This window comes from Camarhynchus parvulus, chromosome 10 (genome assembly GCF_901933205.1).
Source record: "Camarhynchus parvulus chromosome 10, STF_HiC, whole genome shotgun sequence".
Taxonomy (NCBI): domain Eukaryota; kingdom Metazoa; phylum Chordata; class Aves; order Passeriformes; family Thraupidae; genus Camarhynchus; species Camarhynchus parvulus.
Window position 1 is genome coordinate 10,429,318 of NC_044580.1, and position 116,362 is coordinate 10,545,679.

Genomic DNA, 116,362 nt, shown 5'->3' on the forward strand with positions numbered 1-116,362 from the left:
GTAAAAAATAGCTCTTCACAATGTTTAATTAGGAACTGCTTCTTCTGACTGCATTAGCTCCTGTTGCTGGGAGGAAATGGGCAAATATTCCAAATGTATTTGCACCTTTCTAAAGAAACAGCAGCAGTGAGTCTGTAAGCATGACTGGCTCTGCAGATTGAGAGAGATTTCCAGAGGAGTCTCTGGTGTTTTGAAAATGTGACCAAATTTCAGTGTATGAAAGAAGAAAAACATTTTGAGAAAATTGCAAGTAAAAGCTGGGAAACTTTGTTTCTTGACAAATACTTAACTACGCACAGTTATTTTTTAGCTGTGTTACTGCTCTTCAGTAGTTCTGCTTGTGACTCATTTCTTAGCAAAATAAACAGATGTGACCACCTTGTGATGGGTGTGAGTGATCACGGGGAGTGCTCCTTCTGCTCAGACTTGCAGTGACTCAGGCCTGAAGCTTTTTCAAGACTAAAAGGGATAAATGTGGTTGGGAAATGCCTATAAGATTTGGAGTGGTTACCACTGTTCATATTTCTGTACATCTGCCTGGCATGAGCAGTAGCTTACTCTGTGTGACTTACAGCTTGAATTACATGAGAAGTGTATGTCTAAACTGAGCGGGGAGAAATGTGTAACTTCCAGAAGTGATCTGCCTCATACTTGCAGGGAAAAAAATCATAAATGTCAAGTACCCTTTAGGGAAGGAATTGGAAAAGTGTGGTTGCAAAGGACAAAAACAAGTTGGTTTGAAAAAGAAGCCTGACTCTGTTTGGACAGTGCCACATCCTGCTGACGTTGGGCAGTAGGAACATGAAAACTATTCCATGGAATTCAATTTGTTTGAGAACATCAAGTGTCACTCCTCTGCTGAAACCTCATCAGTCTAGAAATGCTCTATAAATAGGAAGGAGTTGTGATCCTTTAGCTTTTAAATTTCCTTTACCAAAAAGGAGGAAAGTGATGAACTGGAACTTCTGATAACTATTCAAGAACTAAAGTATTGGCATATCTTCTTAGAACCTAGCTTTTAAATAGAGGGATATAATTCAAACCCTCTCTAATTACTTTTTAGTCAAAATCTGAAATGCTTTAGTGAATTTCCTACTAGGAGGGTATTTAAAAGAGTATTTATCATATAGGGAAATTAATAAGCTACATAATTTAGACTTTGGTGGATTAATTAAAAGTCATTGTTGACTGCTTTCTTGCAGTATTTAGGTGGTGAAACAATCCTAAATACACTGTGGCAAAATATATACAAACAGCTCCTGGGGAACTGGTTTTTTAGCTGCTGCTCAGCAGCCTTGTGGTTTGGAAAAGGAGGGGTTTGGTTTTTATGCCTGACAGTAATCTCCTACACATTAAATCTTTGTGGTTGCATCTCACTTAATGCCATAACTCTTAACACTGCAGGAATTTGGGGAGGGAAAAAGACTGGTACAGCTAGAGACTTGGTAGTAACAGTTCATTAAGTGTTCCTAAAAGACCAGTTGGGAAAAAAATAGGACTTTTCAATATGTAACAAGGCCTCTGAAAAAAGTTCTGATGGTTTAATATTTCTTTTCTCAATTAAAACTTTTTTGCAATAATCCACTTTGTGGTGAGAGTGATGGGAAGTTAATTCTCAGTCCCAAAGCTTGCAGTTGGTAGCACCCATGTGGATTGGTGTATTGTGCTACATCAAAATAGTAAGTCAGTCTTGATTCAGATTCCACAAAAAGTGGGAATAAACATATCCAGTTCCATTTACAAAACTAAACCAGATTTTGAGGGGTCAATAGCAGCAACAGCAGTCCCAGGAGTGCTGGAGACATCCTTTGAAGTTTTACAAGTTGATTAGGAAGTTTTTTACATCACTTCATGGGCTTCTTCTGTGGGTACTTGTTACATTCCAAGTTGTCTGTTAAATAGGGAAAAAGTGCTGCTCTTCAGTGGCATATGGAATTTAGAGATGAACTGCGTTAACATAGCTAATTAAAAGCCATCTGCCATACCTTGTTTTCTTCCCTCAGGAAAATCCTCATAACACCAAGAAGCTAATTCATTATGATGTTTTGAGGTAGCTCCATCCCTTTATGGTCAACACCCTCGGTCATCACTGCCCTTCCAGCAGAGCAAGGCAAAAATAAATCCTAATCCAAGTGAGCAAACATGGATAAAGGTGTTGGGCCAAAGCTCCCTGCTCAGTGGAATGGGGTGGGTACCCCTCTCTTTCCAAAGTTTTCTGTTCTGGCTGGCACAGGGAAGGAGATGGAGGCAGGTCTGGCCAGGTGTGTTCCCTGGCCAGTGTTACCAGGTGACATCACAAGGGGCTGGGGCAGGGGAAGCTGGGGTGACGGGATGGAACACGGGACTGAACACATGGGGCACTGCTCGTCTTTGCTCTACGGAGATTGCTGCGGGTTTAGAGTTCTCTGCCCTGCCTCAGAATACAACATCAGCCTCTAAAAAAGAACAGCAACTTTGGTGAGCAGATGGGGGTGGTGTAGAGTCTGTGTTCAGCATCTCAGCTGTCTGATTGGGTATGGGGACACTTTGATCCAGGATGGACATATGCAGCCAGAAAACAAACATACTAAAATTTTCCTAACATGAATTAAGTAACATTTTATAGCAAAAATCTGAAGAACAACCTGCTTCTAGTAGCATCTGGACTGCAACCTATGGTTTTAGAAAATAGGTGAGTACTGTACCCAAGGAAATGAAATATAATGTAATATGCACTGTTAAACATTTTGCCCTAAAAATGGCTATTCACAAGTGGTGGTAGTTTTTGAGTAACTGTGTATGGAGTAAAAGACTAAATGGAATTTTAGGAATAACTCTTAAAACCTCAGGTGTTTAAATAAAACTTCATAATGATGTATCTTACCATACTGGAAAGAGCTTAGTGGGGAAGATGAAGAGTCTTTGCCACTATAAACCTGGTGAAAATAAATGTGAATGTAATTTTTAAAGAAGAAACGGTAGCATTTTAGATTTCCACTGTTGTAGATTTTTCTCATAGTAGGTGGAAGGATGGCATGGAAATGGAAGTACTCCCCCAAGGAACAGCTGGAGGATACGAGCAGCCTGCACCCAGGGCTCACAGGGCTGCAGAACCTGGAGAACACGTGCTACATGAACGCGGTGCTGCAGTGCCTCTGCAGCCTGACCCCGCTCGTGCAGTATTTCCTCTCAGGGAAGTGGAACACAGCCCTGCATGAGTGAGTTGGTTTGTTCACAGTACTGAGAGCTTTCTGCTTGGCACTATTTTCCTGCCAAAGGATATGTGTTGCCATGAGAATGTCCAAAGCACCTGCCAGCTTCTCCCAGGCAGTTCCAGTCAGATTGGCCACCAGCTGGTTTTTTTCTCCTTTGAGAGCCCAGCCCTTTTCCTTGCTGGTCCTTCAGCATGATACTTTTCTTCCCACATTGATGGTAATACCTGTTATTGTTGTCTTGATGATGATTCCTACCACTTTCTGGGATCTGCAGAGTCCCTCAAGCCAAGTGACAGCTGCCAAAGCTGTACTGTACCAGCATCTGTTTTCTCAGTTTCTGTATTGTGCTCCCATTTGAAGGCAGACGTTCCTTTTTCATCCATCACCTGAAATTTTCCCCTTTTTTCCAAGGGAGATTGGAGAGTCTGCAACTGCCTTTGGCTGTTTGGTGTCTGACATGTGGCTTGGAGAGTTTGACTTTGTTTCCCCTGAGGCTTTTCACTCTGTCTTTGGGAAGCGGTACCCAGCTTTTAGCAGGAGGACTCAGCATGATGCACAGGAGTTCCTCATCTGTGTGCTGGATGACCTCCACGAGGCTTTCAAGCAGGTGAGAGCCCAGCTGTGGTGTTTTGGGAACTACAGCTGTTTCCTCTGCATTTCGTGACCTGGCATTCGATGTAATAATTGCTTATCATCCTCTTCTGAACTCGATGATGGGGCCACTAATAACTTTCCTTTTCTACCTTTATTTCAGACCCATGTACACACAATTATTAATTTGCTTCTTATCTAATGCTCCATCAAATTGCAGCCCCATCTAAATGACAATGCTCGTGTAGCTTCACTGTCCTAACCTCTCCCTCTCCTCTCTCCTTCCACAGTTAATGTTCTTCCACTTTCTCATCTGCCTGAAAACTACAGGTCTGCCATGCCCCCATGACTTTTTCCCCTCCACAGCCACTGATAAAGAGCTTTTCAAGCAATTAATGCTATCAAATGTCTGAATTGTTGTATTTTTGTTACTTTTCTCTCAGAAAAAGAAGCAATCTTACTCTACATGTATGAACCATCAAGTAAAGTAACAGTATTTTAGAGCCATGTTCTGTGGCAAGACTACCAACTGATCAACCCAGGGAGTGGGCATCACCTATTAAAACCCAGTGAATTCTCAAAACAATTGCTTATCTACATTTTGTCAATCTTTTTCCTTCTGTATAGCCAAACCAAGAAAGACAGAGCTCTGCTGCAGGAGCAAGCACAAGGAGTAGCAGTGGCACATCTATAATAACACACTTATTTGAGGGACAGCTCAGTTATGCCATCAGATGTCTGACATGCAAAGCCCTCAGTGACAAACCCGAGAGCTTCACTGTCCTCTCCCTGCCCATCCCTTCCACCAGAGTGTGCTCTCTGCAGGTACAACAGCCAGCACATTCCTGCTGGTTTCTGCTTCATCTGGGAGTAGAGGCTTAGACTAATAAGTTTTATTGGAAAAATGCAGGGCTTTAGTTACTTTGGTCTCCTGGGCACTAATGGAGTGTCTTGGATCTGTCCCTAGATGTGGGGTGTCTTTACTGGTCTCAGAACCACAGAGACTGCTAAGGTTACAGGAGCAATGCTCAAGAGCTGCCAGGGAATGAAGGATATTAAGATCATTCGATAGCAGTCATGAAGGTTTCTTCCAGTCATCCAAGTAATTCTGCCTTGGCGGGGAGAATGGAAGCCAATGTTGGCTGCTTTGTCTTGTGAATTTGTAATGTCAGCCTTGCTGCATCACTCTTCAGTTAGGGGGAGCAAATTCATCTCTAACATTGCTTAGCACCTTCATGGGTGGAGGGAGATCTGTTCAATCAAGTGATGTTTGTTTTTTTTTTTCCTTTGACAGGACTGCCTGGAATGCTTTTTTCAGCCAGACACACTGACTCGGAACAACCAAATCCACTGCTGCTGGTGTGGAAGCAACCAAGATGCAACAGTAACGGCCTCCATAACCAAGGCACCACAGATCATCATCTTTCATCTAAAGAGGTATAGTCTAAGTGAGGTAGGACATAGCCAGCTCCTGGGTAATGTGAATCATCAAGGACAGTCACTTGTGTTTGCCTGAATGGAAACAAATCACTGCAAATAAGTGGGTTTAGTACTTTAGATACCTGAAAGCTAAAAGGGCATTTACAGAAATACAGCTGTCAAACATGCAAGTTGCATTCCTGAATTTCATGTATAGTGTTCTGCCTATGTCCTGCAGCCCATCAAATTTCTCTCTATACTTGGGATCTGCTCTCCAGAGGGAAGAGAAACTCCACCAAGCAGTGACTGACTACAGCCCAGTGCAGTGGCTCATTCAGTCCCTGTATGACCCCTGTGAATCAGTTCCTGTGGCAGCTCAGAGAGCCTGTAGCTTGGGTTCCCAAAACAGGACTGACACAGTGGTTTGCTTGCTGCTGCTGCAGTTGAGACACTCTGGTTTGTTTATCCCTTTACTAAATCAGGCCTAAACAGAGAGGTGCATCAGCAAAGGAGCACCTGGGTTAACAGATTTCACTAGCCACACATAGCCAGATGCTGAATTTATTCTAAAGAATTTTTTTTCTTAACAACTTTCCACCTATAAAGAAAACTGCTCTGGGATGATTTGACTTCCCAGAACTATGTTATTTGAAGTTCTTATTTAATTTTCCATTCAGCATCTGCTTTTCTCAACATTCTCAAAGGACATGTGGTCCCCAGCTGCAGTTCTTGGCCACACTGTAAATGTTTAAAAGTGCAGTGATGTACTCAAAGTTACAGAGGGAAGAGGGATGAAGTCTGGCATGAGAGTAGAGCTGACACTGGCACTGCAGTCCAGTCCAAAATGTTTAGGACGCAGAGAGAGTGATGCACAGATATTACTTCAGGCTTTGGCTGAAAGATCAGGAAGCAAGAGCTTTGCTTTTCTTGCCGGACATGTCATGTGGGTTTAGTGCATTTTCTGTCAGTTTACTGCAATTCACAACATTAACAGAGATCTTTCTTTCAAATGCTGGGTAGTCAGTTGTTGGCTTTTCCTCCTCCTAGGAAAGTCAGTTAAGCAATGACCACAACACAAACAGAAGCTGAGGGTCATTTAAAATCATTCAAAAATTCATTTCAGGTTTGCCTGGCAGGACAAGCACAGAAGGAAACTCTCAACCACTGTCTGCTATCCATTCAGTGATCTGGATCTCTCTCCCTACATCTCCACATCATGTCACAACAATACAGAGTACAGCTTGTGTGCTGTAGTGGTAAGCTTTGCCCTTCCTGCTTTTATTGGGAATGCCCTGGCTCATGGAACAGATGAAGCCTGTGTTGGTTTGGACTGAATGTTATAATGATTTATAATTTAATGCATGTTTTGTTGTATGCTTTTTTCTACCAGCCATGGACATAATCCAGTAACAGTACGTAACTGAAGGACAGAGACATTATTTCTCCTTCTTCCCCAACATCCCAGTTTTAAAAGAATGCACTCCTGGCACATAATTACTCTTTAGAGTAAACTCACAGGCTGATCCAGCAGGAATCCTGGTTTTAAATAAGGACATGCCTCACAACAATGGGGTCCTCTTATAGTGACCTGTACCAGGGCTAATAGTTGGGTTACAAATGTAACTGCAAAATAAATAAGCATGATCATCATCCATTTACTCTGTTTGAAAGAATTTATTTGAATTAACATTCCCTGCCCTAGGCCAAAAGGGGCTAGAACCCTCTGTGCCACCTTTTCCAAGTACATACATAAAAACCATTGCCAGTTCCTAGCTTTGCCTCTAAGGAGACAGAACAGGAGTCTGGTTTTAACAGACTGTGTTGTTTGTTACAGAACCATGCTGGAGATCTGGATTATGGCCACTACACGGCCTTCTGCAAGCACTCAATCACCCAGCACTGGTACAGCTTTGATGATGCCCAGGTCACCAAGATCCCAGACTCTGCAGTGCAGGCTGACACAGCTTACCTCCTCTTCTACATCTCCCAAGGCTACTGACACCCTGTTAGTCTTGAAAATGAACACTGGGTAGGGCAGCACTTAGAATTCACCAGCAGCATTAGCCAACTCCTATTTCATCAATAAACTAGAGCATGTGCACCACTGATCAGCTGTTGTGGTCTTTCAGGAAGTGATTCCTAGAAAGGACAGTTACAGCCCTAAGCCATGAAGGAACGTGCATCTGCTCCATGTGCACAAGGGCCAGGGCTGTTTTCCATCACAACCTTCTTGCACCCCTCAAAATATGGATGTTGAGCACACAGATGCACTTACCTGGAAATTCTTGTTTTTCTGCTGGTTAAGTATAGTAGGTTGTTCTAAGCTGCCTTTCAGGAACTAACAGAAGGATACCAAAGTGAAAGCACACAACCAGACCAGACTGTGCTACAGAAGAGAGGATGGAGTGACCATTAATACAGAAGAAAGAAAAAGGCATTGCTCTACTGATGTAATTTTTGTTTCTCCAGCACTTCAAACTTGTTTGCAGCTTCCAAGCTTCTGGAAAACAATCAGTATTGGTCTTAATTCCACCAGCAAGACAGACACAGACAGACAGGTAAAAGCTCAAAATGTAAGACTTTTGAATGCTAACCTTATCAGAAAAGGAAAACTAACCCTAATCCATAGCAGAGAAATATGTAAGATGCAACTAAAAGAAGTTTTTAAACTAATCAGCTCTATGCAAAACAGTATTTTTATCAGGAGAACCTTTAAACTGTATGAGTCAGACTGTTATTATGTACAATCCTGATCATTACATAACAGCTGAGAATGAAAAACCAAACCCAAGATACATTTAACAGGATATATTTTTAAATAATTTCTTCATTAAGGTTTTTAATGCATGTGTACATGAAAATTTATATTAAAAAATTAAAAAGGAAAATCTTGTTTGTTTAGAATAACTCTGAAGTGCACAAATATTGACAAAAGCTAACAGAAAAAATAATACAGCTCTGCTTTTTTATTAAGTAGTGTTGCAATTACTTAGAGCTGGCAAATAAATGCAATCCTCTGAGTTTTAGAGATTCTCACAAAAAGGACAACATTTTATTATATACATAATCTGATGTGCAAGTATGCAATCAATATGTACACTTACATTCCTAACTGTTTACATCGTTCTAGAGTATTCACAGTAGAGTCAAGCTTAAGGTTAGAAATGTGAAAAGGCCATTAACAGTGAAAGAAAAAAATAAACCAAGATATGCCTTGGGATTTTAAGACATTTTAAACTACTTGTTAATAGATTTCAGATGACTAAGCTAGAATTTAATTTTGGAGCAGACTAAAAATATAGTTCTTTTTTAAATAAACAGTAATGCAAGTATGCTTGTAAATGGTTCCACAGATGGCAGTATGACCACAAGCGTTGCCCATCAGTCTCTGATTGTGAAGCACTGCTATGGCCCCAGCGAGCCCTGCTGGCAGACACCCTGCTCCTCCCACTCCAGTGACTGTGTCTGCTGCACTGCTGCATATTTATGTGCATTCCCAGGCCTACTTTTCTCTTGAAGAAAGAAAACCAGTTTCCTTAAGCCACATTGCTTTACGTGGCCATGTCTACTGCTCGCTGTTCATAGGAAGTATAGAAGAGAATGTAAGCAGCTGAGGACTTCACCGAGGACGCCGAGATCTCAGACACTTCGTGGTCATCAAACTTAAACCAGCGTTGTTTTGAAGCATTTTTGCAGTAGGCTGTGTAGTGCCCCCCGTCCAGCCCACCGTAATGATTCTGTGAATGTAAGGCAAGGGTTAGTGGCCTTCAAAGCTGCCATTTCTTCCCTGGTTAGGGAAATAATCTAGAACATGAAATTTTTACTGAATCCCAATTGTTCTTTTTTAGAATGCAACTTAGTCTGCAGCCTGGCTGTATCTCACAGGCCACCCTGAGTCCTGGCATATAGTGCAGCTGGATTTTGAAATGTGACTGGTTACTCACCGATACTGAGAACAGATTGTATCTCTTCAAGGAAGTCTTTGGACCAATAACATACTGAGAGAGGTCAAGAGTTTCCAGTGGAAAATCTACTGAAGTTTGAAGCTTTTGTTTCCATCTTCCATCATAGGAAAATCTAGAGAATTAAAAAGCACCATGAAAAGTTACAGGCTGATCACAAGCTATTCCACTGTATTAAGCGTGTTCATTTTCCCTGTTTTTAACCAGGATGTGATCTCAACTAAAGCCCCCAGTTCTGTTAACATTTGCTCATGTGTTTCTTAGCAAAAATAACAAGACATCACTTGTGCAAGTGCCTTGGGAATTACAGCCTTATAAAAGAAGCATCAGATAAAAATCAAATTCTTGCAACATTACAACTGGTAACCTATCTGTGACCTTCTCTAAGGTAAAATGCTCAGCTACTGCCATGGAACAATCCAGTTCCATCAAAGCCTGGTCATTTCATTCTAATTAATGTCCACCAATCACCATTTCCTTACCGTTTCAAGTGCACAAGAAGAACAGGTGGTAATTTCCAAATTTCTATTTTTTTCAAAGAATCCCTTCGAGTTTTGCAATGGCTACAGTAAAATCTATTGTTATCAGTGAGCTTTTCTTCTTTGGAGAACAATCTAAGGCATTCCTAAAACAAAATACAGAGATTGTGAATGATAGGCATTTATAGAAGTATAACAAAAAATGTTTGTTTCCCATTTGGTTGTTAACCTGCATTGGTTATCTGCATCCTACATTTCACTGAGGAAAAGTGACTTAAATCTATGTGTGGAAGCAAGTTTTACTGCAGATATTAATTAATGTCCTTCAGAATGTACAGACAATATTTTGTTTAAAACCACAGAATACTTACATTGTGACCTACCAAAGCAAGTAATATACATGCTGCTATTGCAGCTTCAGTATTTCCATCCTGCTTCTAACTTAAAACTTTTAAGGGATGACCTATTTCTTTAAACTTTAGAAGAATAAAAAAAAAAATGCAGATTCAGATCTGTTCATGTTTCAGGTCAACGCAAATTAAGCAGAACGCTGACCAGCCCCTTCAAGCAGAGGGTGAGCAGCAGCAGCATCACAATGAAATGCCAGTTTGCACTACAGGAGCAGTTTCTCTGCAGTTGCCCATACCTGCAGAGTGCATTTGCTGGAGGATGCAAGTGGTAATGAGAGATACATGAAAGCCTCGAAGGTTCGGGACCTCTTGTGACACGTCAGACACTGCACGGTGGATTTGAACTGCCCTTGGAACAGTGCCACAATGATGGACTCGTTGAGCTGTTTGTGTTTGTGCCAGGCTATTTCTGCTGCACTTGAGTCATCCAGGTGATCATTATTTTCTTCCTTGTATCTTTTCCTGTTGTCAGCCTGGATAGCAGAAGTTTAAATACCACAGCAATATATTAACATATATGGAAGTAAGAAGTCTCACCTATAGGCAAGCATATGATTGATTATTCACAAGAATATTTAAACATGTCAGTGTAGCCATCCAGTTCTTGTCTAGTGAGGCTTCTTCTGTGACTCCCTCCACCACCTTATACCTACTACTTCAGAATTCCTACTTTAATTCTGAATAATCACCTTTCTTTCTATACAAGGTTGCAGTAACATAAGATTATGGAATAAGAAAGTATTTTAAAAATTTCTCTGAATCTTCTGACAGATATATAATTTAAGTGTATTTCTTACTTTATTTAGGTCCTCATGCAAGCCATCCATTAGAAAGAGAAGCAATTCTTGGGAGTCCTGTTGGCTATATCCTGCAAATTGGTCATTAATCTTCCCAATTGTAATTTTGAAGTCTTTTGGACTGATATATTTATACTGTCCTGCCCATAAAGCTTTCATTATTACACCAAACTCTTCAGCCACTTCACCTTTATGCCCCAGGAAATTTGACCTATAAAATAAGAAACAAAAAAAATCTGAGCCATTCAAATAACTAGGTTTTAATATTAACATTTTTAATTCAAAACATGATCCAAATTTTAAAATAATTTCTTTAGACCAAGGAAAACTGGCTGTTAGACTGAGTTAAATTTTCATCAATGTCAACCCTGTAATTTGGTACCTTTTTCCAGATGGAAGGTACAGCTGTTTTCAGCATGTTTTGTGAACTATTTAAATATTCAGTTTGGTTGTAAGAGACTCTAGCACACATGTATTTTATGAACATGGTGACCAAAATTTAATTATCACAGTCCAGTAAAACTTATTTAGTGACACACAAGAATTTTGAAAATGTCAAGGTGCCCAAAAGTTACCATTTGCCTCCTACTTAAAAAAACCAAACAGCCCCACTAAGTGATCTTCTTGAATGGGCAAGTATAAAGGCAGATGAGAGATTGTTACCTGTTAATATCAGCTTGATACAAGTTTCTGTTGAAATACTCAGCCAGGTGAGGTGCATTGCACAGACACTGTAATATGGAATTCATGTAGCAAGTGTTCCCTAGATTACGAAGTCCTGTCAGAGCTGGTCCCGAGCCCCCAAACACAGGATTGAGATTGCGAATCTGCGATGCAGAGAGCCTGGAAATTTCTGCTTTAGTGTAACAGGCAGGTCTATAAGCAAAAAATTACTTTTTAGGAGTCTCAGACTTGACAAAGTTGTGCACATAAGCCAATAAGACACCACACCTCACCCACCACCCACAGGGATTGGACCATCCATGTACCAAATACCATCATTTAGGGTACTCAAAACCAGCCAATGCAACAGTGAGAAATCCATATACACTGGCCTATAATGAGGCTGAGTTTTAGGCACCATCAGCTCTGAGATTTATGTATTTTTTTTCCTTTATTTCTTTAATTCACAGATGAAAAATTACCTGTTTAATACAGTTTAAAATGTGAAAACTTGCATTTCACAAACTGTCAGAAGATAGAATTTTAGTATGTTAATACAAATAACGGAACTTAAAAAGCAACTGTCATCCAATTAATAGACTGTAACCTCTGAAATTCCTGCTAATACATAACTATTATATTGATTTCTCAAAGAGAACCGCTCCATTGAACTACACTGAACTTCTAGCAATGAAATTTCAGTCTATTACTCATGCATCCTTTCAAACCCACTTAGAAAACAGTAATGAATTTCAATTGCTTAAACACAAAGAAAAGTCCTTTGTGCTGTCATACTGCCTGAGTTGTGATCTAACTTATCAAGCAAACATACTTATTGTCACGATTGACTGCAGGAGTGACAGGAATTCTTTTCTTGTCTTCTTCCTGAATGGCTTGGGTGATATCTGGGGACGAGTAGGAGCGCTTGAGCTTGGAGTGTTCCCTCTCCCGCTCAACTGCCACCTTTGCCTTGGCTTTCCGGGTGGGAGGGGTTGATGGAGGAGTGGCTGCAGGAGCCATTTCTGGTGGGTACATCTGAACAGTGTTGGTTGGTGAGTGATAGTAACGATAGGTTCCAGTGATGTCATCCAGGAACTTCGGGGAAAAAAACCAATAGTTTTAAACTCAAGTGAAAATCCATCATTAACTTACCTATGAATAAATTGCTGTGAGAACAGCAACGAGTTTTTCAGACATTGGGATATTAAGTTGTGACTGGCTTCAACACTCAATGGATTAAATTTAGAAGGGGAATTTTCATCAAAATGCCTATTAAACAGCAAAAACCAGGAACAGCAGATTAACTGCCCTAGTTTGATTAGAAATAATATTAAAATTCAGAAAGTAACTGTGTGGAAGTTAAAGGGGAGTAAAAAAAATTAAACAAGATCTAATTTAAAAGTAAGACACAACTGAAATACAGGACAAAACGACACAGAACAGTTTGATTTTCATTTCAGAACAGGAGTTACCTTTACCCAACCTGCAGGCAGCCCTGGGACTATCCTTCCCATCTCCTCACTTCGTGCTCTTATTAATGGCTCCCGCTGGGACTAATAAACAAAGAGAAAAGTAAGGTATGTACAGTTCCCTATGCAGAGCAACAAGCTGCCTGTGATTTCTCTATGGAGTTACATGATTCAGCGCAAACAGTACAACAAATCCTTGATTATAGATAGAAATAAAATGTATTGTAATGGCAATTTAGTATTTTCTATTGCTCAATCTAAACAAAAAACATTGGAATCTAAACAAAACGTTTGCTGACACATTCCAAAAAAACAAGAAACAAACCAACCATTTAGTCTCTTGAAAGTCACAAAACTCATTTTTTTTTCCCCTGAAGAATCAGGAAATAGTAGGAGTATGTGCTTCTGTTAAACACATAAGGCTGAGCTTTCTTCCCTCTTAAAGTAGCACTTGAAGGTGTATGCATGAGATGACAAATGCATGGAGAATGTTTGTTAGTGCCACAAGAAATACATCAAGACTTCTAATGGAAGTTTCAAGTATTTTTCATATGAATATGACAAATGAAAAAAAGCAAAAAACCACTGTGAATATGGCACAGTCTTTTCTTAAGATGATGACTTTAAAAACTGAAATGAAATGGAGTTTAACATAATATAATAATCATAAAGCATCTGTGCTTGATTATTTTGACTACATACAATACATTTGTATTTACTTTAAGTCTTTCAGTATCTTGTTCAGAATCCTCTCTAAGGGGTCCTGGCTTTTGAGCTTCACTGTCTGGTTGTCCTTTAACCCCCATTTGCTGCAAAAGATTTTGAAAGAAGGCTTCAATTTTCATCTGGCATGTCAGAAAAGAATGCTGATAAAGCAGAGTTATACTTTCTTTTTTGGTTGTTAAATGCATGTACCACAACAAAGTGGTGAAAGCTGATAATTTTTATTCCTTCTATATACTCTAGGCAATTCACTGGAATAGTTTTTGAAACTGAATGTTGTATTACAGTTTGTTCTGTAGTTTCAACAGCTCAGAAATAAAGTGCAGAAGTTCCACCTATGCTACCTTCCACCCTAAAAGTTGTTGGGTTTGTAATTTGTTGTTAAACTTCAGGCTTTTTTCCCTTTCGCTCCTCACTTATCAAACCTCTCCATGGAAAAGGCAAACTGTGAAGCCAACACGAATTCGGTTCATCATAAGCCATCATTTTGGGATTATGTGACGTTTCGCAATCAGTCAAAAGCTCATGAATGACTGTGCTAAATTTGCACAGGAAGATGTATTTTTGCTTTCTTGTGCATTTGGATTAAACAAACATCAGAATACGATCAAATCACAACTGCAATTACAAAAGCAGAGAAAAATATCCTAATGCAAGTTCTTGAGAAGTGGTTTTAAAGACATCTGTTCCATTGTTAGCTTGCAAGTGGCTTCTGTTCTATGATCAGATGATTTGTACATTGAGAAATTTCGCAGTTTTTATCAAGAATGACGAAAGAAAGAACTGCGACACTCCTCCCTTCCCCCCAAGGTTTGGAACTGGACTGTTTTCAGCAAAAATCCTAGATGAGGATGTTGCTTTATTTCCTGTGCCAGGTAACAAAATCCTCTTCTGTCAGTGTTTCTACAGCTGGGGGCACTAAAGGGTTCCTTATGACACCATTATGTCCTTAACACCACATACAGGACCAAGCTGGCACAAGAGATTAAATACCACCAGGCTTTTATTTTTGAAACAGAGGGTTGCAGTCTATGAACCATCATCCCTTCTAGCTCCATGTGTAATCCCGTGGGGATTACATGCTGCCCACCTACAAGAAAGAAACAAGCTTGTCTTGGGGAAAAAAAAAATCTATTTGTGTCTTTGTTTTAACTCCCTCCTCTACTTTTATGTAAAATGTAGTCTAAATACACATCCAATTATATATTTCAAATTGCTAGATTAAAACGGGACTATTCAGAATGATTTAAGTACATAACTACTTCACACTTGATAATGATTTTCTTTTTCACTGACCTTGCCTGGAACAGTCACAAAGGTCTGAGATGCATCACCCAGTGCCCGTTTCTGTGTTTCTGGTGTTCGAGTTCCCTTTTCTCTTTCTTCCATTGATATTTTGTCAATCTCAATCCTTTTTGCTCCAATGTTTTCTGGTTCATTTTTATTTTGCTTTTTTGCTTCTACTGCTTCTCTGTGTGCTCTTTCTTGTTCCTTTTCCTCCTGTTCTCTTTTTATTTGTTCATCCCTCTCCTTCTGCTCTCTGTCCTCTTTTGATTGCTGTAGCTTTTCTTTGTGTTCCTTTTCCTTCTGTTCTTCTTTTGCCTTTTGTTCTTGTTCTTTTCGTTCTTGTTCTTCTTTTTCTCTCTTGAGCCTCTCTCTCTGTTCCTGCTGTTGCCTCTCCCGCAGTTCCTTTTCCCGTCTGTTTTTCTCTAACAAAGCAGCAGTTTCTGCATGGACCCGACTTTTTTCTTCTTCTGTCAGAGTGTTCCTTCCATCATGCAAGGGCTTTGTGGAGCGGTCTGGAACTATTCTTCCACTCTCACCAGACTGGCTGTCACTGATTGTACTTGCAGGTTTTGCTCTGTTATCACCAAGGATTCTTAGTGAAGGCTTTTTAGAACGGTCCACCTGTAACACAGGCGCAGAACACAGAGTGCAGAACAATTCACTACAGCTACCACTACTCTCTTTGCTAAGCTCTTCCTAAGTGAGATTTGTAAGAGAATAAAGATTATATCAAGTTGACTTCTGCCAGAGAGAGAGATCTTTCAATTTCATTACATCTTCTCATTCAAACTGCTTGTTAGTAAAATTAGGTATTCATTCCAGGTGTGAACTAATAAACAAGCCCTAAAGAATCATAAGGACAGCATTATGCACTGTTACGACAACCCTCTATTTTTGAGCTTTCAAAGGTGGATATTTTAGGGCAATCAGGCAGCCTAATTTGGGCTTGGCCCTCTCAATCATGTGACAAAGCACACGTTCAAGGCAGATCTGCTTGATGGGAAGGGGTATTTAAGAATGGCTTATGTTCAGCTGTTGCCAGTAGGTTGTTTTTGAGGGTGGAGTGGGTGTTCTGAAGAAATAAAAGCTCATCTGGTTCAGGGACAAACAGAAATAAGGTCTCTAAATTTTACAGTATAGGAGCTCTTGAATGAGATCTGTATTAAAGGCTGCATCTAGAAAGTGAAGAGCTTTTAGCCTTGTCTACTAAGGTAAGTATTATTTTAATGTAAGAACTCTACAAAGGTGTTTTTATAAAGTCTTATTCACCTAAAAGGAAGAAACAAATTCCTATACTTTCACTACTGGGCCCAGAGTGACAAAACACCTAAATGTTTTATTATTTGAATGAAGATACAGTGGCTGGAAATCAGACCTGTGGACCAGCTAAGGTAAATCATGGCTTAACTGTCTTCTCTGTATTTCATCCTATGTTGCTTTAAGTAGAAAGGTTACTTATAAATTTTCTGAATTAGTGATCAACTGCTGACCTTGAATTTCTCACATGCTCACGTAAAAACATTTATGAAAAGTTCTGCAATTCTCTTAACTGTATTTAGTTTCATATAATTCTGCAGATCAGTTACAACAGCTTCACAGACCACCAAGAGTCTCTGTACCACTATACTCACATACAAGGCTTAAACAAATGTATTGAGTATGTTTACTTGTGAATTTAGAGTTCTGGGTGTGGTGGGTTCTAACACGTTAACCATATACTAACTGAAAAAGAACAGGCCAAAAAGCTTACCTCAGGGATACTTCTTGTAACTGACAAGGGATTAACTACAAAGGAACTGTCAGATTTTGGAACAGCAGCATCTTGTATGTTTGGTCTGTTAAGTGATTTTAGTCTCTCTTCCAAATTATCTCCCATTTCTTCATTTTCAGCAACAACAGGTAGCACAGGAGCTGGCTCTTCCAGAGATGGATATGTAAAATCCACTGCAGGAGGGGGTACAGGAGGGAACCATAAGAGAATTCTCAAAACAAAACCACAAAAGCAAAATAAACCCCCCATTCCAACCCAAAATTTAGCTTTTAGCCATAACAAGACTTTCCTAAAAACACCTGAATGAATGAAAGACTCATCCAGTAAGTACAAATGCTTGGTGGAGTGTTATCCTTTATACTTACAAGAAACAGTCACTGCTTCAGTCCTGCCATGCTGGGGTGGAGTTACTCTAGCATTTGTTGTATACTGGGGAAAACAAAGGAGCCAGTTTTCATAACCTCCCTCTAGAATTAAAGGTTCATTCTGCAGGATGGTTTTGCTTTCCCACTGTATGGGAAAAAAAAATTTAAAGTTAATTGATTTAAAATAGAAAGTAAACTTTTACAGCTTAATAGTGTTGTTTAAATTTCTGTGCCTAGTCATAAAATTGAGAGATTGTTTTTTGAGATTTTTAAACAAGACACAGCGGTTGCAAAAATAGAGATCCTCTCTGTGTTTGAAGAATGCCCAGCACAGTTGGGTTCCTGGCTCTGCCTGCAACTGGGTGTGAATATTTCCAGTAGAGAAAGAACCACTTACTGCTACTTCACATAACAATCCTCCACACAGAAAAGTATTTTTATTACAGTATTTGCTTCAGTTTCTTATCTGGTATGTTTGCTGAGGGATTAGTGATTTAGAAAGCATAACATTGACTTTCTGAAACCCCTTGAGAGTTCAGGGTTCAGACTGCCCTCCTCCTGCTGTGCTCAGTACTTGTTCAGTACTAGTACATGAACAAGACAGTACAGAGAACAGCCTCTAAAGCAATTAAGAAGGAGAACTGCTGAACTATCTCTGAACCCCAGTCCTGGATGTCAAGGTAACAGAAAGATTTGCAGTCTTTCACAAGAGCCACCACTGTACAGAGGAGGGACAACATAGCCACAGAGAATTTGACTCGAAAATGTTGGGCATCTGCTCACTGTGGAGTCTATAAGCTCCCTGCACTGATGAAACTCGAATTTAAATTAATGTTTATCTAAGTTATATTCAAAAATGCAGAAAAGTTAACTGTGCTGAAAATATTTCTGAAGCCTCCTTCATTGCAGCCCCTCCACTGTAGGAAGTACCTGGCTGATAGGACTGCCAAGTGGGTGGCCAACCAGTTTCCAGGGATAAGGAATTACTGTTGTAATACAGGAGAGAAGGTGACTGTTCCTGGGAAACAGGACTAAAAGTATTTTCCCAAATAACTCTCTCAGCAAAGAACTCTAAGTTGATGAGCTGCTTGTTGAGGAAGTGAGTTGAATCATTCTGCTGTTTACCTGTTTAATAAATTATACTGTCATCTACCAGAGTACAGTATGAAACTTCAAACTACACTTCTGCTATCAAAACAAGCAGGCTTTGAAAACTCAACCAAGGGTCATTAAGGCCTCCATATACACATAAATATAAGTGCTTCAAGGCCTTTTTTACTAAGATGAATTAATTAATGAATTAAAGGATGAAATTTGCCAACCTTAAAAAGTGCATCTTTCAGGCTCTGTAGAGTTGTTCCCAGCTTTAAGTCTTCAGCAGAACTAAACCAGTCTAGCAGTATAACATAATGGAACTGTCCTCTCCTCTTCCATGAATCCCTAGACTCCTCTGGGAGTCTAGCTTCAATCAGGTAAGCAGTATCTCTGAAATTAATTAACATGCATTTAAAGATTCATGTACAAATAACATTCTGTCCAACAATATATAATCCACAGATGTTTATGTGCTTGGATAAAATAAATATGCATTGTGTTGACGTCAGTACATGCAAGAATAGTGCTGTGCAGATACATCTTACCCACTGGTACAGCAGGGATTCTGACATTAGGTGTACATGCTTTAAAAGCATGTACTTTTTTAGAAAATTAAGTATTTTACTCTCATTTAACATCATGTCTTACCCAGGATGGATAGCTTCTTCTGGGACACTGATGGATTTTGGAATACAGGATTCCTGATAATCCTTTGATTTTCGAGCATCCATTATAAGCAATTCAATATTTTTGTCTGACATCATCGCAAACAGCCTCTCAGGTGTGACTGCTCCTTGAAAGAGAGAAGCAATTACATGTAAGAAGCCACATTATAAATGAAGATAGCTATGAATGGCTATGGTATCTGACTGGTGCAATCAAGACTGCAAACAGATGAAAGAGGAGTAAGAAGTCCCACAAAGTCATGGAGGTGAGACATTACAGTGTGGGCCTTTTGCTCCCACTGCTGTAGTGATCAGCACCTGATCTGTTAGATTAGACAATACTGAATATTTCAGTGATAAACAAGTTTAATGTATTGTGGTCTCATTTAAATCAAGCTATATAGGCAAGCATTTGTGAACTACATGCTGCAGATATTCCTCTTAAGAATTCTAGAGAACATTTTCACATACTCATTACAAGAACAAAAAGCTGAAGGTTGTAAGGAGAATGGAAAAATTTTCTATTTAATTGAATAAGCTGTCATATTTCATCCTTTCCTATCAGCAGTAGAGCTGTTTTTCTTTCTAACCTGACCACTACAGGACTAGTTCATCTTCCATTACTGAACAGTTGAAAAACTGACTACAGATCTCTAAGTTTATGAAAAGTAATGAAGGCTTTAATACAGAGTTTAATGAATTACTGATTTGTTGTAACTGAAATGCAGGATACTAGAATTTCATCAAAGTATTTTGACTGTGAAATGACTCCTGAGAAGGACTGCAGCTCTGAGGTGATTAGTGCACAGCCATACAGAAACATTTTTCACATTTGTGTGAGCACTGCATCTCTTACCACTCAGGCCATCAGACTGATCTTTTCTTTCCAGTGATTGCTTTGTCTCACCATTAATCTGTATAAGTGAAAAAAAAAAGTTTAGCATGTAGTACTGAGAACTAAGGTGGCCAAGAGACAATGACTCTCACAGAGCCTGAAGGAAACTTGTCAGACAATTAAGCCACAGGAACAAACACAGCACAAGGGAGCTGCATCTGAAGATGTGCTCACAAATGTACTCAAAAGATACTGAGGCTGCTGCCCTGCCTAGACAGAAAACAGTTAGAGAGGTAATACAACCTAGGACACCATCATCTAACAGAAGAAATTCTTTAAGTATTTGTCGAGAATTAAGTGTTAATTGTTTCCACACTACTACTGAAAAGTCAACCTTCCCCTAAAATGGAGACATGTTATCCTTAGTATCAGTTTGTCACCATTACCTTGGGTTTCTTGCACCAATTCTGGCATAAAACAGAAATTGACTTAATCATAAAGCTTAGTCTCTCTTATACAAGACTTGGAGGCTACTAGGACTTCACATATTCCAAAGAAATTTCAAAGAAGGATTATGGAGAGTGTACATTACTTCAAAAAACCCTCACCTTGATTCTGAACAGGAAATAGCTACTAGTAGAGACGAAATTCTAGATTGAAACTATACATTCAGATTGAATTAGAGTTTGTAAACATCTTCACTTACCCTTTGGCTTTTTCCTTTGGAATCTACAGCACTTTCTGAGGAGTTTTTGGCTGAGCTCTTTCCATCATCTTTTGGTTCTTGCTTTTTCTGCAGCTCTTGTCTGTCCCTCTCTTCAAGTTTTTTCCGAACTTCAGCCTCCTCGTATCTATTGGGGGAAAAAAAGTGCCTTTTTTCAATATTGTGGTTTTGGCTAACCTTGAATTATTAGTATCAAAATCAGTAAGTCTTCAGTCAAAAACTTAAAAGAATTATTTAGAATTTTAAAAAGTTAAAGTATTGCCAGTTTTTGTATTCCAACGAACTCCATATTGCTTCCTAACTATGTGGTCTTATTTCTCCCACTTTTGGGTTGGTTTTCTTATTGTTAAATCTTGGTTTGAGTCCTATTACATAGCCACTGATTGTAAAGCTTTTTTTTTCTTCAAACCTGGGGTCATGCTTAGCTATGGTATCTCTGAATGTTTTTCACTTTCCACAGACAACTGTAGGTACTGGTGACTTACAGGTAAACTCCAACATATTACAACAGTCATCCCAGGTATTTTATTTCATTTTGCAATGGAGCCAGTGAAGAGTAAGTTAGCTCAGATATCTAAATTTGCATTTTCTGGGAAGTTGGATCAGAACTGCTTATACAGTAATCACTGTCAGAATGTGAGTTGACTCCATGATGTGCTCACCTGTGTGCCTGGTGCTTATTTCAAAAACTGGGCCTACAGGGAAGCCAATGCAAGAACTGTGCTCACTCAGGAGTTTTGGGGGATGAGGTCTTGCGTACAACTGTCCTTTTCATAAAGCCTCAGATTTGAAAATTACCCTCCCAGCCTTTCACCACTGGAAGGACAATCATGGTATTGTAAGGCAGTGATCTCCAAACTACAGTTTTCAGATCACCCACTGGAGGTTTGTACAGTCACATCATTGTTCAATAGTATGCACTTACATTTAATACAACTGAGTAGTTTAAGGGTTACTAGTATCATAAAACAAAAATAGAATGTTTGACCTAACAATTTGGATGACTGAAGCAAGAAGTAAAACATGAACTCAGAATGTGTTAGTAAGTGCTCATGTTAACCAGATGTTGCGTAATGAGGGTTAAAATAACAATGACAATATGGCTGTATGTTAATAACCTAGATCATTCAAATTCCACCTCCAAGTCTACTGCACTAATTGCCCACTAAGAGGAAGGAGGCACCAAATCTGTAATTTTATTTTTAAACAGGCTTCTTGATTTGGCACAGGCATTGTAAGTTAGAACTGAGCATTTTGTTCCCACTTGGAGTTAATGACACTAAAGCGTATTTCACATTTTAGTTTAATTTGGTCAGTATGAAATATTTACCCATCAATTTCCTATTTATACTTCTGAAGCACGTAGTAGGTCATTCATGTAAGCATTCCTGTCCCTATACAAGTTTCATCAGCTCTACTTTTAGTTAACAATTAACATTCAAACTATTTGCTGGCCTACTGCCTGGGGAAGAAATTATACAAATAATTTCCTTGAAACTACTTCTGTAGTTACGCAGGAGTCATGTTTCATTTCTGTTACCTTTAAATATTTACACATTTTGCCAGAGTAGTTAAAAGTTACTGCATCAACTCCAAAACTCCATTCCTTTCATAAAAAGACATAAGTTACTTAAACAGGTCTCTACATTCTGGGTTTCTCCGATTCTATCAATGTTTACTCTTAGAGTGAATCTGTAGCTGTCTTTAATTGTCTTTAAGACTCACCTAAACAAAGAAAATTTAAAGATTGTTTCATACATAGTGTCATGAAATCTTTGTGAAGTCACTCTTTACATACATGTAACTACACTCACAGTTCACCCAAACTAACTTTATAGATTTAGCACTTTGGAGGTATAAAATACACTTTCACAAGAATACTTGGGAGGAGGGGGGTGGGACATGACACTTGTGAAGGGAAATGTGCCCAGCTGCAGAGAGACAGAGTAAGAGTGAGAAAGTTGCTAAGGATGCAAGAAGCAGAAAAGGCTGGAAATAAAACTACTGTGCTAAATATCACCTAAAGATAGACCCTACTTTACAACTTCTTACTAACACAATTTCATGGTTTATGGCACAAAGATGTAACTTGTCAGCTGATAATCAGGTACCCAAAAGCCCAATAGCATCTGCTCATTTACATACTTGCAGAGCTGTGCATTCCACACACATATCTGCAAGTGGCTAAAGAATCAAAACCTGGCATTTCTTAGTGTAAACTATATCCAGACTAGGGGGACTTTTTAGCCTATCTGATTATTAGGAACGTTCATTAATGTATTTGGGCTCAGATGACCTTTTGATTAAAAGGCTGAGGAGGCTCTTGATCATCTCTCCTGTATATGTACTTCAGACCTTATAGTTTCTTCTTATTAGTCAATTAACAAAACTAGAAGACACTGTCAACAAACCAAAGTTACTAGGAATTAGCAGACAATGTACAAAATGACAAGTTATTGGAGTGTGTGGCAGTGAAAATTTTCTATAGTATAAGACTTCTGGGAATAAATTTAAGGTCTCAAGAGTTTCAGGTACCTATGGTTTACTCAAGTGCAATTGCTTACTACTAAATAGCATGAAAATCTGCACTTGGCACAGATACAGGCTCAGGGTAAAAGGAATAATGCCTTAGCCATCAACTATATTACATACCTGAGTTTAAGGCTGTCTGACAGTATTTCAGCTTCATCAAGAGCTTTTTTTAAATTTGTAGGTCCCAGAATTGAATGAAAATAATCCTAAAATGACAAGCATCACATAATATAAATATGCAGTCTAACAATGCCTATTTCTGTGCATGTCAAGAGTCACTAATGTATGGAGAGTTGATATTATAATATTAATGCTAAAAAAAGAACTAGTTTGAATCAAAGCATTTTCTATTCAAATATGAGTTTGTAAGTAAGACTAAAGTCTAAGTCTAAGACTTACTAAATTCTTTCTTGTTTAGTGTAAAGACTAGACAAGGCAACTTCACCAAAGAAGTCTGACTGGTAAAAATTATGGGAATACCTTTCCATGAAAAAATATTCACAGATCTGACAATTTGTATAGTTCATACATAAAAGGAAAACTGTAAAAAAAATTAACACGAGACTTGTCAGAAAACAAGAAAGAAAAAAATCGGCACCGTGAGACAGTTTACTTAATATCAGCGTGATCCTTTGAATGTGTATTAGTGTAATTCTCTGTACTTCTCATACTTTGACCAATGCAGAAGAGATCACTCGGAAAGCTTTTATACCTGCTGCTGCTTAAAATCAGGTCTCTTTCTAATAAGGTTATAAACAGCCACATATTTCATGTATAGGATGTAAGCTTTTTCTTCATCTCCATCCAGTCTGCTTTCCTCTGCTGCCTTGAAAATCTTAAGGGCACTCTGCACATAACTGAAACCAAAGAACAGGAGTAAAGCACATTAATTGCTGACTTGTCCTCAAACACCTTTTCATTACAAGATGCCATCTTAAGTGTTTACAGATTTCACCCGTATATTAAGCGTTTGCTTTTACCACCTTAATATAAAGCTTTCATTAAATATGAATTGCAATCATCTTCCTCCAAATAATGTTTCTCTTTGCTAGTTTGTTTACCAGCCTTATTTAAAGTCTTCCATAATTAAATACCATAGTGAGATATGGAAAAAAGTACTCTTCCCTTCTAAGAATAACTTTCTTTCTAGGAAAAATTAAGTTATAGTAAGACAAAATTAAATCATCGATTGTCTAAAGATGCTAGAGGCAAAGCATTCAGACACTTGCTAAAGGTTTTGTCATTTTTACAGATTTGCATTAATGTAGCCTTTCCTCTAAGTATGTGGATTTTCATGGGCATTGTGCTCTGTCCAAGTCATGCTTTGGCAGTATGCCAAGTGACTTCTGAAGGCAGTAAGCACATCCAATGTGACAGCTGAGAGCCATATATAAGACTATTGAAGATTCTGTATCTAGCAGAAATTATTCAGGAAATTTAGATCCACATCAAATTTGTTCTGGAACCACTAATATTTTAACTATTAATTCAATTATAACATATATACCTTTTTGTACTGGTCTTTTCAGGTTTTACTTCTGTCTTCTTGTTGAGATCTTTCAATGAAGTAGAGAGGTAGAGCTCCTTAGGTACAGATGCCACAGCAGGCATGTTAATATTGTTACTTATGTCCCTTCTAGGATGTTACAGCTTCTTAGAAGTCTCTACCAATACGTTTCTGGAGGAGGAAAAAAAGGTAGGAAGAGCCAAATTATATTCCAATTACTTTTAGTACAGTAGTTATAGTTACCCGTGTAGGTTTATTACCTAATTTATCTCACCTTACATGAGCTAGCAAATAGAGTGTCTGAACAATTAATAGTATAAATTAATCTTTCAAAGTGACAGAATTATTTGAAATCACTTCATGTAATTGATCAAGAACGTCCAGCAATATCTGTGCTAACAGGGAAATTTTTAAAAAAGTGCTGACTCATGAATGTTCAAAATCATTATATCCAGCAAATTTATTCTACTGAAATGCCAGCAAGTATACTATCAAAAAATAGCTGTCTCCTCTGTACTCTGCAAATACACATTACTCCCTCTGAAAAATGACTTCTAATATCTTGCTAAGAGATAAGCTGAGAACAGGAAGGCTGCTACCATTAAAGTCTACTGAAACATCTTGGACATTCTGTAGGTCTTCAACTCCTTGGTGCCATTGGCTTTGTGCTTTCATTTGGAAGTGCTCTCCAGGCAGCCATGAAATAGTTAAGCAGAATTTGGTCACAAGGGACTGTTACATCATGTTATCTGAGACAGGGAAGTCCAGGAAGTCTCCTGCAGACAGTCTAACTAAAAGTCTTTGCATCTAGTACACAGTGAGCTATTTTTTTTTAGCCTTGGGGGTGGCAGGGGAGGAACTGAGCTCCCTCACAAGCAAGAGGGGAGACATTCAGATGTGAGCAATGCTGAAGGAATGAAGGGGGACTCGTTAGAAGACAGACCCTCAAATGGTATCAGCAAGGAAGTTATTCCCTAGCAGAGAAAAGCCACATGGCTTCTGACAAGATGAAGGTAAAGCATTCCTCTTCCACTCTCAATGTGATCAGCATCAAGTGTGACCAAAAAAAACCAGCCAGTGACCTCAGAGGGAAGTTTCACCTGACCAAATTGATCAGTAACCACTCAATGAGGTAGTTCCAATTTCCCTCCCTCTTTCTCAGGCTGGTCTGGTACTTCTCCAACCTCTTCTCGAGCAATTCACCCTGCTGAAGAAGCAGAAAGGCTACACAGCTTGTGCAAAGGCAGCAGCTGGCATGTGCAGTCAAGAATGAGAGGCTAAGGTGGGAATGGGATCCTTCCCAAGGCTCAGAGCTGTTGTACTCCCTGAAGTATTACTGCACAGAGTATGGCCAGGCTGACTCTTGTTGGGCTAGGAATTGGTTATCAGACAAAGACACTAAGTTAACACAAGCCTTTGGTCTAAGGTCTGGTATGCCAAGGTCAGACTAAACAATATCCAGCAAAATAACTTACTGCTTCAACACAGATGCTGTACTTGCTATTTTCCTTGATAACTAGGTATCAGCTTTTTAAAACTGAAAAATTTGTTAAAAATCCTCTCTTAGTGGACTAATTTCCAGATAATTCTATAACGTTAAGTATTGAAGTCCTCAAATACTATCTTTAACACACAGAATTAAAAACATATCCCATACCTAACTCATCTTAAAACCTTGTCTTTTGTATATGATGTGTCATTAATCAATTGTAACTTTCAGAGGGATACTTAGGAGCTGAAAACAAGGCAGACAATTCATTAGAACTGCATGCAGTAAAAACAAAACACAGACATTCCCTGCCCCAAAGAAGACCTTTCCAGTACAAAAGCCTTTTAGCCTAAAACAAAGACATACTTTTTGCAACCTCATAAAGAGAGGCTTCACTCTTATTAAGATTTTAGTATTGCTTCTCTCATTCTACCTTCAGAGCATGTCTTTACCTGGCTTTTTTTTTCACCGTGGAACTGTAAATAGACTTTTCCTTTGAAGCTTTTAAGTCCTTTCCAAATATATCTTCAATGTTTGCTCTGTTATGTAACCAGTATTTTCTTAATCTTAAGTGGCAGCATTTGGTTGTGTTCTGACAGAATATTGTAACTAAATATGCAGTCTGAATAAGATATGCACATAGCATTAGAGTGCTGTGTGCATATGAGCAAAAAAAGCTCAAGATAATGTGGAAGATGAACCATTTAATGATGTCAGTAAATTCTCAAGTGTTGCTGACACACCTTGAAAAGGGCAGATCTTCTGGAACATCATCTATACAAATGCAGAACTTGTAGGTAAAAGCCACCTCTGGGCTTTGGCATGAAACAAAAATTGTCTTTCCACATTTTTCTATGGTCACTAAATTATAACTGCAGGTCTTTAAACTGCCATGCAAATTCACTGCTGAACTTTTATTTTCTGATTAAAAAAAATTTCTCTACCTTTCTTAAAACATGAGCTTCAAACCACAGTAGCTGATGAATGAGATATTACCCTTTGACCTCCCACAGCATCACAATTCATACAATATGCTGCAGTGAAATGAGAATGGATAAGGAATAACATTTTCTAAACTTTTAAAAAAATCAAATTCTCAACCACATATTTAATCGAAATACAGCATATGTGATAAGTTGACATGAGATTTCAGTTGCAGTTTCTAAGACATTTTTCTATATAGAATCTTAATTTTGAATCTGTAACTAACATTTTCAGGTTTATGCATCACAAATGCCCCAAGTGGATTTTAGTTACTACAGACTGACCATTGCTGACTGCTCAGTCTTAGATCGTAAGGACCCTTAAAATTTCTTAAGCTTCTACTAAGTTTTAAGATGTGCATTACCTTAATTTTCCTCATACTCAAATGAACATGGCTTATTTCCTTAATTTTTGAGCAAGCTTTGGGAAGACTATAATTTCAGAGTCCAAATCAGCTCCTTCATTGATAAATATTGCCATCTGATTTTGAACACAATTTTTTTCAGATATCAGATTCCTAACTGGCCTAGTCTCAGTGAAGGAATCCAGAAAAATCCAGCTGCACAAATACAGCTTGGAACTAGTCAGCATCAGAGAAAACTGGATCATAAAACCATGAATAGAAGGGGCTGAAGAAGTTATAATAGCTAAATCTACTATTAGTCAACCCTATCAGGAAGAAGCAACAACCTATTTCAGGTTTGTCAACTTCTATCTTAAAAATTAAGATCAAACTCAAAACCTGAGACCTTTTCTACCCCAGCTGAAGTATTATCTCTGGCTCCTTCTTCATACCTATGAGTGCTGAAAACAAGGCCAATATCCCAAAACGTAAGTGAAGTCATGCTTGTATGATTATAGGCATTTGACATACTTAGAATGGATAGTTTTACCCTGACAGAGAAACATACCTGTTGGTAACAGGTTTTTCAACATCTAATTATGATGCCAGTTTTACTAAGGATATGAGTAAGCTTTAAGTGGAATGACTACAGAAAGAACAATGCACACTGAAGCAGTTACACTGCAAGCAGTGCACACACTAACACATTGTGAAATACTGACACAAGTAATGCGCATCACCAATTCAGGTATGTAATAAAGTATTATTCACTTATTTTTCTCTCTAGCACTTGAGCAAATGAGAAACGGCTTTCTCTCTCATGAGCATTAAGTTACTCTGTCTTCTCAGAATTAAGTTGTACTGTCTGCACTTAGTACACAAGAGTTGGTTTTCTTTAAGATTATCGGTTTGAGTGTAGAGACTGAGAATTTTTCAATGACTGAACTACACAATCAATCAGCATATTGAGTTCTGTTAGTCCTCTAGCTCTCTGTAGTATTGTTAATACCACAGGCCTTGGTCCCATAACCTAATGTGCATAGGATGATTATGACTATTGGGGCGTCTTATGGCAAGCTCATTATGCTCACAGAGAGTACCCAAACTTTCACTATTCTGGTTCCAGGGCAGTAACACATCACGGGTCTCTCTCCGGCCACGTATCCTGCTGAAACCTGCACCAGCCTGCACTGCCAAGCCTCGCAAGGACTCTCTCCACGCAGTGGGAAACCCTTTGACAGACAACCATCCCACAGTTTCACTGATACCGAGGGGAAAGAAAGACACTTTAAAGTTTCTTAAATACACTGGATTTTCTGCAGGAAGTTTGAAAGTTATTCCATCTAAGTAAAACCACAAATAGTTCCACTTGTTATTTAGATAAATGAACATTTGCAAGGCGTAGGCAAACAGCAGAGGTGATAAGAAGCCGGGGAGGTGACAGGGAGGCAGAAAACTCCTCCAAGTTTCTAAGCGGGCGGTCAATAGCGCTGCGGCGGCCCGGCCGGGCTGTGGCAATCTCCATGACACCGCAGCTCGCCGGCCGCAGGAGTGCGGCACTCTGGGAAGCGCCGCTTCCCAGCCATCTTCCTCCGGCCGCTCTCGGGCTCGGCGGCGGCTCCGCCAGCCCCGCTCGCTCCTCACTCGGCCGGGCTAAGGCTGGGAGACTGCGGGCTGCCCAAGGTCACCGCGCCGGCTCCCCGCCGGCCAGGGCCGATTCTCCCCGCGCGGCCCAGACCGGCTCCCTGCCCTCCGCAGCCCCTCGACGGCCGCTCCCCCCGCACGGCGGGGCTGGGCCCGGGGATCCCTCCAAGGGCGCCCGCCCCTCCCGTCACCGCCAGAGTCCCTCTGTCCCGCAGGCCTCGCACCCCGCCGACCCAGAGCCGCCCCGGCCGCGCACTCACCGCCGCGGGGACTCGCTGCCTCCGCCCGCCGGCCCGGGGCAGGCCCATGTCCGAGCGCGGCTGCCGAGGAGACGCTACGCGGCCATGGCTGCTAGGGCGGAACTCGGCGGCGTCCCTCCCTCCCGCCGGGCCTCCGCCGCCCGCGGGGGCGGGGACTGTCACGGCCCTATCCGTGCCGCGGGGCTGGCTCGGGCCGCGCGGGTGCGGGGCGGCCCCGCCGCTGTCCTGCGGGCCCTGCGGAGCGCGGCAGCGCTGGGGCGGCCGTGGAGCCGCCTCGGAGCTGGAGCGGCTCCGGGGGCAGTGTGAGAAGAGGGAGACGCGATGACCTCGCCCAACAGCACCCGGCGGCCCTCGAGAGCGCTCCGGGTTACCTGCCGTTACCTGCCGTGCCCTGCCGGCCTCCACGGGCTGCTGGCCTGCCGGAGCTGGCTCCTCGTCTCGGGAGCAGGAGATTTGTTACTGCGGCCAGGGCACTAAGAGCGGGATCTGGGGGCTGTCACAGTCTGTAGGACATGCCAGCGTTTGTATGGGGTGTTAAACTGGCTCACTGCACTGTGCAATCTGGTGTGGGAACGCGAGACACCTCTCTTTATAAAAATATCATTTTTGCTTTAGAGGAAACTGGACTGGTAGGGGACACTCCAAGTTTTCTGTTGATGGCAGTGTTTTCTGTACACGTTGTGTTACTACAAGCATCATATCTCAGGGATGGCAGGTACTTTGGACGTGCTGGTACAGTCCTGCTGGGAAAAGGGAAGAGGCTGGTTGTGCTGTGGAGATCTTACACAAGTGGAGCAGATACTGTGTGCTGCCACAATCCTGGCCTGTCCCCCAACTGTGTTGGAGGGTGAGGGGATTCAACAACTGCATTTCAACCTGGTACTCAGTTTTGCCAATGGAAGTGTCTTGTGAGCCGGAGCAGTTTCCATCAGTGACTTCAGAAAACAGGGAGATCTTGGAGCCTAAACAGGGAAGTTTAGAAAACATGGAGATGCCTGTCTCCATGTTCCAAAACACTTCTGTTTCCTTGCCCAGGAAGCTGAATTATATCACAGCACCTAGTACAGTAATGTTGGTTGGTACTGGCCACATGAAAGGCTCAGACAATTTCTCTATCTTTGCAGGGTGTGTGAGTGATCAGGCATGTGAAAGGTTCTGGGAAAAATGAGAACAGTGATATGCCTCCTTTATTGTGCAGAAAAGTGAATACCAAAGTCAATAGAGTCCAACAACTCTAAGCTGAACTGAATATTAATAACACCATGCTCTTGTAAGTGCCTTTTTTTATGTGTTTTAGGGGTGGGTGATGCCAAAAAGTTATGACAAGGTGGAAGGGGTAAGTCCACTGATGTCAGAGCTTGGGATGTGTACAAATTAATATTGACTCTCATACTCACTGCTGTCCAAACTGCACTCAGAGAGCCCTTTTATTGTTTCTCATATATGAAAAAATTGCATGATACAATCTTTGGTTTTACTTGTATGGGCACACCCCAGCCATATATAGAAAAGTGTTTGGGGAGGAGTTGCCTATGCAATTAGCTTTACCCCACTCCAGAGCTTGTTAAAACATGCTAATAATGTTGATTAAGTTATGCTGTGGTTGCCTCAGGTTACAACACATTTTCCTATCAGCACGTATGTTCTTGTGTAGCAGTATTAAAGAAATAAAGAAAATAATTTTAGTAGAAATTGGTGTGCTTTTTAGTAGAATGTATTAGATTATTTAGCTAAAAAAATTACATCTACTAAAGCAGGGTAAAATAGAAACCATACTTAACGGATGTGAAAGGTGTTCTGACTTGCCTACATCAGACATCCAATGTCTCTCTCTTACAGTGTAGTTTTGGTGAATCCCGTAAAAAACCTGGACATGATTATTTTGTGATCATAATAATGAAAACTGTTATACAGTGCTAATGGATTAAATGCAGACTGCATTGTTCACCTCTATGAAAGATTGTCATTAATATGGAAAGCTTGGCTTTTCTGTAGCACTGCTGCAAACACCACAGTCTTCCTGTTTTATTGGCACACGCCTGTGAGGACATTGTAACATTTTCTGTGTCTACCGCTACTGCGTAAATGAAAAGCCGTCACATGACATCCTAAATCCTTGTTGAGAGACACAGACACTTGTCAACAACGAAAGAGAAGTGTGCTGAAGGTTGGATTTAAGGTTTCCATGCCCTGGGTGACCAGTGGCAGCCCCGAGGTGCTTGGATTTGTTCTCTAGTGCCGCCTTCTGGCTGAGCACGCCCAGAAAAACCAGTCCACAGGTGACAGGAAGAAAGTTACTCCTTGGAATAATGTTATTTGTATTTTGTACAAAGCTGCATTAGGTAGGTCAAAGGCAAATAATAATGCTTCTGTAAACAGCATTACAACAGGTATTCCTCTAATTATCTAGAGGGTATTATAATCTCCAAAATAACAGACTGGAATTTTGTTGTTGGTATGTTTTCCTGAAGGATGACGATTATGAGATCCATGCTTCACAGTAGCAGATGTATGACTCGGAACAGCTTTGGGGAGAATGTGAACACAACCATTTTGCATTGTTGAAGCAAAACTGGGAGAGAAATGTTTTGGGGCCTGGGCTCAGGTTCAGTACAAGCCAGGGACTGAAGGCCAGACCCCTCTGAAAGAGCAGCAACATCCAAAGACTATTTTGGAGCTGTCATCCTATCAAGTCCTATTTCTATGATCCCAAAGTGTAGCTTCCTCTGCATTTGCAACTGGTGAGGCCACACCTTCAATACTGAATCCAGTTCTTAGACCCTTAATTTAAGGACATTTTGGGGCTGGAGCAGGTCCAGAGAAAGGCAATGAAGCTGGTAAGGGACCTGGAACACAAATTCTGTGAGGAGCATCTCAGGGAGCTGGGGGTTCAGCCTGGAGAAGGCTCAGGGGTGACTTTATTGCTCTCTACAACTCCCAGATCCGAGGTTGTGGCCATGTGGGAGGGAGTTGGTCTCTCCCAGGTAATCTCCAAGAACAGGAGGACATAAGAGTTCCACCAGGGAAGATTTAGGTTGGACATGAAGAATTCCTCCACAGACAGGGTGATTAGATATTGGAACGGGCTGCCCAGGGATGTGATGGAGTCACCGTCCGTGGGGGTGTTGAAGGAAAGACTGGACCTGGCACTCAGTGCTGTGGCTTTAAGCTGACATAGTGGTGTTGGGTCACACGTTGGACTCATCTCTGAGGTCTTCTCCAACCAATTTGACTCCGTGATTATCTTCATAGCTCTGCCTCAAACGGACAAGGCAGCGAAGTCCATGCTCAGAGAGCGTACCCTCGCCTGGGAGCACAAGCAGAGCTCCAGTAGCCATGAGGCGGGAAACGCAAGCTCCACCACCCTGTGCCACAGAGTAACCCGGGACAGCGACCCCTGTCCTTATTCCATAAGCTGCCTCTAGGGAGGCCACCCGGGCCCGCCGAGAGCGCGGGGCCGGCCCTGCCCCCGCCGGGCGGGCAGCGGAACGGAACATGGCGGGGCCCCTCCAGCCCGCGCTTCCCCGCCTTTCCCCGCGGCGGCGCGCATGCGCGCTGTGCGGCGGTGAGGCCGTATCCCTCCGCGCGCCCCTTTTCCCTCGATGTCTGTGTTAATAAGGTAATTCCCGCGCCCATGGTAAGTGCCGGGCGCCCCTCCGGGCCCGCCCGGGGCGCCCCGCGCCGCCTCGCGCCCGCCCGCGCGCCCGCGGCGGGGCCGAGCCGCGCGGAGCCGCGCCACTCCCCTCCGCCCGCCGTGTCCCTCCGCCGGGCGCGGCGCGGACTCTCGTGTGGGGCTCTCGGCCTGCGGAGCCCCGGGTCGGTGCGGCGGCGGCGGCGGCGGCCGGGCCGGCAGCACGGTAAGGGCCCGTCCCCGCGCCCCGTCTCTCCCTCACCCCCCGGGCCGGCCAAGCTTTTCCAGGTCAGTCTGCGCCTTTGTATAGGGCCCTGTTACCGGATGTGGAAGTTGATCTCTTCGCTGGTAAAAAATAATTCCACTTCCCCGGAACCCGGCGCCGCGGCTCCCTCCGCAGCGCCCAGCCCAGCCAGGATTTCCTGTCGGGGAGAGCGGGCGGCCGGCCGGCCTTCCGGGGACCCCGCCGCGCGGGGGGCGCGGGCGGCGCGCTGGGCCCCGGCGGCGGCCTGGGCGGCCCGCGGGGCGCGGGCGAGCGCGACGCGCCCGGCGAGGACCCGGGAGCTGAGGGGCAGAGCGGGGCTGGGCTCGTCCCGCGGGTTTCTCCGCCGGGCAGCGCGGTGCGGGCCGCGTGGGCACGGTCCCGAGCCCCGCGTGGGCCGGGGGGGCCGGCGGGGCCGCGGCCCGGGCTCCTGAGGCGGCGGGGCTGCGTGCGCGAGCTTGGCGCCAAAGGTGCCCTGGGGAGAGGCGGCTCGGGCGGGAAGGGAGCGGTTTCCCCTCCGCAGTGCCCCTCAGCCGGAGTCTGTAACTCTTGCTTTGGACTCTTAATAAAGCGTACGATGGGAGCATAAAAGTGGGATGCGATGTGTTAGTGCGGATTGTCGTTTTTTTGTTCTGATTTCCCCAAATAGTCGAAGTAGTTTCCGTTGGTGGGACACTGGTGGCACGTCGGTGAAATCCCCTGTAGGAAGTCGTCTGTGGTAGTTCTTAAGGCATTTGTGTATTTTTCTTTAACCTGCTTGCTAAGGTGGCTTTGATTTAACGGCGAATGCTTCGTAGTAGAGTTAAACGTGCTCAGAGTTGTGAATGCATACCCTGTAGTTCTTCAGCCTGTTTTAAGTTATTCGTTATTTCTGAATTATTAGTAAGACTGTGCAGTTAGCTGAGTCTTGTATGCATACAAGTATTTGTAAGGGAACATAACTGTGCCATGGAAGTAAGGTTAAGAGTATATGTGGCAGATGAGCATACTCTAAATAGAGACTCTTGTTCATGACCTACTTTCTTTGCTGAAAACACTTTGTTTTCTATTTGGATTTTTTTTTTAGGCCTGTGTGCCAGACAGAAACTGTCGAGGAAGATTCCTCATGATAAAATGAATGTTGTTGGTAGGAGGTGGATGATTTTGATTTGATGGTATTTTCAAGCTTAATCAACCTGAGACAGTCTCCTAAGGCTGTGGTACAGTTCAAAGGCTACATCACGAGCCCTTGGATTCTTCATGTCAGTCACAGCTGCTGCAAATGAACCTTTTTGGTATCTAGTGCCAAATTTATTTGTGAAAACTGTAGATTGTTGGCAGTGCCAGTCCAAATCTTGGTGCCAATGGTTCCCCCTTGTTGCATAACACTCTTTAGATGTTACAGATCATGGCCAAATCTGTGCTCTCCTATGTAAAAAAAGATGTAGAGAAGTCTTTTTTTATTTGAGTTCATTGTTGATTGGTGCTTAAGTTAATGTGTGAGCCTAAGAGGAGGACAGACCTGCATTACTAACAGGCCTGGCTGTCTTTGCCACTAAGCTATTCAACAATGTTTGCTTTTCTCAGATCAGGTATTTTTCATCTGATGCATGTCTGACATGAAGGTCGTGTTGCTGTTCAAGCAAGCTAGAGAGAATTTAATTACAAATACAACAGTCAGAGGAAAGCGGAAAGCACTGGAATTAAAGCTGACTGCAATTAACATATTAGTGTAATTTTCACTAATATTCATGATAGAAATGTGGATAGTCTAAGCCTTTTATATTTATATTTGAAGTATTGCTTGTGAAATCATTGTCAAAAGATGTTTGATTCATGTAGGAAACCAGACAGGAACTTTTTGATTTTATCCATGTAAGTTGCTATAATCACTGGTAATTGATATGTTTGTTAAAATTATTCCAAACTGTTCATGAGATGCTAAACTCTGTGCTAAACTTCAAAATATTATTGACCTTGGTATGGACAGACACATAAAATTAGCTAGAAATGGCTATTCTGAATTTCTAGCAATACTGTGAGATGTTGAAATCAGTAGGGTGGTAGCTTTTTTGAAGGTCAGGTCTGGGGAAGCAGGTTAAATTGTTTTTTTCTTAAGTAGCGGAAAGAAAAAGACATTCTCAAAGGGTTATTTTTCCAGATGTAATGGATGTGAGAGATGATGGGTCTCCAGCCATCTTCTAAGTGCAATTCTGCCATCTGTCACGAGCAGGGAAAAGTGTTTAATGAGCCTTTAATGGAACTTTGTGATTTCCAATCTTTATCAGAGATACAGTGTGTATTGATTCAGCTACCTTTGATAAATTGCCCTGCTGCAGTCCATGCTCCTCCCTAGTAAGGATGTCCCTTTCAGGAGTGCACCTTGGGACAGACACTGGCCTGGGAGATCTCCATGCTGCCAGATGTTCTGCAGCAGCTGCTTTGGGCCTGTTGATCTTGACCAGCTGATGCTCAGCACTGCAGTGGTAGAAGAGGAGCAGGTCTGGGCTCTTGGGGGCGGGACACCGCTCTGAGAGACGCTGCAACATTTTAAGCCAAACTTGATTTTAATTTGGACTGCAGTCTCTGCTGCTCTGTTGTCTGTAGACTGGTGTGGTAGCCAGGCATGCCAAGTTGCCAGGTTTTTAGCTCCACTTGCTTCCCACGGAGCCTATTTCACACATAGTACCACCTAAACTCCTGTTGAGTGCTATTCTACGCCCTTCTGGTAACAGTGTGATCTTCATTGTAGAGGGTGTAAAAACCTAAATCTAAGATGGATGCAAAAAAGTAGTATAATTTTCCTTTGAACATAAGTAAAATAGCAATAATAATTTGATGTTATTTTTAGTTGCCAGCTAATTGTGGCATCTGGCTAATGATACTGTGCAGAATACATTGCAGTAATGTGGAAGTTCAGGAGTTGATTAAATCAGAAGTTCTTCCCTATTTACTCAGTTGTAGACAAAACCCTCTTCACACATTTGTGTAGGAGCTCTTAGAAGTCTGAAAACATTATCACATTGCCATAAGAGTAACTCCAACAGTCTCAAGTCTTTATTTCAGAGCCAGTGATGTTTTTATTCTCCAAAAAAGTCCTCATACAAAGTGTTACCCAGCTGTCATGCTAGCAGAGCTTGATGGAAATGACACACTGAAGAGAACCCTCAAACACTGTTCAGCAGAGTTGATTTTAGCACTGTGGAGTAGCAGCAGACTGCTCTTTGAAATAGCAATCTCATTTCAATTTTAAATGTATTGTTGTATCCTGCTTGTGGTAGTATCACTGCACTATTGTGGTGTTGCTGAGCGATCTTGAGAGAGCAGCTGGAAAGGTTTTGTGGAATGGGAGGCTGGGATTCTGCAGACCCTTCTCGCTCTGTCCCAGGACTGTGGATGAGTGTAGGGGTTGGATGTGTTGTCACTGGGGGATTTCTTACAGTACCAATCCTTGGAATGGGCTGCCCAGTGGAAATCAGCTTAGGGTTGACTACTCTTCAGAAATTTTGTGAGTACTGGTATTCATTGGTTAAAGGTGACTAAATGTGCATGAGTTTTGTTGGAAATGCCTCTTTGTTTGCTGCTGTTAGTGCATCAGTGACGTGTAATGGGATTTTTATTATTTTAGTTGAACAGTGGAATTTTGCGAGTTTTTTTTCTTTTTTCCACTAGGTGGCCCAAGCACGCTTTGAAGTACCCCATGAGAACTGAAACTTGATTCATTTCTCTTGTAACTGAAGTAAAAACTCTACATTGTGAGGCATATACCAACCTCTGTGATGCTTTGTGTTTGTTTAAAATACAAACACCTTATATCAACATAGAGAGTGTTGGTCAATGTAAGGAATATGCAGTAATGAAAGGTTATTTTTTCCTTGATTAGAACATTTTTTATCAAGTGTAGTATAAAGCTGTTTGGTTTTGCATTGAGAAGAAAACTGGTGTGCTATCATTGACTGTGCTCAGGGAGGCTCTGAAAAGGTGTTGATATGAAGTTTGTCCCTAACATCTCCTGGGAGTGAGACTGGTATTTTGCAGGCCACCATAATTGATATTTTTTGGGGGGGATGGCTTGAGTTTTGCTGCATAGGCTTTTCATAACAGCTTTGCAGTTCATTTCAGTAGTGTATAGATGTGGGTAGTGGGTTCTGAAGAGGCTGTTAAATGTACAGACTAATTTAATTCAGTTTAACAGACATTAAGTGTAACTTGTTATCATGAGTATCTTTTTGGTTAGTGGAGGAAGACGGATATATACTGAAGGCAGCTCTTCTGTGGGGGTGGTTGGATGCTGGAATGAGGCTGAAGAAGTGGTAGGATGTTCATCCATAGAGAGACATTCAAAACTCAACAGGACTGAGCCCTGGGCCACCTCTGACTGGGATATTGAACTACATGATCTTGACCGGTCTCCTTCAACCTTAATTATTCAGCAATTCCAAAATGAGATTTTATTGGTTCCTTTGCTCTACTGCTGTTTAAACCAAAAATGGAAATTGGATAGTTGTGTTTCTGAGCTAGTTGTAACCTCAGTATTTTGAATTAACTTCCAGCTTTCCTTTGTTTCTGAGGGCCTTGATGTGGTGGTATTAGACCACCAGAAAAAGAAGGATGTCTGTCTGTGAGTGTACTTTTCCTCCTTGACTTGCAATCCCCACTGGGGAAAAAAAAAAGCCATTTAAAGGGAGTGCTCTATTCCTTCATTTCACTGCTGCGCTTGCTGAGTGCCATCTCTTGCCTTATGTTTGGTATTATTACTTCTAGTGTCTCTTTTTAACAGGTATGACAGATTTTTTCTTATTCCATTTCTTAGGATATTTCCTAGATTTTCTCTTTTGCTCTTTTCCTTTATGGAAAAGAGACAGCAGTTGTCCCTTCCTCTGCATCTGACTGTATTCCTTTTTTCCTTCCTTTTCCCATTGTTAATATTTGTCCTATCCTGCCACCTTCCTGCTTCTCTTCCCTTTTCTGGCTGGAGACAAATCAGTGTGTTCACATGTAGCAGAAGGATGGACATAAATAGAGTATTTTGGTGGCAGGAATATTGCTGCCTGCAGTCAGTTCTGCAGACAGAGGTAACCTGCCCTAGTTCACAGCCCTACTGATCTGTGTTCAATACTGCATTTGCACTATTTTGGTCTCCTTTCTAGTTTCTTCCAAAGTCAACAGCTTTCAGTTCATTGAGCAATGTGCCAGTTGAGCCAGGTACAGAGAAATTTCTAAAGATACTGTTTTTGTGATAGATTTGTATGTTTAATGGGATTTCTTCCTGGACTGATACACTCTTCACTTTGTGTAGGACATTGGCTGCATGGCCTCACAACTGCTGTTATTAGTAATACAGGCTTAACTTTGTGTGTGACTGGAAACTAAACTGATGAAAGCAATTCCATTTTTAGCACCCTGGAAGGGGGGAAAACATAGCTATAGGTATACTAAAATGTTAGTAGTATTTTCTGGTTATTAGCATAAGTTATGGTTTAGTTCTAATTTTCTTTACCAAACAAATTTAATAGCAAGTATGAAATGGGGCAAGTTTAAAAAGTTGTGTTTCTAGCAATTCTTTGATGCAACAGAAACAGGTGTAATTTGTCTACATATATTATTGCAAGTATTATATGGAACCTTGGTGTAAAAGGGACGTTATCCAATCATCATGTGAAGGTTTTTCAGCTAGTGTCTCAGTCAAGTCTCAAAACTTTGCACTTCACATGGTTTTAGTAACTGTAGACAGTTAAAGCACGCAGTAATATTTGTTTTTAGGCGAAGGTTTTATTTCATGTATCTGTTGTATGTAGGACAATAATATGCTTATTGTGTTGTTTTGCATCTGGGGGTACAGGAATTATATTTTAGGGTGAACAAAAATAGTGGTGGATGAGATGTCAGAAAGGTGTTGTGTTTCATACCTGTCTCAGTGCATTTACATAGTGGTACCCCCTAAATACGTGTAGGCATTTTGGATAAGTGGATATGGTGCCTTTGGGTGTATGACGTAGCAGCCATGATGTAGAACTGTTTGAAAGCTGGACCAAGCTGCAGAAGCTTGCAGTATCAGGTGAGAGCTTTGAAACCACCTTCTGCTATAAGAAATGTTCATCCAGTTCAGTTTAAATTTTGTTTAACTTTACAGCTGCAGTGGTTACAGCATTGTCATACTGAAATCTTCAGACTAATATCAGTTCTGTTTGGCTGGCAAAAGTAATTCTAAAATCAAAGTGCTTATTGCAATCAATAAAGCTTATTCTCATGGCTAAAATACCAACTCCAGTTTTTGAGCTTTTCAGAGTAGTTCAAAAATAATAATTTAAAAAAGAAAGGCAACATGTATGTATTTAAAATAGCATTAATGTTATTATTTTGTCTTTATATTCCTTTATGTTCTTCACTAGATGTCACTAGTAGATTTGGGAAAGAAACTTTTAGAAGCTGCACGAGCAGGTCAAGATGATGAAGTTCGCATTTTGATGGCAAATGGAGCACCTTTTACCACAGACTGGGTAATGACAACTTTTACAGTGGAGAAAGTAAATTGTCTTACTTTTCTCACCTGAAGAAAGAAATACTATTCTTACAATTCAGCATTTATATTACAGTTCTTCTTGGAATTCTGCATTCACATAATCTAATGTCTAATTCAAAATTAAACTTGGCTGTTTCTTCATATGACCTCCTACTGATTTTAGTAACAGACTGTGAATGAGCTCATTCTGGTGACTTTCAAGATGAACTTCGGAATGGTTAATGGGAAAAAGCAGCAATCATCCTCCTTGTTACTGTGTTTATGCACTTAGTATAGTAAGAGGTTTGAATTATGAAAACAGTCCTAACTGCCTAATATGTGCAGCTGAGAGTTCCCTGATATAGGGGTACTGAGTTGTCTTTTGGATGTGCTGGTTTTTGAATAGGTTGTAGAGAGAGATCAAGTACCCAAAATCCTAGGGCATTTACAAGCTCTTAAGAGCCTTAATCTGCTTAGTGACCTACCTTCCAAATTAACTGTTTTGAGCAGGAGGTTGGACTTAATTGACTTCCAAAGGTCCCTGTTGGCCAACACTAAATATGGGGTTAGACCCCTTGAAATGTTACATGTCAAAAAGACAAAAAAACCCCAGATTAAAAAGAAAGCAACAACAAACTTCCCTCCCCCATTCATATTCTGTAAAAGCCTCAACAGCTTCTCTCCTTGAGACTACAAGGGAAAATGGTTTTGAGTGGTGGCTTGGCACGTGGGTTTGGTATCTTCAGAGTAAGAAGAAATGCTTTGCACTGCCATCTGTTAGATGTGCATGTTTTGTGTTCATTACAGCTGGGAACATCTCCACTTCATCTAGCAGCACAGTATGGACATTACTCCACCACAGAAGTGTTGCTGCGAGCAGGTGTGAGTCGGGATGCCAGAACCAAAGTGGACAGAACTCCATTACATATGGCAGCATCAGAAGGCCATGCCAGCATAGTAGAAGTCTTACTTAAGGTACAAACTGCTGAAACAAGTCTGAAGTGAGGTTATTGCAATGGTTTATGATCAGATAGTTGCAATTTGCTTTTCGGCATGAAAGCAGCATTGAAATTACATGAATAGTTAAACTGTGTGCACTGGGAACTTTGTTTTCCAATTGAACTGTAATTTATTTTACATTAAAATCATCATGATTTCAGGTGAATTATTTACTGCTGTTTCAAAATAAGAGTACTTCCTAATTTGATATTGTGTTTAGTTATAGATTTTAGAAGTAAGATGTACTTTAGGGAATCTGTAATCCTTTTGAGGTAAATAAGTATTTGGTAGATGGATTGGATTACTTTTAAAAAAATGTAAATGTAAGGTAACAGGGCATTCCTCATGGAGAAAAACAATTTAGGGCTTCATTCTGTGACCAGCATTATTTAATTGAGATATTTGTAATGACATAATTTATGCAATGATCTTGTTTGTAGCATGGTGCTGATGTCAATGCCAAGGACATGCTCAAAATGACTGCACTTCACTGGGCTACTGAACATCACCACCAAGAAGTTGTAGAACTCTTGATAAAGTATGGAGCAGATGTTCATGCTCAGAGTAAATTTTGCAAAACGGCATTAGATATTGCAGTAGACAATGGAAATGAAGACATTGCAGAAATATTACAGGTAACTTTTAATTCCTCGTGTTAAGGGAATTTGCAGCAAAGTACTTGATTACACAGGTCATAAACTAAGCTTTTAATGTAGCAGCTGTGACACCATATATTGATAATGCCACACTCCAGTCTAGTTCATTACATGAAATGAGATTAATGTTAGTAAACATTACTTGATCAAAGCACATTTTCACCACCTACAAAGTCAAGGATAAGTATTCTTTATTTTCTTAAATTTGAGTGATGTAATACACAGAGGTAGGTGGACTCCTTAAAATTGAGGTGTAAAAAAAATAACTCCCTTCTCTGATAGTATATTCTGACTATCCCCTAGTATTCAGTTAGCTTCATACATGGATATTAATTTCCTAGTTGGAGTTCAAGCAGGACAGAAGAGATGCCAATTTTTCCAGAATTAGAAAAGCTAAAATTGAATTATTGGAGAATTTATTTTAATAGATAATTCCATGGAAATATGTACTCCCTGTTCAATAGTGTTGTTAAAAGCAAATTAAGTTATAAATCTTACTGAGAAAGGAATGCAAAGTGAATGAAAAATATCATTATGCCACTGTATAAATCTGTAGCCTCCCTATGTCTTTAAATGTCTGAACTTCTGGTGTGTTCCTTTAGCCTCCTTCTGATTGCAGAAAGGGTGGAGTAAACAGAAGTTAATAATAATTCACAGAAAGACAGAAAGACTGCATGTCCATTTCGTGGCAATTGCAAAGCTGTCAGAGTAGCTTTTCATGATATGTATCTGCCCCAACAGTCTTGGTTCTTCAGACTTCTCTTTTAGATAAGTGAGCTTGCATATCTGCAAAAGAGCCTTGTCCTCATTGTTTACATAACTGGTAGGGAGAAGGACTGGTGTGTTGTTAAACTCTTTCACTCCAATAGATTTTCTGTCTTTAGATTTCAACCAAAAAAAAGTTTCTTATGTACTTGGAGATAGGACATGATATATGTGTATTGCATGAGCGCAGTGAGGGAGCTCCTCCTTGTTTGTGTGAAGCATGCAAGAATTCTAGCTCTTACACAAGTCAGCAACTCCTTTGTAGCTGCAGTGGGAATGATGTTGTTCCTTTTGTGTCCCAGATTGCAATGCAGAACCAAATCAATACGAACCCCGAGAGTCCGGACACTGTGACGATACACGCAGCCACACCGCAGTTCATCATCGGGCCTGGAGGGGTGGTCAACCTAACAGGTCTGGTATCTTCTGCAAATACATCCAGTAGAACAGGTATTTAGATGCCTAAAGGATAGCTGTGGGATTTTATACTTTCACTGATTTTCACCATTTAGTGAAAAGGTGTGAGGAAAAACAGTGGTAAGAAGAGTTACCATATTCCTCGTCAGTGTTTTTTGTGTGTTGTAAATATGTACTTACCTAAAACAATAATCTTCTCAGACATAAATTATCAGAAATTCTGTTTGCTTAACAAACTTCACTTCAGAATAGCACTTTGGTTCAGCAGAATGCTGCTGAAAATGGAATGTGTGCTAGAAGTTTCAGTGCAATAAAAATAGAAAAAGAGACTTTGGTGGTTTTAAATTTATCAGCTAATTTTTTTTTCATCCTTCTAGATGAAACAGGAGTGTCTGCTGTACAGTTTGGAAATTCATCAACATCAGTATTAGCTACGTTGGCTGCTTTGGCAGAAGCATCAGCTCCACTGTCTAATTCTTCAGAAACACCAGGTTAGAAAGCTAAGGCATTTAAACTAATTTAATAAATTTAAAGTACATAACTTCAAGTTTCTGTCAGCTCGTGAAGTAGTGCGGTAAATAATGATTCTATGGGTATAGATATGGAAGGAGAGCAAGGAAGGAATAATGACCATTTTTTGGGGCTATTCTTTCTTTTTATATAGAATAGCTTATTTTTAGACAAAATCTTCCCTTTTCTTTCAAGATTTGAAGAAGTTCTACCCATGTTTCCTTCCAGAACTAAAACCCTACACTGAGTTTGACACTGAAAGATCAGAGCTGTTTGCCACAGCACCTAGTATTGGCACTTCCAATTGAGATTTTTGTGACAGTGGCATTTCTTACTGCTGAGCCTGTACTTGGAAGCCAAATCAAGTTCAATACAACACCACTTATTCATGTGGGAGTTGCTGTTTTGGTTTCCTGAATAAACACTCTGTGAATATTTAAGCAGTGTTATAGGACAGTAATCTCTAAACATAAAGATCTTCAGAAGACAATGTCTGCAATCATTATTTCAATTACAGAGTGATTTTTCTGTGTATGTTACATTGTAATTAACTTAAAAGATGAAAGCTTCAGAGTTTTTTCTACCTTCTGTCATCTTGAGCATCACAACACAGTCTATTGGGTTTTAATTTCATCTCTGTAGATAGAGAACATTCTAATGTCTGTTATTTAAATCAAAGGCTTTGCTTTTACCCTGACAAATTGAAAATAAAATACAGAGCTAGTGTTCTTGAGTTTCCTTGATTGTGGTACCAATGATGTTGCTCTCTGTCTCAGCATCTTGTTGGATGGTAGCACAGCACCCCATTTGCAGCATACAGTGCAAGCTGGGGTATGTGCTGTAGCTCTGAATGCAGGCTTTCCTTGTCCTACCTTGATTTGTAGAAGTGATACAGAGCTGTGAGAGTTCACTGCTTTGTACTCATTATTGAATCATGAATTTGAAATAGTTGAGCTGGATTTTTTCACTTTTACCTGTAAAATTATATACATACAAGGTTTGTTTTACTCCTTAAGCTTTATCTTTCTTCTTCGAAGGTGTAAAAATGTCAGCTCTGCAGAACTTTTCCTTTAGCCTTGTTTCATACTTGGTATAAGAAATAAAGTTGTTTGAAATACTCATGGAGTACAGACAAGATTCTCTAGGGGTCCTTTAGTCTTGAAGACCATTATATTAAGTAGAGAAATCTAAGCTGGGTCCTGAAATACAGTGGCGAGGCATTGGTTCAAGGTAGTATTACAAGTTAATTTTTTTCATTCTGCTGTTAGTGTAACTTAGTCCAGCTTGTGTACAATGCAGAAGTTCATTGTGTTGTTAAAAGCAGCTGCTGTTCTTGCCGCTGCTGTTAACACTGACCCCAAAGCATCAATTTTGAGTGGGGTATATCAATATTATTGTATTGAGCAAGGATTGTGTTGCATGTAAATGTCAAAATGTGAGTGTTTTATGTTGGCCTGATAAAAGACTCTAATTAAAATATAATACATAGTAAAGTATTCATCGGGGGGGTCAAGTTATGAAAGCCATGGAATAAATGTTTTTTCAGCTGTACCAAAATGCATTTGAAGTCATAAAAGTTTCATTTATAAATTAACTTAATTCCTTTACTAATCTGTTGCTAGTTGTGGCCACAGAAGAAGTTGTGACTGCAGAATCTGTGGACGGGGCCATTCAGCAAGTGGTCAGTTCTGGAGGGCAGCAGGTTATTACCATAGTTACAGATGGCATTCAGCTGGGCAACCTGCATTCCATTCCAACCAGTGGCATAGGGCAGCCCATCATTGTGACCATGCCAGATGGGCAGCAAGGTGAGTGCACACTTGTATGATTCCAGCTTGAGGAACTGTTTTAGCTGTAATAATAACAGTAATAATAATAATGACTTCTTAGGTGCAAATAGCTTGGACCATTTTGTGTACATCTATGAATTCTTATATTAGAAAAGGCTTAGACATAAGCCTCTGCAGTTCAGTGTGTTAACATGTCAGCTGAGCCTCTGCTTTAGGAGAGAGAATAGAAGAGTTACTAAACTATGGAGGAGACATGGGACATTTAAGATTGCTTTGCCTTCAGTAAGTTTGATTTTTGCAAACTTGTTACAGAAACTAGATGGTGGAGTAAGACAAAAACCTTCTCCTAATCCTTACACTGTTGCATTGCTGGCGGTACTGTGGGGAGGTGAGGTTTGGGTTTAGAAATCTGATGCATGAAGCAATCTCTGCAAGTTCCATGGAGTGTCAGTACACTGACACACTGACCTGAAAAATGTCAGCTCTTACATGCCTGAAGTTTAGAGCAGCACTGACAGAACCAGAGAAGCCAGAGTGACACAACATTTTTTTTTCTGGGGCTATGTGTACTTTGTAGGAGTTGCTAGTGTGATAAGTCCTTTTCTGTGATGTGTGTGCTTTGGGTGGTTTCTTTTAAAGATCCCCGGCATTATTTAGATAAAAACGATCCCTTCTCTGGTTTCTTCATGAGGAATCCCAGTGTGAAGCTTGAAGAGTTGTACGCAGGAGGCAAATTATTTGGTTCGCAGGCTGCCTGAGCTAGTACACCTTGTTATCATTATGAGTGAGTGGCTGTAGATAGCAACTGAGGTGACAGTTGTATTTATTTGTCAGATGGCTGTGTTAGGAATTAGAGTATGACTTTACTGAGAACCCTGATTTTCTTATTAATGGCTAATAACTACTGAATTTTTAGGTTGCTTAATGTGTATTAAAACAAAAGCAAGATTTATATTTAGCTTTTATTCAAGAAATATTATATAAATGGTCCGCTACAGAAGTTAGAGTTGACAGGCTGGTGACTGCTGTAGTTCTCTGCCATGTCTGTTTACTCTGTGAAAAATGGCAGTGATATTCCAGAGCTAATTACTGTAGGCTTCAATAATGAGGAATTTTAAAGTTCTTAAGTAGCATACAAGCAACTAAAGTTTTTAGTAGATTTTCACTGAGCTTATAATGCAGTTTATTATATAGATGTGTTTTCACAAGCAAAAGTATTTGCATTTTTTGCTGTTAATAAAATTACTTAAATAATACAAGTTTTATGTAGCACAAATATTATTGGAAGTAAATGTATTTACGTGTACAAATATATTTTCAGTGTTAACAGTTCCAGCAACAGACATTGCTGAAGAAACTGTAATAAGTGAAGAACCGCCAGTGAAGAGACAGTGCATTGAGATTGTTGAAAATCGTGTGGAGTCTGCAGAAATAGAAGTAAGGAGTATATTACGTGATCTGTGTTGAACAGTGTTCAGGACTGAGATCTGGTTATGGTGTTTGTATTGTTCAGGAGGTTAATTTCTGTGTTACTACAGAATGAAGTGTGTGAAATGTTCAACTTGTTCAGTCTCTCCTGTAACTGAAATTCGTCTTTTACAAAGTTGTTGTAAAAAGAAAATAGGAGGGCTGTTTGCTTGATCCTCTGGTCATGCATGTAAAAGTGACACTTGTTTAGGTATATGAGAATATTTTTTTTGTTTTTCTTGAAGATCACTAGCTGGTTTTTCAAACTGGGTGCTGATACGTTATCGAGTGACTTGACTCTTTCCACTAGGAGTGAATGAGAGCACTGTACCCTCATCTTTCTGTTACAGCCACATGCTTCTGATTGTGAGATCGTTTTTAGCAATGTTTCCTTTCCATTCATGGTATCTAGATAACTGTTGATGGAAGTGTGAAACAGTAAGATTCTGCATTTGTTAATTTTTATCTGTGTGGTGTCCCCCACCTTTTTTTTAAATTCTGAAGCAGTTTGTTACTACACAACTTTGCACCATCTGTTTTTTTTTAAACTATACTGCAAAAGACCTAACAATGTTGAGAGCTCTTTCCTTTTTATATGACAAATGGTTCAGTTTAAAATTGCAGCTTTTTTTATACTAGCCACAAAAGGTCAACCATCTCATTCCTTTTCCGGTTACTTCTAACTGTGCTGACCAGTTTTGGTCAAAAGTTTATGAAAATTGCTGTCTGCTTTGACTAGACTGTAAGTTCTCATTTTGTCAACTCCATGATATTTCATTTATCCAAGGTTGTACTCTCCAACTTCTGTTCATATTATCAAATTGTGCCTAATTGAATACTTTTTGTTGTACAGTATGTGCTATATGTTATCCATGTCTCATAACAATAATTACCACCTCTCATCATTTACGTTCCATGTCCCTAAGTTGTTGCATCAAATACTTTTGGCCTTTGCAGCTTTGTGGTCATTACAGATTATCCTGACAGTTGAAATTTTCTTGCTGCATTTTTTAAAATGTATGACTGTTACAATAAAAGCATTTCTTTTGTTCACACTTTTAAAAATCTGCCTGAATTATTCATAAAGGAAATTATATTTCCTTAAGTATTTTAGTAATTCTGTTAAATGAATTTTTAAAAAATCCAGATTGGTTAAGGGATAAATTGACATGTTCTTAATTACAGATAATTGGTTTAAAAATACCAAAAATTCTTTTAAGGGGATTACAACTTTTATTTTTATATGTTAATCATACTTCTCAAATATTGAAAGAAGTTGATTTAGATGAGTTACTTGGTCTTTTACTTTTAAGTGGAAATTTTGATGACTTTCTTGTCTCTGCCTGTACAACTGGAAATGCACATGCATACCTCTGCCTGAAGGCCAGTTGTCTTTAGGGGCCTTGTGGTGGTTCACAGGGGTTTGGTGCTACCTTACTTTAGTAGCAGTGGATACTGCTGCTAAAGAAGTGCACACAAAGTTGGTTCACTTCGAATTTCTTCATCACAGACAGTGGTAGATACTTAAATTTGGAGTGGGACCCTTCCCCTCATTAAAGTATTTAAAAAAATATTTTAGAATGTGGAAATACAGAAAATGTTTGTTTTCTTTGTCTCGCTCTAATTCATTCCTTTATTTCATTATGAAGGTTGATTCAAGGCTGAATGCTTTTTTCAGCTCTTTTAATTTCATAGTGTGTGAACAGTTTACTGTAGTTGTAAAGCTTTTGTAGTTGAAAATCCTCTCATCCATGTGAGGTTACAAACTTTCCTGTGAAAGTATTGTGGAACAACCAAAGCTGTAGTAGTGTTTTTAAATTTTCTATTCTGGGTCTGTTAAGTTAAAACATTTCAGCTCATTTTGTATATTGACAGCAGTTTTCCTAAGCAGTTTGATATTTTAAACATGGGATGGCAGCAAAAAAAACCACTGTCACTCAGATATTCTGTTTTTCATTTTCATGCATAATTCATTAACATATATTGATCTTTATTTTCATTCTTTAATTTGACTGTTTCTATCATGTTCCATGTTTGAAAGGCGACATGCATTAGAACCAGGACAATCATTTGATTAGACTAAAAAATAATCATAATTGTAAACTAATTATATTAATGGATTCATATCCTGTGTCTTTGTGTTGTTTTAAAAGAGTGGTTGGTTATTTTAGTTATAGGTGTTCCTATTGTCAATGAAAAGTTACATGTATGAAGAGAATTCCGTGGTAAAATGGAAGATTGCTTTAGAGCACTGAGCATCCTCTAATTTGATTTTTATCTGGGTAGGTGATATAAAAGGACTCCAGATCTCTATAACACTTCTGGTTGTGTTCTGAAGAATGTCCTAAGAACACCTTCTGGGTTTGATTAAATTGGTAGATCAGATACAGTCCTCTCTATTCTAGATGTCAGAGAGCCAGTTTTGACCATTGAGTCCGCAGTAGATGTGTTGCTCCTCCAGAAGCATTGGGCTCTTTCCACTGCCTAGTCACACAGAATAGTTGGCTTTGTCTCCTTAACTCATTCTGTTTGTTGGGACTGTGACAGTCTAAAAACTACACTTGTTGCCTGCTGGACTAATCCATGTGCTTTGAATTGCTGGTCTGTCTGGTAGATACTGGTTTTATCTTCTGGCCATGTCTTGGAGGCTTGGGTTTTTTCTTCCATTTTTTCTTATCCTTTCCTAATGTGCTATACTACTTTTGGGTATGCAGCTCTAGTTCTCTCTTCTGTGGGGCATACTCTTAAAATGTTGTTCAAGAACCTCCCCACCCCCAAATATTTGCAGTGTGCCCCCACTCCACAGCAGTGATTCCATCCCCAAATGTTTGCAGTGTGCCCTCACTCCACAGCAGTGATTCCATCCCCAAATGTTTGCATACATTCCATAGCAGGGATAGCCCCTTGCTGTTTGTAATGCACCACAGGACTTCTTGCCAGTGAACTACCAATGGTTCTATTTCTGTGCAGGCCAGCAGACAGAGCAGCTTTGCTTCTTGACAGTATTAGGTTTTTGATGGTTTTTGAGACCAATTCATGGGATAGATAATGCCCAGCTCAGTACCTCCCAACCTTCAAAAAGGAAAGTCTGCTTTCCACATGTGGAAGGATCAACTCTTTTGTCTAATTCCCTGGGAATTGTCTTGTAGCTCTGTTCACCGAGGCTCTAATCCATGAGGCAGTTTTACATAAGCTGTTGGTCCCCTCATACTACAGACAGAACTTCTGGCTGGGCTGGTGCTGGAGGATCATTGGTGTGCTTCAGATCCTCTGAGGTGTAGGCTCTGCTGTTCATTTGGCATCTGCCAGGTTAGTTGCTACATGAGCAGACCATCCTTAAAATTGCCTTAAATGCAGAATCCAAATTTTCAGAAGAGGAAGCTGAACTTCTTTTCAAATAAGTAGGTAAAATCAGATAAGCTCTCATTTTATCAGCATATGCTCCAAATGAAGCAAACCCAAGCCTGCTGCCTTCAGCTCTTAAAACCCGTTGGAAAATCAAGTTGCACTTACTGGAGTTTGTTCTCTGTTCTAGCTAATCTCTTCACAACCTGTTAATATCATCTCCTTCACCTGTTGGTTTTGCTTTTAGCAGTGATCTGACCACCTCTGTCATTGTATTTAAGCACATTCAGCTGACACGTGACTGCTCAATGTGACTGTGACAAGTACTGAGAACAGGAGCAAGTAGAAGGGAGGCAGAGTATTTTTGTATTTTTCTGACCATGAAAATATGTGCGTGCATCAGAGAAGAGGAATAGGGATGCTCTTAGGGGAGTGTGGGGGGCTGAAACTTCTAACTGTTAGAGGTATTAAATGGGAATGTGATACTGAACTGCTGGGATAGGAACATGGTGAAAAGATGACTTGGCTTTCACTGGACCTCAGTTTTTTAATAAGTTGTTTCTCTGGGAGATGGCTTGTTTCTCTGGCAATGTTCCTTACTATTCCTATTTAACTACAGTGGAAAGAATGATTTTTAAATCCAATACTACCTTACTCATAAAAGTATGATGCACTTCAATGAAATGGTATTTGATTGAATATTTGATCAAAACAAAACTACTTCCCAAGCAAATTGCTTTTTCAATTGGGCTCAGAGAAAATCAGACAAAATGACAGTCAGTACCTACATCACTGGAGATGGAAATGCGTTCTCCTCAGTTCCTAAGGCAGCTTCAGAGGATGTGGCATTTCCCCTATCATTTTGCTTGGAAACCATTTTATATCCACCCTCAGCAAACTTGTATGCAGGATTTCTGCAGCTACTTAAGGATTTCTTTACTAGCTGCTTTTAAAAGGAAAAAAAGCTCATCTGGCTGATTGCCTGTTAATTCATAAAGATACAGTGTCCTTGGGGATGTGGTTAGACCTCTGGATTGCAGAGTCTCAGTCCTTGTTTGGAAACAGTTAGGTTTATGCTTTGGTCAGTGGGCAGCTGACACTCTCCAGTGCAGATGGCTGATAGGTAACTGCTTGTCATTTTTACTGCCTGATTAGATATACAACAGCGAGGGACAAGCCTGTTGGATTGAATGATTGGAGAAATGTTCATATATTCTGTTAGTATTTAATCACCACACTTCTGCTTTTTTAATTTAGCTCTTTTTTGGTGAAGATTTGTATGGTACCTTTGCAGCTCAGTAGACTGGGGCTTAGTGTCTCCACACTTGCAGCCCTGTGTGGGGAGTTGGCTGCTTGATAATTGGGGTCTAATTTGCACAGCAGCATTCATACAGCTTTGCCCGAGTAAGAACTGAACTGAACAGCTTCTCCATGATACCCTAACACTTGAACTGCATGTAAAGGAAAAGTATTTGCCATTTTAACTTGTATTTGATACTTATTTGACAAAATATTGCTGGTTCTGTTTCTAATAGGAAAGAGAAACTCTTCAGAAACAGCTGGATGAGGCAAACAGAGAAGCACAAAAATATCGTCAGCAGCTTCTAAAGAAGGAACAAGAAGCAGAGGCCTATCGGCAGAAGTTAGAGGCAATGAACCGCCTCCAGACTAATAAAGAAGCTGTTTAATAAAAAATGAACACACTGCAAAGCCTGTTACTTTCAAAAACCTGCAGTACAATCTTGAACTGTACACTATATAGGTACAGCCGTGGGATTTCATGATAGAGAAGATGCTACAAGTTGATAACTGGACTTAAGCCATGAGCTCTGATTGATTTCTTGTAACATAAAAACTCTGAATTTAGAAATTGTGAAAAGTATTTAAAATTAAATACTGTAAATAGTTGGTTTTTTTACAGTTTCAAAATGAGTTGATAAATCTTTTTGAAGGGATCCAGAAACATGAAAAGCCAATGTTTTTGTGAAATTTTTGATTTTAGTATGAATCTAACTTCTGAAAAACAGAACAGTTTTAAGGGTGATGTTGATTTAAGCTGACAATTTGAAATTTGATTATGTGACAAAATTAATTAACAGTTATTTCTACATGATTACAGCTCAGCTTCTCTGAATAAGACATTTCCAGGTGGAAATCTTTGTACAGCTTTAAGTAGTTGTCTCAGATTCTCTGAAAACCATTTTTGGTTTTTTTTTTTATTTTAGGTGGTGAAATTTTTATATTTAATTTCAGATATATCCAAGTAGATTTACATGTATATGAAGCTAATATTTTTTAAACTTTTCAGTTTGTACATATGCTGCATGTTTTTATAATTTCTACACATACATCTTGCATAGGTATTTTTCAGCAAAGATGAGAAAAATTATGAGAAAAATGTTTAGCCTATAGGTCATTTGAAGTAAGCTAGCAGCCAGTTTTATTGTGGATGGTATATTTCTTGGAAGAATGTAATTTGTAATTAAGAAGAACAAAAAAGTATCTTAATTTACATATTAAGAGGCAAAATTTGGTAGTGGAGGCGTCGAAACTTCACTTTGTGTGTCTTATGATTTTCCTGTACAAACATTTTAAAAGTTCAGTAATGAATAGAAAGGAATGTCTCCACTGGAACACAAATAGTAGCTATTTTAGAATATCCCTATTGGTCTCTCTTCCCCAATAGCCTTGAAATGACTTCAGTGATACATTTTTTTTAATGGACTTTTGCATTTTAATTACGCAATTGGACGAGTAATTTTTTTTATGTTGTAGTGATGCTCTCCCTAGCCAGCATCATTGTTCCTCACTGTGATACTGTGTTTGTGTGTGTCTGTGCAGTGATCTATTATGCTTAAAATTTATATGGCACGTTACATCTTCAGAGCATTGTAAAATCTTTTAAAGAACCCTTACTGATCTGCCTGAGGCAGGTAAGTGAGTGTTATTGTCTCAATTTTATAACTGGTTTAAGTGCAACATGAGGGAGTTAAATGACTGGCTTACCACCACGTGAACCTGTGGTCACCTGGGAATGGATCTCAGGAGTTCCTGGCTTCTAGTCCTGTGCTTAGACTGAGCTGCCTTAAGATTGTTCAGTGCTGTGTTACATTAAATTTTGAACTACTGTGCAGATCTGTTTTTTGTAAGATAAAACTCTTTGTGCTTTGCTTTGTTGTTCCATGTTCACTGCTTTTATGAAATTGTTTATATAAACTTAAGCAAAAAGTCTGGTTTATCTATACTGTACACGGAAGAATTACCCTTAAAACTGTACTCTGGCCTACTTTTTCTATTTTACAATTAAATATCTTTTCCACATATATAAAGTGTAGAATCAGTTCAATTGGTTTGTGTGTGAATGAGAAGGTCAAAGCTGTTCTGTGTTAGACATCTGCAAAAACATGAAAAAACAGTTTTGGGTATAAAATGGCTTTAAATGGTAGGAGGGAGGAATGGGAAAAGAATTGCATTGTATCGTACAAAACTCTGTCAAACTGGTCAAAATCTGACTTGAGTTTATAGATTGGGCAGTTAGGAAAAATTCTAAACACATTTGTATTTTTATATGTTTGGTAAATTTGATTTTGATTGGCAAATTAAAAATAATCAAAAGATAGAAATGGGAAATCTATGGTGGTGAGTTTTAGAAGAATTGTTTTCAAGGACATCATCATGTTAGTAGTGGGACTTGAAGCAAACCTTGTGCAATGGTTAACTGGAAATTGCTCTATTTTAGGGATTATTTCAGGAACTATCCATTATGTCATTAGCAGATTGAGGAATCAGTTAACCAAGGGAAATGTGCTTCTTAGGCATTGCTGCAGTGAATTATTTTGTGATGAAAATAATGTTTGTGTCCTCACATCCCACAAATTTAACAACAGTGTAATCTCTGTGATTTCTTAATAATGATAAGAGTGGCACTGTTTGAGGGGTGATAGTGGCAACATCCAAGTGGAGAGTTTCCCACGGTTGTGACAGCAGATGTGGGCAGCAAACAATGAAATGAACCTTTTCTATTCATTCTGTTTCCTGTGAGCAAATATTCTGTTCCTCATTGTCCATAACAAAACCCTTCTGAGTGCAGAATAGCTATAACAAAACCTTATTTATCAGCAGCAATATTTACCCTGCCTGTAATCCATTATCAGCTATTTTATTTTAGTTCTGAACAGGACCTGCTGTTTGTTCTCTTCTGCACAGAACAAGAGATCAACCCAATGAAGCCGTCACCTGTGAGCTCAAGTGTAGGGTATATGTTACATGAAATATTTCTTATATAGTTTAGCTCTGAAAACATTGTTAAAAATATTGTTCCTTATTTGCTGTTCCAAATTAAAAATATAAATGTAATTAGCTACCATCTGTTTCTTTGAAACATATTTCAAAGAAATTAATCACTTGTAATGAGCTAAAATCAGGGGTTTTGAGAACTTTGGGCTCATTTTGACTTGGTCCTGTGCTTGATGCCTGTCCCTTCTTGTTCCCCTTTATGGGATCATTTACAGTACAGCCAAGAGATGTTCATAAATTCCTATTAAGCACGTTGACAGCTTGTTACTTTTTTCCTAATGTTTCCAGAGCAATATGAGATAAAACAAATATGCATATAGTAGTTTTTTGCCCTTTGCTCAATGCCTTTTTATCACTTTGGGGTTTTTTATTTCAGTACGTTAATCTGATGTGTGTGTGTCAGAGCATCTTTCTCATATCTATAAAACAGTTCCTTCTCAAGTATCTATTTGCAGCAGAAGCTAGAAAAGTTTTCACACTGTTCTGTAGACGGTGTGTGTGAGAACAATGTAAAAACTTACTAGAACTATGTAAGTGGTTGTGCTGCATTACAGTACCTGGGGCAGAGAATCAAAGCTGCTCTGGCAGCCAGTTCTCTCCTGTGAGAGAAGAGCAAAAGTGCTGGGAGGTCTAGCCTGGCATCCTGTCTCCAGCAGGGCCAGCCCCAAGCAGGAGCCTAGGGTATGGCAAAAATAGGCAAAAATGTATTGTATGGGAAACAATTTCCCTTTCTGGTGCTTAATCCGCAAGTCTTCCCTCTTGTCTTTTCCCAGGGGTGCCTGGTGCAGTGTAGAGCAAGCGAAGATGGATAAGGATTCAACACTGTCAAAGACTGTGCTGCCAGAGAGAGGTCAGGATGTGTTTTCAGGTCCTAAAACTGGAACAAGAGGCAATCTATAAGGCTGTTCTTTCAAACTGAGAATGATCCAAGTGGAGGACTTGGAGGAATTCTGGAGAGACAAGACTAAATCCCAGTGCTTTATGCATGTCATACAGGAGAAAGGAAAGCACAGTGAGGGAAGAGGTGCCTTTTCCCAGCTCAGTGGTCTACGGTGATATCCATGGAAGAGCATCACCCTGCTTAGTGTAACCTGCTCTGCTCTGATCTGAAGGGCAGGACATCCACAGAGGATCACTGCTGCTTCACATTGTAGTTTTGGAACTGGCAATAGCTATGAAGCCCTCTCTTTTGGCAGCATGGACTGACAGCATAAGGACTGAACACTTGTGGGGATGTAGGTATACTCTCTTTTTGGAAAAAAAAAGAGTTCTCAAAACAATTCTCAGGAAAAGCCCCTGTCTCCCATATCAAATTTGTTCTGTGCTGGTACCTTGTTTTCATGGCTACTGCTAGCACAGTAGCTGGGTGTGCTGGCATAACATCTGCTAGCTTTTATTTGGTTTTGAAAGCTCTTGAGTTTTTCTCTCACAAGTCTCATGTTAATATGCCTTATATTCATGGTATGGATTACTGTGAGACTTCTGAAAAATTGATTGAAAATGGGGAAGTGCAGAGGCAGCTCCTCTTAGTGATACACTATCTTACACATCAAAAGAGCACAGATGAGAACATGAGAGATTGTAAAAACCCTCAGCTGGGAGGAGTTAGATAAACACTCACCAATGACCTGCCTGTTAAACCTTTTCCAGAATGTGTGAGTCTGAGAGATAAAGGGAGCTATAAAGGGGGAAGCAGCTGGCAGGGGCACCAGATCAAACTGACCACAGCTCCCAAAAGGTTGTGGCCCAGGTTTGAAGAGGTGCATTCCTAAGGAATCACTATGGAGCCTGAGGAGTACAGACAGAGAGGTGAGTGATCCGTGCTTCTTGCAAATAGGTAACATCTGCTCATGGAGATCAACTGTTGTGGGGCTGTGAGTGATACCCAAAATTAGGATGGGCTATATCCTCTTTAAATGTGCACTTGGCCTTGAGACTTGGATCTGCTGAGGCAAAAATGTGTCCCAGGGTTGAGTTTAAATTAATGGATTTAGTGTCTGTGGGTAACTTAGCCTTTTTGGTTACTCTGGCTAAGATGCTGTGGGAAAGCTGCAAAACTGTAATTCTGAATGAACGTGTGCTAAGGGGTTGTGCACAATAGCTTTTCACTGGCTTCACACCCTGAGACTGCAGTGGTACTTTGACAGTTCTGGAGATGGAGAGCCAACTTTGGTTCCAGGGCTGCAGGAGATTGCCTTAAAAAGTGGAGAAAGAGTGTGGAGGGATGCAGCTGATTTCAGAGGATGCAAAAGCAGGTTTGCTGTAATGACAAGGAAGTGTAGGACATGAAAATTTAATTCCTGTGAAATGCAGTTTCAGTTAATTTGTAGGCAAGAAAATCTAACCTTTCAGTAACCAAACAAACTGTGCTTGTACCATCATTGTGTTTTAAAGGTACATTTGAACTATTCAATGATGGCACTGAAAAAACCCTGTAAGCCTGTTTTAGAACATTATTAGATGGGACAAGTAGGGGGTAGGAGGGAGGAGCTGGGAGCAGTATTCCAATGCTATTAGAATCTCTGTCCAATGCTAAGGACAGATTGTGGGGAGTGCCTGTACTGCTAGTTAGTGTTTCCATAATTGAAACTGAAACCACTGGTTTGCCTCTTGCAGGGAAAGAGATGGTGGATTACATTTGCCAGTACCTGAGCAATGTGAGAGAGAGACGGGTGACTCCTGATGTACAGCCAGGTTACATGAGAGCCCAGCTGCCAGACTCTGCCCCAATGGACCCAGACAGCTGGGACAACATCTTTGGAGATATAGAGAAGATTATTATGCCAGGGGTAAGAAATAAAGTATCATCATGGCAGGAAAAAGCCATTACTACCTGGGGTGAACACCAAATCCTGGGAATGCACAGGTTCTGCAGAACAGTGTTCTAAATAAGTAAAGTACGCAAAAATGTAGCATTAATCTTGTAGATGTTATGTTCACAGTTGTGTTCCTAACTATCATTTAAGGGATTAGATTGTGAGTGTATTTTTTAACTACTTTGTATATAACTCATATTTGCTTATAGGGAAACAAATTCAGCAGTATGAGAAAATCATTAGCTTCACAATGTCTCTACCTGCTGAACCATATAATCTTAATTTCAGAGATGTGGAAACTGGGCACAGCAAGGTGAAACAACTCTTGCCCAGCTTCATGCACATACAAGGCTTGTTTCCTGTGCTTGAATGTAAAAGTCTGCTTCCTCTTGTACATAAAGACTGCAGATTCTGCTAAGACAATTCATATTACCAAATTGCATGTTTTATGTAAGAAGCTTTTTCAAAGCCCGTTCTCAAATTTTTTATAGATGTTTGCAGAAACTTGATCTGATGTAGGAGAGGCAATCAGATTACATGCACTTATGCTGGTGTCCCACACACCAGCTCATTCAGGCATATAGAAGGGTTTATATAGTTGTAAATTGCTGTGTGTAGCTAAAGGCAACTTGTTGTTTGACAAAATGAGCAACTTTGTTGCAAGGATTCCCTTTATAAAGATAAATATTTTGATAAATCTTCCTGATTCTGGTCTTTCAAACATGGCACAACATTCTTTCCTGTTCAGAATATTTGCCTGCCTGTTTAATTCAGATAAATGCTTTTGCTGTTATTTGTAATTTATCTGTTAATAATGCAGTGTTATCATCTGCTAGTGCTGCTGTCATGTTGATATTATCTCTGCAGCTCTCTGCTGCAGATATATAGTTGCATGTATTATGTTGCTGTAATCCTTTTCTCTCACTTTAAACAGACAGGAATCACTACATCTCATGCAAAGTTTTGTGACATTTGCAGACTGAACTTCTACATAATTCTGTTTTAGGTAGTCCATTGGCAAAGTCCACACATGCATGCCTACTTCCCAGCTCTAACTTCCTGGCCTTCACTCCTTGGAGATATGTTGGCTGATGCAATTAACTGCTTGGGATTCACATGGGTAAATGTTCTGGGGCTATTTTAGACATTCCTCTCCTGTGTGTAACATGCAAGAGCAGGTCTTAGTCATTCTTTCTTGTGCTCTGAGTCAGTATAATTATTTGTTTTAAACAATTGTATGTTGTTGCATAAATGAAAATTGTCACTTAAAAAAAAACCAATCCAAAAGAACATATAAGAACAAGCATTACCTAGTAGTAAGAGGCGAATGAAGAAAATATACTAGAAATGTCTGTTTTCAAATTCTTTGCATATCACACTGAGCACTGTTCCTTGTCATCTAGTCTCAGTGCCAAAACTCTTACACAAGCAGTGTAAGCAATAGAGCAGCCACCATCCATGACTGCAGGCTAGATTGGGCTCCATTCCAGTTCTCTTGCTCCTTTGAGAGAGAACACACTTCCTATTTTTCCTCTTGTGAAAATAATTGTTTGGTATCCTGGGCCAGAATATCTGTGTATTTTGTATCCTCCTGCAGCAGCTACAGAGCTCTACTTGCTTATAACTCTGCACACTGCAGAAGTTTCTGAAGCCAGTGTTTCTACAGTGCCAAAGTTGCCCAGATTTTTAGATGTGTGTCTCTGTGTAAGAAAGCAGAAGCCCATAAATCTGCAAGAAACTGGTTGGTGTGGTCTCCATGTAGCTGTATCAGATTAGCTCATTGCCTCTCTCAGCTCTCAGTTGGATGAGAGATCAGTGCCCAGGGTGAACTACAGCCTGATTCTCCTTTTTCAATTTTTTCTAGGCCTCCAGCCCAGCCTGTACAGAACTGGAAATGAATGTGATGGATTGGTTGGCTAAAATGCTGGGCCTTCCAGATAAATTCCTGCACCACCATCCCGACAGTGTGGGTGGAGGAGTACTACAGGTAGGGGAGATTAGAGATGGCTTTATCAATGTTTGTTTTCAAGTGAATTTCTCTCTGGGTGATAAGCTTTCCTAGAGACAAAACCAACAAAATTTTCTATATGACTCTGAATCCAAATTTGGCATTATTTTCCCAAATTTTAGTATTAAATGTGGTAGATTATAGAATAAAACTGCTATTGCTTTTAGTGCTGTGTTATGAACAAACAGCAGGTATTCTTGTGGTCTTTTAAAGAATAAATGAGTCAGATTTCATTTCTTTAATCTGTTTCTGATCTTTCACATCACCATATTTGCACTAAAATGATTCTTACATAATTAGAGAAGGAATCCTTGTCACTATCCTTCTGACACACTCCTTAGCCACACAAGAAGTTACTTTTCCTTTTTCTCATGTCTACATTTTGTCTCTGAGAGGTGCAAGGTCAAGGCCTGAACTGTTACCTCCTTCCAGAAGACATAAGCAAGAGTTCCCTGGAATCAGTGCTGCATCTTTGTTATTATAAGGGGCTTTGATCATGTTTGTAATTTTATGGGAAATACTATGTTTTATTTGTAGAACAAAAGGAAAATGTGGTTTATTTACTCCCCAGAACTCAGTGCTGCACGTTAAAATATACAGCAGTTAAAGGGCTTTGTTTTGTGCTGCTGGCCCAGAGAGCTGCTCATCAGCTAATGACTCTCCACTGCGTCAGAGAAAAGCAGGAGTAGCAATAAAAGAGGGGGTGGGCACTGGGCACTTCACTGATTTCAGCAGATCCCTGGCAAAATAGCAATGAAGTAGCAGTTGCAGTAAATGAGCAATGTCTTTGCAGAGCACTGTGAGTGAATCAACCTTGGTTGCACTGCTGGCGGCAAGGAAGAACAAAATTCTGGAGCTGAAGGTTTCTGAGCCGGACACTGATGAGTCCTTGCTCAATTCTCGCCTCGTCGCTTACGCTTCTGATCAAGTAGGTTCTTATGGTTCCAAGGAAGACCAATTGCTTCTGTTGTCTCACTCAGCCTTTGCCATGTGAAGTCACATTTCTGTACCACAACACAGGAATGTCTCACAAGTGTGGACCAGTTCCCCTGCTGCTGCTTTCTGCAGATGTGGAAACTGAATCAGTGTGAGGCGAGGTTTTTAGGGTCTTGGCAGTCCTCAAGAGATTGTTTCACATGACTGAGTTCTGCATTTCCTTCCTGTTTTTCACAAAGCCTTGATCCAGGAACTATGTGCTGAGCTCATGCTGCTTCATCTCGTGTATCTTCCCAGCCTCCTTCCCCTCAGAGACAGGCATGCTCAAGGCACTGTTACCTGAATGCTGTTCCTGGCTGTGGGCTCCACTGTTGGCTTTTGCCAGCAAACTGGTTCTGTCCTTGGCCTCCTGAACTGAGCAGTACATTCCCCTGGGAAAACTACCACAGGAGAGACACTCATGCTCATTCTCTCTTAGTCTAACTAAAAGGACTGTATCTTCTAAGGTGTTTTGCTCTATCCAGAAGTAAACACACTTCAGGGGATTTATCTTCTTATGGCAGGGAGGAGGGAATAAACTGAGGTTGATTCATTTCTAGGGGATCCTTTAAGAGCTGAGTTTTGATAAATGTCCCTCCAAACCCAAGATGAGGATGCCTATGATTATATTTTAGAAACCAGTACCCAAGTAAATGAAGCATTCTTTGGAATTACAGGGTACAGTTTCTTACAGTTACTCACAAAGAAGATGCTTTCAGACTTGTATGAAAAGGGATTACAATAAGGTTGTTATCTCTGTATTTCTTGCCACCACTGTCTTTAATAAAGCCATAATTTATCACAGCTGTTCAGCCTCAGAGCTTGAATTCTTACTGTTTTTCTTATTTTAAAGGCACATTCCTCTGTAGAAAAGGCTGGCTTGATTTCTCTTGTGAAGATAAAATTTCTGCCTGTGGATGAGAACTTTTCCCTCAGAGGTGAAACTTTGAAGAAAGCCATTGCAGAAGACAGAAAGAAAGGCCTAGTGCCAGTCTTTGTATGTTCAACTTTCTGGTTGGGGTATTGACATAGGGTTATATTCTTGATGTCAACATGAAATTACATATAAAAAATTTCTTATTGTGTTGAAATACATTAGCTGAAGATTCAAATGTATACAGGAATTTCTATTTTATTAAATAAAATGTTTTTATGTTTTGACTGCCTGCAATAAACTGCCCACTTTTAAAGCGCTGCATCCATGTATTAAAAGAAGCCAAATCCATTATAACAGATTTTTTTTTCCTAGGTTTGTGCAACTTTGGGAACAACTGGTGTCTGTGCTTTTGACAATCTCTCAGAACTGGGTCCAGTTTGTAAGTGTCTTTTTTTTTCCCCCGATTTTTCTCTATGAAAGTATCTAGAGGATACTCTAGTATCTAGAAGATACTCTTAGATTTTTCATGCCAAAATGAAGGAGAGCTGAGTTTCAGACATGTCTTAGGGATGGCTGAAGTCAGTACAAGACTGCAGTGATTTCTGTAAGATTAAATTAGGATGCTAAAATACATTCTATTCGAGATAGATGAAATTTGCCAGCTGATAAATCTTTAATGTGGTTATTCAGGAAATACAGACTGTGTGGTACTGTTGTAGGATGGACCCATTAATACTTAATCTAGCAAAGGAGTTTTGAAGGTAGATTCTGGTAGGACATCCTCTGGATCAATCAGTATCACAGGTAAATTTGACATGGTTGCAAAGTCTATTCTAGCATAAATTCTGACCAGTAACTGCTGAAGACCAGAGGAGCTTTCTCTTATGGGCCAGAATGTGGCTTCTATTTCTGGGTCCTTTTTTGCTTGCCACTATATCTTTATTTTGTGCAGCTGAGGGGTACTGGGGAATTTCACTTAGTGAAAGGGCAGGTGAGAGAAATCAAATGTTAAAAAGACTCAGCCACATAAAATATAGAATAGTGAATTTTCTTACAGAGTCCATGTGGTTTCAGCATTATCCTATATTTTAGCATTATGGATCCACACTTTTAGAATAAAACTAGATTGTCAATTGCTTGTCAGCCTCCTCCAAAACACTGCACCTGGTTTGCAGAGAGGAGAGATTAGCATGCACTTCGATTCCCTATGTCCCTTACATAACAACAATCTCAATTCCAACAGGTGATTCTGAGGGACTCTGGCTTCATATTGATGCTGCATATGCAGGAACAGCATTTGTATGTCCTGAATTTCGGTTGTTTTTGGATGGAATTGAATATGCAGATTCCTTTACTTTTAATCCTTCTAAGTGGATGATGGTCCATTTTGACTGCACTGGATTTTGGTGAGTATAGTCAAAACACAAACAACACCAAAAGGATAACATGCAAATTGCAAAGTTTTTCTCTGCACTTTGCTAAATCTAGTTCCTTCTACAATCCATAGGGTTAAAGATAAACACAAGTTGCATCAAACCTTCAGTGTTAACCCTGTCTACCTCAGACATGCCAATTCAGGAGCTGCAATTGACTTCATGGTAAGTTATCATTTAAGCTGATATTTTGTATTGCCTGTAAAATTTTCAATCAGACTGTGAAATTCCTCTCACATTCTGGAGTATGCTTATCTTATAGCTGGTCTTACTATGTAAACCAAATTATACTGAGAACCTAATGCAGAGAAAATAGCAGAACTTTGCAGTAAGCCCTGGTTATGAAGATTAATTATAAAATTGCTTTCAGATTGAAGTACTTAAGATTTTTACACAGGTGCACATCCAGCCTTGCCTTTCTAATGCAAAGGGTCATTTCTGTTTATTGTGTTGCTGAAGTAATTCCTACTGATGCCATTTTGGCTGGATTTCTTGTATCTCTGATATGTAATAAAAGAGAGAAAGGAGTAAGCAATGGAAAAGCCATGCTCTGAAACAGCAGGAGAATGAATTACATTTTTTCTTCAGAGTAAGGTATTCATAGGCGAGCTAAGAGGCATTTCACTGCAGATACATCTTACAGCAGATTTCAGTACAGTAATACAAAGGAATATTCACTGCCAATTATTTCTGCTATGATCTCACCCTAGTCCTGAAAAGATAATTGTTTTCTTGAAATCAATAGTGCTTTTCACTAGAGGGGAGAGAGGGAGGGATGGAAAAAAGGCTATTGAGTCCCTCTTGTGGTGAAATTGGATTCTGCACGTCATTGTGCAGCTTCCCCGAAATATTCCTTTACACGTTTTCTCACTCTTTTCCTTGGAGTAGGTGTTACTTCGTCTGGAACTGCCTACCCCAGTATCAAATCTTGCTGTTTATAATTGATTTGGAAAAATGTTCAGGAAATTACAGGAGCTGAAGTGAGCACTAGTCAGTCCTAAAGTGTAAATGGCCACATCTTAAATTGATTATGCTCTTAAATGCAAAAGGTTGTTGTTATAAGCTGGCAATTAATTTAAAATTCTAAGCATATCTAAGACATAAATTAAGGGGAATAGCCAAAAACTTATTTTTGCAAATAATTGAAAAATATGGGGACACAGTGTTTCTTTGATGTTTCCTAGGCTTAGCAGATTTTCAGTAACATGACACTATTTATCTCAAGAGAGGTCTCTGACCTGAGTCTGAAGCAGGAAATGTAGCACTGGAAGGAGAACTCTCCTTTTTGTTGTTTCTGCACTCACTGATGCACTGTTCTGTTTTCACAGCACTGGCAAATTCCACTGAGTCGCCGATTTCGTTCTCTGAAGCTGTGGTTTGTGCTTCGTTCCTTTGGGGTGAAAAAGCTTCAGGCTCATGTCAGACAGGTGTGTGAGTTACCAGTGTGTTATGTTCAGTTCTTGGTGGGTGAGATTAGTACACTCAGAGATGCAGAGATGAGGAATCCTCTCACACTCAAAGCTTGCATGTGAATTCTAAATGCCTGCTGGTTTTACTCTAAAATAATCTGTAAAGATTGACTGTGTAGCCAAAAATCTCCTGTCCCCCCTTCTTGACAGCACTGGAGAATGGAAAGGGACTTGATCACTGCCTTCTGCACTTTACTGAGCCATAATCTGGAGAAGCTTTCTTTGAGGTCAAGTGGCAGCTGTTTGGGGCAGGCTGTGATGAATAACTGAACCCACCACTATGAAAATGTACAGGCTTAAGTCTCTGATGGAGTGTAAATAGGAGGGGTCACATTGTGGATCAATGGTTGCTGCAAAAGGACTCTCATATGAGAAGGCACATTCTCTTTTCAAACCTCCTATGGAAAATCTCAGTGTATAGGCCAGTTACTCATGTTCATTGTCAAGGCTTTGGGCAAATAGAGACAGACTTTAAAATTCTTAGCTTTGATGTCATTTTTCTGTTTGCTCTTATTCATGCATTGGAGTGATGTGTTTTAGTAAGGAAAGGAATTCCTTTTAACTACCCAGTTTAGCATCTTACAAGTGGGTTTGTGACAAACAGATAACTTTTTTTTCCCCTTAATTGTAGGGTACTGAAACAGCCAAATTCTTTGAATCCTTGGTTAAAAGTGACCCACTCTTTGAAATTCCTGCCAAGAGACATCTTGGGCTGGTTGTATTTCGCCTAAAGGTAAAGATTGGCCCCTTTGCACTTCCCTTTGGAATGAACTGACCACAGCTGACCTCTCCCCAGACATTAATAACTGTGAATATACTTCCAAGTAAGAATTTGTGATTGCAATTCTGAGATATGTTTGGATGTCACTGGAAATTCTAACTATACTATTTTTTTTATTATTCATATTTAAAACAGGGTCCCAACTGGCTGACAGAAAAACTCCTGAAAGAGCTGAGCAGTTCTGGCAGGCTCTTCCTCATTCCAGCAACCATCCATGACAAGTTCATCATTCGCTTCACTGTGACATCTCAGTTCACAACCAGGGAAGATATTCTGCAGGATTGGAGCATCATTCAACACACTGCAGCCCAAATCATCAGCCAGAGTTATGGGTTGCACTGCATCAATTCTGGTGATGGGGCAGGAATCCCCACTACAATAGTTCAGCCTACTTCTGATGCCATTAGCAATGTTCCTCAGCTTTACTTAGATGGAGGGAAATACAAAACACCTTCCAGAAAAACAGTAGTACAGCCTAAGAAATTATCAGTAAGTGCCAGTAAGTGTGGGATTAGTCAACAGGTGAAAGGTCAAGAGGATCCTCTGGATGACTGTTTTCCAGAAGATGTCCAAAATGTTACCAAACATAAGTTAACCTCTTTTTTATTCAGTTATTTATCTGTACAAGGCAAGAAAAAGACAGCACGTTCCCTTAGCTGCACCAGTGTGCCAGTGACTGGTAATCTGGAGCAATGTAACCCCAAAGCAGCAGCCACTGACAAGAAGGAGTCTTGTGCAAATGCCAGAGTTCTTTCCAGGCTGCCTGAAGACATGATGATGTTCAAAAAAGGTGCCTTCAAAAAACTAATTAAATTCTACAGTGTCCCAAGTTTCCCAGAGTGTAGCATTCAGTGTGGCCTTCAGCTGCCTTGTTGCCCTCTGCAGGCCATTGTTTAACAAGTAAGAGAGCTTGGTCCTTAGAAAGAGAACCAAAGTTTGCTTATTCACACGCAATACTACATGTTCTTTTGCTCAAAATGTAAGCTGTGGCAATGACCACTGAGAAAATGCCTGTGCTTTTACTGGTGAAAACCTCATGTATTTATAGATTAAAATATCAAATAAATCTTACAGGCCTATAACATGAAACCTTCTGTTTTGTAGACTATGGTAAAGAAAGTACCAATTTCTACCTTACCAGTGCTGGTAATGGCCCCAGAGTATGCCGGCCCCAGGAGGTGATAAACAATCCAGGTCTCTATTTGCACCACTGGTTTTTGGTTTTGTGGTGGTTTTTCCTTTTTTTTTTTTTGTTTTTTTTGGAGGAGGTGGGGGGGTTGATACCTTGACTTTAACTCTCTAGACTGATATGAGGATCCGTGTGTGCAGCCAATGCCAACATCACTTTTGAACAGTGCAAAAAGAAGGATATAACCTCTCTAAGAGATTTTGCTGCAGCAGGGCAATTTTCCCAGAGTTAAACACAGCAGCCCTTCCAGTCCACCTGTTCTAATCAGCTAAGGGAGGCTTTGTGCAACCATGTTACAAAACGGTTGCCCTTGCAAAGCACCTGTGGCCTTTCTCAGCATTACCTAAGGTCTGTAAATCACAAATGCATGAGGAAAGGGAGGAGGAATGATATTTTCTTCTCTCTCATAACGAAGAACTAAAGGGGCATTATAATAAAGAGTCTTTATACGACAAACATTTTGCTACAAGAGACCAGTGATTTATGTATATAAAAAAACAGGGGGGAGAAACATCTATTAAGGAAAATTTAAATTTAGGAATAGTACAGTTGAGCCAGGAAACATGGTGATTGATGGACTTTATTCTGGGAAAGCACAGCTAGATGCTCAGTGCTTTCCTTGTAGCTGTTTCCAGACAGCTACAAGTCACCCTACCTTGAAGGCAGTGCACTCAGACAGATGGATCTTCCCTCTGATCCAGAACAACTATTCCCAGGTTATATAAAAAATGAGCCTGGTTAATGTCTAGGCCCTTATACAAAATCAGCTAAGATGCAGGTGGAGTTGGAGTGGTTCTGCTTCATTAAGACAATCTCTTATTCACATGTTATTTCTGCTAAAAAATCAATGACTATGTTTCATATCACTTTTAATAGTGCTATTAAATCTTTCTGTTTACACAATAAAGCAATAAACACACAGTGAGGATGGCAGTCCCTTTGTGCTTAGTCTTAGATGTTTAAATTTATATTCAGCAATAGGAAGTACTGCCCTGAGTCAGACACTTGTAATTTATAAACATATCTAATGTGCTAGTGAGTAACAAAAGTGTGATAGAATTTTAGAAAATTATGGAAAGGCTTTTCCCCCACTTCTTGTCCTTTCTTCCACCTGTTTATTTTATTATGTAATTTAATAGTATTTTATTAGACACTAAGAATCTTTAAAAATATATATTGGCTTTTTAACTTGGAATACTTCCTTGAAAGGATTAGACTTTTCTGTCAGCAACAGACTAGAATGTGTATTTATGCAGAATAAGTATGTTGGCTCTATGTCTTTCGGGGAATACAGGGCAGAGGGCAATGCAGTAGATGGTAGAAGTCAAAGATGAACATGGAATACTGGAATTGCAAAACACTGTTTCAAGGAGTGATTAAAGAAAGAAATCTGAAGCATTGAACAAAGATAAATAATGTGCATAAATTGCAAGGAGACTGTGGACCTGATTCTCTGTCCTGACTTATGGTTATCATAAGGTGCTACAAAGACTGATTGATCCCTCTTTCCTTACTAAATTCTAACTGCAATTCTACTGCTGTGACATTCATTTTATGCAAAAATAGTTTTGAAATGAAGAACTGATATAATTGCAGTGATCCAAACCATCTATGAAGCACCTATGAGTAGTTACCCCATGCAAACAACAGCTTAAGTGCATCACTCTTTAAACACTCACGTTAACACTTTTACCTGGGGATCACCTGGCTTGGGTTAGGATATTTTGGCTACAAAACCCTCAAAACTCACACTACCCAAAACTCCATAGGTTTCTGGAGAACTGCTCCTTTTTGGTGTGCAGCTGACGTGCTCGCATAAGGTAAGTGTTTTCTCTATCCATTGTAACAGAATGTCAGTTAATGGATTGCCATCGCTCCCCTATGCAAAAGAATGATTAATTCAAGCCAAAAGCTCCTTTGTTTTCCTTGAAAAAAGTTAATGTTAGTATGCAGTGAGAGATTACAGACCTCATTAGCAAAGGTTTTTGTTGGGCTTCCCCCTTTCCCTTTAGGGTTAGATTTTCAGCAAACTGCAACAAATGTTCCCTGTTATTTAGTTAGCAAACAACAAGAAAAGTTGTTTAATGATGCCTGTGGCACACTCTGTAGCCTATGCAAATATCTAATGACCTGGCACCCTAGAGGTAAATAACCCCCAATAAACTTTTACTGAGATAAATAACCCTTCAATAAACTTTGAAATCCATATTTTATCATAGAGATAAGTTATTTTAATGACATTAAAAACTGTATTATTGAGTTCCGCATAGTTATTTCCTTAGTTACTCAGACAATCTTTAAGCAAACTCCAGGAATTTCACTCTTCTGACTGGACCTAGTGACCAGGGCTCAGTACTTGGTTCTAAACAGCCATTACTGTGAATAAGCATGGCTTTTCCTTTCTTACTTTTTAAAAAATAATTATTTTTCACTTTATATCTTGCTATGTGCCACTAAGGGGACAAATTCCTTCTCTCTTGTTCAGCCTTCTACTGCTTTCTTATGTCAAGTGTGATACTTTGAACACAAGGTGAGCAGATTCAGGTCATTCATCTGCCAGGAAACTTTTTCCCTGCAGACTTTCTTTCCCCTGCATGATAAATTCCCTTTGCTCCCTGCTCCCACACTGCTCCCAGGAGCCAGCCTGAGAAATTTAACTGGCTTATGTCTAGGATAAATTTGGACTATCACTAGACATTAGCATTTGGATAAATTAGAGGGATTTTACATTTCTCCTGTTTCAAACTGGTGCCATTTAGAATTTTTTAGAAGTTGCTGCACAGCTGTAAACACTACAGAACATTTTTGGAAGTTTTGTATGTGACAGCAACTGCCTGGGAAAAGTAGGAGAAATTAGTAGACCCTGTTAGCTAGGGTCACAGACAGTATTTCCAAAGCATTGCTGAACTTCCATAAGTAATTCCGGCTTCCTGCTCAGAGTGTGTAGCAGTTTTGTGCAATGGTCCTTCAATGGGCTTTCTGAAGAAGTTTTTCTGTGTAACCTTTTCTTCTTCAGTTACATCTCTGACTTTCTAACATGAGATGTGGCATCAGTCCTGTAACTTCAGTAGGGAGTTTCAATCAGCAGCCTGGAGAGCTGAAACCCTCAGGTTTATTGATTGTGAATGTGACATTTTGAAGGACCATTATCTGCCATCATTCAGGGCTAATTTGTTTTAAAAACTTGTAAATCTTCACACATAAATACTTGGTTTGCTTACCAGCTTTTGCACAATATGTGCAAGGTTTTTCTAAGCTATTCCTTGACATAAACATTGTTCACTGTTCTCCAGCTACATGTTTCTCACAAAGGTTTTCAGCTCAAGGTTTTGCCAAGAGACAGAGACATCTTTCTGTGATCCACGAGATGCCACCAGAGGGCAACAAGTAACTGGAAGTTTGTGTTAAATTTGGATTCAGGCTCAATGAACAGTTAATTTAAAGAAAGGTACTTAGAGAGTATGGGAAAGCCCAGCGCTCCTCATGCTGGCTGCCATAGGATGCTCCAGGGTGCAGCATTTTCTGTGCAGGCAGCCTCTTCTCTTCTTTCTGTTTTGTTATGGTGAAACAGAAGCCTTCACTGTTCAAATCAGAATGCACCATTCCAGCCAGCTCAAGGGACAATAATCCCAGCACAAAGCAACACTTACCTAATTACTGATGAATGGCAGAGAGATGGGACTCAGACTGGTGGCTTCAGTGAACCTGTGTAACAGGTCAGCTGGGTTCGTTCTTTCTTTGTTTGCTTCACCTGACCATTCCCATGGAAAATCCCAGCTGGGTATTTTTCAGGATTGCTAAATTGAAGCCTTCAAGCTTCATTTTTCAGTTTCAAATGTCCTTCTGTCACCTTTTAAATTAATAGCTACTACAGTTTCTACTAAAGGTTTATTTGCAGATTTACCACAGTTTTTCTCTGAGGTTTCAATCAGATGAGACAGGTTGACCTGATCTAATTAATTGGTGCTGCCAAAAGGGGTTTCTGTTTCCCTGTCCTCCTTATGTGACTTTCTAGTTCCACTGCCTCCCTTGCTCCAGCTCTGATGCCCTTCTGACAGTTTAATGATGGATTCAGCTCACTAAGGCAGCAAAACCCTGTATTTTTGGGGTGAGTTCTCTGTTGAATCACTGAGTAGAACTGGCTTATTGAGGAGTCATATTAGTACCAATACCAGGATTAATACAAAGGAAGGAATAAGGAAACAATGAACTTAATCTCCCTTCCCTACATCTCAAATTCTTCTTCTGTTCCCTGCCCACTTTGGAAGGAGTGTAAAGTATCTATTAACCAAAATAACTTTTGTAAATGTAAGAACCAGGTTTGCAGTCTGTGCAGAGATAAATCAACAAATCTGCTCACAGCAGAGTTCAAGCCATTCCATTTTCCCCCTTGGTGCCTGGCAGAGGTTCAGGAGATGAAGGTCAGTACATACATGCTCTGGCACTACTGAAACTGTGCTTACACCAGCAGTTTATTGGTATTTTTCCATATCTTTCCCCACTTCTGAGAATGATGCTCACAAATCTGTAATGCATCAGGATTTCTAGGAGGTCAGCAAGGGGAGTTGACTTGCTGGTCCAGTTGCAGCTGATTTGACATCACTGGAATGCTTTGCAATCACCAACCTCGAAAAAAGTCTCCTTCTAAAGGAGCGAGCCACTCCTGTGAGTAGAATTTCCAAGGAAGTCTTGTCTAGTGGATTACCCAGGTCCCTCCTAAAATCTAGAAATTTAGATGTTACAGGGTGCCTTTACTTTGCTGCGCTCTGTTACAAGCTCTTTTATGTTCCTCTGTGTTAATGACATTGCTTTTGAATGATAAAATGGTGTAACTTGGCTGGGAATAAACAAGTCATGACTCATTAGACAAAGTCATATAGACAGTCCAGATTTGTGTGTTAAAAGTGGAGACAGACAGGCAATCTGCTACACTCCACAGAAGATGAGAGGTGTGTGACTAGGGTAGCACAAAATGACAATGCTATTACTGTGTATGCATTTACTAACTATGGATCTCAGCTACTCCATATCATGATTTGTAATTTAGCCCACTGGTCAGAGGATGGAATCTTTGTTACTGTGGTGGTTTCTAGGCTACTGAAGCTAAAATTCTTCAACTATTTTAGATTGAGTGGAGAGCTTAGATTTAGCTCTCTGCTCTTTTATGACTGGCTAAAGAAATTCTAGGTGAAGCTGAGTCACAGTGAGACTCATCTTTCTGTTGCAGAGGTGTTAGAAGCAACTGCTATGAAATTCTAGCAAAAAATTTTAATATTCATCAGTGACCTGTGAGAAATTCCTGGTGCTGGATGGTAACTAAATTATTGGCACTGAGCCCATCCTCATCTTTCTTGAATAGACATGGTTGGGATTCATCAAAACAGATGTGCTCTCCAGGATCAGAGGAGGGAGCTGTCAAAGCTCAGGAATTATCTCCTTCTTGTAGAGAGCCTACTAAAGGAGCCTTTCTCAATTCTCTTTCATGAAGAGAATGAAAATGCTTCCATCTCATTAATAGATTTTGAATTCTGTTGGTTCATCCCAGACACACAGTGAAACTCATTCCAGAGCTACACCAGCAGAGTTAGCTCAGAGTTCAGTCAGCTGGGTTAGTACAGGTCAGCAAGCTCTTTGCTCTCTTGGCTGCTGAGAAATTACCTGTCAAGAACTGGAGTGACCATGGAGACAAGAAAGGGTAAGGATTAAGCAGAAAGCTTAGCTGAGAATTTTAAAGTATTCTTTTCCACCAAATTTTGACTTTGCCATTTTTTCTTCATTTATGATGGAAGAGTAATTGACATCCTTGTGTCCAAATGCAGTGTTGCTTTTTTTAACCACTCACTTAAGCTTGACTCAGATTCAGCATAAAACTCTCCGTGAATTTATTAAATCCTCTGAAGGAGACACTCAAATGAAATATATATGTATAATTTGTTGCTATCCTACTATCAAGGCAAGATTATACTCAGCACACTTTTCAAAGGCAGTGCAGTATGAGCAATGTTCACAGCTGCTGCCAGCAGCAGCATCAAATGACAGGGTGTGCTTATCAAAGAACAGCGATTTCCTAGAAAGAGGGGTGGAGGAAGAGGCTTTGCTCTCACAGCCTGATTGCCTGGCAGCAGCAAAGTGAATAGACAAGCTCTGCCATCAGGTTTAGTGCAAGGGTACTTCAGCCTCTTTCACATGAACAAACCCCTTCAAATTATGAGAGCAGTAGCTTGCTTACAGTTGCCACTCACACAATGGTTAAATGAGCCAGAATTTGTATAATGTGATATGGCTGCAATTCTAACTAGTGTGAGTGAGCAGAAAACTGAATGCAGTTGTTATTTCAGGGGCACAGCAAATCTATAGTAACAATTTCTATAAATATTCTTCAAGAAAGATGTGAAGCAGTTTTCAAATTTTAAATGCTTACGTACAACAGGCTGCATTGCACTACCATAAATTTGAGATTAAAGAAATTTCAAATGTCCTGGAGCCATGAAGTTCACTTGGCAACCCTAAGAGAAAGTATTGTCACAGTACTGACCCTAGAAAATGCTGGCAGATCATGTTACCGTATGCATGGAAATACTGGGCTGAAGGAAATCTATCCCACCAAGTGATGTGCCTCTTGCTGCAAGAACCTCCAGCATTTTTCAGTAGTCAGCACTGCACTGCCTCTGAAAATGACAGAGTGTAAAATGTCAGGGATTATGGCCACCAAATTCTTTGCCTTCATAGAACTTCATTCAGCTCTGTCACCTTTCTATAATAGAAATGTGACATCTAAAATTAAAACAGGTATTTATATGTATGCTGAAACTCATCTTTATATGCACATACAGTGCAGCTAATCAGAATGTTGATTTCTGCAAACTCAGGGAGGAAAAGAAATTAATTATTAAGTCAGTCATTTCTTTGATGTAACACAGTTTATGATTGGCCAGAAGGACAGTGGAAACTCTTATCTTCCTGAAATTAGGTGGATTCAGTCAACAAGAACTATTTTATTTGCTCAAAGTCCCAAACTGATGATGCCTGTATTTGATGTTAAGGAATAAAAAGATGTAAACAAACAAACAACAAGTAACTGCTAAAGGAGATAAATGCGTGTTTTATTCCAGTGATCCAGAAGATGGTCAAGTGAGGACAGAAGTGTAGTGACACCTCTAGAGTGCACTGTGGGTGGTTAGGGTTGTCTGGGGGTCAGAAAGGCTGGGAGGGAAATGTTATTTACCACAAGTCAAGGCTTCATGGTCAGACTGCAAATGCGCTAGTGAGGAAAATGAAAAAAAAAATCTGCTTTGATTTTACTTAGGTGACGATTGGCTTGTGTCCATGAGGAGCTACCCCTAAAAAAGGAAGAGAGACCTATGAGATAGGGGAAAGAATGTTTCCACTAAAAATAATTCTGAGCAGAACAAATGCAACCCAGAAAAAAATTTAAAAAATGTTAGAGCATTTAGCAAAAACTTGTTGAAGTGATGGTGAGGACTCTATAAAGCATCAGACCTATGTAGTAAGTGGGGAAAGAAGTGCTGTGCAGAGTCAGAAAAACTATGTAAACTGAGTTGATAAAGAATGATTCAAAGGTCCAAAACTAGCTGATAAGTTGAAAAGGACAGAAAAGGAAGCAAGACCTTTGGATTTAGCCACAAGCCAATCATTAATTTTTTTAGGTCAATGTGAGTAGAGTGACCTTAGCAAAATCAACTGAATCAAAAAGCAAGAATTTGAGCAGAACTAGCATAAACTTCATGGGAGTTTTTGTATTTTTTTTTAAGTAGGTGACAAAAAATGGTAACTAGGCATTAAAAAATTCAAGAAAATTTCTTTCTGAAACTTGAAAAAATAATCCTGGTGTACTTTTTGGTGCAAGAATAGTGGCTGATGTAATTATGTTACAAATGAGTCCTAGCAAGCTGAGTGAGTTCTGAGAAAATTCTGCAATTGTATGAAACAGGGTAATGCATACTTGGTATTATGCCAATTAAAAATTATAATTAACTTTTCTCTGAGAACTGTGGAAGTTCATGGAGAGCTCGCACTGTGTTATTTGTCCTGGGAAGGTGTAGTGTTTACCTGTGCCAAAAAGACAAACTGCTGAATGAATAATTACCTAGTAGAATAAAATAAAGTTACTTGTGTATCTAAGGCATGTTAAAACTGTGGCTGATTTGCTGTATTCTAACACCATAGCTTATGTTTTAATGTATGTAACCAGTAGTGATGTTTACCTTTTCCTGCTATAGAAGCGTGTGCTGAGTTCACCAGCACTACCTGCAATGGTGCATGTAGAAATAATGTTAAATATTGTGTCTGCTCAAGCCCCAGCGCAGGAGCCCTGGAGAGCAGAGCATAGGCTGGAGTAGTATTGAGCAAGGCGCTGCATAGATGATAAAGGCAGAACTAAAAATCATGTTGGAAGAAAGATACGGATTTTTTACGACTTTAAACAGAATAATTTGGATAAGAATGATTTTTGGTATGTCTGCTTTTTACATGGCAAAGTGAAATTATTTAAAGTGAACTTAAGTGCAAAGTAGAGAAAATGCAGAATAGGCTAAGTGGAATATACTAAATATGAGTAGAGCTGGTTGCAAACATATTTCTTGTTGTAGACTGTTTCTGTTGAGATAGAGGTATTTTTGAAGATAAGTCTGTTGATTTTACCATGGAGAGCTTTTGCAGGGAAACCTATGTACTGGTCTACTAGGAGCTAAGGAGTTTAGGTTTTAATTTTAGGATGGCTTTTCATCATATCACAATATGGATTTTGAGAAGCCAGAATTTGAAATTGTTTGGGATATTCTTGAAACACCCCTTCAGTAATTAAAGAATTCAAATAATTTTTAGGTCAATCACGAACTCTTCAGGTTATAGTCTGAAGATCTGAATTCTTAATGTATTAAATACTGTGAATTTTTGCTATAATTGAATTTGTCCACTACAAGCTTAATGAAGAATATGCGTACTTGATGACTATAACCGTACGATGCACTTCGGTACACATTTTAGAGAAACATTTTAAAACGTGACTTTCTCCAAGCCAGGCTGCTGCTGAAGAGCCCTGCGTGGAACAGAAATCCAGGTGTGTTGGAAGGAGCAGTCGGTCAGCTCCGGGTCGGGAGCGGGGGAGCCGTGCGGGCTGAGCCGGGGGAGCCGGGGAGAGCCGGGCAGAGCTGGGGGAGCCATGCCGGGGGAGACGAGCCGGGAGCGGGGGAGTACAGCCGTGCCGGGCAGAGCCGGGGGAGTCCGGCCGGGAGCGGGGGAGCCGGGCCGGGGGAGCGGGGGGCCCGGCTGGGGGGGGATCCGGGAGGGGGGAGTCGAGCCGGGAGCGGGGGAGCCGGGCGGGCAGAGCCGGGGGAGCCGAGCCGGGAGCGGGGGAGCCGGGCCGGGGAGAGCCGGGGGAGCCCGGCTGGGAGGGGGAGCCCGGCTGGGAGCGGGGGAGCCGGGCCGGGGACAGCCGGGGGAGCCCGCCTGGGAGCGGGGGAGCCGGGCCGGGGAGAGCCGGGGCAGCCGAGCCCGGAGCGGGGCAGCCCAGCCGGCCCCGCCCGGCCCCGGGCGGGCGCTGCCCCCGGGCGGGGCGGGCCGGGCCGTGCCGGGCCGTGCCGGGCTGGGCGCGCATAAAGCGGGGCCGGCCGGTCCCGTGCCTCGTGTCGGGCCTGCGGCGATGCTGCGAGTGCGGTGCCTGCGCGGGGGCAGCCGGGGGGCCGAGGCAGCGCATTACATCGGCTCCAGGGTTGGTGCCGCGCGGAGCGGGGCTGGGGATGCTCCCGGGCGGGCCCCGCTGGTCCCTTCGCCGGGCGCTCCGAGCCGGGACGGTGCGGGAGGCTGGGGTTCATCCAGCATCCTCCCGCCCCAGTCTGCCAGTGCCGTGTTCCGATCTCCTTACCCTTCTCACCTGAGTGTATCTTAAAAGGCAGAATTTCCTTTAAGCATCTGCTAGGCTGTGAATAAATTAGCATGGCTGTAACAAGCCGTGTTTGTGTACATACTTCAAATAACATACATTGCTTTGGGATTATAGTGTTAAGGCATTTGTGGGTTAAGCCATAGCTTTTTGTCTTTTGTAAGGGAAGCATAATTTTCGTTCTTATTTTTATTTTAAGCTTCGAGGAGCCTTTACAGGATGGGTGCAGCGAACTTTCCAGAGCACCCAGGCAGCTGCAGCCTCGCAGAACACCTGTGCTGCCGATGACAAGGCTGCCAGCCCTGTGCCCAAGGACTGTCTTGTTTGCTCATACAATGAATGGGACCCACTGGAAGAGGTCATCGTGGGAAGAGCTGAAAATGCTTGTGTCCCACCTTTTTCCGTGGAGGTTAAGGTAAACAACAAAAACTAATCTTAAATAGAAAATGTAGAATTTATATCTAAATTTACTTAAACTTTACAATGCATAAGGCGTGGTGTTATCTCTTTGGAATTCTTTCAAGGTAGTTTTTTACATCTGTGAAACTTTACAGCATAGCGATGTTAGTGAGGGATGTGCTTTTTTTCTTTGGACTTTCAGCTGAATTAGCTGTTTTAACAAAGTCACTAGCAGAGATAACCTCTAATATATGTAATATAGCCCTGATGTTATCAAAGTACACACACAAACTTTTGAGATGTTGGACTGATGAAACTTTAATTTGGTTTGAAGCTAAGTAGGGTTACAACTTGAAAAAAAAGCATTGTTTTCTACTTAATAGTCTGAGCAAGATTGAGCTCTGTATCTGTAGACCAACAGGACTCTTGTGTCAGACAGTAACTCTGAAGCAGTTTACTGAACTCCTGTGCGCTACAGTAAATAATTTGTGGAAATACTTAGTCCACTGTTCTTTCAGGGTTTTTCTGTACCTAAAACTGCATCAGCAACTGAAATAAAGTTGTGATTCTTTGTTCTCTGGAATCTTGTATTTAAAACAGTAACACTCAAATAATGGACTTGCTCCAGATTTTTTTGTTCTTCACCTGGACTTTAAAGTTGCTGAGTGTGTGTGTTACCTGCATTTGTGGGTATGTTTTGGAATCTTTCATTGTTACAGTACAGCAGTAGCTGCAGGGCAGCATGTAATCCATGGCTATCACAGCAAAATGAGCTGGTGCATGGCTTCTACACAAGAGACCTTAGTAAAAATTTAAAGGATAGCCTGACAAAGTTGACTCAGTTAAAAAAAAAAAAGAAAATTTTTATCTGACATTGAAAGAATGGCAAACAAAGATACTGAAAATAAGTTTAAAGTGCTGGAAATGGTCGTTTAGGGAAAGCTTGAGACTTCTCTTCCCTTAGCCCTATATATATATATTTTAGAATCTGTGTTATGTTTTTCAGAGGCTCCAAAGATATCCTAGCAGCTTCAGAGAAGGAGGTGAATGAGGGTTAGCATTTCTAATATAAAGTGTATGTATGTGCATTTAGGTAGGACTGACATAATGAAAGAGTAAGGAAAAAAATGTCTAACATTTTACATTGTGATAATAAATCTGGCAAAATTCAGTTTATAAGCAGTGGTCAGGGGCTTGCTTTAGGACCACAAAAATATTTCAAGTGTCTAACTTGCTGAAGTGCCACATGCTATACAGGTTTTACTGCCTATTTAGCCATAACTACTCACAATAGGTCAGAACTTCACTTTCTTTAACATGTGATATCAAAAGCTCAGTGAGGAATGCCACAGTATAGGATTACCTCTGCAGTTCAAATACCTGTGACTTAGAGTTAAAGCAAGGTTTAAATTTGCTTTATGTCAATTGCCAAGTCCACAACAAGGAATGGGAACAGAGCCAGTTGAGACATGGTTTCCTCGAATTTTCTCTGCTTTTGTCTTAAATATTGCTGTAGAAACTGCAACAGTAACACCGGGAGGGTGTCGCTGAATAATCCAAGCAGTAGTCCAGTCCTACCTCGACATTATTATTATTATTATTATTATTATTATTATTATTATTATTATTATTATTATTATTATTTAATAGATACATGATTGTTTAGATCTCCATGTGGCCAAGAGGTGAGGTGTGTCCTGTTCCTGCCCCTGTAAGCAGCAAAACTTGAGCTGATGGGTATCATGTGCTGTCTGCTGAGTGCATGAGGGGCACTGCTTATGAAAAATGCAGCCTAAAACTAATGAATTTTACACTTAAAAGGAAAATTCGAAGCTTTGGACCTGAGACACTACAAAAAATGTACCTCAGATTATAGCGGTTTGGGAAATACTTGTGCTGAGACTGTGTTTTAAGATTGTATGCGTGTTTATTTGCTAAATATTTAAATGCAGGAAGTATGGCTGCATTCTGCACTCTTTTCTACTTTGAGACAAGGGTTTGGTATACTCAAGTGTTTTTGCTGTGATGTGGGAATGATGTGCTTGGCATAAGAAGGAGGAAGGAAGGAATTGAATAAGGAGCCCTGCATCTCTGATGAATATTAATGAGCTGACACTTTATTGTGTATCCTTCTCAGAGCTTGAAACAGGCTATGTAGAGGTAAATACAATATTTGAAAACTTGAAAATCTTAACATTGAATAGGAAGATGTCCTGTTTGAATCAGCACTGCAATAAAAAATCTCACAACTGAGATGTATTCTGAAGCAGTTGAATCAAGCAGTTGAACTTCATAGCTTTGTATTCTGCAATGCTTTTCAGTAGATTTTGTGAATAATAATGCATTTTGGGTAAGGAGTATTATTAATTTATATCTTGAATAAGAAGATGAGAGTGTGTACATGTGTTTACCACGGAATAAGGCAAAAAGAATTTTGATCTGAATTAAAGTTTTAATATCCTAAATTTATTAACTGTCTTTACTAGGTTAATGGTATATCTTAATAATGTTAATTATTTTCCATGGCAAATGTTTAAAGTAAATAGCAATGATAGGGAACAATAATGCTGTTTCTTAAGGACAATCTTTCCTAAAACACTTCTGAAAAGAAATAGTTTGTTTTAAATGTTGTCTTTTCTGCGTCCTATCCATGGTCCTTTTTGAACATTCTGAACTGACTTGTATGTCTATGACCAAAGGGGCCTGAAATGTCAACCCTGATTTGCTATGAACTACATGTCCCAGCCATTTACCCTTTTCCCAGTTATTTGGAAGGCAGGGAATATGAGCAGTGTTACAGTGCTAACCTTTATTCTGTTCTAACTTTAAGCTTACACCATCTCATTAGTGCAACTCAAGTGTGGTTCCTCAGGTCTGAAAAAAAGCAGAGAGGAGCTGCACCTCTTAGGGATTGATGATATTCACATACACCATGGCTGGCTCTGAAAATAACCAGCTTCAATCCACAGGAAGAATTTATCTCATTAGCAGAACATGTCTCCATAGGAATGCTGAGCACTTCATGTGATCTGCATGTGACTTCTGACCAGCTGGCAAGTCTGAGGTGCTCAAATTACCCAAGACCTCACCCACAGAAAAAGCACAAATTCCCTCAGGAAGGATGGGAAGAAACTTCAGTACTAGAGGAGCAGGATGGCCATGCTGAGGCTCTCTGTGTAAACGTTAAGGCTGAATTTTCTTTCTTCTCTCTTACCTCTATAGCATGAGGCAAATCTCCAGAAACAGCAGAGGGAACAGCCTGGATTGTTAAAGGGGATCAGGGATGCCTTCAGATGGATGGCCTTGCCTGCTCAGAGCAGTGCTAGCACAAAGGAACATCATCACTCTGATTTTGGGGGAACACGGTGTTCTGGGAGGTGGTCAGGACTGCAGTGTTGGAGACAACCTCTTGTTTGGAAGGGCAGGTTCTTCTGCATCCCCTTGCTGTCCCTCCAGCTTGCTGTCATTCCAGAGGGCCCCATATGCACTTGCATCTCAGCTAACTCTGACTTGACAGAGGAACATCAGAGACATCAAACTGAAGCAGCAACATTTGTTTTGATTATATGTCTGGTTTTACTTACCCATGAGAACTGGGACATTATTTTGAATTTGTTTTTAATTTTAAGAAGGCTATCATAGCATTTCAGCAGAGGATTTAGGTCTGTAAATGTTGAACATGGCAGGTGAATTTAGGATCTTTTGCCTTTTCTAGACCGCTGCTGCACCTGAAGTATGGCTCCTTCTGCCAAACAAGGCATGTTCCCTGTACTTGGGATGGCTTTGGAGTTTCTGATGTCACCATTGTGACATTACTGAAGTGAGGTTGTAAGAAGGAGACTACAGATGTGTGCATTTTGCAGATGAGCTCAAGGTTGTTTTAATTAAAAAGCATGTCTGATAGCCTTATTAAATAGCAGAGTCTACAGTGTTTGCCATATTTGGAGTGTTTGCACAAGTGTTCTGTAATAAGGACCAAATGGCCACTTGGCAACACTAGCCACTCAATGCTTACTGAAGTGTAATGTAGTCAAAATATTGCAGGAACAGATAAAATGCACATTCCAACATATTAGGATCAAGAACAAGAAACTTTAAGCTTTAACAATTGCATCTTATATGTCTATTTCACTCCAAAATAACTGGTGCTTATTCTTTGTCACTTCATGTCCTTTTGTTCTAGGCAAACACATATGAAAAATATTGGGGATTTTACCAGAAATTTGGAGGCCAGGGTTTCCCCAAAGACCATTTAAAAAAAGCTATTGCTGAAATTGAAGAGATGTGCAATATTTTGAAGGGAGAAGGTGTTATTGTCAAGAGGCCTGATCCAATTGACTGGTCTGTGAAGTATAAAACACCTGATTTTGAGTCTACAGGTAAATCTTTTTCCATTATTGAAGGTCTTTTCTGTTTAGCTCTTGTCTGAGATATTTTGGATGTCATCTAGTCTACCTTCCAGCTAGGAGCAGGATTATCACCAGCACTAAGTGAGGTCAGTGACTGTTTTCTGTCACTGGCTTGGAAGATCTCCAGGGATGGAGATTCTGCCACCTGATTTACTGACTGGTTTCAGTGCTGGGTGAATTTCCTGATGGAAGACCTTTGCCTGACACCCAGCCTGAACCTCCCACACCAGCACCTCTTGCCAGGTTCCCTCTCTGTGTTGTCACTGCCACTGCCAAGAAGTGCTAATCTGTCATGGCCCTCAAAGTGGCTGTGGAATGTTTCTGCTTTGTCCCCTCCATGATAGTCCAGTGCTCAAAGCCCCTCTGACCGTCTTGATAGCTCTTTGTTGGATCCTGGAGTTGGATCCATCTTAAACTACGGAAGACAAAACAGTTGGAGGCAACACCTTACCAGGAAGATCCTCACTAGTGACAAGGAAATGTGAATGTCCCTTTACCTGCCCACATTCCCCCATCTATGGTTATCTGCAGTGGGAGCACACTGGCTCACCAAGCTTTGCATCAAGTCTGGTCCTCAGGCTTCTTCCGTGTAAAACATATTTTTAATTTTTTCTAGTGGAATTCAAATTCATTGAGGAACAGATAATGTTAAGGAACAGTCTAATGGGACTGCTTTCTGCACTAGCGCTGTGTTCCATCAAATTCCTCCTCTGTGCTATTACTTCAAAAAAGGATAGTATATAAAGAAATGCTGTTCACTTGGAAAATTTGCTGCCCATCATCACTTTTTAAAGTCATCTGGGTAATGCATAAGCCTTGGTCTAGTTAATTTTCATTAGCCAAGTTATGAAGTGGAGGCTTGATGGTGGATGGCTTTCATCTAGCTGTGAGTCTGTTATGAGTGGGGCTTTGTAGCAAAAGTTCTGCATATTTTAAATGAAAAATATTACTTTGAAAAATTACTGGAGAATGTAAGGACCTGACATTATGTGCTGGCTTCCACACATTGCTTAGAATTATTTTTCCCATTATTTCGGATAGAAATAATGGTAAAAAGAAAGGGAAAAGTGCCTGAGCAGAAAGAGCTGAGAATTGTCTCATTAATGGCCACTTTCCTTTCAGGTATGTATGGTGCCATGCCAAGAGACATCCTGTTAGTGGTGGGAAATGAAATTATTGAAGCACCTATGGCCTGGCGTGCTCGGTTCTTTGAGTACAGGGCCTACAGACGACTAATCAAAGATTATTTCAACAGTGGTGCTAAGTGGACAACTGCCCCAAAACCCACCATGGCAGATGAACTCTATGATCAGGTACTGGTCTAATTTTCCTTCAGAACTTCAGTTCTCGTTATACAGAATTTTGCCGATAGTTTCACCCTGATATTTAGGATTCACAAAGCTGTGAGGGGGAATGGCACAAAACAACTCCGAAGACGTTTTTTCTTAGTGTATGCAAACATGTTGCAGCCTTTCCAGCTGAAACTCAGTGTGTGCAGTTAGAGAACAAGGAACAGGAAGTTGTGTCTATTAAATTCCTCCGCTTTGAATTGTTTTGGTTACTGGCTGTAACTGAGCATTACTAAATAGGAAGGAATGCTAGAAAAACATCACAGAGATTACTTTCAAGAATAAAGATTCCCTGAGAATGTCCATATGTCCTGGGTGCATTGGGAAAGTGGAAAATAATATATATTTTGTCACAGAAAAAAATCCCAACTCTCAATCCTTGTTTTGCGTGATGACTGGTATTTTGAAAGTTACATAAAAGAAATAGTGAAGGATCTAAACTGTATTTACCTTCCAAATATTTTAGTGAATAGTTTCTTAATTTTTTTCCTAATAATTTTGACTTGGACAATTTTGGTAGTTTCCTATAAGCCCCCAAATGCATCAGAACCTTGGTGACAGCATTTGCAATAAATGCAGTGAACTAGTTGTGAAATGATTGCAACTTTCTAGGAACAGTGTCATCAATGATACAAAGGAGACTTTGTTAAACAAAATTACCTTAGAGTCACCTTCAGTATTAGAAAACTTCTATTTTTCATTTGTGCTGGATTTTTAGATCTCACTTGTTCTGAATTGCCTTGTTTAATTTTAAAATTATTTGTAATAATACAGATCCATCTTCTAGCTTAAAGTTCTTCTCCAGTCCAAAATGTAGAAAAGTAAGGAGTCCACAACTATTAAGAAATAGCTTCCAGTCCAGTATTTCTGTCAGTGTGCAGTGATTTGTTGGACTGGTATTAAACTCCACTGGTAATGAATACTTTTGATCTGGTTCTGAAGAACAATTAATTTCTTGATATAACTCTTGTCTCTTATCTTATGACCTATTCTTCAATGTGCTCAAAGCCTTTCACTTTTATGTCCACATTTAGATTTTCTTTTCTATTCTAATAAGAAGTAACCAAAACCATCTCCAAGGAACACACTAGCTATCAATATTAACACATTTTCCTAATTTCAAATTACTCCCCCACTAGCAAATTATTTAAGAACTTTCTTTTAATATCTCCAACCTAAAGTTGTTGTTCTCTTCTCTACAACTAGAATTATCCAATCCACTCTGTTGAAGACAGGCATAAACTGGCTGCTCAGGGAAAATTTGTAACTACTGAATTTGAGCCATGCTTTGATGCTGCTGACTTCATTAGAGCTGGAAGAGATATCTTTGTACAAAGGAGCCAGGTAAACAAAGCTTTCTTCCAACAGTTTTGGTATCTGTCTTAGAGACTGGTGCTTTGTCTTTTAAAATTCCTGAGCAGCGTTAAAATAAGAGAGTTGGCAAAAGAAACGCTCTTCATAGAATGTTTGATCTACAGGATAAGACTGCCTTCCAGGTAAGGGGTTAGCTGAAGGCACAAAATGCTCTGTTAAATTTGCTTTAAATATTTAAAGAAATAAAACCTTAGACAAAGTAAACTTGGATGCAGTTTATATTCGAGCCTAGTAAAGCTTAATTTGTCCTGTTTTTCAGGTTACAAACTACATGGGTATTGAATGGATGAGGAGACACCTTGCACCAGACTACAGAGTGCATATAATATCCTTTAAGGATCCCAACCCTATGCACATTGATGCCACTTTTAATATCATTGGGCCTGGTCTTGTGCTCTCTAACCCAGACCGTCCCTGCCATCAGGTGAGTGTACAAGGGGGGAAAGTGTTTTGTGTTTAAAAACCACTCAGCTGGGTTCATTCCCTGCTAGGTAATTACTGTTCCACACATTCCACTGTGTGCTGCTTCCATGGTTAAATAGGATGGAAGTAATCTAATTTTTAATGATGTATCAAAGCAAGCGCCTGGGATATACTACTTCTCTGAACACTTCCACTGCTTAAATATTTTAATTGTATCCTAAGAGGAATTGAAGGGCTTCTGCTGCTCAGATGAGAAATCTCCCTTTTATTTTCTATTTTGGAAGCCTCTCCTTAGGTGTTAATTGCACCAATGGCAGGAAGCTGGTAGTTGCTCAGGCATTCAAGGGTAGGGAAGAGGAGAGATATAGAAAACCTGCTGCCACACTGAGAAAAAGCTAATATTGCTGAGCAGCACAATGAGATCAGAAAACCTTCCAGGCAGCAAGAGCACATCTCTGTTACAGTCATGTCACTGCACTGCAGTGCTTGAGGGTTTTTGTGAGGATCCCTGTGGTTTCAGAGGCTGTTCGAGCACAGGGGAATGGCTGAGCTGACCCTGAATCAGGCACAGAGCTGGGTGCTGCCCACTCTGGGCCATGTGCAGAGATCCTGAAAGCACCATTGACCTCTCAGCAAGTGCTTTCTATGCAAACAGGCTGATTGACTTGCTGCCTCCTTCAGCATCCATTCTGAGAATATAATTTTAAAAACAATCTTATTTTTTCCTCCCCTTTTCCCTTCCACAGTTTTTCATAGTGTTACTTGGAACAGGATGTTCTTCTTGGTCTCCTTGTATTAAACCCATGTTCTAGGACTTTTTTTTCAGGGAAAACTGCTGTCTGTGTTGGTAGAAAAGATAAATGCAGCTTTCTTTCACAAAAACTTTTTGGCCGTTCTGGGTGACCGGGGAGCGGCGGGGGTGTGTGTGAATGGTGCCGATGAAAGGGGGCTTTTCTTGAATGGTGCCGATGAAAGAGAGCTTTTCTTTAAAATCCTGGCAGGCCGGGCTGGTTATTGAGGGTTCAGGATTGGGGCTCCACCTCGTGGTAACGCTGGAGCACTCGCCAATACTCTGCCAACTATTCTGACAGCGAAGATGAAAAGTGAATTCTCCTCTGCCAAATCATCCTCCTCTTAATTTTAACTTACTTGTGTAAATCTTAGAGACACAAATTATTCCTTGGGATGCCCTTACATTGTTCTCTTTATAGGAAAAATAATTATGCAGTTCATTCAACAAAGTGTGAAGGAAAGGTAATTTTGTGTTATTTCTGATGGGTTTGTTTTTAGAAACATCAGTGTAACTTATATTAATGGCTTTTATAATAATGTGGGAAGAAATAACACAAGAAAAAGATAATTGAATATGTTTAAGTTGTTACCAATGCATTTACTTTACGAACTCCAAACTGTAAATGCTACCTTTTGCCTTTAACATATCTAGCACATTTAAAACCAATAGAAATAAATGCTATTGGTATGCAAAGTCTAAAAAGACTTTTAAAAAATGCTTGTATGAAAGCTGGGTTTTAGATGAAGCCTGAATGACGGCCAGCATAGTGAACTGAGGGCAGGGGATGTCCTGCATATTGGAGTACTCTGGGAAAATCTGGCATAGGTTGGAGGACATAATGTGATACTCTAAGAACCCTCTTGAGAATACATTTAAATTGCTTTTCCAGATTGAGCTCTTCAAGAAAGCTGGCTGGACTGTGATTCAACCCCCAGTGCCACTCATCCCAGATGGTACAGTCACCCTTCCTTTCCCAAGGATTCCAAGAGTACTCTTAAGGGTATTAAAAAGGAGTAACACTGGTACAGTCCAAGGTTTTTTCTCCTGTTTTAGATCACCCACTGTGGATGTCTTCTAAGTGGCTCTCCATGAATGTCCTAATGCTGGATGAGAAACGTGTGATGGTGGATGCCAATGAGACATCGATTCAGAAGATGTTTGAAAAGCTGGGTATGTCCTAACACACTTCTACATACACTTACAAGAAAATTATTGTGCAACCAGCCATTGCAAATGGAGGTTTCACTCAAAGCAGACAGCACTGGAAAAAGTACTCAAACAGCTGGATTAGCAAGTAAGAATAATTCAGTGATTTTTCTCCTGAATACTCAATTCATAGAAATATGGTCTTCTTTTGCCCCCTACAGCTTGCAGCACATAAAGGTATGAGTAGCAACTAAAGTTATTGCTAGGATGCCTTTGAATGAGCTTTTTAAATGTAAACTGTCCAGTTTGAGGTCAACATCTGTCTTGCAGAGGTTGAGTGCATTGCTGAATGATATAGAGCTGGGAATCCATCATTGCTGAAATTCTTTCAGATTTTTCTAGTTGCAAACCCATTGTACTTTAAAATGTCAAATTAAAATCACTTAGCCCCGGTATTTCTGCTCATTTATGGAGAATCTCAGTCCTGTAAGATGTAACTTCATGATACCATGGAATTCCTTCAGATATGCAGTGACAGGAGAACTGTATTTGAACATAAAATATGGAAGTCTTATCATGCATAGCTGCTCAGTCTTAGGTTGTTTTATTGCATGAGCAAAGAGTTGAGGATTTAAAAGTACTTGAAAGTACTTAAAGAACGAGGCTATTAATGCTAATCATGACTTATCTTTCACCCTTGAACTTCACAGTCTATGTAAGTTCTACATAAACTCTGGTAGTCAGAAAGTTTGAAGGACTGAGATGGGTCTACTGGGAGCAAAAGTATTGCTGACCTAGGAGGTAGATTCTACTGAGCTGCTCCTGAGCTCCTGAAAGTGCTGAGAAGCAAAAAAGGCAAACTCTGTAGCAGAGAAGTTGTCTGATCCTTCTGTTGGGACTTTGAATTAGCTGAGCCACAGCCAAAACATCCATCAGAGCTGAAAAGAACAGGTAGGAAGCTTAACCTGGGTAGTAAGAGCCTCTTTTCCCTTTCAGAGAAAAAAGGAGTCAGAGCTATCTACCTTGAATACTTCTTTTCTTGAGAGGCACTTAAAAGAGAACATTCAGTGTCTGAACCACAAGTGCTTACACATATTTATGAAAATGTGTCCTGATCATATACTGTAGCAGAATTTCAGCTAATTCTTCACATACTGCAAAACCTAAATTTATCTTTTTAGTACTGGCACATTATAACACATCAGACACTGGCTGTGCTCCAGGCCCTGTGTTATCCTGAGGGTATCACCAGAACAGACAGCCAGTTACGTTCCTAGTTTGTTCTCTGCCTAGAATTTGGGAAAATAAATTCTTAACAAACTAGTAGCAAATACCTTCCACATTTACATCTAGCCATGTGATCTGATAGAGTATCACCTAATGTTCTGATCAGACCCTGCCATGTGAAGTTGAGAATCCAATTTTAAAGTGTGCCTTGCATGTTTCTTGCAGGCATTTCCACAATCAAAGTGAACATTCGCCACGCCAATTCTCTGGGAGGCGGCTTCCACTGCTGGACGTGCGACATCCGCCGCCGTGGCACCCTGCAGTCCTACTTTGACTAGCAAAGAGCCCATAGCTAGCAATGGTTCAGCTTCTAAAATAGGCATAGGAAATGAGCAAATCACTGTCACTCTTGTTAAAATGACTGCATGAGCTCTAGTGCTTGGTAAGTGGTGTCCTCATCATGGTCTGGGTAATGTTTTATTCTTAAATACCCTTCACTTTCAGTAGGATGATTGAAACTACTTCCATCAGCAATACAGGTTTTCTGGCTGCCTTTTTGAAAGACATCCTTCATCTGTGAAGCCTTTTCACATTGGCTTTGAATGTAAAAGCTTGACAGGATAGCTAAAAGGTCTTGTTAGAATAGCTTGGCCACTAATACTGGATATCTACCTCTGTCTAGTTACCTTATCAAATAGGCAGCTTGAAATGTGAAACTTGAATAAACTTTTCTTATTCCTTTTAACCACTTAATCTTTCTAATATATTCATATCTAATGAAGTTGAAATAGATGCAACTGTATAGATCTCTTAGGGAACCAAGTAATTTTATCGTGTTTTTCATGTCTAGCCATACAGATATTTACTGAGAATTTCCAATATGATCTAACTTTTAAGACATGTTCACTTACTTGCCATGTTCTTCTACATTTTCTTCTGATGCATGTCATGCACCTGAGTATTTTTATATTGCTTTTTGTATTGCTGAAATTGGGTTTTATTTAACTTTTAAGTTTACAAATGATAGCTAATAGTCTGCTTGTACAGGTTTCACTCTGAGTTGTTTACATAACTTAAAAAGAGTCACAAAAGAAAAACCCAACAATAACTCCCCCCCCAGCCTTAAGCTTCTGACATTTTACAACCCAGACTTCCTTCAGCTGTAGCAGATACAGAAATATGTATCAAACATGCCTGATGCCATGGAGGAATTTGAGTTTTGATTCCTGAATATGTACTTTTTATGCTAATAAAGTTTTTTGCATTCTCAATCTGTTGCCCTTCTGTTAATCTGTAAGTATGAAATGTCTGGATTAATACAAAATACACATGAATTTTGTATTACAATTACAATTTACAGGGGAATTTTTTTTCCCCCTGTAAAACTGGTAACATCTTAAACCCTTGTATAATGCAGAAAAACTTTGTAGTGTATCATTCATATACCATGTTTCTACTTCTGTTTTTCACAGAGGTGTGACTGGTTAGGGGAAAGTACTACTGATATTTGTTGCTACACTGTGGAGGAATCTGCTCTTACAATACAGTGTACCCTGACAGAAAAGATGTCAGGCAGAACATGCTCACATACAAGCTGCATGGCCATAATTTAGAGTTGGGTAGGGCTAAACAGGTCAAATATCAACAATCTAGAATGCTTTGACATATGGAAAGAGGTAATTAGGCAGCTGCCAGCACTTAATGAGGTAAAGATGGGTGCCTATTTTCTCTCTAAAATCAAGGCTTTATAGACAATGGAAATTTGGAAATTTGTCTGAGTCTTCCTCTAACCAAGCTTTGTTTTCCACTATTGGCACTGGAGCTGGGCAGCTGCATTAGAGCAGCATGCACAGCAGGTCATCTCTCCCACTGCTCTGCATGCTGCAGTGCCAAAATGTCTGTGGGTCTTTGCTTGGCATAAGATACCAGCAGCTATGGCTGAAACCACTAGAAACTGGCTAAAAGTGGATTAATGTGCACCCTGGGTGCCTCCACGATTTATGTTTTTGTATCGTGTTATATGTGACACTCTGGCTTTATAAACATTTCAGCCTTTTCCCATTTTTTTTTGTTTGTTTATCCCTTATTAATTAAAAAAAAAAAATCTTAAACTGTACACACAGTAGCAAGTCTTTCAGCCTGAACACCACCATTATGTTTCTGAAGTTGTTTGGGTTTTTTTCTGCCAGTAATACAAGTTCTTTTACCTTATCCACGGATTTCTTGACTGGTTTGGGAACAGACTTGTCTCTCTTAACATTCCAGTACTTACCTTCAGGGAGTTTTGGATGTTCACCTCATCTTTTTGGGGCATTGGATGCTGCAGTGACAAACCCAGTGCGATTAAAATTGTGGCCTTGTCCCATGTGAGGCACTTGGAGAAAAGCATATTCTGGAGCTGGCATGTAATGGCACGGGGGCTGGTTGTTAGCAGGTTTGGGTGGGTGTGTCTCTGTGCAGCACTTAAGGCAACCCAGTTCCTCCTGGGCTTTCCCTACAGCTGCAGGGAATGAGCTGGGGAAAGGGTGGTGGGCACTGTGCCTTGGCTGCCTTGCAGCTGCTCCATGACTGCAGGAGAACATTAACTGTTCTTGAAGTCATGCTTAACCTTCTTCTCCTCAAGTTCAGTGTCTCACCCACCCTATTTCACGTGCTCAATCTTGCCTTCATCTTTTTATGTTCACCACTGTGGCAGGTGAGTATCTAGCACATTTATGTACCTATTTTGAGATGACTGTGTGCTGCTTTTGGCTGGGACATAGCTAATTTCTTCACAGTAGCCTGGTCTTGGGATTTGTTTTGGATTTGTGCTGGAAAAAGTGTTGATAACACAGGGATGTTGTAGTTATTGCTGAGCAGAGCTTTCACAGGACCGAGGCCTTTTCTGCTTCTCACAAGGAGCTGAGAGGGGACAGAGCTGTGACAGCTGATCCCAACTGGCCCCAGGAATATCCCAGACTATCTGGGATATCTATCTCAGCATAGAAAGCATGGGGTGAGAAGGAGGAAGAGGGTGAAGTTTGGAGTGATGGTGTTTGTCTTCTCAAGTCACTGCTAGGTTTGATGGAGCCTTGCTCTCCTGAACAGCCTGCCCATGGAAAGTGGTGAATAAATCCCTTGTTCTGCCTTCCTTGTGTGCACAGCTTTTGCTTTACCATTGAGCTGTTTATTTCAACCCATGAGCTTTGTCACTTTTACCTTTCCAGTTCCCCATCCCACCAGGGAAAGTGAGCAAGAGGCTCCGTGGGTCTTCATTGCTGCCTGGGGGTAAAACACAGCAGTCTGACAGTTGTTAATTTTGGGCTGTCTCTACATTACTTGGAGTCTTTTCCACTGAACAACCAAAAAATAACTACTGCCTTTGCACTGGTCTTTATTTCCATAATTTGGGAGTTACTGGGCTGTAGGTGCTGTTAACAAAGCTATTTGCAAGCTCTCTCTTAAAATATTTGGTAATGATGGTGGATTTGTCTCCACAGCCATCCATGTCTCATTTTGTATATAAGATATTCTGACCTTATTGTGAGCTGTGTCTAGGACAAGAGAGGTTTAATCCTGACCCTAAATGACAAGTTTTCTCTAGGAAGTGCTGGCAAAGCTCAGTGACAGCAGCACTAGAGGGTGCTGCTGCGACGCCAGTAGCTTTCCTCCAGCCTCTCCTAAGGGATGTTTTAGAACCATTCTTTGTTTACCCATCTTGTTTCTGATGACGTTTTGTTCAAAGTCCTTGAAAACACCTCAAGGTTTTTCCCAGCTGTAGATATAATTTGTGTGATGATACATGAAGTATTGTTTCTCAGCATCAAAAAAGTACACATCTATACACATGAAAACAATGCCTCTGAGTGTAGGGACTCAGATGTTTCCTTAAGGGCTGGCTGGATTGTTCAGGCTTACAGAGCATGTCAGAAGTCAAATCACGGCCAAATGAGGATAATTGTTGCCCTTTTAATACTCCCTCACATGGGCTGAGCATCACATGTTTTGACATAGCCATTAACTTTAAAATTGTGGCCCAAAAGTCACGTTTATAGGATCATTCCCTGTTCTTTTAGATACCTTCTTGGGGTTCAGTTATGCCTCCTTCTTTACAGGAAATTAAGACCAAAGAGTGGTATTTTATTGAGACCCAATACAGGTGAGATTTCTGTGGATGATGTGGTCTGTCTTGGCAGTTCGTGTTCTGTCAGATTAATTCTAGAGTATTTCCTTCAGTTAATGAAAATATACCACTTGCTCTTAGAAATATAAAATATATTTGGAAGAACTAGAATTTAAGATGAACTAGAATCTATTACCATTAGCCTTAAGGAATTCCAACTCATTAGGACAAAATGCAATTTAAGTTTCTACAGAAGCAGGGATTGCTTGCAAAATGCACATTATTTCTTTTGCAAGTTGAAATACCTTCTTGGTAGAACCTCATTTATGCTGCACTTTTGAACAGCAAATTTAAATCCAAACACAACCTCTCCTGTTTCCTCTTTTGTTTATAGTGCTTCTGAGTCAGCAAGGCACTGAAATAATTGCTGGGTTTATGGGGGTGATGTTTATAGGGCTGTTGGTAGAGTTTGGCCCTATCTAGCTGTGACACTGAGCTGTGCTCAGGGGAGCTACAGTTCAGTGACCCAGCTTTTGTTACTCAGCTCATGCAGAACTGGTGAGGTTTTGTCCTGCAGCTGTCTAGTGAGCAATACAGCTGCATGGGGCATCTGTGTGGAATAGGAAGTGATAACACATTTGGGGCTTTTATAATATCATTGAAAGTACCATTACTTAACACTTCATCAGTATTTATCTAATACTTAATGCATAAAAGTATTTGGTTTACCACAGGCTTTTCTCTCATGGGAGAAAATAGTCATTGCATCCTTCAGTGTGGTGGTGGCAATAGAGGGTGTGGGCTTGCTGCTCTCAAGAGTCAGAAATTTTGGAGACTGAGAAATTGCATACATCCCTCTTCATTTCAGGGTGAGAATGTGTGAAACCAAATCTCTTTGGTCTTGTGGTGGACTGGAGTTTCCTGAGCTGGCAACTCATGCTGAAAGGTGTTATGGTGCCCTAGGGAGTCCTTGAAAAGAAGGGTGAAATGGGAACGATGGTCTTGGTTTGAAACAAGGCTTGAAGAAACCTCATTCCTCAGCAAAGCAAAGGCCTCCTAAAGGAGTCTCCTGCAGCACCTTGTACAAGGTACCTGGCAGGCTTTCTTTGAAGGGACAGGTTTCTCCACCAACCCTATTCACAAAGCCCCATTTCTTAGGAGAACTCAAGGGCTGTCAGAAAGATGGTAAATATTGTCATGAAAGCAGGCAAAAGAATTATTGCAAAGACTGAATTACTTGGCCAAAGGTGAAAGAGGAAACCAGACTAGACATGGAGATAAATTCTCTGTCTTTTATGTGTGTGGCTTGTACTTTAACCACACTGCCATTCTCTTTTCTATATATCCAGTAATGTGGTAATTGGGATGCTGGCCAAGGGGAGGCAGGGAGAGGATTGCAGCAGTTGTCCTTATCAATTGTTAGGCAATGATTTCACAATTGTAGCTCATTTTCTTCACTGAGAAGCTGAGAGGCTGTAGTGCACCACTGCTGGCCACAAACGCCGGCATAATCATATCCTGCTTCTGCTAAAAGATAAGCACAATATCACAAAAAATGAGATTTCTTTCCTAAACAAGAAAAGATTTATAATGGTCAAGCACTCAAGGTATGCCTAGCAAATACCAAAACCTAAATCCTTTGCAATGGTCTTCAAGCTGCTGTCATTTCCCTGATAACTTGGGCCCCAGAGTTCAGCTCGCAGCCTTTTGTAACTGAAACAAACAGGTTTATTTCACTATACCAAGAGTCCATGTTTTCTCACAGCAGCCCTGATCCCTGCCTTGTGGCTTATCTTGGGAAGGAAAAAAAATTAAACCTTTGTTTAATGTTGGCTAATAGCATTAAAGTGACAGCAGGATGTCTGTGAACCTGTTCTGACACATCTGCTTGAGGCAGCAGCTTGGAAGTGCCAGGCCAGGGCAGCTTCCATGAAGGGGAGCCTTTCCAGGGCTTGGGTCAAGGGCCTGTCAGACCTGAGGTCCCAGATTTATGTTTGCAGCCACCATGAGCAGCTGAAGATGCAGTTTGGTGAGCTCTGAACAGCGCTGGGGTGTCACTAATGGCCAGCACTGCCCGGCTCAAGGCAGCTTGGAATAAACCTGCCCCAGACTGATGTCAAATGCCCCCTGTCTGTGACACTGGTGCCTTCCCTTGATGGCCTGAGCTCAGCCTGGAGCCTTCCACTCTGGGGATATTTGCAGGACCTCTCTGGTCTGCTGGACCACCTACTTTTGTGAGCCTGATGTTTCCTCTCTATTGAGTTTACTTGAATCTGGCTCCATTTCAAGGAACTCAGGCAGAGCCCACAAGCCATACAGTGTAACTTCCTTAGGAAGCAAAATAAGAAACAGTTTTTAGCTTTCCTGGCTGGTCCAGAAGTAGTAAAAGTAATTTCAGACGTGTTCAAGGTACTTTCTGTTTGCCTCTGCATTAGAAATGCAAAGAGCTGTTTTGTCTCCGTGGCTCTTCATTTACCAGCAGCTCCTGTTCTCCTGCAGAGGTGAGTGTTGCTCCTGCTGCTTTCTGAGAGACAAACTCCAGCAGGCTGTGGGCGATCCCAAAATAAAAAAGGAAACTGATACCCAGCTGCAATTACATCTCTCACTTCCTGATCTCCGCTCCTGGGCTGTACTTCAAAGCCATCTTTAGAGCCATTCTGCACTTTCCCTTTTCTTTTTCATCCTTTATTTCCTTTCCTGGTGGACTTTGACATCAGGACTGCAGATGCACACATGGGCTTGGTATTGGGGCTGCATCCTCCAGCTGCAAGTCACCTCCAGATGGGGGAAAGAGCCCTCACCCCTGTTACAGGGAAAGCCAGCAAGCTGCAGAGACAAATGTGTCTGGCCTGCCATTGCCCAAGAAGCTCGTGACTCATCCATGGGGAGAGTTCTGATTTCCTAAATTAGTTTGGAGTAAACCAAGCTGTGGGCTATCCTTCCTGTGATCTGACACAACTCGAAACAGATGTCTGCTTTACACTAAAGGTTGAAGCTGAAAACCTTGTGAGTTTGCTTCTCTGCAGCAACCATAGGAAAGTTTATCTTACGTTATGCTGCGTATGTGGAAAGTGTTTCCTTTGATTGCTGTTTTAAATTAGGAAATGGCCAATTCAAAACCAAAAAAACCTGTGAAAATTGCTGCCACAGACTGTCATCAAAGCAGAAGACATAACGTGGACACCTACGTGGATAATGAGTTACAGCATTTTGCCTGGTATTTAATGCAAGCAAACTTCAGAAGGCTGGGTTTGCCTACTCTGGAACATAGCTAATGTGTCACTAAATGGGTGACCTGTAAAGGGAAACCAGAGAAAAAAAACAAAATGCAAAGCAGTTTGATATTTCAGGCAGGCCCCTTGCCTGCTCTCTTAAAATTCAAATGGCAATTAGTGATCAGAGATTTTTTTCCCAAGAGAATTAAAGGAATAGGGGGGGAAAGGGTCCTTGAAGCTGCTGTAATAAACAGCCCTTGTGAATAATTGGGACATGGAGTGCTACAGTCCCCTCCCTGTTCCTGTCCCACAGCCTGAGGCTGAGCTGACTCCCAGCTGGGCAGGGAGGGCTGGCCAGAGGGGCCCTGGGAGCCAGGAATGAGAACCCTGGGCTTCTGGGCTGGGAAAGCTCTTTGGCTCTCAGAAAATGACCTGGGCATAGGAAATCACAGAAAGGGACATGTAAACTTGGTGCATATTTGTAGCAGAATCTTCTAGCTGGGAAGGGAGTACCTCACCTGGTTATCTGCTGGTTTGGATAGTGAGTTCATGTGAATGATTTCAAAAGAGACAAAACTTGCTCAGCTGTGCTGCTGCAGTGTGCTGAAGTGTGTTGCTGCACTTGTGCATGTGGGGCTAAGCCAGCTTTGCTTTTCCTTGAGTTTCTGTGGGCAAATCACAAAGTAGCCTGGCTGTCAGTAGAGAGAGGTGCAAGTTTGTGAAGCTATTGAACATCTCCAGTGCACTGTTAGATACTAATGCTGAGTCTTGCTGGTCTCACAGCATAGGAGGTGAAACTGAGGCACAGGGCTTTTAATTTACCCCTTGAAATCACAAAATCAGTGGTAGAGACAAGCTAAGTTGCTGGTTTCCTAATCTGCACTCATCTTTTGCCTTGCTCTCTCCCTAAAGACACACCTATGTTCTCATGATTCCTTTTTTGTCACATTTATCTTCACTTCCTTGACATAAATACATAATCAAGCAGTGTGTACACTGGGCTCCGTGGGATATACCCTACTCAGTGTTTGAGGGCCTGTAGCTATTATGTCCCAACAAGACAGACACTTCCAGTTACTGACAGTTTTGATAAAATGTTGTCTCAAACTACTTAAAAACTGTCGAGAAATATCTCATGAAATCCTATGTGGCTAATAATGAGAATAACTGAGCGTGTGATCTCAACAAAATCACTTAGGCACTTTGTGTGTCAGTGGCAGAAAGAGGTCTAAAAATCAGATTCCTGCATGGCTAATTTTTAATGATGCTACCAATATGAGCATTGGATTAGAATATTTTATATTTGAACAGAATTAACTTTAATCTTCCTGCCACTCTCTCCCCCCCCAAAAAAAAATTGTTTCCTGCCATATAGAAAGAAAAGTTGCATATCAGAGAGGAAGGAAAGTGGCCTTAATTTCCCAGAGTAGCCAGCGACCCCGGATTCCTCTCTTTTTCTGAGAGAGGCCTTTCCTGAGACAGACCAAGTGCCTGCCCTGAAAATGAAGCCATGTTTGTCTTTGAATGGATGTCAGAGATCACAGCTGGTTTCGAAATTTTAGGGCAGCAGCTATCTGCAGTGGCACTGCCTGATACACAGTGCAAACAGAACACAGAGGGTTGATCATTTGTTATCTGCTTTTATTTATATTTATTGTAGCCCTTCTGTCTAACGTGTGCGTCTGTTTGGAGAGAGACGTCACTTCCTAAACGGAGTGTGCTCCTCCAGGCACGTGGTTGCTCCTGAGGAAAATACTCCTTTTGCTTAGGAACGCTCCTGTATGCAGTCTTATGGCGTGACCTGATTTTTACTGACTCTGGCAGGGAATGGAGGCTATTTTGTAAATTCATTCCTATTTTATGTAGACTTTTGAGCGTGAGTGGAATTCTTTTAAGCTGAGCATTTGCCAGATTAAAGTCTTGTGGGCACCTGGATGGGCACTTGTGGTCTCTGCTGGAAAATATCCAGTGGACATTACCCACCCAGCCCATTGGGGTACAGGGTCTCTGCATCCTTAGGGAAAAATGCTTAGGGGTTTGACCCCACTGGCATTCACAAACAGAGCCTTGTGGGTTTGTATGTGGCCCGTGAGTGTCTGCTGAAAGCTTTGCATCGATCAGAATTTATCTATCTCGGCTGAAAACAGTCAGCCCCCTGCCATCTTCTCTGGGCTTTCTTCTAACAAAAATATTTATCTACCCAAGCAAGAAGTTGAATGTAAGTTAGCTTTATTACTGCAGTGACGTTGAATGGTTGGTTGCTGGGTGACCTTGCTTCTGATTTTATGGTCTAGGCCAGCTCTGGCAGCAGAGAGGTGTGGCCATGTACTTCACTCTGCTGTCAGCTTCTCCTGAGATGATCAGAGCTTCAGTGTCAGCTCTCCTGGGAAGCTGTTTGCCACTTGTTATGTGAAAACCTGGATCCACCAGGAAGGGCTGAAGGAGATAAATGCCTGACAAGAAGAACTATTAAGGCTTGAAAGAAAGGCCAAGCTCTGTGAAATCCAGCATGGAACCAGGATCTGCAACCTTGGATTAGACCAGTGACCATAAAACCGACATGTGACTTATTGCAGGGCTTTCAAAAACTGGGATACTGGAGCCTGCATGGTTTGCTTTGCTTTTGCTTTTGCTTGGAAGATGATTTAATGTTTTTCATTGGAGAACAAAGTTTTGCAACTATTCAGACATGGAAGAATATGAGGGAGCAGATATTTTGGAAACCAGCCCTGTCTCTAATGGTCCTTGGTGCAAGGTGAGAACTTTTATTCCCCCTCCTCCCTCAGTCACAGAAAATATTATCTTTCTGCTGTTTACAAGTGACTTCAGTAAACCATTGCCCTTGGACCAGACTGAATGCAACCTCTGCATCAGCTTTGTAAACAACTTCACAAATTCCTTAGAGCAAGGCTGTGCTAAACATTAGGCACAGAAATGAAATGGTGATGTGTGTGGTTAAGCGTCTGTCATCCACCTCACTGGAAGTTTCAAATATCTGAGTAACTGTAGGTTTCTGTGCTGTGAAAACGACCAAAATACGGTTTTTTCGGTGTTTGGAGAATCCAGAAACTCCATATAATTTTAGCAAAGCCACTACTTTAAGATTTGCAGGTCAAATATGTTGAGTAAAACCATAGCAAGCACAGGGTAAGATAAGCATTAACTTGGGCAAACAAATCGACAATTTAAGTGCGTGGAACTCCGTGTCCAGCAGCAATTCCTCCTACTCCCCCGGAGCTCGCTGGAGAGCGGTCAGCCTCCCGAATGGGTCAGCTGTGCTTCTTGTCAAACCCCAGCAGTGACGTTCAGAGATTGTTTGCTGTTTGCTCGTGTTTGTAATCTGATCTCATGTAATAACATTGTCCTCGGCTCACACATAACCACGGGGGTAACTCTGACATCCTGCCTGAAAAAAACCACCTTGTTGATTCCTGTGCTTGATGTTTGAAAGATTTCCAGTTTGGGCAGGTTGGCCTGTTTATATTAATCTCATGCTGTTACTTGAAATTAAACCATTAGCATTTTGGAAGTTGGACCTTCCATTTTGGTTCCCTCCAAAATACTGGGGTTTGTTATCTTCACAAGGTTTGGAGGGGACTGGTGGAAGATTTTCTGTTGCCTGTGCTGAGGCCAGGATTTCAGTCCAGCCATTTGTGCTATGGAGAAGGAGTTTCTGGGAGGTCATGTCAGAAATGTGCCAGTTTAGATTTGAGCTCAGTATTGCCTTTTCTTCCAGGAGTTACTGGAAACTAAGGGAACTAAGGAAACTGGAAATCTGAAAATATCTGAGTGTTTGCTACTTATTGAAAAATATTCTTAGTGAATACAGACGTCTAATCTAATCTAATCTAATGAAAAGAAGTTTGAAGAGCTGGTCAAACAGAAGAAACACAAACACCTTGTCCTGTTGGAGCACCTCAGCATTGATTGCTTGGTGCATGTCCCATGGCACTGCCCAGACAGTCATTCTCATCAGTGCTGAGAGTCCTTCACTCCAGCCCGTCCAACAAAAACTAAAAAAACTGCTGCTGCATTTGCTGGTTGCCACGCTTACTTTTTGTTTACAAAGCTGGATATCCAGTTAAAAGGCAGAAGCAACACTCAGGAAAAAAAAAAGGGGACAAAACAATGAGAGTAGTTTGTAAGCATGAAGGCTGAAAATTATTCACCTCAAATGTTTGGCAACAATAACAAAATATGTTCACAGAGCTCTAGAGCAGTTTGTAATCAAAAAGTCTATGTTTTTGTAGTGTATATTATTCATCTCAGATCCTGATTTCTGTGCAGGTGGAGGGCTAGAAATTGATTTCTGGGAGTAGTGTGCTCAGTCAGTTTTTGCTACATCTGCAAGTGTGCCTGTTGGTGCTTTTTTAGACACAGATTGTAATTCATGGGAGCCTGGGCAGGATGCATGGTTGTGGCAGGACAGAATATTTTGAATAACAATATACACTCTATCATGGCCTAAAAGTTCACAGAGTAGGTGGAGATTTACATACTATTGTTTTGTGGCTCATAGAATATGATTTTCTTTCTGTGGCCCTGATATTTTCTAGTTTTTCCTTTAAAAAGTGGGGAAAACTTCCCCCTGCCCTGGGAAAAATCTAGAGGATTTTTTCAACTATATTTTTGTTATATTGGTTGCAGTCTTAAAATTTTTACTTCACTGTGATAGCACGTTTATTTCTCAATAAATATTGAGAAATAATATTGAGAATAGCTCCTAATTCAGCTGTTCAGCAACTGCTTTCGCATCTTTCAAGTGCAAATTTGTGTTTGCAAATAACTTTGTCTGCCTCTCATTGTGGGTACAAGTGTTACTCATTAGAGCTTTTTGTCAGCATCCCAAAATGTGGTAATTGAAGAGCCAGCTACAAATATTTCTGTTTGTGTTTCCTATCTTAGTGTTTAGTTTAAGAGGGTTGAATCTTAAGCAAAAGTGTGTTGATGTTCTTTTGTTTATGTTTAATATAAAATCATAAAATCCTGTCATTTTCTGTGGTTAGCCCGGGCTGTGCCTGTGCTGTGGCTGAGCACAGAGACCTGCACGTGGGCTGGCTTGCACCAGGGCCAGCAGGGCCCTGCTGTCACACAATCCTAAATGCACTCAGGGGTTTTTAAATGAAAAAGAATGGGTTAGTTATTAACTTGAAGAAATATCTGATTTTAGAGAACAGAAGATTACAAAACAAACTGGATTTTCACCAGCTCCTGAAGGGCAAACAGTGCACCACTCTCCACATTTCCCTGCAGTGTGTGTTTGTGTTGAAGCTTTTTCACTCTCATAGTACTTGATGTAAATGTTAATTAGCACTCCAGGGGAAATGTGTTAACAAATGTACCTTTGACACAGGTCCACAGCTATGCTTTGCTCTGTAGCTGCAGGCTGGAAAGATTAGCTGGCAAAGTAGCTGGTGCAGCTTTTGAGGAAACTCTTCAAACAGGAGTTCAGGGGAGCTTGCTGAGCTCTTGGACTTTGCTGCTCTGCTGCAGCTCAGGCAGCTCTTGCTGCTCTGCAGAGGAGGTGCTGGATAAAATATGAGCTCTTCTAAGAAAGAAGAGCAAACTCCTAGGAAAGGGATATTTCTAACCATTAAAAGGCTTCAAATGAGACTGCCTGGGCTATGGCTTTCACGCGATGAAGAAAAAATTACTTAGCACAAACTTCGTGGCAGAATTTATTCCTTCGCCTCCCCCAGTGCTGAGCTTGATTAGCAATAAATAAGGGTGGTAAAGTAATTCCTGTGAGTTGTTAAAGTAGAAAGGTAACAGTAGTGCATTCATAAACACATTTACCTCATCACTGTACTTCTTTGCCTTTCCATAAACAGCAGGGCAGAGATTCAGAAATGGAAATCATTCACAGGCTGGGATTTTTCAGCAGTATTCAAACCTGCCTCAGCTCAGGTTAGCATGTAGATATATTGGTGGTTTCTGGCCTGATTAATTCCAGAGCCTGCCATGACTTCTGTGAAAACATATGCAGAGCCACTTCTCAAGACTTGGGTAGTTCAGCTATTCATTTCTGTGCAGCATCAAGTCCTGATTTCTCCCTGCTGAGGAACAGCTCATATTTAAGAAACACTGAGAAGAGTCCAAGGTTATTAACCACTCTCTGAAAATGAGGTGGGTGATTTCAGCCCAGCCCTCCTGAAACTGGTCTGGGGTTTGCAACAGTGATGAAAACCCTGCTGCAGGAGCATGCCTGTGCCTCCCAGGGCAAAGGGAAAAACTGCTGTCCCCTCCTTCCCTGGAGCAGGATGTTGCATGATGGACGCTGGTGTTATCACATGGCTCTTGATCAGCTGGGCTAACCCTGGCACCCTTCTGGTGCTGCCCTCAGTGGGGATTTACAAGAAGGATGCCTCATATTTTTCCTTCCTGTAAAATGGCTTATTTCTGGCTTTTATGGCCCTATGGGGAGTTTCAAACCAGTGAGCTGTTGCTGGTGAGGGGCCATCAGCCTTTGTTTCAGAGCTGACTCTGAGGTTTTCAGGGACTTCAGCAAGAAGTAGGAGGGTGAGCAGAATGTGAACTAGTGCACATCTGAGTGGTGAGCAGCCCACAGGACACAGCTCAGAGCCCCTGGGCAAGCCTGACCTCTAAGTAGGTCAGCCATGGAGAGGATTGCTGCTTTCTGCTCACCATGTGTGCAGGCTACAAGTGTGAACCAGGCTGTGCAGAGTGAACTTGGGCTCTTTGTCCCAGCCATGCTTTCAGCTTGGCTTGGCCTGTGGGCTGGGACAGCCCTGAGACGGTTTCCTGGCAGAGGGACTTAATGGGATCACTCTTACTTTGAAGTGCAGGTGAAAGAAACCCCAACCTTTTTCACAGTGGGAGATCTCCTCACTTTGAATTGCTGCTAAATAAATGTGGCCTTGACTTGGTTAAATATGTCCAAAACTGGATGGAAGCCCTCAGGCAGGGTGCTGCCTGAAGATGCTGCTGCTGCTTGGGATAAAGAGAGTTTCACTGTGTGAAAGTGCTCCCTCCTTGCCCCTGCAGGGAGCCCCATGGGGCAGGGAGCCCCCAAACCCACGGAGTGTAGGCACCGAGCAGGGATGGGGAGCCTGGGACGGCACCACCACCCCACAGCTCCTGAGCCTGCCCTGGACACTGACCCTGCAGCCCCCCTGTCAGCATGGCTGGATTTTGGCGTCATCCAGCTGCCCATGAAGTGGTGACAGAGGTCAGACCTGAGCTATGCTGGTTGGTGCTGTGGATGTGTTAAATCACCTCATTAAGAGTGCTGGGCTGGATTAGCATCTGGCCCTGCTTCTGCTCCAAAATTCTGTATGGGAGATGCTGGGCCTTGGGTTCAGCTCCCTGAAGAGGAAACATTGGCCCCTCCAGAGTCAGCTAGTGATAGGTTATAACCAAGCAGTCTGTCTGTTTCTGTGTCCTCTGGCAGTGACAAAAGATAGAATTAACTTTTAGTGTTAAAACCCCCTTGTTTCAATAGCCCCCCTTCCCACCTGATGGCAATTAGTTTCTTCAGCTGTTATACTTTTGCTGTTTGTTTCTATATTCATAAATCTTGTCTTTCAAATTGTAGCAACAATAGACATACCAGTCAGCAATTGTCCAAGATCATGTAAAAATTGACACTTGAGGGACAGCAGCTCCACTCAGAGTTGCTGTCTATCTGGCTGCTTTGGTTTTGGCTCTTGCTGTAAGTAATCTGACTCCACAGCATCCAGCCAGGGGTTAAAATTCAGTTCAAGACAAGTGCAAAATTCTCTTAGGGTTTGATAACTTGTTTGCTGTCTAACTCAGCAATAATCTGCTTCTCACATCGGAGTAAACTGATCACCCAGCAGGACCTGGACTTCTGCCTTGCTAAAGGATGAATGTTGCTTTAGTTGCTCAAAAGGAAAACATACAAGAAATGCAGAATCCTTGTTGACCCAACAACTGAAAGAAACATCACAACATTTCCTAAATCAACACATGGCAATTCTCAAAACAAAGTCTGAACAGCAGCCAGAAGCTTACAAGGCAGGGGATGATGCTGTGACCAAACTGAGACCTTGAATCTTCCCTGCCTAAGCCATGGGGTGAGCTGGGAGCTCTGTCTGGTGATGTTCACTTGTGTCTCAGAAGAGCTGCTTGTGCATGAACCTGCTTGCTTTGCAGTCAGGAAATTTAATTATTGCCTCCACAGTAGCCCTCAAAGAGTACCCTGTGCATGAAGTATGCATTCATACCTGATATGTCCCATAATTTCTTCTGTTTCCGCATATGGAGGTAAGGTTAATGTTCCATACACTGTGGACAAATAGTAGTTGTCAAAAGTACCATAGCCTTGAATTTCCTGTCTCCTGGGTGATTAAATTCCCCACAGTAATGTTACTTTATTGGTTTGTTTCTGTAACTCCTTATTTCTTTGGTTTGCTCTCCTTGAGGACATTTCACAGCCTGCTTGGACCTCCTCAGGCTTTTGCATTTTGTATACCAGTTTCAGGAGGAATTGAGTGTTTTTCACAAGGTGTGTGAAGCAGCAGGAAGCAGAGTGGAGTGAAGCCCCCCCAGGGGCTCAGTGGGCCCCAGGCTCTGCAGTGCACACCCAGCTTGTTGAAGACTGCGCTGCTGGAAATCCCAGCCTCACTGAGCAGCCCTCTCCAACACCTGTGCAGCTCCAGCATTGCATTCCCGCTGTCTCTGTGCTGTGCAGTGCACCTCCTCATGTCCTGTCTGCAGGAGAGGTGCAGAACAACTTCATCTGTTCTCCCCAGGAGCTGCTGCTGGTACCAGCCAGAGTGAGCGGTCAGCCTGCCTGCTGGAATTCACACAGAGTGTCAGCAGGAATCTGATGGGCTTTGAGACTTTCTGTCTCTGCTCCTACAATAACAAAAGGGCTACATTTGGCTGATGGGATTTGGGGGCCTTTGCAACACTGCTAGCTGCTCTACCAGTGCTTTACAAACTGTTCAGATGTTTAGGTTTATTTCACAATCCCGGCCCTCCAGAAAATGGCATAAAATAATATTGACATGGAACCTGTGAAAATGTAGCCTTAGCTGGTAAGTAAAATGAGTAAGTAGCTGTTAAATGCTAAATTTTATGCAACAGGCATTAAAAGACAGTGAGAGCTTTTGCTGTTTAATATGAAATGTTCTATAAATAAAGCTAGGTGGCTACATATTGACAAAACTGGTCACCCCTAATTTAAGGCATGTCATAGGCAGTGGAAAAAGTGTTCCCATAGACCTGATTAATGTGGATAGAAATAGAGAGCCATTTGGAAAACTGAAGCTAGAATGGCATCACTGTGAGCGCAGACCCTGCAGGCTGGATGTCAGTGCTGCCAGCTGAGCAGCCTTTCCTTCCACAGCCTCTGTGGCACTGACACTGATTAACTGGCACTGCTTACCCTGAAGTCCTGATAATTAAAGCTGGAGTGTCATCTGCATTGTAATTAATATGCTCCTCTGCACCTAATTCATTCGGACAGTATAGATTAATGATGGTAAATGACCAACAAGGATTTATCATGAGATGATTCTTAGTTCTACAGGCTGCCTCGAACAATTGCAGGAAGTGATTGTTAACTCCAGGCTATTGTCCTGGTGTAATCGTGCATGTGCATTCTCAGCGTTGTTTTGCAGTAAAACCCATCCAAGGGCTTCATAAAGATTCAGTTATGGCCCCTTAGAGGCTGAGCCACCCTTGTAAAAGTGGGAGAAGGGAAGCACAGGCTGGATGATACCATGCTGATTTTTCAGTATCCCAGTGCGTGTAGTCTCTGCCGATACCGGCAGAAGCTGAGACTGAGCACTGTTTCTGCAAATCAGACAGTTTTGTAAATATAATTGTGTTGGGAGGTTGGGCAACAGGGTCAGCTGAGCAGTGGGGTGCACAGCTGGAGCTGGGCAGCCTTGTTTATTACCAGTGCTTTTCCTCTGTGGCAGTGCTGGTGTCTCCTCCATCAGTGCCATGGGGAGGAAGGACCTTTTTCAACAGGACCACAGTAACTCAGCAGTCCTGTCTGCCAAGCACTGCTGGACATATGAGCAATAGCTCAAGAGTGGCCATTATTCTGAGGTACCAAAACACCCTATATAGAAGAGATGCCCCTTCAAAAGGAAGGTACTGAGTTCCCTGGAAGCTCAGAGCCTCAGGAGATTTCACTAGCCAGGCTTGCAAAATCTTGACTTTCAAGCCAAACTGGGCAGAGCTGGGGGACAACACCATGTCATGCTAAGCAAAAGGTCATGAAAAATATGTAAATGAAAGGAAATTTTCCAAAGCATATAAGGTGTTCAAGCTCTGCTTGCTTCTTGTAAAAAGTGGTTTCATCATTACATTTTCTTATAATAGCTTCCTTGTGTACACAAGGAACTTAACCTGGCTTATTTAAACTGCATCACGCTTTGCTGCAAGAATACCTGATTAACAAGATGATCGATGTGTGCTGTTCCACTTGTCAGTCAATAGGAATTAATATGCAGGAGACTAGTTCAGCAATGAGAGATTATAATGGACGTTTGCTTTTCTTTGTGCTGAAGTGTTGCTGCATGAGCGAACAAGTGCTGATATGATGAGCTGAGCTCCACTGCCTCCCCTCCCTAAGGCTGGCATTTTCCCACTCCTCGACTGTTCCCCCATTTGTACCAATCCCAAACTCCCTCCTAGGAGTGGTGAAGCTCCTTTGTGCTTGTAGTAGAGGCCTGGAATTTTTTTCCTCTGCCCTTGGGATGTTCCTGGGATGCCCCTCCTGTCAGTCCCATCCAGCCTCTGCAGCACCTTCTGCAGTGCTGGCCACGAGCATGTGGTTGGCTGAAGCTGTCATTGACCCCAAATGGACCCGCGTCGGTCTCTGGTGTGGTTGATCTGCCAGCGTCATGTACTCCCATGCCAGACTAAGCACAAGGTTTAACTGCAAGTGGTTTTAGTGTTTATCGGAAAATATTGCTCCGTTTTGCCCGCGCTGCCCTGGGGACAGCAGCGTGATCCTGGTGGCTGCTGGTTGTGCAACAGAGCTCCCTGTGCTGCCTCTGCACTTGAGTGACATCGCATCTTCCACAGTAACCACGTGGGGCAGGTAACCAGACCCGAGCAAATAAGAAAGGAGGGAAAAGAATGAAAAAACAGAAACACCATTTTTTTTTTCTTCCCGTCTTCTTCTTCCCCCTAGTAACAAAATCTATTGGTAAGTGGGTGTAGCTGAGCTGTCCCTCCTTCCCCAACCTCAGAGAGATGGTGATGAGGTAGCTTTGGAGGGGAGGAGTGTGTGGAGGAAAGAGGAGGTCTCTGGGGCACCATGGCCATGGAAACATGCAAAGTTGGTGTTAGTGTTTGTTATTGTTGGCTGCAGAGATGCCTGCTCTGAACCTCCAGCCCTGAAGGAACCGGGGTACATCTGAAAGGGTTTATCTGTGAATAAGAAAATAGGGGTTGAGAGCAGAGCTGGAGCAATGGTGAGTTTTTTTGTTTCCTCTCTGACCCTTCTCCCTCAGCTATGAAATACAAATATAGGTCTAATGAAACTAAAAGCAGAGGTTGCTTTGGAGAAAATTGAGGAGGCTTAGGAGGAAAATTCTTAAATTTTGCAAAATGTTTTTATTCAGTCCCAAACAAAATGCCTGCAAGTTGCTTTATAAGCGGTTTCTGTTTGTCCCCTTTCATTTTGGAAAAAAAAAAAAGATCAAATCCAACCCATTTCATTTAGAAAATACCAAAGCAAAACATTTCAAAGAACCATAGAATAGTTGAGGTTGGAAGGGAACACTGGAGATCATCTAGTTCAACCCCTCTGCTCAAAGCATATTTGAATATGCTATACATTTCTGGTTTGAATTTTTATCTGTGTCCACAGTAATTTCCCAAATTTGGTTTGAATTTCTAAACAGATCTGTGTTCCCTCCCCAACTATTTTGGGATCAACTTTGTATTTACTGCTTTTTATTTTCTTAGTCTTCTATCTGGGAAATCTGTGTCCTCTGTGCTGGGCTGGCAATGTGTGCTGTCTTCAGAGTCCCTGTAGAAATCCAGGTGCCATGGATTCCACATAGCTTCTCTTTTCTTCTTCCACATGGCTTTATATAACCACAAGTGTTTGACTTTATATTTGCTTATTACAGCACACTTGTGACTTAAAAAGATGTGAACATTTATGGGAGAAAAACATTAGCATTTATTATAAAAGGTAGTAATATGCTGTCTGGTTGGCTTCCTACCTGTGTCCATACATAGAATCAGAGAGGCATTTAGGTTGGAAAAGACCTTTAAGATCCTCAAGTCCAGCCATAAAACCAACAAGTCCACCACTAAATTGTGTTCCTCTCATCTCAAAATGCTGACCCATGTCTGCCAATGATTTAATAAAGGGACAAGGTAGTGTCTGTCACTTATCCAGTAACTTTTTTGGCCGAGTTAAAATAAAAAGCAGTCCAAAACTGAAAGAAATGCAGAATGTTCACGGCACATAAAGAACAGCTGAGGATGCAGAAACATGAATGACTCATGGATGTCAGACTTGGATGTTCCCAAAAGCTTACACAAAGCCTTAGAAAAGGTTGCTTTGTGAAATCCATTTGTTGGTGCCTATGACACCTGAATTCCTCCTGGCTGGGGGTGAGTGCACTGTCTGAGCTGCCATTCTGGCAGAGATGTTCAATGGTAATTGGTGTGATTTGGACACTGCCTGGAGCAACACAATTGGATTTGTCCCATTTGTAGTCACAAAGTGCTGTGGGTTGGGATTGTGGAACCTCTGTATGAGAACTGCCCTAATGTCAACCTCATGGGAAGGAAACCCCTCACTTCCAGTACAGCATGAAACTTGTCCAATCTTTGTGAAATGGAAACAGTAATGAATATAAGAAAATGTAACTCAGCCCTCCTATAATTTTTTTTCTTTTATCAAGGATTTTAATTTCCTTTCCTGCCCTTTCCTATTGCAAATTAAAAAAAAAAGTCTTAAACTTCAGGGTTCCTTAGCAAAACTATTCCCTCATGCTTTCAGCTGGAGCAGTTTTCCAATAGTGACATGAGCTCACAATATGTTAGTCTGACTCTAAATAAGTTTTTCCAGAGTTGGCTGAAGGTTTTGGCTTAGTTCTAGAATAAACTGCTTCATAAACCTTTCTGGAGTGGATTCTGGATAACCTGGCACCATTGAAAGGATTAAAAACTCATGCATAATGTGCCCTTTCAAAATACTCAAGGCTTCTAAATTTCTCACCCCAGAAAATATCTTTCTTTTCATCAAACATCAGCTGTTTCCAATTGCTTCGTTCTATTTTGGTCACTTATTCTCTCTTTTCCTTCCCATGCATGACTAAATATCTCCTTTAAATCAACTTGCAGCCATTCGTTTTTCCATTCATCCATTTGGCCGTGCTGGTTTCTTTCGCCCCAGGAATGCCCCATCAATGTCATACACTGAAGGAGCAATGTCATCTGTGCACTCCTGGGTGCAGAGTCCTTGGCTGCAGTTCTGCAGCTTGGTACATGGAAACCAGGGCAGCTGCTGGTTTCTGCATGCTTTAGCTGGTTCATTCTCTGCAGCCCTGAGCAGAAATGGCCAGGGCAGCCCCACACAGTGCTGTGATGCTTGTGGTGTCATGGTGAGCATTCCAGCTCAGGAGCAGTGGGACTCCTCCTGTCTCAGCTCAGCACTGAGCTCAAGCAGAGTGGCGCTCCTGAGGGCCAGCAGGCTGAGCCTGAGCCAGGACAGGCTGCTCTGGCCGTGCTCTTGGGAGGGCTCCTGAGCCATGGCTGCAGCTCCCAGCTCCTGGTGTGGCTGTGCTGGCCGGACAGAGGGACAGGCTCTGTGCTGGGCACAATTCCTGCCATGGATGTGGCCTAGGAACAGCTTACCCAACATACAGGGACTGGATCCCTTGTTAAAAGTGCACTGAGGTGCACGTGTCAGCCCTCCTGACAAGAAGGTCCATGCAAGACCTGCATCAAATTGCAGTGACCAAAAAGCATCTGCAGCTCAGTCCTGCCATCACTGAGGCACCCAAATGCAATCTCGCATTTGCCTGGATGTGTACAGCTGACAAGCAGGCACACTGCTCTTCAGCAACCTTGTTTTGTTGTCCTCAGGTTAGAATGAAGCTTCTCCAATCTTTGATCTCCTCTGTAATATACAAACACCCACCAGATTTCTGAACTGAAAGGAAAACTCATGTGTCACACACGCATACCCATGAGTGCGTGACACATGCATTTTCCTTTCAGTTGACAAACACAGAAGCTGAAATTATCCAGAAAAAATAAATACCAAGGCCAAGCATAGGGAATAAGGTTTGTTTTGGTTTGGTTTTCTTTCTTTTGGTGAAGTAAAGGGTATGCTGGAGACAGATTTGACAAAGTGAGTGATCCAGATTTTTGTGGCAGTTGCATCCCAGCTCTAGCTGTCATGGCCACAGCTGATCCAAGCTCTGCTGTGCTCTGCAAGGGAAGGAGTCAGGGTCAGACCTGCCAGAAGGGCCTGAGCACTAAACCCTTCTGTCCAGAGTGGGATATGTAAAGCTGCATTTCCTCAAGACTGCTGCCAAATGACTAATCTTGGACACTTCCAGGCATTCCAGTATGTCTGGTTAGTGGTTACTCCAGCCATCCTATGTGTTTTTGGGAACCAAATGTCTTGCACGCTGAAGCAAGGTGCATTTTATACAAGGGGTTCCTATATTGGATGTAAGCAGAGTTAGTGGCCAGTGCACAGTGGCTTTACATCAAAGATAACCTTGGGAACAGGGAGCATTATGTGTATGCTCAAAGTCAGACATGCAGGGGAATCAGATCTCTTTCTTTATGGTTTACTTAGGAGTCATGGGCAGTGAGGGATTTTTAAACACAAGTTGAATGAATTAGTCCATTAACTTCTGTTTTCCTTTCCATGCAAGTGACGACTACCTGTTATGGCCAGAGGTGAGCTAACAAGACACAGTGCTCTGCAATCAGCCACTGGTCAGACCAGATCACACTATTTACAGTAAGAGAGGTCATGCTTTCTGCAAAGAGAAAAGAAATCCCAAGCTCAGACATGATTCTGCTACCTAACCTTGCTTGTTTGCATTTACTGAGGGACTCCCTAAAACTGGACCGTGGTGACTCATTGTGTCTTGAGAGCTGTCTCAAGGTATGCTCCAGGGAGTATTCAAGCTTCATCTTATGGAAATTTCCTTTTTGTTTAAGGTGCAACATTATTTGTTTTCAAAATATAATTATATGTCCAGACCCTGGCTGTGTCCTGTATGTATTTGAATGCGTTCCTGCAGGCAAGACATCTCCCAGAGGCTACTTCTGGTTCATGTCCATGATCTTTGGGCTGTCACTGTACTTTTTACTTCCATGATAAATTATTGTGGTTTCCAAAGGTTAATCATTAGTGCTCTGCAGAAGAGATGTCCTGTCTAGATAGTGTGGTTTCCTTTTAATTGTCTTTTTGGATCTAGCTTTGTTCTTATACTGTGGGATAATGAGCCAAAGATGGCACTGTGCAGGCTGTGTTGACGAGTTCAACTGTGCTACAAAATACTCCTTTTGATCCTGCTTCTTTTTTTTTTTCTGAACTCCACCAGCTCCTTTTTTTTTCCCTTATATAGAAGCCCTTTGCCTTGTATCTCCTGTTTGGATCAGGGCTTGATGGGTTGGATCAGGTCACAGTACTTTCTTGTCTGGCTGAGACAGGATGGATATCCAGGAGGATGAGCTGACCTCCATCACAGCCAGTTATGTGAGGAGGGAGCCGTGCACCAGTGAAATTGGCTTCCCAGCCCCAGCTAATACATTGCATTGTCTTGTCTTCATAGGTAACACTAAATTTTCTCATAAATCTATTCAATTTTATGGCTACATGAATCTATTGTATGAATCTTTGCTGAGAATTACAGTCAGTAACCAGTTGTACCAGTGCAAGGAGCTATTTTCATGTCCTAACCTGTCCTTTAAAATACCAGCTGTCTTCACTGAGGGGCTTAAAAGCTCTTTGTCAGGGTCCATGCACCGTGGCTAGTTAAGCCCAACTTTAAACTCATCCAACTCTGCACTGTGAAGCACCCTTCAAAAGAGGACTAAATGGCTGCTTTAGGTGGCAAGAAGCAGGGTCTGTGGGTGCCACCCAGCAGTTTCCTGCCTGCCTGGCTGGGCTGTGGAAGGGTTGGGGATTTTCCCGCCAAATGCCACATCCCAGGCAGTGCAGGGACCCATCCCAGGGCTCTGGGCAGCCGTGCTTGGCCTCCCTGACTCCCACCAGGAAAGGGAGGGAGTGCTCCAGCTGCATCCGGCCCGCCCGCCTGCCCACGGGAGGCCCTTGAAGTACAGAACAAAATAAATTCCTTCAATCCTAGCAATTTTCTCCAAAGCAGATCAGCAGGCAGCAGGCCTGTGTTCTGTGGCTTGCAGTGGGCATCTGTGAGTGTCCCAGGGTGCCTGTGTTTGATGACTGTATCCCAAAGCCATGTCTCTGGTGTTTTTCTGTGCCCACAAACAGCATCTGAAAGACATCACATGGAGAACCAAAATCAGCTCCAGTGGTTTCAGTGGAGTTGCTCCTGATCCAGGAGCTCCTTGCCTGGGTACCAGCACTCAGGGATTCCAGGTGGTTTGGCTGCAGGAGCACACAGCACACCTCTGGGCCTGCTCTCCATCCCATTGGGAACGCTGCTCTCCAAGGCCCCTTGAACAGGAACTGGGCTGATACACAGAAAATGCCAACAGTTCCATACTCCAACAAGAATTAGGAAGTCTTTTAAACAAGCAGAGTTAACAAAACAGATGGAGATGAGAATTGTTTCCTTGTACAGCTGGGTAAAGGTTCTTTCTGTGTTTCTGAGCTTCCTCAAAAGTGTCAGGTTATTCCCCAAATACCAGTCAGATATGAATAAACTCACTGCATGTGCCTCCACAGCCACCAACTCCCTTTTCTGCAGTGGTTCCCCATTAGGAAAAAAGCTGAGAGACTTTCCTTTCTAGGAGCAAACCTGCTACACTAAATGTCATCTCAATTGACTGTTACTAGCATTTTCCTGATAAACTGACCTTCAGAGAAATGTGCTCTTATCAAAAAGCTGTTTTGTTTAAAACCTTTTAGATGATCATTAGTCAGCTCAAGCTTTTTCACTGGTGCAGAGCAAGATGTGCTAGGAAAGGCAAAGTGTTGCTGCAGAATCATATGTTGTGTTATATGCACTTGATAAATACAGAATTTTACTTGGCTATACTTTCTTAAATATATGATTTCCCAGAAACCACTGAAGCTTCAAAAGGTGGAGACTTTGATGAAAGAGGTCAGATTACAACCTTGCTTCTCGGCAATGACAAATATTTCCCAGGTCATTAAGAGCAAATCACTCAATATTTTCCCATCTCTAAGGAATTAGGGTCATAAATCAACCAGTATTTATGATGTGTTCCACTATGTCTGTGATAGGGCCATGTCACTTTAGATAAAAGAAAGTTTACTTTTATTTGTTATTAAGACAGAAAAGGAAGCAGTACAGCATCTTTTCTAGAAGAAATCCATGGTTTCTATAATCTTTTCTGAAGTTTTTTTTTCACTGAATTGGTTAACAAAGCTGGGATGTAATGTATTCTAACCTAACGTGCCTAATTTAGCTGAACACTTTAAATTCTTTCAGTTATATGGCTCCAGTCTGTTTTTGTTTTACCTTTTTTTCCACTGTGAGCTCCATAATTGTTCCTTTTAGCCACAGTCACCTCAGGTCAGGCTGTACCTTGCTAAGGAGCCGAGCTGCAAACCAGGCTCACTCAATCACGTGTCCCCAGCCCATTCCTGTTATTAATCCTCCCAACTTCTGGACCTAGCACTTGGCAGAGCAACTAAAGTAAACTTTTTATCAGAAGTTCACATTTTCCTCAAGTGGAGGAAGAGCTGGGCAATTCCTGCCTTGATTTTTTTTTTTTTGAAGAATATTATGATGTGGGAGCTGCCTCAGGTTTATTTCAATAATGCAGGGGGCACAAATGTATTGAAAAAACATTGTTTGTGCAATGTGAATTTAGTCTGATAAAATTCTATTTCTCTTCCCAAAATGGCTTTCATCAGTAAATATGCTGTCATTGTAACAAATATGATGTTAAGAAGTAGCCAACACAGCCAGCAAATGAATAGTATGTAAAATGAATGTGTTTTACAAAGCACTTACAGTCTTATTTAAATCTGTGTGTCAGTGATTTCCCTGTGTGTGTGTAATTTTGCAGGTAATCCATACAGTGATGAAAATCCCTTAACTGTCATTGTAGGCTAATGCCCTTTTCCATTCTTAAATGTTCAACAACCTGAGCTGACAGTCAGGAGAGTTTGCATTTTTCTGGTTTGTTTTCTGAAAACAGCATCTACATGAAAGAAGTTGAAGTATGTACATGCACAGTTTGTCTCTGAGCAGAGTGCTTCCAAAACAGTCCTTGTATACAAACTGTTTTCTGTTATTTTGCTTATAATATTAATAAAAACTTGAACGGAAATGCTATGAGGGATGGAATTTGCTATATTGCTATTTACTCTTTTAATTTTTCTTTTTGATCATCATTACACAATCAGTGAAATACCTCACAGCTGGACCCAGAGTTTCAGCTGAGAGACTGGGCTGCTGCCTAGACACTAAATTAATTGCAGGTGTACAGGGCCTGTTATACCTCTCCTCTTTCAATCTCTTTGAGGGGTTTGGTAGTGAGCTGAAGGGTGCCTTGCTTAGAGAGGGGCAGGTGTAAGTCCAGGATAACTGTTGCTATTTTGAGGGAAAACCTGCAAGAGTAGGCAAGAGTTTCCTGATCTCCCTCTCCCAGAACTTCCTAAAAATTCCCCCTGGGTGGCAGTGAGCAGCAAGGTTTGCTCACCTGTGTGTGATGTATGGGTGAGTCAGGGCACTGAGTGAAAGCTGATTAGGTAAGATGGCAACTCTGGATGCAGGATGTGGGGAATAATCCTCATGATGCCCAGAAGTGATCCTCTGGAGAGCCAGGCTCAGCTGAGTCACAGAGTTCCACAGAGCTGCCATCACTGCCTGCCCTGTGCAGCACCAGTCTCTGCAGTCTGCACTAGGTAAGCTGAATTTAAACCATTCTCTCTTGTAATAGTTTTCTTGAATACCTGTATTTCTCCCCAGAGAAAGGCTGATTTTTCTGAGATTTGCTGTTCCTCCTGAAAAAGAAATGTGGCTGTGTTTGAAAAAACAACTTTTATAGTGAGATTATCTTACAATAGGCATTTGATGTACATACTTTTTTTTTCCTCCCAATTTACCTCCCCTCCTAAAAGGCCACATAGCTTTCCCCCTGTGAATCTGTGAAATGCAGAGTTACTTAGTTTCCTTTTAAAAGGATACTCAATTTAGATCAGATTTTTGAAGTCCTAAAGATTCGGCTTTATCTTAAAAAGTGGTTATTTTTTTTGGTGCCCAAGACTGTCAAAAGGAAAATGTGACTTTTAGGTGTTTATAGCAGCTGAGCAAGTGGGAAGCAGTCTGCTTGGGGTCTGAAGGGATGTTATGTGCATGGTATGATCCTGACCTTCTCAAAGGACTCTGACACTTGCCCATTGAACTTCCAAGAGTGCAAGGAGATGGATATATCTTCAATTGCTGTGTCCAAATTGGTATACTTGTTGTGGTAATGAATTTGAGTGATTTTTTGACTTGGTTACATTAATTCATTGTAAAGGTAATGTGTGGAACGGTTTGCTCTGAAACTCCCCAAAAGCAGAAGTGTAAACCAGATCTGGGTTCTGGGGGAAGGTGTGTTTGGCACTGGGGCCATGTGAGAGATGAGGGTTGCTCCTGGTTTCCTGCAGCCACCAGAGTGAGGCCTTTGTGTGCAGGGATAGGAAGTGGGGAGCTGTGCCTGGAGATTTATCAGGGACACAGAGATGGCACTGCAGCTTCTTTCAAGTGAGCATAGATAAAAAAGCCTCTTGATGGAGCACTAGGCACCCACCCACTTGGGCACAGTAAGTGCAGACCCAGGAGATCTTGCCAAGGCAGATCTAAACCATGAGATCAGCCCCCTCAATTCATCACATCATTCCCCACCCCATCTGTTTGGAAGTCTCTCACGAATTTTAAAGGACGTGTTTTAAAAGTATTTTTCAACTCTGTTCCCAAAACATTTTGTAGATTTTTTTTTTTTTTTTTTTTTTTTTTTAGTGCTTGCTATTGTGCTTGTGTTACAGAGCCTGTCAACCCCTGCAGCACCCAGCTGTGCTGGCCCTAACCATAATTCACACAAACTGCCAAGTGCTGTTCTGCTTAATATGACAGATCCTTCCGTGATAGCTGGGCTACAGGCAGCCCTGGTGAATGTGCTGGGAAGGATGGTGCCCATGTGAGAAAGATTTATGTTTGTTAGGGCTGTGGTGAGTGAGCCTGCAAGCGCTGCCTTCGCCTTTTCAAAAGCTCCGAAGATTTATCTCCCCGACGCATCCTGAGTCTGTTTCTCTTTTTTTTACATAGCTACCCCCAGAAAACCTCCATGGCTTGGTTTTTTCCACCTGCCCTCTTCCCTGAGTGTGGTTTCTCCTTATCTCTCCCCTGAGTTGTCATCTCCTCGTGCAATTCTTGTGGTCTTGCTCTTCCTGCTGCCCAGCTGGATGTGCAGACAGCTACAAAATGGAGTTTACAAGAACCATGATCTATGGGTGCTGTGCCATGGCACCACAGAGATTCTTGTACATTCCTCCTCACAGCTGTCTGCATGCAGATCTGCATGTTGGCAAGAGACAAGGACTGCAACTTCCCTGGTGGGAGCTTACCGAAATGAGAATACAGTTGGAAAGAATAGGTTTGGATAAATGCTCTGCCATTGCTGGAAAATCAGAGCCTGACTGCAGTTAAAGAATGGATGTGGAACATTCCTGGGAAAAGGGATATATTCAATTGCACCATCATCTCTGGGTTACCTGTTGGTGGTAGGGTATGATCCTCTTTGTTAATTAAGGGTTCAGCTTCTTGCATATATGCTCCATAGAAAGACATAACAATGGGGAAGGACTGTACACAGTCAGGTGTGACTGAATGTATTTAAAGGTATTGTTTTGACCCAAAGAAAAGAAATGTACTTGAGAACACAGCTAGGAGCTGTTAAGTATTTAAATGAGGTCCAGTTCCCTGTGTTATATTCAGACAACTTTGTAGGATAAATTCTTCAGTTGTTTCAGTGATCTAAGAACATAAATCTCACAGCCAGGACATGGGATTTTTTTGCTATTGTGAATATATAATAAATCACTGCTCAGAGTGACCATGGATGATGTATCTGTTCCTTAAATAATAAATTCAGCAACCATGAAAGCCATCTGTTTTGCAGGTGTACAGTCTAGTCTTAAAGATTAATTTTGAGAGTTTTTCAGCTTCTGCTGCTGCTATACAGCAGAGATGAGTTTCTAGCTTCATATTTTGTCATTCTCTTTGCCATTCTTACTCTGTCTGTCTTTGGGAAGGGTTAAGGATGCTGGCACAGGAATGCAGGCAGGCTGCTGGCCACTAGCACTGCTAGTTAACCAGGAGCAAACAAGAAAGTGGCTGCTGGGCAGGAAGGCTGTGGGATCCTGGGGGAGACTTAGGGGCAAGGAATCTGTGGATTTGAGAGCCTGTCTTGAGCGAGTTCATTAGCTTGAACTGATCTTTTAGCTGCTGGGGTAGACAATAAAGACTAAGAGCTTCCAGCTATGATGGCCAAAGAAAACTGACTTACTGATGGAGGACACAAGTTGCTTGGGTTTTTTACAGATTTTTTTTTTCTCTTATTGGATCCAGGCAGGCCACAATGTAATATAGGGGGCTGTGGCATTGGGAACCAGTTCAGGAGTCTGAAGGGTCCTGAGGCTGTGGTCACTTTTGGGCTGAGCCTGGATGAGGCTAACTAGCTAAGAAAAGGATCCAATATTCCTAGGAAGCAGAGGGACAGCAGGCACTCGTAGGGTGTAAGAATTGGGTGTACCACTCCACCTAAAGGGACCAATTGTCATCCTTGGTTCAGTAAGTCACAAACTCAAAAGGTTGCATGCTAAATAAATGTAAGTTGGCTTAAAACACTTAGGAAGAGAGAAGGGAAAATTCTCCAAGAGGGGAACAGCTAATTCTCTATGGTCAGAACTGGCTGCATGGCCCTGTGTATGCAGACAGATAATACTGCTTGTGAAGCACTGGGTAATTATAGGGCAGTGGGTGGGGACGACAGTGCTTTGTTCCTCCCTTCGCCACAAATTTTGGTCAACTGAAGGCGAGGCCAGGCAGTAGGAGCTGCTGGAGGCTGCTTTGGCAGCAGGTCAGGAGCAGCTGGGTGATCCAGTGCAGCCTCCTGCATCCCAGAGGTGCTGCACTCCCTGGGCTGTGCGGGGCTCCAGGCTCAGGCACTGGGAAGATGTGGGTTAGGGATGAGCATAGGACACTGGGGAAGGGAGGAGTGGGAGGGAGAGCAGCAGCATCTGAAGGCCCATGCCCAGCCATTAAAGCTGGGTGGCAGAGATCTGCTCACCTTCACTCTGCACCTGCTGTGGAAGCAGGGGCTGCTCCTGGGCTGTTTGGGGAGAGCCCACCAAAAACAAAGTAGAGAAAGTAAAATGCTGAGGGAAACTGGAAAAGCATTGGACAGATGGACAGCAAAGAAGGTAGTCAAAGTGGAAAGAAGGTACAGTGGAGAAGGGGGTACATTTTTCTCCTAGAAAGAGAGTGTCTGTC

The 116,362-nt window shown here is 41.2% G+C and overlaps 5 protein-coding genes across 11 annotated transcripts; 4 read left to right on the plus strand and 1 right to left on the minus strand.

The window, feature by feature from the left end:
• The first annotated feature begins 2,889 nt into the window (after positions 1-2,889).
• On the plus strand, positions 2,890-6,628 carry USP50 (ubiquitin specific peptidase 50). The gene is given in 8 exon segments (XM_030955295.1): positions 2,890-3,197; positions 3,606-3,801; positions 4,413-4,610; positions 5,080-5,222; positions 6,328-6,472; positions 6,474-6,536; positions 6,538-6,588; positions 6,590-6,628. Coding segments are annotated over 8 exon segments (1,023 nt in total). The 5' UTR covers positions 2,890-3,009.
• A 1,369-nt stretch (positions 6,629-7,997) lies between these two features.
• Positions 7,998-29,328, minus strand: USP8 (ubiquitin specific peptidase 8). 2 transcript variants are annotated; one of them, XM_030955293.1, is made up of 20 exons: positions 29,209-29,328; positions 24,489-24,659; positions 23,694-23,838; positions 23,102-23,187; positions 20,432-20,576; positions 19,747-19,804; positions 18,874-19,018; positions 18,453-18,615; positions 17,131-17,275; positions 16,745-16,938; positions 15,004-15,615; positions 13,704-13,793; positions 12,988-13,068; positions 12,348-12,610; positions 11,516-11,728; positions 10,853-11,063; positions 10,292-10,528; positions 9,649-9,791; positions 9,149-9,281; positions 7,998-8,941 (listed from the first exon to the last, which is right to left on the minus strand). In XM_030955293.1, the coding sequence occupies exons 2-20, from the start codon at positions 24,590-24,592 to the stop codon at positions 8,756-8,758; spliced, it is 3,354 nt and encodes a 1,117-aa protein (XP_030811153.1). In that variant the 5' UTR covers positions 24,593-24,659; positions 29,209-29,328; the 3' UTR covers positions 7,998-8,755. The 2 variants fall into 2 exon arrangements, with proteins under 2 accessions (XP_030811153.1, XP_030811154.1); XM_030955294.1 differs by lacking the exon at positions 13,704-13,793.
• A 3,449-nt stretch (positions 29,329-32,777) lies between these two features.
• On the plus strand, positions 32,778-52,854 carry GABPB1 (GA binding protein transcription factor subunit beta 1). 5 transcript variants are annotated; one of them, XM_030955157.1, is made up of 9 exons: positions 32,778-32,827; positions 39,473-39,580; positions 40,390-40,557; positions 41,022-41,216; positions 42,305-42,416; positions 42,797-42,910; positions 44,552-44,737; positions 46,041-46,156; positions 51,067-52,848. In XM_030955157.1, the coding sequence occupies exons 2-9, from the start codon at positions 39,473-39,475 to the stop codon at positions 51,217-51,219; spliced, it is 1,152 nt and encodes a 383-aa protein (XP_030811017.1). In that variant the 5' UTR covers positions 32,778-32,827; the 3' UTR covers positions 51,220-52,848. The 5 variants fall into 5 exon arrangements, with proteins under 5 accessions (XP_030811017.1, XP_030811016.1, XP_030811019.1 ...); XM_030955156.1 differs by having other exon boundaries at positions 32,816-32,845; positions 51,067-52,854; XM_030955159.1 differs by lacking the exon at positions 32,778-32,827 and adding an exon at positions 32,978-33,065.
• A 2,698-nt stretch (positions 52,855-55,552) lies between these two features.
• On the plus strand, positions 55,553-65,083 carry HDC (histidine decarboxylase). Of its 2 annotated transcripts, XM_030955379.1 has the most exons (12): positions 55,553-55,636; positions 56,444-56,616; positions 57,650-57,763; positions 58,508-58,630; positions 59,445-59,579; positions 60,480-60,623; positions 60,876-60,942; positions 61,747-61,909; positions 62,011-62,101; positions 63,265-63,363; positions 64,037-64,138; positions 64,322-65,083. In XM_030955379.1, the coding sequence occupies exons 1-12, from the start codon at positions 55,609-55,611 to the stop codon at positions 65,081-65,083; spliced, it is 2,001 nt and encodes a 666-aa protein (XP_030811239.1). In that variant the 5' UTR covers positions 55,553-55,608. The 2 variants fall into 2 exon arrangements, with proteins under 2 accessions (XP_030811239.1, XP_030811240.1); XM_030955380.1 differs by lacking the exon at positions 63,265-63,363.
• A 9,905-nt stretch (positions 65,084-74,988) lies between these two features.
• Positions 74,989-87,667, plus strand: GATM (glycine amidinotransferase). Its single transcript, XM_030955247.1, has 9 exons — positions 74,989-75,105; positions 75,476-75,691; positions 79,859-80,054; positions 81,207-81,397; positions 82,640-82,777; positions 83,067-83,231; positions 84,913-84,976; positions 85,077-85,193; positions 86,622-87,667. Exons 1-9 carry the CDS (start codon positions 75,037-75,039, stop codon positions 86,732-86,734), a joined length of 1,269 nt encoding a protein of 422 aa, XP_030811107.1. The 5' UTR covers positions 74,989-75,036; the 3' UTR covers positions 86,735-87,667.
• The last annotated feature ends 28,695 nt before the right edge of the window (positions 87,668-116,362 follow it).

Coding starts and splice junctions, on each gene's coding strand:
- HDC (XM_030955379.1), top strand. CDS start 55,609: ATGGAGCCTGAGGAGTACAGACAGAGAG. Junction 58,631..59,444: donor TGGGTGGAGGAGTACTACAG/GTAGGGGAGATT, acceptor ATGTCTTTGCAG/AGCACTGTGAGTGAATCAAC. Junction 64,139..64,321: donor TGGTTGTATTTCGCCTAAAG/GTAAAGATTGGC, acceptor TATTTAAAACAG/GGTCCCAACTGGCTGACAGA.
- GATM (XM_030955247.1), top strand. CDS start 75,037: ATGCTGCGAGTGCGGTGCCTGCGCGGGGGCAGCCGGGGGGCCGAGGCA. Junction 80,055..81,206: donor ACCTGATTTTGAGTCTACAG/GTAAATCTTTTT, acceptor CTTTCCTTTCAG/GTATGTATGGTGCCATGCCA. Junction 82,778..83,066: donor TCTTTGTACAAAGGAGCCAG/GTAAACAAAGCT, acceptor CCTGTTTTTCAG/GTTACAAACTACATGGGTAT.
- GABPB1 (XM_030955156.1), top strand. Junction 39,581..40,389: donor CACCTTTTACCACAGACTGG/GTAATGACAACT, acceptor TGTTCATTACAG/CTGGGAACATCTCCACTTCA. Junction 42,417..42,796: donor AGGGGTGGTCAACCTAACAG/GTCTGGTATCTT, acceptor TCATCCTTCTAG/ATGAAACAGGAGTGTCTGCT.
- USP8 (XM_030955293.1), bottom strand. CDS start 24,592: ATGCCTGCTGTGGCATCTGTACCTAAGGAGCTCTACCTCTCTACTTCA. Junction 12,611..12,987: donor TGCCTGCAGGTTGGGTAAAG/GTAACTCCTGTT, acceptor TTTTCCCCGAAG/TTCCTGGATGACATCACTGG. Junction 8,942..9,148: donor ACAATCTGTTCTCAGTATCG/GTGAGTAACCAG, acceptor TTACATTCACAG/AATCATTACGGTGGGCTGGA.